The sequence below is a fragment of the Plecotus auritus genome (assembly GCF_963455305.1).
Source record: "Plecotus auritus genome assembly, chromosome: 5".
NCBI lineage: Eukaryota > Metazoa > Chordata > Mammalia > Chiroptera > Vespertilionidae > Plecotus > Plecotus auritus.
This window is the reverse complement of record NC_137776.1, coordinates 36441024-36584080: the sequence shown is the minus strand read 5'-3', so window position 1 is coordinate 36584080 and position 143057 is coordinate 36441024. Positions and strand designations below refer to the sequence as shown.

Here is a 143057-nt window from a genome sequence, read left to right as displayed (position 1 = left end):
TAGGACACTGTGCCAGAAAGTGTGTGGTGACTGCGGCTTGCTACGGAGGCTGAGGGGCCAAGGAGCTTGCCGGGGACATGTCCTCTTCCATGTAGAGACTTTACTAACATGCTCACTCCTTCAGTTGTCACTTTAGTGACTCACACTTCCCTTATTCTGATAAGGCGAGGGTGAGTCCCTAAAGTGGAGACGAGCCCACCACAAGCTCTGCATCCTTCCTGCTCTCAAAGCTAACCTCCGGATTCCTCTTGGGGTGAGGAGGCGTGATGTGCATGGGGCAGGATCTAGGGGCCTGCGTTCTCCCGACTCAGATTCCCAATTCATCCTTGTATGTCTGCCTCAGCTCACTCTTGAAAATTAAATGGAACCTCCTGTTCCTGAGTGACCTGCCTCTGCATCTTAAACGTCTAGTTTTCAAGTCCCTCAGCCAAAGGTCACAGCTCCCAGAACCCTTGAGTTCTCCCAGGTGGAAGTGAGGGCGCCCTCTCCTGGCCTCCTCCAGCATTTACTCCGTGCGTCCTCAGGCCTCTTCTTTGCCCCTAGGTCTTGGCTGCAATGGGAGGTCCCACCCTGGAGGGAGGGAAGTCTCCTGCTCTGATTCCTCTGGGCGTCACCCCCACCTCCAAGAGCAGCTTTTTCACACAATAGCCCCTCAGTACACGTTGGCTAAATAAACGAAGGAACAGAGGGTGACAGTGAAACTAAAAGGAGTAGACGTTTTGGATTTTATGCCTGAGAGAAAAATTAATCCTGAGGCTAAGATTTTTCAAGAAAGAACCAACCCACCCATCCTTTACAAATGGAATTTATGTATCAAAAAGAAAATGAGTCAAATTGGAACTTTGGTGTAGTCTGGTAATTGTAAAACCAAATATCTCCTTGCTAAAATTTTTGAATTCCAATAAACTGCAAACAGTTTCTTGGACTGTCTCACATTTGGGTTTGCCACCCTTAAAATTAATCAGCTGAGCATGCTTTATAGCTCACAAAATTCTGGGAAGTATGCTATATTTTTAACTGGGCAATTTTACACAAATTTTCCGAGAGCCAGCTCAGAGCTGGCATAATACTTCTACTGAAAGCAATCTTCTCATTTCCCCAAGCGAAGGGGCTCACGTGTTTCCCACAAGTTACTGATTCAAGGTAAATACAAAATTCCTCTTGTTTGGCATTCCTTTGAGAGAATGTATATTGTTACACGGTTGTTCCCGAAGCATCAGGGCTAAGCCCTCCCCCACACCCTGCTGGTGGATGCCTCAGCCAAGCCATTGAATGTCTCTGTTTCCATTTCAGATTGTTCACGTGCCACTCGGTGACAAGGACCTCACTTCCCGGCTGTCTGATTAGAAAAATAGTTTAAGAAAAATAAAAGAAAATCCAGATGAAGATGTTCACCACAGTGGGAATGACCATGGAGTCGCAGCAGTGATTATCGCCACAGCATGACGATCTGTTGGCCTCGAAGGTGGCCAGCTGCCCCATGAACAGCTTTTATAAAGGCACCAGGCAGGGCTGCTTTGGTCTGGGAAACTTAATTCAAATTAGTGTAAAAAAAGAACAATCGTTGGCTCACTAATCAAAGGGAGAGTTGAGATGGGCGGGTGGGAACAGACTGTGGGTGGGCTGGGTCTTAGCCGGTCTGGAAGCAGGATCTATGGTACTCGGTCACCTTCTCTCCTCTTGCTTGTCCTCACGTGGCTGCAAATATGGAAGCTCCTGGGGTCGTATCAGGGAGTCCCAACATCAGCTGGCTGTGGGCGTGAGCTGGGGACATTGGGGCAGGGGTCTGCCGGCATGTGTCCCGTGCCTACTCCGGATCCAGCAGTGGAGGTGGTGCCTGAGGCTCTGCAGGAAGCTGGCAGCTCCTTTTTGAAGCACATGATGAAGTTAGGGAAAGGGCTTTTCCCAAACCAAGGGAAGTGCAGTCTAGACAAATGCCATAACAGATGTCCCCCATGGGCACTATTTTTCCCTTCATAGCTGGCTGTGCTTTGGTGATTGGAGGGGAAATGTCATTGAGCTGCAGACTCTCAGAAAATTGCTGCAGCAGCATTATTTGAGCAGTAGAGAGCCCAGTGGAAGGAGCGCAGCAGAATGCACGGACCCCGTGTAGGCGCAGGGCAGGGCAGCGAGCTCACCACAGGCTCCCCTCCTCAGTCCTGGGGCTCGGCTGGGTGGACAGTCAGAGTGTACAGCCTGGGGCTGGAGGTCAGGCAGAGGCAAATAATACTGATACAGCCCGACCCTTGGGGGTCAGTGCTGGGCTGGTCCTGACATTGTCGTGACGGCTACCACAGGTTCTGCAGATGAGGAAACTGAGCCCAGAGAGCAGATTTGCCCAAGACCTGTGTTTCCTTAGCGGCAAGAAGGCACGAGGGCCTGGTTTCCACCTTGCCCTGTGCCACTTTAGGAGGCTGAGAACGGGCCCACGGATGGATGGAGGAGTCCCAGCTGCCCTGCAGCTGCGGGGTCAGTGGGAAGCTCGGCTCTGCCTTGGTTGTGCTCACACGCCACCTCTTGAAATAGTAGGGTTGCAGGGTTGCCTCTTTGGAGCAGGTCACTTGAAACTGACTTTGGAATCTCACAAAGCCCCTCCAGTAAGATGATGCTCCAGCCTCTCAACAAGCATGTCTATGACCATGACTGCAGACGCAGGCCCTGGCCGTGGGCTCCGGGGTGGGCTCTCCAGGCCAGCCCTCCCCGCCTCCCCAGGGGCTGCATTGGAGAGCCTGTGCTGGCGCATGTATGCAGGGCTGCAATCCAGGGGGTGGGGGTGGGGATCCAGGATAGGGGTGGTGTCCTCAGCTGGAGTGTGGAGTCTGGCTGCTGATCTTCTGTTCACAGCTTCCCTTCAGCTCCTGGGAGCCAGGGCAGGGGCTCTGAGTTCTGAGCCCAGCTGCCCCTCTCCACGCCCCTCAGCACTGGGAAAGCTGGAGCCTCCCTTAGAATTCTGCCTTCCACACTCATCCCAACATCCCCAGGAGAGGCAGCTCCCAGGGCCAATGGCAGTTCTCCCCGAAGGGTGCTGTTGTGAGCCCTTAGCTGCCGATACCCACAGTGGCTGCTGGAGTGGGTGCTCCCAGCCCAGAGGGGGTCTGGGAGGGGTTCCCATTGAGTTTGCCAGCAGCAAAAAGACCAGCCAGAGTAGCAGAATAATCGCCAGCACCTCTGTCCACCTTCCCCACGTCCCAGCAGTGTGTCTAAGGCAGCCGTGGGCAAACTACGGCCCAAGGGCCGGATCCGGCCCGTTCGGCTGTTCTATCCGGCCCGCGGAGCCAAAAGAGCGGAGGGTTCTCTTGCTCTCCCCTCCGCTCCTTTACTTTGAATTTATATTAGTTCACACAAACACTCCATCCATGCTTTTGTTCCGGCCCTCCGGTCCAGTTTAAGAACCCATTGTGGCCCTCGAGTCAAAAAGTTTGCCCACCCCTGGTAAGGGAACCCTCCCCTCCTCCCCCACTCCTCGACCCGGGCCTGCACAGGGGAGCTTGGGAGATGAGTGGAACTTGCCAACTGTGCAGAAGGAAACGAGAGGGGGCATCAGGACCTGTTCAACCCAACACCGAAGGGGAGACTGAGGGAGAGATGGGTGACAAGGCCCCTCAGATGGCCAAGCTGACATTTGAGATGGCTTCCCCTTGGACCAGATGGCAGAGAGGAAGGGACATTCCAGGGAGGACCCCAAATCTCAGTAACGAGGGAAAACCATAGCAACCAAAATGCTCTCTTCAGTGAGCACAAAGGAGGATGCTGGAGGCTTGCTATCAACTGCCACCAGCCTTCGAAGTTCCTAGCGCCAGGGGCAGTGCTGGAGAGGGCCTACATCATCAATGACTAGTTACAGTTAAATGTTAGAGAATCCGGTTTCTTTAACTCTTATTCTCCTAATACTAAGGGAGGTATATTCTCTGCTATTAAAAAATATTTTAATTGATTTTTAGAGAGAGAGAAAGGGAGAGGGAGACAGAAAGAGAAACATCCATGTGAGAGCAGAACATTGATCGGCTGCCTCCTGCATGCCCCCTACCCGGATCAAGCCTGCAACCCAGGCATGTGCCCTGATTGGGAATCCTCTTGGTGCACAGGACACAGCCAGAGCTCTCTGTTTGACTTATTTCACTCGGCATAATATCCGGCCAGGACTCTCAGTTATTTTATTTTATTTTAGTTTTTTAACCTTCACCCAGGGATATTTTTCCCATTGATTTTTAGAGAGAGTGGAAGAGAGAGGGAAAGACAGAGAGAAATATCGATGTGAGAGAAACACATCCATTGGTTGCCTCCTGCACGTGTCCTGACCAGGGTCCGGGCTGGGGAGAAGCCTGCAACCGAGGTACATGCCCTTGACCAGAACTGAACCCAGGACCCTTGGGTCTGCAGGCCAACGCTCTATCCACTGAGCTAAACTGGTTCGGGTGGGCTCTCAGTTATTTTAAATGTCGTCTTTTCTCACATCACACAGGCAATGTGGTTCCTACTCAGAGTCTCTGCTCATTTTTTTTTCATCTACAGATGATGAGCAGGTATCACCACCATCCAGGTGTCGATCCCTGTCCCTTAGCCCAACATTCTCTGAGCTCTGAGCTGAACCTTAGGGTGCCCTGGAGCTGCAGGAGGGGAGTGGGCGTGGTCTCTCTGGTACTCTCTCCCCTTGCTCCCTGGACTTGAAGGAGATAATCTGTGAAAAGAAGTTCACAATGTCCTTATTCCTCAAACTTTGCTTTGGAAGGATCTCAAAGCCAAAATATCCTTCAGGTGTCTCTTAATACTTCACATTAGCTGACTTGTCACAGGCGTCACATGACAGGAGAGCAGTGAGAAATTTTGGACTGTCTGAGGCCAGAGTTCAATTCTGAGCTCTGCTACTTAACCCAGGTTTTTCCTCATCTGTAAAATGGGACCATAATCTCACCTAGCAAAAAATGGCACATATCCGCCCATTGCAAGGGGTTTGGGGTGCTGATGTTTGAGGTAAAAGAAAGGCTGAATATCAAAGTGTTGTGAACTGTGCAAAGCCCCTTGGAAACGCGAGTTCTTTCTCAAGAACCTTCTTGAAACTCTGAGCAAGAGGACAATGGGGTCCTAACCCTCACAATCAGAATCATTATGTACTGAACTGTAAAAAAAAGATGCAGCCTCCTTTTCTTGCCTTTTCGCTGGCAAACAGAGCTCTGGTTAGCAGAAAACCGGAAAACCGGGTGATTCTCATTGCTGGTCTTAGTCTTTGAAAGGGGAGGTTATTAGGAGAAGTCTCAATTCAGAAACTTTAAGAAGAAACGGGCGGGCCTTGTGAGGGTGGAGGGGCGACTGCATTTCCTGTTTTCCTTTCCGATGGTGTTGGAAAACATTGCAGGAAAACCATGGATACCCAAGAAAAAATTCTAAAATTCATTCTTTCTGCCACTGGGGGCCGGGCCCAAAAGGTGACCAGTCGAAGTGGTGAATTTCTCTTTCAAGAGTCAGGGTTTGCAGGAGCCCAGCTGAACGCTGTAGGGTGAAGACGGTATTCAGAGGGTGACATCAGCCCGCAGTGGGCCAGGAGCAACAGAGGGAGTCTGGTTTTCATTTACAGTGTGGGGCAGGCCTGCGGTGGGGAGGGGGAGAGAGGGGTGGAGGGAGGGAGGAGGAGGGGAGGAGCTGGAGGAAGCCCTGACTGTACCCCTGGACCCCGGCCAGTTGCAGCTCGATCTTCCACCAAAGGCGCTCAGTCCTCTGTGCTCCAGCCTCCTGCAGGGACCGCGGGGAGTGCTCCTCCGGCGGAAAGGAAGGGAGCCTCCGGGAGTGGGCAGAACATGCGCCAGACCCAACAGAGCTGAGCACAGAAGCCCAGGGACATCACCTCTTCAGGTTTCTCAGGGTAAGTGCCACCTCCCCTCTGTGGCCCCGAGTCCGTGGGAAGAAGGGATCTCTTAGGAGCTGGTGACCATATCCAGATGGTCTTAGGGTCGCTCCTTAGAGTCGAGATTTCTTTATAAGTTGCAGGTTTCTGGAGGATTCAGCTGATTTTTCTTTCTCGGTTTGTGGCCACTGGCTTTCTCTAACTCACTGGAGGCGTGGGCTGCCAATGGGGGTACCTGGGCTGGGCTGTGGGGCCCTGGGGTCTCTGTCTCAGCCTGTGCCCTCCAGCAGCCGTGTGTCTGGGCTCATGAGGCATTTATTGGCTGTGATCTTCTCCTGAAACTCAGTGGGAATCTGTTTGTTAGCAGGGAGAACTCAGGAGCTACCTGTGGGGCTGCTCCTTGGGGAGGCCGCTCTGAGTCCTCCCAGGTGCCTCAGCCGGGTTTTCTGCCGGGTCCCCACAGGGCCTGGGCTGGTGGAGCACATCTGTGTCCTTTGGGGGTGCTCTGGAGACTTTGGAGTCCAGCATCAGGTCCAAGTCAAGAGTCAGTCGTTATCACCAGGGCTTCATCTTTTCAGGAGCCTCTGGTGAAGCCTTTGTCCTCTGCGGTTGCTCAAAGGAGCTGCAGGGTCAGGCGGGGAGAAGGCATTGGGTGTTTGGGCGGCATGCCCAGTGGATAAGGCAGGGCCCCCGGGGCCACGGCCTGTGCTGCTCAGATGGGGGGCGGGTGCCAAGCTGGAGGCCCAGGCCTGTTCCCTGGCCGGAGGGTGGGGCTCGGTCCTCTCACCCAGGATGGAAAGTGTTCCCTGACAGTTGCCAGCCGGCTTTGAGGACCTGTTTCAAGGGCTCACTGTTAGGAAATCAGTGTGGAGTGAGCGGGGGTGGGGCCCTGGGAAGGGCCTCATGGAGTATTGGGGAATGCAAAAAAAATCAGCACTTCCCAGCCACCCAAGGAGCAGACTTAGAGGCTGCTCTGAACCCCAAGAAGAAACTGCTCTGAGTGCAGGAGTGTTACCCCATGCCAGGCAGCGCCTCGAGAGGTGTGGGGTCTTAGGGCTGCAAGGGTGCTCAGAGCTCATGTGGATAGTTATTCTCGGCCTGAGATCCCCCAACCTCCCAAGGACCCACCTATTCTTAACACTTTGAAACCTTGAGCAGAGATGGCTTTAAAATCAGGTATTTTATGTTTCTAATCAATATTAGACTGAGAACCAGTGGCTGTCGGACATCATTAAAACCTCTGGGTTCTCTGCTGGGCCACAGATAATGGGAGAGGTTCTTGGTAGGAGCCTCTGGGGCGTGGTCCCCTGGTTTCGAAGATGAAGAGTGGGGAGCCCCGAGATGCTGAATTCCTTGCTGAGGCCACAGAGCCAGTAGGTGGCTGAGAAGGTGTAAAATCTTGACCATTTCAGAAAAGCAGATGGCCTACCATGGGGGACCCCGAGCTAATTTACGTCTACATTGGAAATGTGTTATCTGTTTCGTTCCCCCAGAAGAAAATGTCCTCCTCTCCTATTCTGCTAAAAGTAAAGGGAAAGAAGTGTAAGCTTCCCACAGCTCTTCCAATGAATGGAGAACAAAGTGCTGGGCAAGTGAGCTGGCTGTAGGGATGGACACTAGCTCTGTGATCAGACCACCTGAGTGGCTTCCCTCATTCAGGCCAGGTCTGGGGGGTGGGGGGCCCAGAAAGATGGGACCTACACTTTGCTTTGTTCTTGTGAAGGCTTGTTGCTGAGGGTGAAGGCATAGGGGTGGGGAGCTGAGGGGCTTTTGTAGGAATTCAAGATCTAAGAATGGTCACATGGTCTTGATATGCTCTTTGTTAAGAGGAGGGTTTTTCATGATGGGTTTACTTGTTTCATTGCCTGCTCAAGGCAGTGAGAAAACCATTGGGAGGACATGAGGTAGAGGGAGGACTTGGGAAAGGAGGCCATAGCAGGGTGGAGGAGTGTGGCTGTCCTGCCCCTTTCCAGTCGGGGACCTGGAGGGTGTGCCCACCCCTCCTTCTTGGAAGGTGGCTGGAGAAGCCTCTGGAATATTAGTCCTTGGCTCCGGCTCTTCTGGCACTTGGAAGGGTGTTTGCCCACCCCACCAAGCCTGCAGCTCTCAGGTGATCAGATATATGGTGAATGTTCAAACTTGGGCCTTAAGGACATTTTTGATAAAAGAAACGTATCTTTCTGGGTAGGAATTGTCTGTTTTCTGCACCTCCCTTAATTTTCAAAGTGTTCAGGATTCACTGTACCTCTTTCTCCCATCATAGGGTCATCTGTGATCTCATAGCTTAGAACCTAACCCATCACTGATGATAAAGTAGGAAGAAACCCCTCTAACCAATCCATGATCAATTTGTGGCTCATATGAGGCTCCCCTTTGACCTTAGTTTTGGGTTAGGAGGCCACAGGCGCTACCGCCTGAAGCCAGCTTTAGATCAGATCTCCTTCCCCTGTGAACGTTGGGATAGTTTTTGCCGTCAGGGCTTTATGTCTTCTTGCTCAGTGTTCAGACAATGGGATAAAGCATGGCCCTTAACAGCTGTGTGCGCCACTCCCCACTTTTATGTGAAATTCCACATTTAGGATTTAAAATTCACTGGCAAGTCACGACGTCTGTAGCATAAGACTGTCTTGTAGGCATGTTAATGACTTCAGCCAAAAGTTTTATTTGAAAACTGGTTTCTGTTACTCTTCTCTTTGGAAGAACCTGAGGATTTGTTATCTCTTGGAGGAGAGTCAGGTGTTGACTAGGATGTCCCCAGCCGTCCAAAATGGGACGTTGTGTCCCAGGCAGCTTTCCCGTTGTGACCTGTGGGAGCAGACTTCTCATGGTGTCTTCGCTGTGGAAAGTGGGCAATAAAACACACCCCTGCTGACAGAGATAGTGGGCGATTTGAGTGAGGCACGACCTGACACTTAAAACATTTTTATTAGTAGCTCTAGCTAAGCAAATGAAAACCCTAAGTGCTTCAAATTTTAAAGCAAAGAAGCTTAAAAAGTCTTGCTAATTCAGACAGCTTTGCTTGAGATGTTTCTAGATATGGTTTCTCTTTTTCCGATGTAAAAATTCCAGAGATAATCTATGCCTTCGCAGAAAAGATGCTGCTTGCCCCCTAAACACACTCAGCGAGCACACACGCCATCCTGATTTACAGAGAGGGCTTCCCCTCAGAAATTACTTACGTTAATTCTCCAAAACATGACTTTTAATACCTTCTGGTCTCACAGGTCTATTTTGGGAAAGAGATGAAATTTTGAGTTAGAACTGTTCTTGAAAGTGCAGTTTGGCTTTCTTTCCTCTAGAGGGCGGTATAACCCTCCGAGCTCCAGAAAAACCTCCCAGTGGTGCTGGAGTCCTCAGGGTGGGGTTTCTGGATCTGTAGGGAGAGTTGGTAGATATCTCAACAGGGCTGGGGGGTAACTTAAGAAACCACGGAGAGATGGTTTCAATACATAATTAAAAGATGTGACTGCAGTATCTGAAGTAGAAGTAAATTTAGATTTTCTTTTTTTCTAACTCAGGTATGAGTGTATTGAGGTGAAAGTATGCCTTGAAATGAGGTATTCTTCACTCTAAGATGATTCCATTATAAGGACATTTACCAAAGAAGAACTTTTTAAAATATATATATATATTTTATTGATTTTTTACAGAGAGGAAGGGAGAGGGATAGAAAGCTAGAAACATTGATGAGAGAGAAACATCAATCAGCCGCCTCCTGCACAGCCCCTACTGGGGATGTGCCCACAACCAAGGTACATGCCCTTGACTGGAATCGAACCTGGGACCCTTGAGTCCGCAGGCCAACGCTCTATCCACTGAGCCAAACCGGTCAGGGCAACCAAAGAAGAACTTTTAAGGAAACGTTTTCCCATACCTACTAAGAAAAGTTTTGAATTAACAGTAAGGTGTTTCAGAGCCAAAGCAAGTTTGCATATTTATGCCACACTGTATCTGGGTAGGATTTTTGAAATTTAGAACTGGATGGGATGTTAAGGTGAACTGACCCACTAACTCAAATTTCTCATTACCTGCACTTTGCTAGTCTCTCCTGATAGGCAATTTGTTTGAACATATTTTAAACAATGCACACAAACTATAATTATGAATGCCCTATTTAAAATGTTTGTTAATAAAAAATAGATTACGTACTCTCAGACTTAGGGTTGGTTGTTAGCCTGAGATATCCACTGTTCGGGTCCTGAGTTACAGAATTTGGCTCAGAGAGAAGAAATCTAACCCTCTATTTGGCTTCTGTGTGCTCATATTCATTTATTGTTTAATAAGCCCTGTTGCCCTCCATAGGGGAGCTTTGGGGTCCAGGGAGAGGACAAAAATGACTAAGACATAGGCCCTTCTCTCTGGTTGGTAAGTTTGACTTCCATTTGGTTATTTAAAACATCAGAAAGTTAGCCCCGCCCAGTGTGGCTCAGTGGGTTGAGCTTCATCCCATGCACTAAAAGGTTGCTGGTTAGATTCCCAGTCAGGGCACATGCCTGGGTTTCAGGCTCAATCCCTAGTAGGGGCGTGCAGGAGGCAGCACATCGATGTTTCTCTCTTCCATCATTGTCTCTCTTTCTTCCTCTCCCTTCCTCTCTAAAATCAATAAAACATTTAAAAAATTAGAAAATTGCTACCTTGGTCGATGCTTTCTCCACACCCTTGACACTTCAGATGAAGAAATGGTGAATTAGTGGCCTGAGGTCACAGGTCCGTTAGCAAAGCCAAGTCACCATTTCCTGGGTGCTCCCACCCGTCAGTGTGTTCCACGCACAGACAGCTGGGCCCAGGACTATTGAGGGAGCACAGTGCCCAGGGGTATCGTTTTGAGCATCCTGTGAAGAAAGGCACTTCTTTCTGTAGAGTAGCATGTTTTAAGTTTACTTAGCAAAGAGGTAATTGTTGTTAAAAAATCTGGAAAGGAAAAAGGAGAGAAGAATAATAAGACAAATACGAAAAGTTCTGCCAAACCCTCTCCCAAAGGCAAATTGTTAGTCTTTTGAAGGGGTCTGGCTGCATCTAGCATAATGCAATCCTGCTGTTCTCCCGAAAGCTAAGACTCAGGAAATGCAGAGAAACATTTTGAGTGAGGAGCGGCCAGGGAAAAGTGCAATGGGAAATGCTCTGTACGTCCCCCTCCTCGTGTGTGCTATATATCCAGTTTTCAAGGATCCAGAGCATGAAAACTGGCTACTGGAAGGAAGGACTGGTTTCATTTCAAAATTAAAAACTGCACGGCAGCTGGAGATGACTCAGGTCTCTGGGGGAGCCGTTCCAGGAAACTGGTTTGTCTCCTCTGGAATGTCCATCAGTCGATTCGGCAGCCCAGTGCCGGCACTGGGGCTGGAGCCAGCTCAGCTGAGCCCTTGATGGTCCTGAGGTGGAGAGGGGATGGTTGCTTTGTTTCTGGTGGGGGCGACAGGAAGCCCATCACTGGGCAGAGCCTAGGGGGACAGATGGAAGGACGTGAGCATCGGGCAGTTCACCTTGTTTCACACTCCACCAAAGCGAGGCTGGGAGACGGTCACTGACCTTTACTGGGAGAGACAGCAACGAAGGAGTGTTTTCCCAGCCTGTACGCTCAGTCCAGAGTTGATGATATCTTATCAGATGTTTTGACTTAATTTTTTAGAGTCTCTACTTTAAATAAGCTTCTCTTTTAGACTCGATCATGAATCAGGCCAGAAAACAAACCAAAATGTTTAATTTTCCTTAAAATATGAGAACATTTTAGCCACCTTGAATAATTCCACAACGGGACACTGTGGTTCAGAGAGGCCTGCAGACCCAAAGTCCGTGGCCAGGAAAGCAGTGAGGGGGGCATGCGCCGAGCCCTAACCTGGGGCCACCAGCGGCCTGTGTCATGGGGCTGGGATGCAATGGGTGTTTGTGCCATTTTTGCACCATTTACTAAGGCATCTTCTACCTTACCGCTAATCTGAGCCACTTTCCGCCCAATATTTGTAATTAGCAGTGTCAGCTGGGGAAGCCTTGTCTGGGGTCTTCTGTTTCAGAGGGTAAATGTTTTGACATCTGCATCAGGCATCAAGGTTTTCCAACGATAGCAGAGATGGAGCTTTCTGCTTGCTGGTCATTGCCTCAGACCCTGGGATTATGTCTTCATATAAATTTCCAACTGTGTCGGCAGTTCCCTTGGAGGTTCTCTAAGTTGCCTTTATGGGGAAGGAATCGAACCCCCGTGTGCTCAGCACCCCCTCACGTGGCCTCCTTCAGGAGGAGGCTGCTTTCGAGGTGACATCCCAACCTGCATTTCTTGTACGGCTCTCTTCTAGTACTTGAGCTGATGATCAGAACTGTTTCACTTGGTTTTACCAGGAAGAGATGGAGACTTGAGTCAGCCACTCAGTGTCTAGCGAGGACACCAGCAAGTGGCAGCGAGGCTGGGTCAACACACAGGGGATTGGAAGCCTTAAGACATTGCTGTCCCAGTAAACACAGTCAGAGCCTGGGGCAAGTAGATCCCTGTTTACAGATATTAACTTGTCACTGATGTTTCTTATCTAGTGAGTTTTCATAGGATGGAAGTGCAGGTTCTGATGTATTTCTTTGAAGGGGTTTTCTCGGGGCTGTTCCCAATCAGTTGCTTTTGAGGATCCTCCAAAGCTCTTTATAAATGACAGTAATATATCATGTCCACTCTCCTCCTAACAGATGGACCCAATAAACCCCTCTTAGCTTCCTCTCTGGGGCTAAGAATGGGCACTCCCTTTGCAGGATTCAGGCAGACAGGGAAGCAGAGTGAGCAAAAGAGAGAGAGGGAGGGGCTGCCAGCTCGGGACCCTTGGGTTTACTGAAATGCGACTGTTCATTTCGTGGCAGATGGCCCCTCTCTGGCTGTGGTCTCTGACTGTTTCTGCAGCTCCCATTTCTGTCAGGACAGCTAGGAGTTAACCGAAGTTCGAGCAGTTAATAGGAGGTCCAGCCTCGTTTCAAAGGCAGTGCTTTGGAGGAGACCGAGTAAGTGACTTCACAATGGGAGCTCTGGATGTGTTTAAGCCTTGGTTTCAAAATTGTTTCCTTGTGTGCATGTGTGTGTGTCTTTCTTAAAAAAGATTTCCAGACGTGGAAAATGGAGAAGCTTTTGAGTAAACTTCATGAAAACTAAACCCACGGAATTGCAAAATAGCCTGGGAAAGTCTCTGGACTATGACTGACCACAAAGTCAAGTCCACGGCCGTGCAAAACCACCTTTATGATATGAGGCATCTTTTCAAGTTGCGAGTGGACAGCTACTAAAAGCAAAAAAATGCTTTTTGAGAAGGAAGCAGATTAAAAAAAAAGAGGAATTACTAATGCAAACCAGAAAGAAGAAAACTGCATTGAAGTGCTATTATTAAATTTGTTGCTTTAGGACAGAGCCGAAGACACAAAGCGGCACATCGCCCCACCCAACCCAAGGGTCTCGAGCAGCCAGCTTGTTCCGTATTTGAAAGGACAGCAGTGAACAAACGGGTTCTTTTGACACAGACTCCGTGGTCTGTCACCACCAAGGAAGTCTATTTTCTCCCAAGAGACGTGGGGAGTTCCCTGGATCTGGGCCAAGTTGGGCACAGCTTCTGAGGGCTTCCTGGGTTCTCGGGGGGCTTTGGATGCACAGGCTTCTGTTCGGATTCTGGGGAGGATGCTGGTCCTGTTTGCTTTACCTGGCTGTGGGGAAGTCACTTTGTCTCACCTGGTTTTAGTTCCCCAGCTATGAAAGGGGAGAGGTGTGAGCAGCCATTGGGTTGTTGGCATGAAGTCCCACTGCGAGACCAGTAAATATTCCTGGGGCTCACTGGTCTCTATTTCCTGGTGTGGTGGGGAGGAGAAGGGTTGGAGGAGGATAACAGGGGGCGGTGACTGCCTCATTCCCCCTTATTAAAATGGAAAAGCCCAGTGATCATTTGGGGGCGACGATGTGGACATCTTTTAATCATCTAAATGAAAAAATAAATTCTCCAAGATTTGTTGCGCGGAACTTCAGTTTTAAAAAAATTGGGACTCCATGACATGGTGAAGAATAGAGTAGATTTAACTGCAAACAGAAGCATTAACAAATATTCATCATCTGGGCTAGGAAGCCTGAGCCACATGGCTGCTCCTAAGTGGGATGGCAGGAAAAGTGTGTGGCAGGAAGGCGTTTTTCCCACCTATGAATTCAGCTCCACCAAATCATGTGAGTTTATTAGTCACCAGCGGAGCCTGGATAACTCATTAGCTCACAAACCTCTCTCCTGCCCTTTATTTTCAGAGTTGGAAGAGCTTCTCCCCTCTCTCCTCTATATCCCCTCCCCTCCCCTCCTTTCTCCTCCTCTCCCTTCCCATTCTCCTCTTCCCTCCTCTCTTCTCCCCCTCCCCTCCCCTCCCCTCCCCTCTCTTCAATCGCTATATAGATTTTGGAAAAGACAGATCCTGTGCACTGTATATTTATTCCATTACTTTGTGTCCCAATAGGAAGCAATTAATTTAGGGGATTGCTGTCTTAAAGATTAACATCTCGGAAATAAAAATCTTTACATACAATTTTCAACCAATTTAAAATTCTCATTTTCCTTAGAGGATAGTTGAAATACGTAATGTCTCAGAAAGATGTTGCAGCTTTCATCCTAGGACCACTTTGATTTTACTGAGCTCTAGTGCAGACTACAGAATTATTTTGGAATCCTACTTGGAGTCCTGCATCTTGTGTCTGGATCAGATATTTAAAGCCATTGAGCTGGACCCCCTGGAAGATGTGCATGGAAACTTTCATTGGCACAGTGGTGCTTGAACTTGAGTGGGAGAGTCACATGGGAACCTAGACTCTATCCCCAGGAAACCCCCTGTCACACATACAGTTTTGCATACATTTGTGGGAAGCTATCAGATCCTTTGAAATCTGTGGGTTCCTGTTAAAATGTTGTTGACCAATTATAATATTACAGGTTGTTTTGGAAAGGACAGACTATATTTCCAAAACAATCCGGTAAAATTTAAATCACGTGGACAGACAATTTCTCCATAAAACAGGGGTGGGCAAACTTTTTGACTCGAGGGCCACAATGGGTTCTTAAACTGGACCGGAGGGCCGGAACAAAAGCATGGATGGAGTGTCTGTGTGAACTAATATAAATTCAAAGTAAACATCATTACATAAAAGGGTACGGTCTTTTTTTTTTTATTTCAATAGTTTTATTCATTTCAAACATTTTAACAAGAAGAATGTAAACACTAATTATTATAATTTGAAACTTCAAAAAATGGAGGAATCATAGCACAATAACATACCTTATATTGAAGATGGCAAAGGCAAAATAAAATTGCCTAACAAAGGAAAGTTACAAAAGCCTTTCAAATTAAACTTAAATATAATAAAATAATTTAAAACTAAAACAAATAGAAAAGAACAAAATGTATAAACAGTAAATTAAACATTTTCTTTAGTGCAACTTCCAAATTATGCCCGGGACGTAGATGTAGATGGCAATGTAGACTGGGTTGAAAGGTTTTTGGTCTTTAAAACATCCACTTCAGTGGGAACAGTGTTGTTGGTCTCCTTTTTAGCTAATGCTCTGATACTGTGCTCTCCAGGGGCGTGTCTCCCTACATCACCACGATAACGTGTCTAGCATTCCCAGGGTGATGTCGGGGGACGCGTCTGCGGGCATTACAAGAAGCCTCTGGAAGATTGAGAGGTTATTCCTTCTACTGAATGGGCGGATATAAATCCGCCCACTCAGAAGAAGGAGCTGCGGCCGTGTTTCCCGACGTTGCCATGTTAACACTGCTGCTGGTGAAGGAGCGGAGGGGAGAGCAAGAGAACCCTCCGCTCTTTCGGCTCTGCGGGCCGGATAGAACAGCCGAACGGGCCGGATCCGGCCCGCGGGCCGTAGTTTGCCCACGGCTGCCATAAAATCATTTTTCAGTAGGATGCTTATTGCGAATAAAAATCCCAATGTTTAATTTCAACACCAAGAATCAAGAAAAGCACACATACAATGTCCTTTTACCTTGGTCTGAAGTGTATGTCCTCAATTACTGGGGCACACACACAAATTGCAGATTTTGCATTTGCTTTTCTTTTTTTGACCGATTTCTAGAGAGTGAATGGTACAATGTTGGGTCACCCTCCATGGAGAGAGAGGACTAACCAGCCAGGCAGTGGGATTCCCTCTGTTGATTGTTTCTTTCTCTGCACAGAAGTTTTAAGTTTGATCGAAGTCCCATTTGTCTATTCTTGCTTTGGTTGCCTGTACCTTTGGTGTCATAGCTAAGAAATCGTTGCCAAATTTAATGTTTTGAAGATTTTCTTCTATATTTTCTTCTAGGAGTTTTATATATTCAGGTCTTGGATTTAGATTTTTGATCCATTTTGAGTTAGTTTTTGTAGATGGTGTGAGGTAAGGGTCTCACTACATTCTTTTGCAAGTGGCTATACAGTTTTCCAAGCACCGTTTCTTGAAGAGACTCTCCTCCGCCCATGTGTAGCCTTGGCACCCTTATAAACGATCATTTGACTGTATATGTGAGAATTTATTTCTGGGATCTCTATTTTATTCCATTGAGACCATTGTTTGTCTTTATTCCAGTACCATATTGTGTTGATTACTGTAGCTTTTTAATGTATTTTGAAACCAGGAAATGTGAGGCCTCCAGCTTTATTTTTCTTTTTTCAAAATTGCTATGGTTCTCTCTCTCTCTCTCTCTCTCTCTCTCTCTCTCTCTCTCTCTGAAATTGTGTATGAATTTTAGCATTTTTTTTTTATTTCTACAAAAAAATACCATTGGGATCCTGCTAGGGATTGCATTGAATCTGTATGTTGGTTTGAATAGTATGGTCACTTAACCAATATTGCCTTCCAATACATGCACACAGGATATCTTTCCACTTATTTGTGTTTTCTTTTTTTTAAAGCAATGTTTAGCAGTTTTCAGACGTTTACTCAGTGTACAAGTCTATTACCTTCTTGGTTAAGTTTATTCCCAAGTGTTTTCTTTCTTTTAGTGCTATTGCAAATGAGATTTTTCTAGCTTAATTTCCTTTTCAGATTCTTCACTGTTAGTGGATAAAAATGCAACCAATTTTTGTGTGCTGCAACTTAGCTAAATTTGTTTATTGGCTCTAATAGCTATTATTTTTTTGTGTATAATCTTTAGTTTTCTACATATGAGATCATGTCATCTTCAATGGAGACAATTCAACTTCATCCTTTCTATTCTGCATGCCATTTGTATTTCTTGCCTAATTGCTCTGGTTAGGAATTCAAATACTATGCTAATAGATGTGGTGAGAGAGGGCATACTTGCTTTATTCCTGATCTTAGAAGGAAAGCTTTCATATTTTTTCACTATTGAGTATGAAATTAGCAGTAGGCTTTTCATATAGGTCCTTTATTATGTTAAGGTAATTTCCTTCTATTCCTAGTTTAAGTGTTTTTTGTTTTTATTTTTTAAATCATGAAAGGGTGTTGAATTTATAATGTGATATTTCTGTATTTTTTTTTTGTCCTTCATTCTGTTAATGCTGTGTATTACACTGATTAATTTTCATGTATTGAACCATCTTTGCTTTCCAGGAATTCTTGGTCATGCATCACCCTATTAATGTGTTGTTGAATTCAGTTTGCTAGTGCTCTGTTGAGAACTTTTCTTTTAATTTAATATATCTTTATTGTTCAGATTATTACAATTGTTCCTCTTTTTTCCCCCCATAGCTCCCCTCCACCCGGTTCCCACCCCACCCTCTGCCCTTACCTCCCCCGCACTGTCCTCATCTATAGGTGTATGACCTTTGTCTAGTCTCTTCCTGCACCCCCCATACCCCTCTCCCCCTGAGATTGTCAGTCCACTCCCTTTCTATGCCCCTGATTCTATTATATTCACCAGTTTATTCTGTTCATCAGATTTTTTATTCACTTGATTTTTAGATTCACTTGTTGATAGACATGTATTTGTTGTTCATAATTTTTATCTTTACCTTTTTTTTGTTCTTCCTCTTCTTAAAGAGTACCTTTCAGTATTTCATATAATACTGGTTTGGTGTTGATGAACTCCTTTAGCTTTTTCTTATCTGTGAAGCTCTTTATCTGACCTCAATTCAGAATGATAGCTTTGCTGGGTAGCGTAATCTTGGTTGTAGGTTCTTGCTATTCATCACTTTGAATATTTCTTGCCACTCCCTTCTGGCCTGCATAGTTTCTGTTGAGAAATCAGCTGACAGTTGTATGGGTGCTCCCTTGTAGGTAATGAACTGTTTTTCTCTTGCTGCTTTTAATATTCTCTCTTTGTCTTTTGCTCTTGGCATTTTAATTATGATGTGTCTTGGTGTGGTCCTCTTTGGATTCCTTTTGTTTGGGGTTCTCTGTGCTTCCTGGACTTGTAAGTCTATTTTTTTCACCAGGTGGGGGAAGTTTTCGGTCATTATTTCTTCAAATAGGTTTTCAGTGTCTTGCTCTCTCTCTTCTTCTGGCACCCCCATAATTCTGATGTTGGTACACTTGAAGTTGTCCCAGAGGCTCCTTACACTATCTTCAAGTTTTGGATTCTTTTTTCTTTTCCAGTTGAGTGTATTTTGCTTCTTTGTATTTCAAATCTTTGACTTGATTCTTGTGTTCCTCTAGTCTGCTGTTAGGTCTCTGTATAATATTTTTTATTTCAGTCAATGTATGTTTAATTTCTAGTTGGTCCTTTTTCACATCCTCGAGGGTCTCGCTAAATTTATCGGCCTTTTCTAGGAAATTCTTGAAAAACCTTATAACTGTGGTTTTGAACTCTATATCCAGTCATTTGCTTTCCTCCATTTCTTTCGTTTGTGACCTGTTTCTTTGTCTTCGCATTTTCGTTGCTTCCCTGAGTTGGTAGAGTAGCTTTGTGTGGTAGGTGTCCTATATGGCCCAGTGGCTCAGCCTACCCAGTTACCTGAGGTGGACACTCTTGGTGCACCCCTTTGTGGACTGTGTGTACAGCCTTGTTGTAGTTAAGTCTTGATTGTTGTTGGTATCACTGGGAGGAATTGATCTCCAGGCCAATTGACTGTGAGGATCAGCTGTGTCTACGCCGGGAGAACTTCTGTGCTGGAGACAGCCTTATGAGACAAGACTTGCAAATTTGCAAAAGCCTCTGTGCTCAGCTTGGATGGGGCGGAGTTTCAGGGTGGAGCAGACAGCCTTGGCTTCCCGTCCGCCCTGCCCTATGAGGCCCCTGGGTCTCAGTGTCCCTTAGTAATCACTGCAAGCACCTCTGAGACAAAGCTGCCCTCGAGTTTCACCTGCTGCCAGACAGTCCAGTTTCTCCCCCAATGAATCTGGATTCCCAGATTCTCGCCCGGAACTGGAGTTCAGCATGGTTGGGAGCTTCTGTCTTCCTCCCACTAGAGAAAGCCAACAGCACACTCAGCAGTCAGTTCTCTCTGTGCGCACTCGCACGCGTGTCTCCAGACCTCTGCCTTTCACAGCTCCCCTGAGTTTCCATGCGCTCCTCTCTTTTCCTGACAATCCAGACTCCCCCCGTATGAGTCTGGGACCCCAGGGTCTCTCCCAAAACTTGGATTCACTGCAGTCGGAACTGGAGTTCAGTGCAGTCGGGATCTTCCACCTTCCTCCCGCTAGAGAAAGCCAGCGGCACACTCAGCAGTCAGTCCTCTCTGCGTGCACTCGCGCAAGCGCCTTCAGACCTCTGCCTTTCACTGCTCCCCTGAGTTTCCATGTGCTCCTCTCTTTTCCTGACAGTCCAGACTCCCCCCGTATGAGTCTGGGACCTCAGGGTCTCGCCCGGAACTGGGGTTCAGTGCAGTTGGAACTGGGGTTCAGTGCAGTCGGGAGCTTCCATCTCTCTTCCGCTAGAGAGAGCTAGCCAGGCACTCAGCCGCCCGTCCTCTCTGCGCGCATGTCTCCGTACTTCAGCCTTTTGCAGCTCCTCTGAGTCTCCGTGTGCCCCTCTCTTTCCTTCTAGTTGTAGAATGTCCACTCAGCCAGCTTTCCTGTGGTTCTGGATGATGTCCATTCTGTCTTTTAGCTGTAGTTTTGAAATTGTTGTGTGAGGCAGCAGTTTAGGTGTTCACCTATGCCGCTATCTTGGTTTTCTCCTCTGTTGAGAACTTTTGCATCTCTACTCATCAGGGATGTTGGTCTATAGCAGTGGTTCTCAACCTTTCTAATGCGACCCACAGGTTGAGAACCACTAGCAGGGTAGCCTAAGACCATCGGAAAACACAGATATTTACATTACGATTCATAACAGTAGCAAAATTACAGTTATGAAGTAGCAATGAAAATAATTTTATGGTTGGGAGTCACCACAACATGAGGAGCTGTATTAAAGGGTCACGGCATTAGAAAGGTTGAGAACCACTGGTCTATAGCTTTCTTGTCTTGTAGTATCTTTGTTTGATGTTGGTGTTGGGGTAATGTTGGCCTCAGAGGATGAGTTTGACAGTGTTTCCTGTTCTTCAATTTTTTTGGAAGTGTTTAAGAAGGATCATTATTAATTCTTCTTTAAATGTTTGGGAGATTCTCCAGTGAAGCCATTTGGTCCTGGACTTTTCTTCATTGGGAGATTTTTGATTACTAAAATAATCTCTTAGCTCATTTTAAGTCTATTCAGATTTTCTGTTTCTTTGTGATTCAGTCTTGGTGGGTTGTATGTTTCTAGACATTTACCCACTTCGTCTAGGTCATTCAATTTGTGATGTATTTCTGTCCTCCCGATGTCAACAGTGATGACATTTCAGAAGCTGTTCTACATGTCTCATTTGCTCTTGTTTCCCCTTAGCCCTCCCAGGAAGAGTCAAACCATTCCCAAGGCAGGGGGATACAAAAGTAATTTAGAAGGGTTTGGACTGTTAGGATTAGAAGATGAAAAAAGAATCACTTTTAAAAATCTGACATATACTTGAAAACTGAGAGAGATGTGTTTGGTTTTTTATTCACATTGAAGCTGAATGCCTTTTAATTCACAAGACCTTCTTTTTAATTTTCAAACCCTAACAATGAAAGATCAATTATGGTGGTAACCCAATCTCTCTAGATTAAATGTATTTAAGTTTCTTCAACCAAATGCGCTTTCCCCACCTAACTGTAGTCTACTCTATACATTTTTCCATACCCCAAAATACTTCCTAATGCTCAGAAAGAATAGCCAATGATATGATCTAGCCCCTGAAAGTTCACAGTGATGATGGAATTGGTTCTGGCCCCTCCCAGAGTCTCTTTGAAGAAATCTTGGTCATCTATACATCCCATCCTTCCACTCGGTCCCAGGGAAGTGGTGAGCTTCTCCATCAAGGGACATGGATCCCCACTTGCAGTTAGTGGACTCCAAGGGAACAGACACCCATAAACTGCTGACCTGGGTCCAGAAGAGACCTGGGCAGGGAGATATGCCTGTAGCTAGTGCTTTGGAGCAGCAAAGATTTTGTATAAATATTAATAGAGAATAAGGGGAAGACTCAAAGTGGTCCCAGCTGCTATGGTTGTGTTTGTATACGCCATGATCTGGGCGAAATCTGTTCCCTCCATTACTCCATTAACTGAAGCTCTCTCTCTCTCTCTCTCTCTCTCTCTCTCTCTCTCTCTCTCTCTCTCTGTGTGTGTGTGTGTATGTGTGTGTAGGGGGGGAAGGGGGCGGGGGTTGCTCTAAATGTGAATCACAAAGTTAAGCTGGGTGTCCCCAAACCGCCACTTCTGAGCCTGTGGGCACCTTACCCCTGACTCCCCACTCTGACATGTTGTTGCTGCCTGCCTCTGTTTGAGAGGAAAAAAGGTTTAGTAGCACAGTTTTTAGCTATGGCCAAAGTAATGCAACCACTAGATTTAAAGAGTCTCATTTACATATTCAGTCAAAACTATTTTTCTTAAGAGCGACAAGTCCTTAATTCACTGGGTAGTAATCTAAGAGTCAAACGCTGTTCATTCTCCTCCGCCCTATTTTCTCTTTCAGGTTCATACGTGGTGCTTAGACAAACTCAAAATGAGGAAACACCGACATTTGCCCTTGGTGGCCATCTTTTGCCTTTTTCTCTCAGGCTTCTCATTAACTCGTGCGCAGCAACAAGCAGGTAAGATCCAGAACTGTCTCTTAAAGCTGTTATGAAAGGAGCAGGGTTCTCTGATTTCAGCCCTTAGCCCTCAGGAGCTTGCTGTAGAGCTTAGAGATGCCTCTAGGAGCCAGCTAAGCTGATCACTGCAGAATGTTCATCTAGTTTACAGACCTTCTCAGACACTCTACCCAGTGAGAGATGGCTTGCTTTTACTAGAACTTGGGTTTGATATCTTGAAGTTGGTTCAAAAGTGGTTGGTTCTTACACAGAGCATAAGCAGAAAGTTTGTATCACAAATATTTTACCATCGGAACAGCTTTTCCACGTTTCTGGCACCTGTTGGTCTCTGAGTGCTTAAAACCAGAAGACAACCATTGAGAGTAAACATTGTTTTCCTTGGAAACAAAACACAGAGAGTAGTACCCTTTCTCTGCAGTCTGGACTCAGAAACATTTGTCATCAGCAGTCATCTAATCTTTTAAAAACCAGTTTCTCCAAACTATTTAAAAAAAAATCCATCCTAATGAACCCAATTGAGAATTTGCTTGCAGAGATTGAGAAAATGGAGAAATGCTTCATGCATTGTGAACTCAGAGGATGACTAGGTCTCCTCTCCTTTGCTGAGAGAGCCCGGCCCACTAGCGGTTAGATGGAGGGCAATGGGCGCCACCTCAGTGGAAGGGGACCATTGGTTGGGCATCAGATCAGCCTGAGGTAAGTAGAGGCCAGGAGCCAGCTGTGATCAGCCAGCCTGGCTACCGCTTGCAGAAGGCAGTCCCCACACCCTCAGCCTCCAGCTCCCACTGATGAGGGCCCACTGGATTCATCTCTGAGAGAGAGATATTATCTCCAACACCCATGAAGGCTTTTCTGGCCCTAATAAATATGTTAAGGTCCCTTTCTTTATGCTGAACCGTCTGAGAAACATAAGGCTTTGCCTTTCTCTACAGTAACACAAGTCATCTTCACTTAAGGAAGACTTATTTACTATGTGTATTTTTCTTGGAATTACCCAGAGCATTGGAGGCTAGTTACTGTAAGACAGCAGTAGTTTTCACTGTTCCTTCTCATCAGGGCTCTGCTTCAGATCCCAAAAGGGAAGACTGAATTTATAAAATGAAGGTTGCTCATTTGTGATAGGCTATCCTTCCAGTCTGGTCAAGTGAGTGTTGGGGCTCAAAGTGCCACAAAAATCATGCTTGAGATAAAATACACCTTGGGGGATTTTTTCCCCCATCCTGGACCTGCCCCAGAACAGTGTGCAATCAGTGATTGTGTAGGGAACTCAGGCTAATGACTGTGCACCGTAGCCTTTGAGTCTGAGGTCCAGGTCCCCACTCCTCAGGTAAGTCAGCCTGCCTGTCTGCATTGCCAGTGAGGTGTGGATTGTTTAGTGAGAGCATAGTGCAAACTGACTTAGTTTAGGAAGGCTTTGTGCTGATACGAAGTAACTGCTTGAACAGGAGAAAAATCTAAACCAATGTCTTTTTTTAAAGATGTCAGAAATGGTGCCGCTGCCGATATAATATTTCTAGTGGATTCCTCTTGGAGCATTGGAAAGGAACATTTCCAACTTGTTCGAGAGTTTCTATATGATGTTATAAAATCTTTAGCTGTGGGAGAAAATGATTTCCGTTTTGCTCTGGTCAAGTTCAACGGCAACCCACATACCGAGTTCCTGTTAAATACGTATCGTTCCAAACAAGAGGTCCTCTCTCATATTTCCAACCTGTCTTATATTGAGGGAAGCAATCAGACCGGAACAGGATTAGAATACGTAACACAGAACCACCTCATTGAGGCTGCTGGAAGCCGGGCCGGGGATGGAGTCCCTCAGGTTATCGTAGTGTTAACCGTTGGACACTCGGACCACCACCTTGCTCTGCCCCCAGCGGAACTTAAGTCTGCTGACGTTAACGTGTTTGCAATTGGAGTTGAGGATGCAGATGAAGGAGCCTTAAAAGAAATAGCAAGCAAACCGTTCAATATGCATGTTTTCAACCTAGAGAATTTCACCTCCCTTCATGACATAGTAGGCAACTTAGTGTCCTGTGTGCGTTCATCCGTGGCTCTAGAAAGGGCTGGAGGCACAGAGGCCCTTAAAGACATCACAGGTAATGGCAATGTCGCCACGCTGCTGCCCGCCTTGCTGTTCCTTGAGATAAGCTTGGCTCCTGCTGGCCTTAAAGCACCACTATGGCTAAACCATGGCGGGTGGATCAGGGAAAAGAGCATTTTCAGGTTTAAAAACAAAGGTTTGAATAGTCTCTGTAGTCGCCTTCTGAGACAGAGCACTCACCCACATCAAACAATTACACTTTAACTCAAAAAACCACATCCCACAAAAGAAAGCATCAGTGTGGCCACTTGTGATGGGAATAGAGGGACCATCTCCTTAAAGAATGCTCCATGTGGGAAAGAGTGAGGATGGAGAGAGAAAGGGTATCTGCTTTAGTGTCCAGTAGGATAACAAGATAACAAGAGAGCTCCTCTCTTTTGATCCATGGAATTTATTCCAGAGAATTGATGGAGTTAGAATTGTAAGAAACCTTAGAAATGATCAGTCCAAGTCTATTTGGAGGAAACTGAGTCCTAGAAGGTAAGTGACATGCAGTTAGAGAGAGTCCAGCTGGAGGCCCTTAGGCCTTGGCTCTGAGTCTGGTTTCTCACATGTCCATGCTACAACCATGGCTGTGCCCACAGAAGCTCTCCTGACTCAAAAGCCCCGTCAGTGCCACTTGCAAGTACTGATAACACTGACACGACACTGGCGGGTTATTGCACAGGGGCATGTGCAGAATGAACTGGCTGGCAAATTATTTAACCAGTCAAGCCCGTGAGCTCTTACTGCAGTGCTGAGTGTCTAAAAGACCAATAGGGAAGGAATTTGACAAGTAAAATGTCAAGTGTACTGTACATGGCAATTTTGACCAGTACCTATGGCTAGGCTTCCTCATCAGTGATAGGAAGGATGGAGGGAACTAGTCCATGAAGCCAATTGACAATGGAGAACAGAGGATTTTAGGAGCATGAACAGGAAGTTAAGGGGGAATCCAGGACCTTAGGGGAGAGACGAGTTCCAAGGGAGAGACGCATGTCCTCTGAGATGGAGGGCAGGGAGGAGAAAGGGAAGCAGGGAGACTTGGTGTCAGGAGGACAGAGCCAGCTGTCTCGGGCAGGCAGAGCTTGGTTACGAGAAGGGTTTGAGAACTGACCAACCCCAAGGTGTTTCATTAGGTTGTTCATAGAATGGTTCCCCCAATGGTTCCCCGTGATTACAAATTTGATGGCATGCGAGGGCTAATGCCCTACCAGTGGGCCTATTTCTAATAGAGAGGAATGAGTGACAGGCTGGATTATTTCTATTTAACACTAAAACACTCCCCTCCTTTGAATGACATGCTTCATTTCTGTGCTAGTGTTGATCCTGACAGATTACAGGAAAAGAGCATGAGACCCTCGGTGCACCCCAAACCAAACAGTCCAGGTTGCAAGAAAATGACCTATTCCATTCGATACACTATGCTCAGAATCAATAATTCACTGATCATTGCATTTCTGAATATAGATATAATAACTAATTTATGTCAAAAATAATAAAGAGGATCAGTAGAGAAATGGGGCATCTTTATTGATGTTTTGGCCAAATCAGGAAAAAGAGTGGATGAATTTGCCTTTATGTTCAACCATTATATAAATGAACAGATAATTAAAGTCTGAATGCTAAGTGAGCTATCAGCACAGCATGTTTCCACACTGATGATAAACCTTTGTTTTTATGCCGAGAAAGCATCTCTGTCTTCTAGTGTCCAAGCCACTAGCAGCACCAGGGTGGACTATTAATCCATGTATGTTATCTTTTCTAATTAACTTCACTTTGCAATTTCTCTAGAACCATGTCCCACTGCATGCTCCACAGTAAGATAATAATAATAATTCTTTGTTTATCGTTTGGGGAAAGGTAATCAGATAGGAAGGCATTACAGAGATGTCTAATGAGGTGGGGCAATTTCTTCCTATTACATGTCCACCAGGTAACTTTTCCCCAGAAATATGTGTGTGTGTGTGTGTGTGTGTGTGTGTGTGTCTGTAAAATGTTAATGATTGCCACTGTTCTAAATGAACTCCACTCAATCAATCTCTAAAAGTTGTGTTTTTAAGTGAATATAGGTCACAAAAGCTTTAAACTAAAGCGAAAGCTAAAGGTGATCTATATTCAGTAAGGATTCCAGCTTTCTTTTCTCTGAAAAATATAAAGATTTCAAGAACTCATGGAACCTATTAACCATTTTGCATTTGCATAGGAAATGCAAAGGTGCTTTTAAATTTACCTTTAAAAAAAAGGAAGCAACCCATGAGTAAGGAAGGCATTGTGCCCATGCTCACATGCTCAGGAAAGCAGTGTTGAAGGAGCCCTTGATTTTTCCATGGACACTGCAAAACTTTTATTAGAAAATACCATGGAGGGTGTGAGATGTGAGCCATAGAGGCAGAAAACCAGAGAGGTTCACAGTTTTACTTCTAGGTAGAGCTGATTACCCTTCGCATTTCCATGGATCACTGGTGTGCCTGCCGTACACAAGAACCTGGCTCTTGTGTCTTCCTGAGGCTTCGGCTCTCCTGGATAACACAGCATGCCCGTGTGTGTCCCCTCATGTGTGCATAAGAGGACAAGGTTGTTTTTCAGTGATGACAAATTATCCAACATTTTTCTATGACCTGCAGCTGTTCAGCCTTTGAGAAGAGAAATATCCAAGGGTTTTCCCTCAGGGTTTATTGCTCTTATCTCTACCATTGCAAATTGCAATAAAAGTAAGTAATAAATTAGTAAGAAATACGTCATCCTGTGATATTTTCTATTATTGACCCTGGGATCATCATTAATTCTTCTTTTAAATGTCTGCCTATGCTATATATGTGGCAAACCTTTCTTGGTCCCTCAGGGTTATTGGTTTAGGCCTGAGAAATGTTGAGGAATTCTGCCATGTGATTGGCAGAACCTCAAGTCATGTGATGACGTGAGACATCTCATTGGCCTGCTCCACAGTCACACTGCTGGTACCACCCTCCCACAGATTCTTAAGGAATTCCAGGTTTTGGCTAAAGAGTGCTGAATGTTTTTGCATTCTTAGCAAAGGCCTAGTCTTAATTCTTCTGTATGCAATGATGAAAAATACAAGATCTTAAGTACTCTAGTGAAAAATTATGCTCATTAGACCTTATATCCAGTTAATCTGAAAAGATCTTATAAGATATTTCCAAGTTAATATCTTTCCCTATGCCAGGAATTCATCTGCAAAGATGTTGTCAGGGATTGTGTGTATTTGAGGAAAAGGCAAGAGATACTCTGATTTGAGCAGTCACTGGCTCAGCTTATACAATGAGAGAGCTTGGGTGAGAATATAATTTCACTGTAGCAAAACTTTTCAATTTCCTGAGACAAGATTTGTATTCCACTTCTGCAGTGAAAACAAAAGCAATTTTGTTGGTACAAAAAATAGTTTTAAATATAAAATATTCACTGTCATTAAGAAGATCAGAATGAATGGTCTTATTTATAATATTATAATTATACCCAAAATATAGGTTTCTAAAATCTCGGAATGTAAATGTCATATATGTTCATATGAATCTCTTCTTATTCTGTCATGCCCTTAAGTTATCAAACAGACTCTTACCAGAATAATTTTGCTTTTCCTGTAGTTTAAATCAGTCTGATTTCAATATTCTAGCTGAGCCTTTGAAATATTCTACTCAGGTTTGTAGATTTATTGATTGCTCAGTGCTTCTACGAAATCCCAATTCTTAGTATCAGAACAGAAGTTTCTTATTGGCCATTTTATGTCCATTAATATAACCCTAGAGCTAATTCTGATTAAGGGTTTATTAGATGCACATGGTCCCACTAGGCAAGCAATTTAGGATGTCATAAAAACAAAGTTGGATAATTATGTCATGACTGGTTTCATATCACTCTGCTTAACATTGTTCTGCATTATGTGACTGAATATAGAGGCACTAGCAGAACTACATGAACACAACATCTAGCCTAATCCCAGACCTGCATTGGAGTTTCACACAACTAATCGTTTTATGAGAAAAATAAATTAAAATCAAAACTTTATCAGAGTATTTTGAAAATTAAAACTTGAAGTGCCGTTTGAAGTCGACCTTTCAAATGAACAAAGTTGCATGTATGCAGCCATCTTGGTTTTTAAAGAAAAAAAAAAAAAAAAAAAGAAGACACAACAGTTGCTCAAGAATCAAGAGTTTAACATACTGGGGTGATGAGTCACCAGCCCCTGAATCTGACATTTCATTTTGTAGCTGTGGATTTGGATAAAAAATTCTTACAATCACTTGAGGATAATAAGAGAAATGCTCCCAAATTAGAATTCAACTTTGAACCTTTGTTAATGTCCTCCTTTATTTTCTCCTGTGGGTATGGTAGTGCACAATTCCATGATACTGCATTTCCCTTCAAATTTAGTAGAAAATTTTAGAATATGCACTCATGATTTTCACCCACAGAAAAGTGAATGTGATCCCTACACAGACGGCACAAATGAAAATGTGAGATAAAGGTCCCTATTTCACATCATCACTTCCAAGAAGTTGCCTCTTATTCATTCCGAATGCAGAACGAAAAGAGAATTCCACATTCCCTAATCAACATGTGTTTTGTTTGTCCGTATTTCGTGTTTCTTATTGGTTTCCAAAGAAACATGTCAGAACACTGAACAATGCATGTGGTCACTTGTTCTAACGCTTTCACATTTTTTTGCATTTCTTTCTTTTAAAGCACAAGACTCTGCTGACATTATTTTCCTTATTGATGGATCAAACAACACCGGAAGTGTCAATTTCACAGTCATTCGCGACTTCCTTGTCAATCTCCTTGAGAGACTGTCAGTTGGAGCTCAGCAGATCCGAGTGGGGGTGGTCCAGTATAGCGATGAGCCCAGAACCATGTTCTCCTTGGACACCTACACCACCAAGGCTCAGGTTCTGGATGCGGTCAAAGCCCTTGGGTTCATTGGTGGGGAGTTGGCCAATATCGGCTTTGCCCTTGATTTCGTGGTGGAGAATCACTTCACTCGGGCAGGGGGCAGCCGTATGGACGAAGGGGTTCCCCGGGTGCTGGTGCTCATAAGTGCCGGGCCTTCTAGTGACGAGATCCACGACGGGGTGGTGGCACTGAAGCAGGCTAGTGTGTTCTCTTTTGCCCTTGGAGCCCAGGCCGCCCCCAGGGCAGAGCTTCAGTACATAGCTACCAATGACAACTTGGTGTTTACTGTCCCGGAATTCCGTAGCTTTGGGGACCTCCAGGAGCAATTACTGTCGTACATTGTTGGCGTGGCCCAAAGGCTCATTGTCTTGCAACCGCCAACCATTGTCACACAAGGTACGTATGCTCTTCTCGCCATCCGAGGGGTTGCGGGGTATTTTGTGTGTTGGTTTTTGTGGAAGGAAGGCGGGCACCTCACAGAATGAATCTCTTGAGGAGGACCTGTAAGTACCACAGCCGAGCCCTCTGGAGGTGAGCTGGCTCTTGGATCTCATGTCTGGGATGGTGGGGTCTCTAAAAAGCTGAAGATGTACGAGTGAGTGGAAAGCCCTTGTCAGACTGTGAGGCCAATTCAACAGATCTGCTCCTTTGAGACGTCAGACATCATTGTGTCATCTCCTCATAATGCAGTCATGCTAGCGGTGGACCACAAGGGCTCATCATAGTCCTGAGAAAATGACTCCAGGGAAAGGGCGTTGGCCTCTGAGAGCCAGGATGTTAGAGGTGTGCTCACAGATCCCTAGGGGCTGTCTCCCCAAAGTCCTCTGTGTGCTGAGTATTGAGAAGTGTGCTTCCGCCAGTAACGCATAACAGAGCCCTCATGTGGTGTAATATTTAGGAGAAACTTTTCCCTGCGCCTGTCAAGTTTAGAAATAGTTCTTCTGAATGGAGAGATGATGACATACACACAAATGAGGGTCTTTAGCAGAAAGCCCATTGGGAGCCATTTAAAAAATATAGAACTAACCAGGTCCCATAAATACACATGTAACAACTGTGGGAGGTGGGAAGTGGATTTCAGAATTTAAATAAGAATGCAGTGGTGCTTGGTGCAAGGCAGTTAAAGAACCAGCACACAGGTGTACCAAGTGATATGGATGCCCTCTGTCCATCAGAGATCTTGGATGCCCTCTGTCCATCAGAGATCTTGTTACAATGGCTCCAGGCATGTAGTTGGGCAGTAAATTAGAATCGATGTGACATTACATTCTGAAGATCCTCTTGATATTTCCAGACATCCCTCTGGTGGAAATACAACCCACTAAGGTTTCTCCGGGCTTGCACACTTTTGGAAACAAACACCTGATTTCCACAGGTTTTGTTAACACTGCAGGAGCGCCATGTTGAACTGGCCTCTGGGCCTGAATCCCATGCTCACCAGCTGCGTGATGCTGGGCTGGGGGCATAGGGATCACACTTGGTGAAGATATAGTTCTGTTCCAGGCAAAGTTTCAAACTTTTTTATTTTGGGCAGCACGTTGCCCTCATTTCAGTTTTCCTAAGCTAACTAGCTGATTAAGTGTTAATTCCTTGCTTACACATCATCTTTAATCTTTGTGATTAGTTTGTAAATATTCAACTAATATTCTTGGCTCTCTTGTATGAACCCAACGGTATGCCAGGCCCTGGAGTTACAGGGCTGGTGACAGAGACCAGTGTGGCTGCTGGTGCGTCAGAGTATAACGGGGAGATAGATGACAAAACTATAAACCAGTGACCACACCAAATATTCCCCAAGTGAAGAGTTAGATGAGGACACTACCAGGGAGTCAGGGTGAGCAGATTTGGGACTTCAGGTGTGGCTAGGGGGTGGAGCCTGAGGGAGCTGGAGGGATGAAGTCAGGAGGGGGGCAGTGAGTGGGAGCAATGGGGCCAAGAGCTTCAGATGGGGTGGCTGGGGAAGGCTGGCCCAAGAGGGGTATGAAGAAAGGAGGCAAGCAGGTGAGGAGCAGAGGGGAGAGAGTCCCAGGTGGCTGCCTGCAGCACACAGGAGCCTGGTGCCTCCCAGCGGGGCTGGCAATTACTTGACAAGTGGGAGAACAGCTTTCCTGTGGGCACGTGGAGGGTGAGTGAGAGGAGCATGGCGCTGAGGCTGACGTGCTCATGGGCTGAGAGGAGAGGTCTGGCAGTGTGGATGGGGAGAGACAGGCCTGGGACCAGGCTGCAGGCACTGTGCTTGTGAGGAAAGGAATGCTCTGGAAAGGAGCCTAGGGGAGCAGTCAGTGATAGAGGGAGGGTGCTGGAAGCCAGGTGAGGGCAGTGTGAATCCAGGGAGACAGAGATCACCTGGGGCCGGAACCGCCAAGAAGCTGATTAGGATGAAGACATGGAGTCATTGGTGTGGAGGAGGAAAGGAAGGCTGTGGTGGGTGCAATGGGAGCTGAGGGCCGCCCCCCAACTGAGTTTGCTGTGTGGCAGTGCTGGCGAGACAGCTTTGAGCAGAGTGCAAAGCTTGCCAGGAGTGTCTGATTGAGGGAAGGGCCAGGGAGCTGGGGCCAAGGCCCTGAAGATGGAGAGAGGGAAGTGAAGTGGGCAAGGGGCCAATTGGGAGTCAGGGTGAGCAGATTTGGGGCTTCAGGTGTGGCTGGAGGGTGGAGCCTGAGGGAGCTAGAGGGATGAGGCCAGGAGTGGGGTGGTGAGTGAGAGATTTCAGAGCCATTCCTGAAGACTTGGCCGCCTGTGGCTCTAAACACGGGCACTGGGGACAGGAGGATGTGCTGTATTAGAAGTCAGGGTCCCCGAGTCACTGAGAAGAACAGCCCAAGAGTAGCCCCAAGTCACTCTAATGTAGGGTGGAGAGGAGACAGCCCTGAGAAAGGGGGTGGGGGTCTAGACAATTGAGGAGAATTTGCTTGGAAACAGTGAGAAGACAGTCGTCTGTTCTGAGCTGTCAGGGCTGTCAAGGCTGCAGGGAAGCCACGTCTTGGGGAACATGCTGGTGTCGGTCAACAGAGAGCTGAAGCTGACAGATGAGTGGAACCTCAGGCTCACTTCCCAGCAAGGGTACGCCAAACCCAGTCCCAAGAGAACCGGGTGCAAGAGTAAAGAGGCTCTGCTTGGGTAGGCATCTCGCGAGGAAGGGGCTGCCACTCCAGCAGATGCTGGGAGTGGGCTGGGACAGGGTGGGCACTGATTGGTCTTTCTAGTCACCCATCACATGTGGTGCACACCTCGCGCTGAACATAGGAAACTGCGCACAGGGTATCAGTATCAATTCCTTCGTCTGTGGTTATAAGGGGGGCGTGTGTGAGCGCATATAGACTCAGGTGTGCTCGCTGTCCTTCTCTGTGTGTGAAAGCAGGCATATGACTGTTTGTATGGCTCATACATGTCCTCCACAGAGCAATGGAGGGGGAGAAGGAGAAGGCGGGCATGGGACATTCCTGTGTTTCAGCGGCAGGTACAGTGAGAACCCCACGCGTCTGCAGGTCTCCAGGGGAGCTGAGGACTTGAAATGTATTGTTTACACCACAACCTGGCACCAAAGCCATGGTCTCCCCGTGCCTGCCCCTAATGCTTGGTGTCTGTGTGCATTTCCGTGTTTTCTCTTAAAGAGGAGAGTGTGGGCCGATAAATGTCAGTGTAGTCACATGTCAAGTAGGTTAGAGTGCTACATATTATTGATCTGACCACTCGAGTGACAGGGGCTCCTTGTGGCCAGATAATGACTGAATAAATGGAGCCCTCTGGCCTCAGCTGTCAGCACTGGTGTTACTGTAAGTCCGGACGCCCTGCAGGTTTCTGGGTGGGGTGTGGTGGGCTGATTCAAGTCTCCGATCCCATGACTCAGGCACTGCCCATGCAGTGACACGCAGGGCACAGAGGCCTTGTCCAGGTGTCATTGCTTCGTGGTTTGTCTTTAAGTAATCACATGCTTACCACGAGACTTAGAACCTTCAAAGCACAGGGCTCCAACTAAAAATGCTCCGTGCCATTTACTGCTTTTGACACTGGTTTCCTTTTTATAAGTTTTATGATGCCAAGTAATTGGTGTGTTACTTCCCCCTCTGCCTGAAAAATCAAGGCATGGAGACTAGAACGGAAGGAATGGGTGTTTGCGCTCTCAGCATTTGCACTTGGCAGTAGGTGCTCATGAGCTCACGATCGTGCCACAGGGGCCTCTGAGCCCCACTGATTGCTTCCTCCATTACCCGAGCTATGGCCTCATTCTGGCCTCGCAAACCCAAGCCTTAGATTTATGGCAGGAAAGAGCTTCCTGACTTTTTCAGTGACAACATGCTAATCAGGTGACTACTGAAACCAAGTCTGTTTTTGGGCAATAATTTTGTACAAAAATGCCAAGTGGGTGGGGGATTTGCCATCCCATAGGGAAGGACATGGCTGTCATCCTCCTATGTGTGTAATGACAATCTCCCCTGCCTGACGTCACGTTAGCCAGAGCCAATGGGGAAGTTCTTTGAACAGAATGAACTGTGTAGAGTCATAGTTGAATGTGGTCAGTAAGACTGCTCTACTCACCTTTTCATGTTGCTACCTACAGTCATTGAAGTCAACAAGCGGGACATACTTTTCCTGGTGGATGGCTCATCAGCACTGGAACTGTCCAACTTCAATGCCATCCGTGAGTTCATTGCCAAGGTAATCCAGAGGCTGGAAATTGGACAGGATCTCATCCAGGTGGCAGTGGCTCAGTATGCAAACACTGTGAGGCCAGAGTTTTACTTCAGTAGCTACCCCAGCAAGAAGGAAGTCATTACTGCTGTGCGGAGAATGAAGCCCATGGGAGGCTCGGCCCTGAACACGGGTGCTGCTCTGGACTTTGTTCGGAACAACCTGTTCACTAGTGCGGCAGGGCACCGGGCCACCGAGGGGGTCCCCAAGCTCCTGGTGCTGATTACAGGTGGTAAGTCCCTAGACGAAGTCAGCCAGCCGGCCCAGGAGCTGAAGAGGAGCAGCATCCTGTGTTTTGCGGTTGGGAGCAAGGCTGCCGACCAGGCGGAGTTGGCGGACATGGCCTTCGATTCGTCACTGGTGTTCAACCCGGCTGAGTTCCAAACTGCCCCTTTGCAGGGCATGCTGCCCAGCTTGCTGGCCCCTCTCAGGACCCTCTCCGGAACCACGGAAGGTACGGCTGGGGTGGGAGGTGTCAGACACACCACAGGGTGGTCTGCGGGCCAAGCCTTTAAGAAACAAAAGAAAAGGAAGTTTTACTTGTGTTCAGTTAGGAGACAACTCTGAAATGGTGGAAGCAAGAGCCACACATGAGATTTATTTCAGGTTTCCGTTTACCCTGAGCAGGGAATTGTAAGACTTAGATGACCTATGATACAACTGCATGTCTTAAGATGTCACACGAGATTGTACGCCTTTAAATATCATAAGAACCATCTGACTCTAATTATAGGATCAGGGCCACCTGTCTTTGAAGCTTCTAGCTGAGGAGGTCACTTCTCAGTTCCTGTCCCTCATGAGGTCCCAGTGTTCTGTTTCTCCTGGTGACACCTGTCTGGCCTCCTTTTCCCACCACCAACATGTAGCCTGGAATCTTCCTCCCTGACCAGCGTAGAGCATTAACCCTCTCTCCTCTCTCTTTAGGGATTTCCTTCAGTGCAAAGTATAGTGAATGAATGGGTGTGAAGAGAAAATCCCAGTGGTTGTTCCAATCGCTCATTTAATATGATTGTCAGTGGGAAGTTATTTTAAAACACATTCTAGCAGTCTATGAGCTTATGAATTAAATAAGTACAATTTGCCGTCCTCAATGAAGATGAATACCATGGAAACACTTTTCCACTGGAAGAGTGTTCGGTGTACAACCCATGTTGCATGACCCATGTTGCATGTTGTATGACCCATGTTGTAGGACCCATGTTGCATGACCCATGTTGCATGAATGCATGCTTTCTCTTCATGCTCTCTGGTCTTCTAAAAGCCTCTCTCTCTGTTTCTGCCTGCCTGCCTGTCTCTCTCCCTCTCTTATTTTCTTAAAAATTCTAACCCATCCTCTCATAGCCAAAGTACAATTTGATAGAACATAGGATAAAATTAGTTGTTAGGTTTAAATTTCAGTGAGACACCAGGGAAAAGATGGGAAGTAATTTTTTCAAAGGACATGTACTAAATGTGTTGGGAAAACACTCTAATTTGAGAATTACACTTTTGATTCTTCATGTGTACAGCCTCAGCCAAGCATAGCACGTAGACTCTGTATTTTCACATGTTTCTGGGATCCTGTGATCTCACCCAGAGGGATTCCTATAGGTACCCTTTTGTATTAACATCTGGCAACCCTGTGATGCCCTTTTAGGAAAAGAGGACAGTAGGAAATGACAAATGGGTGCCCCTAGGAATCCCTCAAGATGAGAACAGACTAACAGTATTGAGTTTTTTAGTCATAAGGAACTCATGTTCTCAGGTTAACTTGGGTTAACGCTTCTAATTTATCTGTAAGGGAAATCTCTGTGAATGCATAGAGGTGAACCCCGAGGACCCAGGTGAACTTGGCTGTGAACCTGATTCAGAGACACGAGTGAGGCAGAATTTGACGGCACTCTTGCAGAATTCATTCCCGAGGAAGGATGTTCTGGTTCAAGGACTCTGATCCTTTTTGTTGGTTGAAAGCACTCTACCTTTGGCGCTGTGTCTCTCTGTGAGCCAACTTGGTCTCGTAAACTTGGCTATGGCATACCTCATAGCACCGGTCGCCACGGAGGAAAATATGCGCCCCTCTGCCATATTTTACCAGACAGATGTGCTTTGCCTCACTGATGTCTTGTGTCTTGTGTGTTGGCATGTGTGCACCAGTTGCGGGCACACATGAGTGTTTGTGTCTCACTTTCTTTTCTGTGCTTCACTGCAGTTCACGTAAACCCAAGGGATATCATCTTTCTTTTGGATGGATCACTCAACGTTGGAAAGACCAACTTCCCCTATGTGCGGGACTTTGTAATGAACGTAGTTAACAGCCTTGATGTTGGAAGCGACAGTATTCGTGTGGGTTTAGTGCAATTTAGTGACACTCCGGTCACGGAGTTCTCCCTAAACACGTACCAGACAAAGTCAGATTTGCTTGCTCACCTGAGACAGCTGCAGCTCCAGGGGGGGTCAGGCCTGAACACGGGCTCGGCCCTGCGCTATGTCCATGCCAACCACTTCATCGAAGCTGGCGGCAGCAGGATCCGTGAACACGTCCCGCAGCTCCTGCTCCTGCTTACGGCGGGGCGGTCTGAGGACTCCTATTTGCAAGCCGCCAATGCGCTAGCCCGTGAGGGCATCCTGACCTTTTGTGTGGGAGCTAATCAGGCGGATAAGGCCGAGCTTGAGCAGATTGCTTTTAACCCGAGCCTGGTGTATCTCATGGATGATTTCAGCTCCCTGCCAGCTTTGCCGCAGCAGCTGATTCAGCCCCTAACCACATATGTTAGTGGAGGTGTGGAGGAAGTGCAACTCGCCCAGCCAGGTAAAGCTCCCCCACTGCTCGGGGCTCCCTCCCCTGGCAGGCAGGTGGCCCAACCCGAACTCAAGAGCATGGTGAACCCTAGAAACTCGACTGACTCCCTTTGGTTGAAGTATTTTGATTGGGGGTCTGAGACACTGTACCAGCAAGTTTACATTCTCTATCTAAAGGGTGTTCATTGATGAAAGCAAGTCTAGGAAATTCAGCTTACATTCTTTGCATCTTATCCCACCCTTTATTCAACAGCTGCATCCCCCACCCCCAATGCCTGTGAAGATTCTGGGGTGCAATCCAGGTGGAAGTGAGAGGGTGTAGATAGATAGAGGTGGGTTTCCTGTCACACATGAGGATGCCTTGGCATCAGTTAGAAATCACAGTTCTTTTCTTTATATGGCTTTTTTTTTTGTTATGTACAAAATCTGTTATATCTAGACAATTATTTGTTGTAAACTCAACAAAAGCTGCCACTTTATATGACGGTAACATGATTTCCAAAGGAAGTCTGGATAGTTGTTCTTATTGTAAATTAATTTGGTGGTGAGATATGGAGTACTGGATCTTGCAGCTGACATCACACGGACAGGTAGCAAGACTAAGACAGCCGAAACCTAATCGAATGAATTCCCATTGTGTGAACTGAAAATCATGTTCACGTTATCCATTGTAGCCCCGTATGGGTGGTCATCCTTTTTTGTTATCTAAATACAGCAGCTTGGAAAGCAGTGACAGACAGCCTGCCTGACCACAGAACAATGACAGACACCATTTTGGGTCCTAATCCATGACCTCCAATTTAATGAAAAGATAATCCAGTTAGAGCTGATCATCGACTCTGCTGATAATGTGTCAACTCAGTTATCCTTGTGTAATTAACCCACATTGGCCTATGTCACTAGAGATAGGTCAATTTTAGGCAAAAGATCAATAGGACCACATGTTGGATAGTTTAGTTTATAGTTTGAAAACACTGTCTGTTCTCCTAGAGTGATGGCCCCCTGGTGCAAGAATAGAACCCTGTGGGCTTGTCCTTGTCTCGCTCTGTTGAGAAGCTCTCTGATTGGGTGGATCGGCTTGTTATTCTGGTCCTTTGCAAGTATGCACTACTTTGAAATGGACATTTAAAAAAATGCTTTTCATTGATTTCAGAGAGGAAGGGAGAGGGAGAGAGATAGATAGAAACATCAATGATGAGAGAATCATTGATCAGCTGCCTCCTGTATGCCCCCTACTGTAGATCGAGCCCGCAACCTGGGCATGTGCCCCAAATGGAATTGAACCATGACCTCTTAGTTCATGGGTCAATGCTGAGCCACACCAGCCAGGCTGAAACAGACATTTTACTGACAGCTGGCGAGGGTTCTGCCTCCCTTGTTGGTACAGTGATCGTCAGATGAATTGTGTGAACTCCTGTTACCAAATGCTGGTGGTGCTGGGCTGATGTCAGTTTGGTGCCTGTTATATTCTTGAACCTCATGGTGTACTAAACCTCCTTTTTCTTGTAGAGAGCAAGCGAGACATTCTATTCCTCTTTGATGGCTCAGCCAATCTTGTGGGCCAGTTCCATGTTGTCCGTGACTTTCTCTACAAGGTGATCGATGAGCTAGATGTGAAGCCGGATGGGACCCGAATTGCAGTGGCGCAGTATAGTGACAATGTCAGGGTCGAATCTCATTTTAATCAGCACCAGAATAAGCCTGAAATCCTGAATCTTGTGAAGAGAATGAAAATCAAGACTGGCAAAACCCTCAATGTGGGCTATGCCCTGGACGATGCACTCAGATCCATTTATGTGAAGTCCGCCGGGAGCCGAATGGAGGATGGGGTGCCCCAGTTCCTGGTGCTGCTGGTGGCGGGACGCTCGTTTGATAGTGTGGAAGAGCCAGCACGCCTGCTGAAGCAGAGTGGGGTGGTACCTTTTGTGTTACAGGCCAAGAATGCAGACCCTGCCCAGTTAGAGCTGGTAGTACCATCCCCTGCCTTTATCCTGGCTGCAGAGTCACTTCCCAAGATTGGAGAACTTCAACCACAGATTGTGAATCTCCTAAAAACAGTGCCTTCACCAGGTATGGCATAGGAATTCTGGTTGTGCCTGCAGCTTAGCTCTCCAGGGTGTGGGTGGATGGTGGGCTGCTGGCTCCAGGTCCTGAGATCGAAGCCATCCTTGGGTTTCCAGGGAAGGTGGAAGACTAACAGATGGTTTCTGTCAGAACAATGAAATATGACTTTTCCTTCCTCACTTGGACTTTTTAACTGTTCTTTCGGGCAAAACAGGAGAATCAGGGTGATTATTTTGAAGGACATGAGAGTATCCTATATAATAAAAGAGTAATATGCAAATTAACCATCACTCCGCTACAGCCACAAGCTATGCCCACCAGCCAATCAGGAGCGAGTATGCAAATTAACCCAACCAAGATGGCTGCAGCCACAGAATGAGCAGGAGGCTTGGGTTTCCCCGGCAATGGAGGAAGCCAAGCTTTCCACACACCCTGGTGGGCCCAGGCCTCTGCTTAAGGCTACAAAGTATCAATTATAGAAGATAAATAAATCCCAACAAAAATGGCTGCGGCCATGGAGCGAGCAGGAGGCTTGGCTCTGCTCAAGGCTACCAAGTTTCCGTTATAGAAGATAAATAAATCCCAGATACCAGGGCCTCCATTTGGGTCGCCAAGGGGCATGGCCTGCAAACCACCACAGGCCCCTTGCCCAGGCCGCCCCATGCCCCAAGGGAACCCCCACCCTGATCCAGGACACCCTTCAGGGCAAATCAGCTGGCCCCCACCCGTGCACCAGGCCTCTATCCTATCTAATAATCCTATCTAATAAAAGAGTAATATGCAAATTGACCATCACTCCAACACACAAGATGGCTGCCCCCATATGGACACAAGATGGCTGCCACAAGATGGCCAGCAGTGGGGGGAAGTTGGGGGTGACCGGGCCTGCAGGGAAGGGCAGTTGGGGGGGACCTAGGCTGCAGGGGAGAGCAGTTGGGGGGGCCCAGTCCTGCAGGGGAGGGCAGTGAGGGGTGACCAGGCCTGCAGGGGAGGGCAGTTAGGGGTGACCAGGCCTGCAGGGGAGAGCAGTTAGGGGCAAACAGGCTGGCAGGGGAGTGGTTAGGGGGTGATCAGGCTGGCAGGCAGAAGTGGTTCAGGCAATCAGGAAGGCAGGCAGGCAAGCAGTTGGGAGCCAGCAGTCCTGGATTGTGAGAAAGATGTCTAACTGCCCGTTTAGGCCCGATCCTACCGGGATCGGGCCTAAACGGGCAGTTGGACATCCCTTGAGAGGTCCCAGATTGGAGAGGGTGCAGGCTGGGCTGAGGGACAACCCCCCCACCATGCACGAATTTCATGCACCAGGCCTCTAGTCCTATACCAGTGGTCGGCAAACTCATTAGTCAACAGAGCCAAATATCAACAGTACAACAATTGAAATTTCTTTTGAGAGCCAAATATTTTAAACTTAAACATCTTCTAACGCCACTTCTTCAAAATAGACTCACCCAGGCTGTGGTATTTTGTGGAAGAGCCACACTCAAGGGGCCAAAGAGCTGCATGTGGCTCGCGAGCCGCAGTTTGCCGACCACAGTCCTATGCAATAAAAAGGTAATATGCAAATTGACCCTAACGGCAGAATGACCAGGAACAACTGGTCGCTATGATGTGCACTGACCACCCGGGGGCAGATGCTCAACGCAGGAGCTGCCCCCTGGTGGTCAGTGAACTCCCACAGAGGGAGCTCTGCTCAGCCACAAGCCGGGCTGACAGCTGTGAGCGTAGCAGTGGTGGCAGGAGCCTCTCCTGCCTCCTCGGCAGCGCTAAGGACGTCCGACACATCCCCGGAGGACTCCTGGGCTGCCAGAGGGATGTCTGACACCCCCGGGGAGCGGGCCTAAGCTGGCAGGTGAACATCCCCTGAGGGGTCCTGGACTGCGAGAGGGCACAGGCCAGGCTGAGGGACCCCCTCTCCCCCAAGTGCACAGATTTTTGGGCCTCTAGTTTCACAGTAAGATATATGATAAAAATTTAGACATATTAATGGTCAAAAATCCTTTCAAGACACACGAATTTTACTATATGCATAATAAAAGCCACATGCCTTGTTTACAATGTAGCTAAGCCAGTCTTCATCTTCATATCTTGCTCCCTCCCCCCGTCTTATTTAAGTGGGTGTCCCTGTGTTAGAATTCATTCCCTATACTAAGGACATAAGGCATGATGAGAGACATATACAGTTCCACTACACACACTGCATGAAACTGTTTCATCTACAGTACCATGCCTTTGTGTTTAACCACTTTCCATTTGCTGATACAAATGCACTGAAAAGAGTAATTAATTTCATCTACAATCCTTTTGATTAAAAGCTGAGAATCTAGAGTTTCTACATTGACTATTGGTCCCACACGTTGTTGGTTTTGGATTGTAACCTGGACATCTGGGTTACATTTTTTCCCCATTGATCCACTGTGACTTGTAGCAATTTATTTGAAACCGCCCAAGTATAAAATGTTATTGGTTATGCAGTCTCTTCCATCCAGATCTCTCTAGCCCTCAGTGTTTTTCTTGAGTACACCTTTGAAAGTTTATTGCTCAAGCCTTGAACAATTCTAAAATGAAAGGGCTATCTATATAAATTAGTGAGTTTGTTTCCTCCTGTAGCAAGTGGAGTGGCTTAAAACAAAAGGAATTAATTCTCTCACAATTTTAAAGAACATCTCTGCTGGATGTTCTCCAGCTGCCTGAAGGTGGGAACGGCCACGGCGAAGCCTGGGATGTAGGAGATGCAAAACCAGTTTCAATGGGCTAAAATCAAGGTGTCAGCAAGGGTGTGTCCCTCTTGGAGGGTCCTGGCCTTTTCCAGCTCCTAGAGTCCACCTGTATTTCTTGGTTCGCGGCTCCATCCTCCAGCTTCAAAACCAGCAGCGTAGTGTCTTCTCTCTTCTCTGGCCTCTGTTTCCATCCTCATTTCTTCTTCCTCTAAACCTGATCCTCTTGTCTCCCACCTATAAGGACATCCCCAAAGTCAAGTTCTGGGGATTCTGAATCGGACATTCTTCAGCCCACCACCTTCGGTAGGAAACTGTCCCTCTCATATCCTGTGTGAGTCATTTGGGCTGTCTTCCTTCCAGTTTCAGCTGAAAAGGATGTGGTGTTTCTGCTCGACGGCTCTGACGGTGTCAGGAGCGGCTTCTCTCTGTTGAAGGATTTTGTCCAGAGAGTGGTAGAGAGCCTGGATGTGGGCCCAGACCGAGTCCGTGTGGCCGTGGTGCAGTACAGTGACAGGACCAGGCCCGAGTTCTACCTGAATTCATACATGGATCAGCAGAGTGTGGTCAGTGCCATTCGAAGGCTGGCACTGCTTGGAGGGCCGACTCCCAACACCGGGGCCGCCCTGGACTTTGTCCTGAGGAATATCCTGATTAGCTCTGCCGGAAGCAGGATAGCAGAAGGTGTTCCCCAGCTCCTGATTGTCCTCACAGCTGACAGGTCCGGGGATGATGTGAGAGGCCCCTCGGTGGTCCTGAAGAGGGGCGGGGCTGTGCCCATTGGCATCGGCATCGGGAACGCCGACATCACGGAGATGCAGACCATCTCCTACATCCCAGGCTTCGCCGTGGCCGTTCCCACCTTCAGGCAGCTGGAGAACATCCAGCAGGACATCTCCCAGAGGGTGACCAAGTTCAGCAGAGAAGAGCTGAGCACGTTGCCGCCGGAATTGGTTCCTCCATCGAGGCCAGGTAAGGAGGGGATTCTTGGATCATCGTTCCTTGAAACATCTGGTGCTACTTGTTTGGACTATGGCCTGCACATTTTGTTTCCTCTATTTACACCTAATTTCATGAAGAATTAGGAACCTTGTTTGGTTCTCAGAAATGGCAGAGGCTTGGGGAGATGCTGAGTTTCATGTTTTGGCCAAAGTAAAGTCTAAGGAAGGGCATGTGCCTCGCTGACAGTGCAGGTGCTCTGACTTTGCATGAAGGCTTTTGTGTAGATATCCAAAGGGCGGAGTCACCTCATTGACAACAGCAGTTCAGTGTGGTTCTGAGCTGCCAGAGGGAGGTCAGCCGGCAGCCTTCCATGACCAGGGACGGGGTTAGAGCACAGGCTCTTTGTCAAGCTGGAACACAGTCACTGAAACGTTGGTGTTTCCAGAGCCAAAGTGTGAGGATTGCATTTGAATTTTCTTGGTGCTGAGAAGTGTCTTAGCTGGCAGGAAAGCCACCGGGCTGTGTGATGGCATTTATCCTATACCCTCGTTCATATCTGCTTTCCTCGGCCTGGTTACAATAAACTAGAAAATGATGGGAGCATGGCCGCTGAGAAGGAAGGGGTTTGAGATATGGCCACCCCCTCCAAAAATACCTAGCAGGGGCCTGTCACAGGTGGGGATGGTCACAGTGGTAGAGAGACAGCCGTAGCTTTTCCCTGTGGCTCACATTCTACAGGACCCCATCCATGGCCCCATGGCATGGAGCAGGGGGAAGTAAGGGAGGAGAAAAAGCCAGTGAGAAAAGTGGGATGCAGCATACATGCCTTTGGGTGGACGAGGGAGGTGAGGCTGATGGACACAGTGCGAGGGAGGGGGTGTCAGCTTCTCCTCGCTGGCGTCCAGGGCAGAGAGCAGCACGTGGATTGTTCTAAAGAGCTTGTCACCAGATGAATGTAGGCATCAGTGAGGTAAACAAAGGGAAAGAGCTTTAACCCTAATCCATGTGCGTGGTGCCTCCAGCGCAGTGGGGCCAGAGCCTTTTGCACAGCACAGCTGCAGCGCCAGTGTTCCTGAGAGCGCCCTTTGGAAATGTCGGCATCAGAACATGCGGCTCCTTTACCTGAAGCACAAGCCCATATTTCTATAACAGGATTCCTGCCCACTCACATTCCCTCTTTCAAGTGACTATATCCTTCTTCCTCCTTTCTTTCCACCTGCTTCTTCTATGCTCTTCTCCCTCAGCTTAGTCTGAGATGGTGGCTGGAATCCCATCTCACTGAGAAATGTAAGTAAATTGGAAAAGAACTTCCAGAAGCACCATGTGGTCCATCCCAGCACCAGTATCCCCATCTCAGCTTCCCTCCTGTGCCCGTGGTGACCCGCCTTTGCTCCCGGGCTCTCCTGTCATCTGCTCATCTGCTTCTTCTCGCTCCTGCGTAACCAGTTCTCCACTGAGGATGGGAAGGGTGGTTTCCTTCATGCTGCAAACCTGTCGCTTTCTCTCTGTGTCAAACACTCTCTCCTGGTGCCTTGCATCCCCTCCAGCAGCGCCTCAGTCTCCTCTTAGGTGAGTTCTTATACTCCCTACAACTTCGCTCTGAACCCACCTCTCTGCCCCTCACTCTCACCACTCCACCCAGAGTGCTCTTCTCAAGGCCCCTCCAATGCATGGGCAATTCACAAGTGACATTTTGCTGTCACCGCTGAGGTCCCCTCCTTCCCGAAATACCATCCCCACTTTGCCTACACATGTGTCTTGTATGCCTAGTCTCTGCCTCCCTCAGTTACCCTTCCTTATCCTTTGCTGGTTCCTCTTCTCCTCCCTGACTTGTCATTGCTGTGCCAGGATTCAGAATTAGGATATTTGCCCATCAGGTGGTGATTCCATGACAACCCGGGAGGTGGTTTGTTAATGCTGAGAATTAGGTGCCAATGAAGGTGAAACCCATGGTATATGGTTTGATTTGCAGATGCAGGCAGCAAGAAGGATGTGGTCTTTCTCATTGATGGGTCCCAGCGTGCTGGCCCTGAGTTTCAGTACATCCGCAACCTCATTGAGAGACTGGTGGACTCACTGGACGTGGGCTTTGACACGACCCGGGTGGCAGTCATCCAGTTCAGTGAGGGCACCGATGTGGAGTTCTTGCTCAATGAATACTCCAGCAAGGAGGAGGTGCAGAATGCGGTGAGGCGGCTGCGGCCCAAGGGCGGGCGGCAGATCAATGTTGGGAATGCCCTGGAGTTTGTGTCAAAAAATATCTTCAAGAGGCCACTGGGGAGCCGGATTGAAGAGGGCGTTCCTCAGTTCCTGGTCCTTATTTCATCTGGAAAATCTGGGGACGAGGTGGACGACGCGGCAGCAGAGCTCAAGCAGTATGGCGTGGCACCGTTTACCATCGCCAGGAATGCGGACCAGGAGGAGCTGGTTAAGATCTCCCTGAGCCCTGAGTACGTGTTCTCAGTGAGCACCTTCCGGGAGCTGCCCAGCCTGGAGCAGAGGCTGCTGACGCCCATCACGACCCTGACCTCAGAGCAGATTCAGCAGATGCTGGCCCGCGCTCCCTACCCTCCTCCTGGTGGGTTTGAGTGTATTGTTGTTGCTGCTCTTTTAGTGTTTTTGATATAAAAAAAAATAACAAGTTCAAAGATCCATTGTCCTCAGGACAAGTTAAATTAAAAAGAGGCACACCTGTGGTTGAGCCACTTGGGCCTATTGCTTGTGGCCAGGAAGAAGGAAGCACAGGACAGTGAACCACAGGATAGCTCGGTGTTAGAAAGGATTTCTGACAGGTCTCAAGTCTGGGGAAAGCTTAAGGAAGTAAAACTTAGCCAGGATCAGATGTTGTCAAGAAATGAAAGTAATTCTGTGATTGGGTGTCTTGCTAAATCTTATGGCTAAAGCTGCAATTGGTAGAGAAGCAGCGGTCATTCCTATGAGCCAGGACAGAGGGGTGTTTGGTTATTTTTGTCTTCTTTTTGTCAGTGTTCACATAGGATTCCAGCATGACTTCATTTTTGTCTTGCTCCATGGTGGCCACAGTGTGGCTTTCCCTGGTGTTGATGTTCTCTGAGGCCTGGCTGTGTGTGCCAGGAGAGATTTCCTCTTTCTCAGTATAAATGTTTCAATTCCATGACTTGCTCACCTTATGCTGTGCTGTTTCCACTATAAGTAGCCCAGTGATTTATGAAGCGAAAGACAGGTTGAATTTGTGGAGTGGAAACATGTGAGTAGTTTAATACATGGCATCCAAGAAGTACCTAGAATACCAACTAAGAGGAAAACAGGACTTTCTTATTGGTTTTACAGTTAAAAAATGGACTCATATAAAGAAATAGGAATGGTAATATTGAAAATAAAAACTTTCTATAAACCTTAGAGAAATGTGAGCAAAAAGAAATACTATGACTGTAACACCTGGGGAGCTATATTGGCCCTCTGGGGGACAGTTGGGATTACCTGGGTGGTCAGCAGCTAAGTGGTGAGCATGGACGAGGAGAAGACCTTTGACCTCAGCTGCCTCTCTCTTCTTGTACAACAAAGATGTTGGTCTGGATGACCTCAGTTCCTTATGGTGGTAATAGTTCATGACTCTGTAGATTATGGGTCCGGATTTGTTTCTAAATATCGCTTTTATTTTAGAAATGAGTTGTAACCCAGACCCCAAAGCCAAAATTGAAATTGGGTAAACTCAGAAAGTCTTGGAGACCTTAAAATATATCAAGAGGTGAAAAAGGCCCAATTTTAATGATTAATTTTAAAAAGTCCAAGAAATAAACACCAATGACTCAGATGATAGTTTTAATGTTAATATTATGGTGTGATACCATGCCAAGTCCAGAATAAAATACAAACCTCAGAAACAAAGGCAGAAATCAAGACACATGGGTGCCAGTCATGCAATGAGCTTTCCTCTTCTTTTCTCCCCAGCTGCCGAGAGTGATGCTGCCGACATTGTCTTCCTCATTGACAGCTCCGACAATGTGAGGTCTGAAGGCATTGCACACATCCGAGACTTTATCATCAGGATTGTCCGAAGGCTCAACGTTGGCCCCAATAAAGTGAGAATTGGGGTTATGCAGTTCAGCAATGATGTCTTCCCGGAATTCTACCTGAAGACCTTTAAGTCCCAGGCCACTGTGCTCGATGCCCTCCGCCGCCTGAGATTCAAAGGCGGGTCTCCACTGAACACAGGCAAAGCTCTGGAAACTGTGGCCAGAAATTTCTTTGTCAAGTCTGCTGGGAGCCGGATAGAAGATGGGGTGCCCCAACACCTGGTTCTGTTTCTGGGTGGAAAATCCCAGGATGACGTTTCCAAGTTTTCAGAGGTGATACGCAACTCAGGGATTGTGAGTTTAGGGGTCGGAGACCGAAACATCGACAGAGTGGAGATGCAGACTATCATCAACAACCCCAGATTGGTCTTCACAGTGCGAGAGTTCAGAGATCTTCCCAACGTAGAAGAGAGGATCATGAACTCATTTGGACCCTCGGGGGTCACACCTGCACCACCGGGAGTGGACACACCCTCTTTCCCTCGGACAGGTATGAACTGTGGAACTCATGACTGCAGAGTATGACATCAATTATTTTTCAATTGAGAAATGTAAATAGCATTTATATGAATAATTTTTATCTCATAGGGTTGTTGCTGCAGATAGTATTAGAAAGTAAATACTAGCATAAAAATCAGTTGAAATTGTAGAAGGAAATATCCCAGGAAGCATATGGTCACTGATTCTTCCATGAGACTTCCATGAGCTTCAGTAAGGCTAATGTAGCCCCATTGAAAGGTTCTATGAAGGTGCATTGAGGGATAACCACAGGCTCGTTGGCTCTCAGAATAGGACAACATCATTGAAGTTGGCCAATCCATGACCTTCTCTACTCTGATCTTGACCAATTGATATAATTGGGAAATTACCCCAAATGCCACTGATTTTCAGCAGAGTTCCACAAAGCTCTCAGCATACTGGCAGGCCACCCTCCAAAGGCATGGGGTCTGCTTATCATTTTCCTATTTGTATCTGAAGCCTTTCCTTGCTCTGCTGCTAGCACATGTCACCTGACTTCTGTCAGATGTCATCCTTTATTTTTGACCAGAAGAAAGTGTTCGGTGGTATTTCCTAAAACACCTGAGGCCATGGACCACTGAATCCATAGTAGAGTACCATTTGGTATGGAATAACGGGGACTCAGTTTCATGGAGTTCCCGTGTCTTTTTCTTTTTGTTTCAGTGATTTATCATTTTATCTTCTTGTCTTTAGCATAATGTGTTGAGGACTGTGAATTCAGAAGCCGTAGAGGCATGGGATTGAGCTAAGGCAGTGGTTGGCAAAGTGCGGCTCATGAGCCACATGCGGCTCTTTGGCCCCTTGAGTGTGGCTCTTCCACAAAATACCACGGCCTGGGCGAGTCTATTTTGAAGAAGTGGTGTTAGAAGAAGTTTAAGTTTAAAAAATTTGGCTCTCGAAAGAAATTTCAATCGTTGTACTATTGATAGATATTTGGTTCTGTTGACTAATGAGTTTGCTGACCACTGAGCTAAGGTATTCAATGTAATGAGTTACAGGAATGTCTTACGTCAATTATTTTAATTTATAGTTTGCTTATTAATGTGTGGCTATGGAAACCAAAGTTCTCCCCCTTTTCATTCTGGCCCCTTTTAGATAAAAAGAAAGCCGACATTGTGTTCCTGTTGGACGGCTCCATCAACTTCCAGAGGAGCAGCTTTCAGGAGGTGCTCCACTTCGTGTCTGAGATCGTGGACACTGTTTATGGACAAGGAGACTCCATTCAGGTGGGGCTGGTACAGTACAACTCCGACCCCACTGACGAGTTCTTCCTGAAGGACTTCTCCACCAAGCAGCAGATTATCGATGCCATCAACAAGGTGGTCTACAAAGGGGGGAGGCACGCGAACACCAAGGTGGGCATCGAGCACCTGCGGCTGAATCACTTCGTGCCGGACGCGGGCAGCCGCCTGGATCAGCGGGTTCCTCAGATCGCATTTGTGATCACCGGCGGGAAGTCCACGGAGGATGCTCAGGAGGCGAGCCTGGCACTCACCCAGAGAGGTGTCAAAGTGTTCGCAGTGGGCCTGGGAAACATCGACTCAGTGGAGGTTGGGAAGATTGCATCCAATAGCGCCACAGCCTTCCGTGTAGGGAACATTCAGGAGCTGTCAGAGTTGAAGGAGCAGGTGTTGGAAACTCTGGACGATGCCATGAATGAGATCTTATGTCCGGGGGTGACGGATGTTTCCAAAGGTAATCCTTTTCCTGAGCACGTTTTCCATCCTGTCTTATTGATGTGACTTAGTGACCTAGGTCCCCAGCACTAGCCTGTGGCTTCCTTAAGCATTGTTTACTTCAGGCATTTCCTCATCTCCCTGAGGTTGGGTCCTGGTGGGCACCTAGCCAGGTCTCAGATGTTCTTCAAAGAGTGGAAGCCTACTTTTCATGCCCTTATAAGATTTACCTTTTCTCCCTATTCTTTAATCCCCCAAATAATTCAGATTGTCCTTGTTTCTGTTTGTAGGCTTATTATATCAATTATGTGAAACCAGAGTATTTGAGTTCTCATGTTCAGGAACTTGGGAGGCATGTAAACAGCAACTATATGTCATGCCAAAATTGATTAATATCATGAAAAGAGCAACAGATTAAAATGGCCTACCATTCTGGTTCCTAACAGTCAGCACCAGTGTTTCCTGTGAGACAGGCTGGTCTAATTTCTTCTCAAAGCTCATCCGTAGAAGATCTAATTTTGCCCTTGAGCATGACGTCTGGCCCATGTCCTGGGGCTGTGCCTATACCTTGAACTCACCTGTGCAGTCCCTCGTAGAGCTCATTGCCTGCTTTCTCCCTTTACAGCCTGTAATCTGGATGTGATTCTGGGGTTTGATGGTTCAAGAGATCAGAATGTCTTTGTGACTCAGAAAGGCCTTGAGTCTAAGGTGGACATCATCCTGAATAGAATCAGCCAGATGCAAAGACTCAGCTGCAGCGGTGGCCAGATGCCCACCGTGCGGGTGTCTGTGGTGGCCAACACGCCATCAGGTCCTGTGGAGGCCTTCGACTTTGCCGAGTACCAGCCGGAGCTGTTTGAGAAGTTCCGGAATATGCGCAGCCAGCACCCCTATGTCCTCACTGCAAACACGCTGAAGGCCTATCAGAGCAAGTTCAGGCAGTCCTCGCCCGACAGTGTGAAGGTGAGCAGGGCCCGTGTTCAGCTTCTTGTGCCATTTTTGGACTTGCCTGGTCAGGAGTGTCCCCTAAACACTCTTCACATTTGATGGGTTGCTCGTGCCTGTATTCAACTCATGACATTCCGAAATGTAATTTCTCCCTTGTTTTTATAATTTTACTTAAGCTCTAAAAAAATCCTCGCAATCAGAAATTAAGCTTGAATAACTTCAATTTGTGATTAATTCATATTTATAGTCCTATCTATTAAATAGTTCTGTTCTCTATAAATATTTCTCTCCGTGTGTACATACATATATATTTATTATGTGCACGTATACACACACACACGATTTCCAGAAACGACATTACAATACTAAGAGAGTGAGAAAACTGTTCTTATTTTCATTGTTGCTTGTGTTTTTGAATAAATCAAGCACTGCAATCCCTTCACTTTCCACCTGACTAACTGCACAAGAGCAAAGAGCTACGAACATGGGGTAGTTGGCCCTCACAGTTTTCTCAACTGTAAGATGAGAGGTTTGAACTGGCTAAGCTCCCTTACCAGGCTCTGTGATGCTTCTTTTTATTTTATTTTTTTAAAAATATATTTTATTGATTTTTTACAGAGAGGAAGGGAGAGGGATAGAGAGTCAGAAACACTGATGAGAGAGAAACATCAATCAGCTGCCTCCTGCACACCTGCCACTGGGGATGTGCCCGCAACCAAGGCACATGCCCCTGACTGGAATCGAACCTGGGACCCTTCAGTCTGCAGGCCGATGCTCCATCCACTGAGCCAAACCAGTCAGGGCTGTGATGCTTCTTTTTAATTTCAGGTGGTCATTCATTTTACTGATGGGGTGGACGGAGATATGGCTGATTTACAAAAGGCGTCGGAGGAACTTCGACAAGAAGGTAGATTCCGGGGCTTTCTAAACGGGAAGTGGAGACATGGAGGAGGCAGACACACTGCTCTGCTGGGGAGACAGGAATTGCTTACAGAGTCCTTGGGTCGAGTTCCTCCTAGGCATCTTGGCTTTCAGTTGCCTGTCTGGGGCTATGGGAAGGGGCTACCAAGGATGCCATACGTACCACAGACTAAGTCCTGGCATGGGCCCCGCAGGTTCTCAGACTCATTCAAGTGGTGCAACATCTAGAAAGCATGGTGCTATTGCAAAAGAACATGAAGATTTGCTTCATTTAGCCACATCCTATAAACTAGGGATTAATTTTGTAGCAGTTTGCAGTTATCACAGTTCAACAAGACTACAGCATGAAGTAAACACATGCTTTAATATAAAGTAAATAACAGCATACTTTCCAAATTAAGGTGACTGGATAAGCTGCGGTGCCTATTACCAGATGTAATATTTGTCTGTCCATGGCTTTGGAATTTGGTAGCTCTGACTACCAAAAAGTGGATGTCCACACCACAGGGTTAAGAAGGACTTACAAAGCATACATTATCATAAGAACATTCTGTGTATTGCTTTTTTCCCCCCGAGCCATGGTGATAAGATTGCTCCTACCTGATTTTGGGGATGTGGTACTTTAATTTTTTCCACAGTATACCTGTGTGAGGTAGGACCAGAGTTTGAGAATTTATGCATACACTTCATGGTGTCGCTTCTTGTATTTATATTAACCAGTTGACTTACTGACACGTCTGAGACCATTGCTCTGAGGAGTTCCAAGCACTTCAGAGTGGTTGACTAGCTTGATTAAACATGTTTTGTTACAGGCCAAATTATATGCTGAAGTTTTCTTAAAAAAAAAAAAAAACAACACAAAAAAAACCCAAAAGACATTGTGGCTCTCAGGGCCTCAGCGAGCCCTTGGAAATGCCTCTGTCCTCGCAGGTGTCCGAGCCCTGATCTTGGTGGGCCTGGAGCGCGTGGCCAACCTGGAGCAGCTGATGCAACTGGAGTTTGGGCGAGGGTTCATGTACAACAGGCCCCTGAGGCTCAACTTGCTGGACCTGGACTACGAGCTTGCGGAGCAGCTGGTGAGGTTTATGTCTCCACACACAGATCAGTGCAGATGCCACAGCGTTTGGCTTCTCAAGACAATGAAGTCAGGGAGATGGGCCTCTGGGTGGGTGATTTAACCCATTAAATATGCTTGGGACTTGCCTTGTTGCTATAACACGTATGAGTCCTGGAATTGGAGATACTTGGGAGCTGGAGAGGCAGTGAGCTGGGCCACAGGTCCCCAGGTGTGTGATGTTGCCGCCTTGGCATTTTCTCAGCTCCCTTTCCTGAATGTTTTCATGCCTAATTGTTGAGAAGGCAAAGGGTTGAGATTGCCCGTTCCCAAACAGAAAGTGTCCTCAGAAAGCCTGCATGATGAAACAAGAATGTGTAGGAAAGGAGGATCACTTTTGGGCAGAGAAGTGCTTTGATTGCCGTCCCTCCCAATTTCCTGTGGAGCAAATAAAGGCGCCATTGGGACTCTCTCACCCTCAGGAGCTCAGCCTCTCTCAGCTGGAGATTTGGGAGTGCGGGTGGGGACCCTGGGAGATGTGGGCTGGGTGGTTGACCCTGAGGTCCTTTGGTGGTGGCAGCAGTGGGGCGTGGGATGCATGGACTCTACCCTCTCTCTCTCTGTCTTCTTCCCAGCACAGGAATTAGGATTTTTGAAAACTGGTGGGAGGATGTTGAGTTAGGGGATGAGTCTGGGATGTGGGAGACAGTGAAAACTAGGAAGCTCATTGTCAGAAGCACATTTGACCACCATGGGTTTAGCAGATGGATATGTATTTTGGGTCTGCACTTCACCATGTGAAGTCCAGGCCTGGGGTGGGAAGGGGCATCCACAGTGTGTGATGGGCCACAGAGACACTGGTGACCTAGACTCATGTGCTTGTGGCTAGAGGCAGGACTGCCTGTGTCTGCCCACACCAGGCTGCCCCCAGGCCTCCTCCAGGCTGGCGCCATAGTCCATAGCCCTGACCATGGTTCTGAGGAAGAGCATATGGATCTTTATTTTGGAGCCACTTTCTGATCTGACCATCTGCAATTCGTTTGTTTTGTTCCTTGGAGCTTAAAAATACTAAGTTATGCTTGCTTGCCATTTGAAACTTGAATATGTATGTTGGAAATAAGGCCCAGCCTGAGGTGACATTGTGAATAAGGTCTATTCTACTTTGGTTGCTCTTTGGTCTCCTACTGGTGACGTCCCTCCCCCATCGTGATGGTTAAGCCACTAAGCTGGTCTGTGAGTGAGCATTGTGTGGGGTGCCTTCATCTCACCGTGGAGTCCACATTAGATCTTGACCTTCAGGGCACATCTATGTTTTTTTTGGAGGCTTATTGAGACTTGAACTTTTTCATTACTTTTTGGCAGGACAACATCGCTGAGAAAGCTTGCTGTGGGGTGCCCTGCAAATGCTCTGGACAAAGAGGAGACCGAGGACCCATCGGCAGCATCGGGCCAAAGGTATGGCAGCTTTGTCCTTTTCTTACACCTGAGGCTGGAATTCAGAAGTCCGTCCTCACCTTGGCTAGAGATGGGGAAGGGAAGGGGCGTGGGCCCCAGGTTATAAGACAGAAGATCCGACGAGCAGACTCACTGTGGATGGTCAGCTGGGATGTTCAGCATCTGCCTCAATTACAGGGAATGGACAGGATTTCTGGGTAGATCAGGAGCCTTAAAGATCCTGCTAGAAAGAATAATTTCACTGAAATAATGTGTAGAAAACTGTGACGTTCGGGGAGCACCTAAAGCCATGCTGAATTTTAGCACTACTCTACTGCGTGGAGGGAGGAGGATCAGGGAGATGCTTACATACAGAACAGACCCCTTCAAAACCCATGGATTTAACCCAGGAACCGATTTACTTTGTTTTAGGGTATTTCTGGAGAAGATGGCTACCGAGGTTATCCTGGTGATGAGGGTGGACCCGTAAGTGAAATTGTTTTATTCCTAAAATTGTTATTCCCTCCTTGTCCCTTGTTGGGGTTGGATTTCAGAGTTCACAATCTGTTTGGTTATCCCACTGAGAAGACATTAATTTCTAACATCCTCAGCATCTTTACTCAGATTTCTACATGATGGAAATAGCGTGATGCCCCAAGCGTGACAGGAGTGGCTACGGAGCGTGGGCTTCCATTCCTTCCATTCCTCAGGGAGGGGTTAGTGCCTCTGAGGCAGAGAGCCACCAGGTCTGGCATATTCAGTGTCTGCTAAGCTCCGATACTCAAGCAGAGATGGGAGTGAGTGGGAGGGGGGGCAGGGGGGCCCTAATCAGGCTGTAATCAGGGTGATGCCCTTTAGGGGAAGTCTCCCAGAGAAGGTTTGGGTGGTCCATAGTCTCAGGGTCCAGTTGAGGGTGTTGCCTTTGGAAAATGGTACCAGGGACAGACATGGTCCAAGAGGCTTTGAGACTCTGGAAGAAGGCCCAGCCCTGGAATTAAAGGACCCCACAGGGAGCAGGTGGGGTCACGGGGTCCCAGCTCCCAGTGCCAGCGTCAGGGCTGGGAACAGCCTCATTGAAGAGCCAGGAGCCAGGGCCACACAGAGGGGCGGTCGGGCCAAGCATTCTCTAGGGAGGCCCAGGTCCCACCCAGAAATGGTGCCCGGAGGCCCTCTTCCTCCAGGGAGGCTGTGCACCGGGTCTGGGGGTCAGGGATGCTGGGGTCCCTCGGCTCAAGCAGCATTCTTGGCAGCAAATCTGCTTCGAAGGCAGGGCTTTCACGGAGCTGTGGACCCAGTGGAGACGTGATGACCAGAAACCTTTGTCTCCCCTCACAGGGTGAACGTGGTCCTCCTGGTGTGAACGGCACTCAAGGTTTCCAGGGCTGCCCCGGCCAGAGAGGAATAAAGGTATAGTGTGGGGGGCCCCGCGTGTGGGGGGACCACATCATCAGCCCATCTGGGGAGGGGAGGGTTAGCAGCACGTGCAGAAGTGGACAGTTTCTCCAAGTGCCAGGGGGAGGATGGTGCTTGGGTCTCTCTGCTCTCAGCATCCAGCCGCTGGGGCCTCTCCTGGGAAGGCAGCCCGCAGTCTGGTGGGTTCGGAGCACAGGCTGCACTGGGAAGGGAGCCTCGGAATGCAGAAATAGTTTCCTATGGAAACAGGCAGCCGCCAGGAAACCATCACGAGGACAGACAGGATGTGGTCCAGGATGGGGAGAAGGCTAGTGCCTGTGGCTTCAGCCCGGGACCCCGGGAGGAGCCAGGGAGATGGGGCAGCAAAAGAAAGGGAGAGACCACTGCACTCGCTGGTCCTTTGCATGAAATACTTGGATTCAAGGGCTGATGAACTTTCTCCTCCATTTGCTGAAGTTTGAGAGCAGGTGCTGAAGGGAAGGTCACCAGACTGCAAAGTCACAGAGGGGCCTCCCAGTTCCTGGCTCTCAGGGACCACTCCCCTGGCCAGGGAGCCAAACCATGCAGTGCCCAGGTCTAGGGAAATTAGCTTTATGACCTCTGTGTGATGGTGAGAGGACAACCCAAACAAATAAATCTCCAATATTGAATTTTCAGCCAAGATGGCCTTCATTGGGGTTGGGGCAGCCCTATCTTGTGGCTCAGGGACCAGCCTCCAAAAGGAGCTAATGTGTCCTCTTTCCCTTACTTTCCAGGGCTCTCGAGGATTCCCAGGAGAGAAGGTACTCAGCTTGTTTTCCTTTTTCTATTGATAACATTCCCAGAATTTCTCATTTTTTCTTTGTCTGAAGGCCATCTACACTCACCTGTGTGTCTTATCCCCTCGCAGGGTGAATTGGGGGAAATTGGACTGGATGGTCTCGATGGGGAAGATGTAAGTGACTTTGTGCTCTAAGTCCTAGCAGCTTTGGTCCTGAAGATTCCAGGGACTGTACTCAGCCTCTGGGAGCCGCTGTGCCAGGAATGACGTGTTGTTATTGTCTTTGGCAGGGAGACAAAGGCGTGCCTGGTTCTTCTGGAGAGAAAGGGAATCCCGGGAGAAGGGTAGGTGCATTTCCACTGCTGCTGGGATAGAGGAACTATAAACATGTCACCGAGGGACTATGTCTCTCACTGATGTATGTGAAGACCACTTCTTCCGAGACCTCCCCTGACCTCCTCTGGGGCTGCATCCTTGGCATCCCTATGTCCCTGGCAACTGTGACAGATTACATTATATTGTCTTGTTTGGAGACTGTGTCTCACAGGGCAGGGACTGAGTTTATTTTGTTGCAAATAAATCCCAGTGTCTGGAATTAAAGGACCCCACTATATAATAAATATTTGTGGATTACCTGAACAAATCGTAAATATTTGGAAGTAATTTTACTTTCATGGCCAAATGAGTAAATGCTTGATATTGGTCCATTTAAGACTTGTGAGTTGAAGAATGGGATTTTAAGGATGAGACAAAAATGTGTAATTCTATTTAATGGTTAGGCTCCACATGTGTTTTTTGTTAGGGTGACAAAGGACCTAAAGGGGACAGAGGAGAACGAGGAGACGCTGGAATTCGAGGGGACCCGGTAAGAATTCCTCATGGACAATTTGAGACCTGAGTCTGGGGAAGAGGGCTGTGGGAACAGAGGGCTGAAAGGGGGAATTTTACTTATGATGCTGCTTTAAAACTTGTTGATATAAGATGTGGTTTGTCCTTTTCCCTCACTTTTGGGGTTGCTGGGAACATGTTTGCTGTCTGGCTGTGGAGATAAGTGTTTGCAAGGCCTGTCCTGGGAAGACATGAGGATTTCCCTAAAATGTGGTCTCAGAACTCTTTAATCCAGCTGGACTGGGTGGTCAGGAAAAATATGAGTGAGGACATGAATGAAATGCTCTGCACCAGCCCCACTAGACACATCCCATTCAGACAACATCCACCCCACCCTCCCTGGCCCTGACTGTGGGTCGGCCAATCATTCTTAGCCCCAGGGAAGATAGTGCCTCGGGCCCTCTTGCCTAGACCTGTCTGGGAGGACAGAAGCCTGGCCCAGGGATGGTCATTTGCTTGCACTTACAGAATCAAAGACGAGAAAAGCTACAAATACCTTTCTTTTCCTAAAGCAAACTTAGGGTGTCTTTTCCTGCCCACGAGGCTCATTCCCCCGACCTGTGTTGTTTTCAGGGTGACTCAGGACGGGACAGCCAGCAGAGAGGACCCAAAGGAGAAACCGGAGACATTGGGCCCATGGTACGATGCTCCATGTTCCTCGACTCCCTGTGCTGAGGCCCAAGACACAAAACCCACAGTGGGCCGTCCCTAGCCTGGAGGTCATGGAAGTGGCCTTTCAGGCTGTAGACCGAAGAGGTCGGGAGCAGAGGGTCCCCGAAGCCCATGTGTGTCCCCGTGAAGGAAGCCTCCGCCGGGAAACGGAGCAACTTTTCCAAGAGGCCCTCCAATCCCCTGATGTTCACAAAAAGTGCTTGTCAAGCCAGAGGCTTGTGCTGTGGGAATGCGCCTGAGCATGATGCACCCACAAAGTTACTTGGGTGACCCCCTCTGTGTATCAATACCGTTTCCCGTGGTGTCTTGGGCAATATTGCCGCATTAGATGCTCTTCTCTGCAGAGGAGAATCTCATGCCATTTTCTCTCCCACACCAGGGCCTCCCTGGGAGAGACGGCGTGGCTGGAAGGCCTGGAGATCCTGGCAAGGATGTGAGTGTCTCTGAGGGCTATGGGCTCCCTTGATATTAGAGTGCCACCTAGATCCTAAATCCCCAAACCCCGCCTGGGGCAGAGCTACTCGGCTACTTCTTACTAAGAAATTTCTGAAACTATTGTCACCCAAATCGTGTTGCTTAGAGAAATCTCTCATTCTTATCTTTTGTTCTATACTCCATCTCTTCTCCCTCCCCCACACCTGCTTCCTTCCCATCCCAGAAAACACACTGAACAGACGCTTTAAAAATATTATCTTTACTGCTTTAGGAAATTTGGCAAGGTTTTATGCCACTAAATATTTAAAAGATCCAAATGAAGCATGAATCGGGAGGAGTGAGGGAATGAGGTCAGGAAGGCTGACGGGGTCATATGCTCGTTGGTTTTATAACTGTTTGTGTGTGATGGTGTGTATGATGGTGCGTGTGACGGTGTGTGTGTGTGTGTTTGTGTGTGTGTTCTGCTGGAACCCAAGCAATGAAACTAGACTCTGTTTTCCAGAGAACTGCATCTTACAGTGGCTTTTAAATGTACATATACTTTATTGATTTCAGAGAGGAAGGGAGAGGGAAGGATAGAAACATCAATAATGAGAGAGAATCATTGATTAGCTGCCTCCTGCATGCACCACATTGGGGAGGGAGCCTGAAACCTGGGCATGTGTCTGATTGGGAATCGAACTGTGTGACCTCCTGGTTCGTAGGTCGATGCTCAACCACTGAACCACCCTGGCCAGGCTTGCAGTGGCTTCTTAAGACACATCAGAAATGTGAGCTTCAGTAGCTCACTGCATGCCTAATCTTTGTGTCTTTTTGATGAGTTCATTCCTAAAGCCAAAGGGACACAAAGTAGTTTGGAAACTTCTAGGGCCCAAGGGTACTCAGAGCTTGAGGTGGGAGAAGATGGTTCCTATATGCGGAGGAGTGTTTGGAATTTGTAATCCTCAGGGGCCAGTTCGGGATGCTGGTGGGTGCCCAGCCATGTCTCTGCTCAGAGACTGGCTGGGGCTGTGCAGCCGGTTCCTGGTGGCAGCGATGTTTTAAGGGCTGAGCCGTTGGACGGTTGGAGAGAGCATGTGACATGAGGGCTTTCAGAAGAAATTACTCTCATCCATAGTCAGATGATATGCTGTGGGCATAATTTCACTTTTAAAATTCAGAAGACTTAATATTTGAAAATGCTCTCTTAATAATTCTGAGTAATATTTTTGAATAATGCTGCTGAGCTATATAATGAAAAAGCAACGAGGAGCTAACCAATTGTTATAATGTGCCATGCAGCTGTTGGTGAGCAGGGCCAAAACTGGTTTTCATGACAGACAGTCATGCATACAATTCGTTTTCATTCTGTGCACAGGTGGACACTTGGGTTTGAATTCGATACAGTCAAGGGCTCTTGTGGACTCAGTTGCTTCCTTTGCAGCAGGGTGAGGCCTGGCAGTGTGGCCTCCTCCTTCCCTGGAACCTCACTGTGTCAGGCCCAGGTCCAGACAAAGCACATCCTTCTGTGGGGCCACCTTGCTCCTCACATCACCCCCCAGGGCTTCCACAGGCTGCCTCTGGCCTGAGCAATGAGTCATTGAGCACTGGTGGCCTCTGGACATACTCTAGGCTGTCCCCTTTGGGAGGGGCCAGCCAGATTGCTACTCTGGAGGATTGACCTGGCCCCATCCCTCCCCGACTTGTTCATAAGTTGTCCATGGAAGGAGGCCCAAGTCTTCCATTAAAGAAGCTGCCACAACAGTGAATAATAGCAAAAATGGTTGTCCCAGAAGATCCCTGGGCTGGTCTGTTGGGAGTGGAGACTGTGGTCTCTGGGTGATGCAGCCATCGGTCAAGTCCAGTAACCGCTGGTTCTTACCATCTCCAGAACACAACTCCTCACCTTGTAAAGATTTATCCAGGATGTTCCCATGTTCCCATCCCAAACCTTCCCACCACAGAGGAAGCAATCACAACGGGGGAATTAGCAGATTACTTACGCAGCGAGCCCACATTTATTTGGACTGAGGGTTACCCCTGGAACATAGACACAGATGTTCCCAAGACATGAGCCCAAGCTAAGCACCCCTGGGCTCGCAGGTTCATGCATGTGCCCTTGGCTGCTCACCTACCAGAGGATCTGTTATACTTGGCCAGCAGGACCTGGAGAGTCTGGACTCCCTTCCATGATAATTAACATATTATGATGACTTCTCCCGACAGTTGGAAAAATGGTAGAAAAATAGACAGCTTGACATTCCCCTTCCACATTCCTTATTTGAAATTGGCTGGGACTATGCAGCCAGGAGTCATTATTTTGCTTGGCAGGTCTGAAGTAATTCTCAAAACTTTCACTTGGGTGACTAACAGGGCAGCGTAGAGACAAAGCTTGACTGAGATGAGGCAGGAAGGAGTTTCCTTGGGGCTGACAGGGCCAGGCACAAAGTGCGTGGCAGATGTACGTGTGGGTTAAGTTGGGCAAAGTCTGGGCTCAGTCCTGTCTCCCCTAACGGTGTGTGTGACTTCTCCTGCAGGGCGGCTATGGCCGAAGGGGACCAGCAGGAGCTAAGGTAAGCTGGCCCCTCTTCTCCGTCAGCACAATGTAACTCACCATGTGCTCTAATGGACTGTCCTCCTGTTCACCTCCCACCCACGAGCTAACTCCTTTGCTATCAAGGCTTGTAGCTCAATCAGCAGCCACCACCTTTTCCTAGCTCCTTAAATTTGGCCTCTTCTAATGAACTTGTGACAATGATTGACAGTGGGGGCAGAGTTGTGTGTGTGTGTGCGGGGGGAGATGAAGGGAAAAAGACAGATGGAGGAGGCAGTTCCTAGGCATCTCATTCACAACATGCCCACTTATCCAGTCATTAGCAAGTCACAACGTCTCTGTGTCTTAGTCTTCTCACCTGTGCTATACAGGTTTGGGTCACAAAGCATCCTTATTTCCCAAAGCCATCCTTCAGAGAAGGTGAGGCAAGAGTGGGAATAGTGGTGACAGTGCAGAGGGACAGCTGGCTCAACATGTTGACTGTTTCAAGCTAGAGTGATGGGGTCAGTGGCTTCAAAGCCACTTGTAGAGTTGGGATCATGGCTCTGTCCCCTCACCCAGATGGGACTTCGGAACAACTGACATTGGTATAATCTATCCTGACCCTACCCTGCATCTTCTCTTTCTTCTTTTAAGGGCAACAGGGGTGGTCCAGGCCAGCCAGGCTCTGCAGGAGAGCAGGGGACCAGAGGTGCACAGGTTGGTACCCAGGGAGATTGCATGCCCTTTGCTATTTCCCCAGATGCTCTTGTATTTTTTTTAAATCAAGGTGACAATTTTGCAAAATTGAACACAAAATTCATCGTTTACAGTAAACAATTCAGGGGGGTTTAGTACATTCACAATGTTGTACAAGCATCACCTCCATCTAGTTTCAAAGCATTTTCATCACCCCCAAAGGGGACTCTCATAGTACCCGTTATATAGTCACCTCTCCTCTCCCCTCACCTCCCCATCCCCAGCTCCTTGTGGCACTCGTTTCTTTTCTGTCTCTATGGATTCGCCTATTCTTGACATCTCATATATGTGGAATCAGTTTATAGGTGGCCTTTTGTGTCCAGCTTTAATGTTTTTTAGGTTCTCCATGTTAAAGAATGTGACAGGGCTTCACTCCTTTTCATGCCTGAATAATATTCCATTACATGGATAGACCAAAGCTTACTTCTCTGTTCATTGGTTGATGGACATGGGTAGTTTCCACCTTTTGGAGACTGTGAATATTGCTGCCGTGAACATCATGTACACATTTGTGTTTTTAAAAACTAGCTTCCCCATTTATGTTCTGGGCTGGTGCTGCTGTTCCTATAGTGGAGATAAAATGTGATTTCTGGGGGCCTCGTTGGCAGTGGGAGTGAGGCTCTGGGCTCTGGGCTCCGTAGAAAGTGCAGAGGTCATCTGAGCTTCCTCCTGGAGTGTCTCCTCAACACAGCACTGACCTTGGCCTTTTCCTCTTTCAGGGTCCAGCTGGTCCCACCGGCCCTCCAGGCCTGATGGGAGAACAAGGCATTCCTGGCCCTCGGGTAAGTGCATCTCAGCCCAGCCCTCTGTGAGGCTAAGCAGACCATACAGGGCCTGAGCAGGCTGAGATTGCGTGGGGGGTGTTGCTGAGGACAGACCTTCCTTTTTGCCTGACTCTTTGGCGACACTGACCCTGGGTTGAGCTCAGTCCTCACAGCCAGTGTATGTGAGGAAGTAAGAACCCTGTTTTCTTGGTGCCCCAGGGGCATCTAGGCCCCAATGCCGCTCCTTCCCAACACAGGCCAGCTGGGGTCAGCAAGGCAGGATGTGCCTGTCCCCAAGATCTCAGTGTGAAACTGCATAAATGTAACCTAATCCACTGAAATGCTCAGGTTATGACAAATGGTTTCATAATCGCCCCTGGAGATTGGCTCTGAGGTTTGCTATTTTGTGGCTGGAGTTCCCCATCCTCCAGTTCGGCACAGAAGATGTTCCTTAAACCTGCTGTGACTGCAAAATTCAATATCTCAGCTGTTAGTGACGATGCGTGGACATGTAACTACAGCCGAGCTGGGACCAGGTGTCCTACACACCTGCTGTCTCTGGTGTGCGATAGGATACTGTGGGAGCCACCCTACCATTTGTTACAGAAAAGAGCAGTGACTGAAACCTAGCAATGAACCGGCCTGTTGCTCCCTCAGGGCACAGATGTGCTTTGCCGTGGAAGCGGGAACTCGGAGAGAGCTGTTGTGTACTTAGAAAGTCCTCTCCACTTCGAAACCTGACACTTACCTATTTTTAAAGCTTTTAGTTTTTTTTTCCCAATATTTATTTTAGCTCTTATTAATCAAGAATCTAAGACAGAATACGGATGAGGCAGAGCTCGTGCAATAATTACTGATAACCGAGAGCTGGTTTCTGCCATATTTGTGGGGGTCATTCCTGTGCTCACTGGGCTGTGCCACATGCAGCAACACTGATTCCTTCCTTCACTCAATGGATAAGTGTGCACAGGTCTCCACACCTGTATAACCAGGTGTCCCTGTGGAGGTGTGGACAGGCAGAAGGATAAAAGCCACATAAAATCTGGGTGCTTGTCCTCCAGTCAGGGACTCAGGATATGAATGTACGTGAAAACCTGCACCGTGCGGGTGTTTGTGCAAACTGGCCTGAGGCTCACACTAATACTGTGGGTTGCACGAGCCATGTGTGTTTGCAGTTGTGTCTCCAGTATCGTGGGTGGCACTAAGTACTGGGGCTCTGACCCCCGGGGCCTGGGGGAGAGGTGGGATTCAGACTCTTAGGCTTGGAAGGTGAATATTTCACTGACACTCCTCTTTTCCCACTGCAGGGGAGCGGAGGGACCGCAGGTGCTCCTGGAGAACGTGGAAGAACCGGTCCCCTGGGAAGAAAGGTTTGTCTGGACAAAGGTGGAGCTGGTTTCCGGAGGTCAGGCCCGGCCAGCCCCCCAGGAAGCCTCTCCCTTATTTGCCAGCCTATCTACCTGCTTCATTTACACATCCCTTCGCCTCTCCTCTGGTCTTTCCCACCCAGCCTCCCTGTTGAGAGCCACTTGGCCAGTGGGACCCCTGTCCCACCACGAGGGAACACGTGGCTCATGCTCAGTGGGCTGACTTCCTAGGAGCCGGGACTTGCCAACAGCTGTGGATGTCTGATCTGCTCCTGCCGTGAACCGTGACCACAGTTTAGCATCTCGGGCAATCAAAATGGGGCGAGAAGGGGCGGGGGACATAGCACAGCACCAGACTTGCTGAACACACTTTGCTTGAATATTAGTGGTCCACATGGCTGCTTTGCTGGCCATGTTGAGCTAATCTAAGAGTCCTGACTATCTGAGAACCTGCTTTCTACAAATCTTGAGAAAAACCACAATTTAACATAACCATTTTGAAAGGGCAGCATTTTCTCAGCAAAAGAAATGTGTTCCTGTGACTCCAGAATTTTCATCAACCTCTTACTGGTGTTGTTTCCCTGCGTCTTCTTCTCTCTCTCTCTCTCTCTCTCTCTCTCTCTCTCTCTCTCTCTCTCTCTCTCTCTCTCTCTCTCTCCCTGTCAGCATGTCCCCATGCCATAATCATGAAAAGACCACACACCTGCCTCCCCGATTCTTCTCCAGGAGTCCACACATGAACGTTGCCACTGAAGACATCATTTTTATCAAAATCCAAAAGTTGGAGTTGGCAGTGGCGTCACCTGGAACGCTGGGGCTTGGACTCTCATTTCAAATGGGCCTGGGCCCTCAGGTGTCTCAGCGTTCTCTCTTGTGTGCAGGGCGAGCCAGGAGATCCAGGACCAAAGGGAGGAATCGGGAACCGGGGTCCCCGAGGGGAGACGGTAAGATCAACACACGCTGTGCTGTTGTCGCTCCTTGCTGAAACGCCCAGGAAGCGGGAGGTGGGGCTTGTGCTGGGCTAGCCTTTGCCAGTGCAGATCAGTTTCATTCCAAACAGAGGTAACTCGGTAGTTGCTTCTCCAGTCATTGGGGATGTGATTGAAAATAGCGAAACCTGCTTATAACCAGCAAATAAATGTCAAATAAGGTTTGTTTCATTGGAGGGAGGGGTGGTAAAGACGTTTCTTCTGTAATTTTGGGGTAAACGTGCTGCTCACTAAAGCTTGAACCGCCTTCATCTTCGGGCTTATGAACGCTTTGTGAGCACTTCCACGTGGAGCTTTTCTGAAAAGAAATACATGTCCTTGGGTTCAAATGGAATTGGGTTTGGTAAGCTCTTAAGCCAGCTTGAAGCAGTTCCCTTTGAATGAGACATCCCAGGAATAGAAATCACTACCTTGATAACTCACTTAAAAATTGTTATTTAAAATGATCTTGTAGGATATATTTCTATGCAAGGAAAAGAAATCTGCAGGATGTTGGTAATTTTTCTAAAATAAGCCAGTATACATAAAAACTAGAAGAACTGACCAGGTTGATCTGTCTTATGATCCTAAAGCTTTAAAATATTTTCCTCGTGAATGTAACTTCTCTACAGTGAACTGAAGTTAAAAAAAATCTATTCCGTTACTCTTAGTTTCAGAAGCAGAGGGAAAAAAGTCAAACTTAAAATCCATTCGAACTATCAAAGAAAATATCTTTCTGATTCTGTTTCTATAAATTTGAGGGCAATGGCTCTTTCACTGTTGATGTCCATTTGAAACTGTAAATTAACTAAGTAGCATGTTCCATGCATGTTTTAGAGATAGTGATGCATGTTTCACATAACTTCTTCTGAGTAAAGTAATTGTGTGCAGTTCCAAAAGCCCCTATGAGAAGGTGACAGGGACAGATGTGAGAGTCCGGGGAGGAGGTGTTCGGAAAGAAGATAGTCTAGTGGGATGATCTATGCAGGGGAAGGATACAGGGCTGGCGGGGGGCAGGGGGGAAAGGCCTGAGCACAGACCACTCAGGAGGGTATGGGAGAGTGAGTCCCGTGTTTTTGCTTTGAAGTTGAATCTAAGACTCATAGATGCACAGAGTCAAGGTGACCTTCAAGAGTCCTTTTAACTCTAAGATTCCCAGGTTCAATGAGTCTTTGATTCCACCTGCAAGCAGTATCTTTACCAACAGCCATAGTGGATCTTTAGATAGGTGGGCCCACCAGTACCATTTGCCACAGGAGTGCTTTAAGCCCATCCTTTTACAGACATGGTCTTGTTCTCACCACTGGAAGATAATGTAGGAATAGGAACACTGTCTTAAGCTATACCTCGATCTGGGAACATTTCAGGGACTCAAGGACCCTGCTCAGGGCTTTAGACAGAGGTGGGTGTGGCATACCCAATGTGGTGACCTGCAGTAATGCTGTCTTTCCACAATTAGGGAGATGATGGTCGAGATGGGATTGGCAGTGAAGGGCGCAAAGGCAAAAAGGTATGTACATCTGACATATTCTATTTGTACAGAACCCTTTCTCAAAATTTTATTGTGATATAGTGAATTTTTTCTCTTGATGACTCTATGGATATATGTATTTTTTTTCTGCTCAAGAATAATTTATTTTAGATGAATTTAAATTGAGACCAAATATTGAGTCATTTATTTATCTTTTATAGGGAGAAAGAGGATTTCCTGGATACCCAGGTCCAAAGGTAAATATTCCCCTGGTGGTAACATGTTGCCATTGCTTTAGGATGAGTCTAGTGTGTCCATGGGCTGCAAATCAGAATATCTTGGTTCTAGTCGTGGGTCAGCCACTTATGGACTGAGTGACCTTGGGAAGGCCCCACTCTCTCTAAGTCCCTCATCTGTCCAATGGAGATTACAGTATATACTTGTCATGGTGCTTCTGAGGGGTAAATGAAAATAAAATACTTTGTAGACCTTAAAGTGATGTATCTTCATGTTATTATTACTGTTCAGCAAGCTAAGGCTAAATCTGCAAGACACACATGCACTAGTAACCCAGTGGGAAAGTAACCAAAGTCAGCCCTTTGGCTGCTCCGGGGAGTGTGGTCCAGATGCCCCAGGAACCCTCGGCTACACCTTCCATTCTAGAGCTAATGTACTGCTTCCTGGCTTTCTTCTCAGGGTACCCCCGGCGACCCAGGAACAGGGGGAGCACCAGGACCCAAAGGCATCAGAGGTCGAAGGGTAAGTTTGCCTGGACCATAGCTGCCACAGGAATGAGAACATGTGGGAGGGTGGCCCAACCCTGATGCCTCCACCACTTCTGTGAACATTCTCCTTTGTCACCTGCAACCTGGCCAGTGATAGCATGGGGTGGGAGCAAAGGAATCCTAAGCTGAAGGCCCATGTTTTCAGGACCACCTGTGGCTATGGCTGTGTTTTCCCCCTTAAGGGGAGGCTCCGAGAGCTCCTTCCTCTAACACATCTCAAGGGTCACAAGTCCATGGTCCTCTCCCTGCATGGCATCAGGGGGACTCAGGTTTCAGAACGAGTAATGTCAGAGTCTGTGTGCCCATTTGGTCTTGCCCACCAGATGATGAAGTAACAGGGTGTCATGGGGTGCGTGCTGTGCTTATGAGGGTCCCGGGCACAGAGGCAAGCCAGGCTAGCACCCTGTGCTCCTGCCTCCCACCATGATAGGAGTCTTCTTCCTTAAGTTGTGTTTGGTTCTGCATTCCTCTCTTCAGGGGACATTTACTCACCCCCTTAAAATTGCACTGAGTCTTGAATGAACCAATTGTGGTCTAGATCCAGGTAAAAGTTTCTAACAGTTATTTTTAGCCTAAAATATAGTTAAACTCACCGTAATTGTCCTATTCATTTGCTCAGTGAAGACAGTCAAATTAGATCAGTTACTGCTTAAATGAAGGTGGGGTTTATAAACATTAAATTGGTTGTCTACACCAACAGTGATCTAATTAATTATCAGTTACTGATTTCTTGTGCATTCCTGGACAGTCTCATTCATGGTTCTTAGGTAAGCATCTGCCTTCCCTAACCTCCCAGAGAGCACAATTGTGGGAGATGTACATCAGTTTTGTGTGAGCCTCTTGTCCTTATATTTGAATCTTGGAGACATGGGAATCCTGAAAATGAGAGCTTCCTGTGGTGATGGGGGCATCGGGTTAGATCACTTTCACCCCCCTTTCCAACGGTGGGAGCTGCGAATATTCCTTCCTTTGCCACAACTGAATGGTGCTTTTTCTACTCCTTGCAGGGAAATTCAGGACCTCCAGGGACAGTGGGACAGAAGGGAGACCCTGGCTACCCGGGACCATCTGTAAGTACCTGCTGGTTCCCATCAAGTTGCCTGTGGGGTGGATGCCTTGTGTGTGGTTCCTGAAAACTTTCTACTATCTCCTTCTCACAAAGACGATGTTGTTATTGTTGTTTCTTTTCAACCACTTCACTTCTGATACCACAATGAAGAAAAGAGCTCTTGAGCACGTGGCACTCTGCAGTCCAGGGCATACTGCAGTTTGCCTCTATGATTCCCTGGTGTAGTTTCCTTGTCTGAGGCTTGTGTAGGGAACAAAAGAAAGAGAACACACTGTATTATCTCTTGATTGCACCTTGTTGGAGGACTATAATTATGTCAGACCTTGGTTTAGGGAATACTTCCTTTGTAAAACCCCCAAGCGAGCTGATTCATGGTTAGAACCCATTCGTCACCTGGCCACCTGGAGCCAGAAGGTGTCCCTCTGTGGCCCCTCCATAAAATCTCTTCATTACCAATCTCCTTGTTTCCTTACTTGAATTCCCCCTCTCCTGTCTCCCTACATTGACATTGACATTGATGAAGTTCAAAGAAGAATGAACCAGTAACTCAGGAATGGAAAGTCACTCCTAAAGAAAGGTTGGATTACCCTGGGTGAACTGGGGAGAAGAAGGTTGAGTTGGGTGTTCAGTGAGTAAAGCATTAAATGGGAGATCAATATGCCAGTTACTGTGGGAACGAGCCAGTAGGAACAGCCTCATGGAGAGACGCCCAAGTGGCCCATGAGGCGACTGCTTGACCATCAGGGGAACACATGCTGGGATGTGATGACGAGGGCAGCAGAGAGTCCCTTCCTGAGTGAAATCAGCAGGTGCTTTAGACCTGGAGTGATGGGCAGGTATGAGACTCCCTGTTGTCCTCCCATGGACAGGGTGGACTGGCCTAGCAGGTGGAAGGAAGCCCTTCTCTCAGAGAGATGGTGTTGGACTCAAGCTCAAATGTGTTGTTTATGTGAATTTGTGGAGCTACTCCCTTCACTGGGGGAACACTCTTTGTCCTCCTACTCTTCTCCCCTTTGCCCTTTGAGCCGTCAAGTCTAGTGTACAGGGGAGTCTGAGAATGAGCCAGACTAGCTCAGGTCCCATCTCTGTTTTCTCTGTCATGTTTTTGTGAACCGAAGATTATTCCCTGTGTCCTACATCCCCCGTGTCAGCCTGTCCTTCCTTGTTTTTCAGGGTCACAAAGGCAACAGAGGTGACTCAGTCGATGTAAGTTGAATGCATGCAGCACAAGTCATTGTTTGTGAATCTTTTGTCTGCTGTCCTTACACCTTCTTTTCTCCATTTTAAAGCAATGTGCCCTTGTCCAGAGCATCAAAGATAAATGTCGTAAGTACATGGCTTCCTGCTGTCAGGGGCACACTTTTATTTTGACATTTGAAGTTCTCACATGGAGGAGTGACTTTCCCTCTCTCTGTTTCCTTTGTAGCTTGCTGCTATGGTAAGTTCATTTGGGTGGTGTGACTTCCTTCAAGGAAAGAAGACCCCTCTTCCAGTAAGTAAAGTTTGCCTTTGAAACCCTCCCCCTTCCCAGGGCCCTTGGAGTGCCCCGTGTTCCCCACGGAACTGGCCTTTGCTTTGGACACCTCTGAGGGGGTCACCCAAGATGCCTTTAGCCGAATGAGGGATGTGCTCTTGAAAATCGTGGGTGACTTGACCATTGCCGAGAGCAACTGCCCGAGGGGGGCCCGTGTGGCGGTAGTCACCTATAACAACGAGGTGACCACGGAGATCCGGTTTGCCGACTCCAAGAAGAAGTCCGTCCTCCTGGACAGGATCAAAAACCTTCAGGTGGCTCTGACGTCCAAGCAGCAGAGCCTGGAGACTGCCATGTCCTTTGTGGCCAGAAACACGTTCAAGCGAGTGAGGAATGGATTTCTGATGAGGAAAGTGGCCATTTTCTTCAGCAATAAGCCCACGAGGGCATCCCCACAGCTCAGGGAGGCTGTGCTAAAGCTGTCGGATGCCGGGATCACACCCTTGTTCCTCACCAGCCAGGAGGACCGACAGCTGGTCAATGCCCTGCAGGTCTGTGCCCGCTGCTCTGTGACACCTCCTGCTGTCCTTCTTGGGTTCTGGGAAGGTTCTCAGGCATGCCCCTGCCCCCCATGGTATATCCATGACCCACAGTTTCTAGAAGGTCCTGGAGGATGCTGGTGTGCTGAGAACTTCTCTAGTGGGGTTTCCAGGTCAGCCTCTGGCTCCGGCACCAGGTCCTAGGCTCCCGCCTCATGTGTTGGAGGGGAATCTCCCAGGGTGACCCTAGAGATCTTCCATCTCCTAGTGAGGTCCCCAGACACTTGTGAGTCCCGCTCCCCAGGGTGTACCACTGTTCAAACCTTTCTTTACCCAACGGTCAGCTGTGACGCAGAAAAGGGCACCCTTGTCATTTACTTGAATAACTTGTTTGTTACACTTAATCAATGATTATTTTCTCATTGTAAATTCCAGGCTTCCTGTTCAAGGGGGTGGATGGTGGGCTTGAAGGGAGAGCTGGACCAGGGGTGAGGAGGCCCTGGCTCTGTTATCAGTATACCCAGCATCTGGCTTTAGGTCTCTTATAGTAATGTGGTCACATCATTTCACCTCTCCGTGGCTTAGATTTCTTACCTGTAGAAGATGAGGCAGGGTTGAGATGGGCTCCAACATTTATCCTTCCAAGCTGGACATTCTATGGTTTTCCCATTGCCTGTGTCAGCTAGGGGCAACTGGGTCATTGCCACCATTTATCAGGGTTTATTCTCCAAACCACAGGCCATTTGGGGCACAGAGTACCAGGCATGGGATTCTGCATGGGCCACCAGCTGTGCGCTCTTGTACGGGGTGTGCTGTGTGGGCCGAGGGACCCAGAACCACACGTGTGTCTAACAACATAGTTCAACAAGTTTGAAAAATGAATTATTCATTAATTGAACTTAATTATTCACTAAATAAACAGTTAGTGACGGTGTGCTGTGGTGGGCGGGAATTGTGAATCTTCTGGAAATTATTTAATTACTGCTTTGTCATTAAATCCCTTTTGAGACCTGGGAGAGAGAGATGAAGGAATGGAGCTAGTGTTTCCCAGTTGTTATTATTATTGCAGAAAATGATGATATTATTTAAGCCCCCACTATTTGATAAAGGCTAGACCAAGTGTTTTACATACATTACCAAACTTAATCCCTCAAATAATTCTGTTGAGAATTTACTGTCATCCCATTTTACAGCCAAAGAAACTGAACCCTAGAGAGCTTAAATAATCTTGCTTCAGGTCTGGCAGAAAGTGCAGGAGTGGGATTCAAACTCCAGCTCATTTCAGCAGAAGAAAACCTGTGTTTTTCTATTAAACTCAGTGCCTCTTCTAATCTCCCCTCTAAAACAGTGAGAAGATACTGATCCTCTGGGAAGTTTGTTTTATGGATGTGACTCTAATTTATTGTTTAGCTACATTTTGTAGGTAGTTACTGATTTTGAATATTCCTACTGAGTGTTTCCTTTTATTTTGACCAGATCAATAACACAGCTGTGGGGCACGCACTTGTCCTGCCCGCCAGGAGGGACCTCACGGACTTCCTGAAGAATGTCTTGACTTGTCACGTTTGCTTGGGTAAGGTGCTTCTCCAACGGGCACATCTGTCCAGTTGCAACTGCAGAACATACAGTCCATGGAGGGACATTTGAGCAAATACCTGTCATTTGGGTAAAGGGCTTGAGTTAAGTGAAGATTCATGGAGCCTGCTATTTACCGTGTAGACACTACATGGTAGTTTACATGTTTAAAGTAGAACCTCAAAACAAAGTTTCTCGTAGATGGAAAATGATTCATTTTATAGTTAATGAAGGAGAACCTGGGTTCTACTTCAATTTTGACCTTGGAGCCTAGATTTTAATTATCTGGCTTTGGGACTTTCTAGAGTACATTTCTTCAAACAGTGGCAAAAAAGTAAGGTTCCTTTCCTTCCCTCCCCTCCCTTTCCTTTCCCTCCTCTTCCCTCCCTTCTCTTTCCTTTCCCTCCTCTTCCCTCCCCTCTCCTAACCTCCCCTTCTCTTCCCTCCCTTATCCTCTCCTTTCCCTATCTTTTCCCCCCTTTCTTCCTTCCTTCCTTCCTTTCTTCCTTCCTTCCTTCCTCCCTCCCTCCCTCCCTCCCTCCCTCCCTCCCTCCCTCCCTCCCTTCCTTCCTTCCTTCCTTCCTTCCTTCCTTCCTTCTTTTAATGCCAATGCCACAGTATACCAACAGAATTTAACTTGTTTTATTTAGTAAGTATTCTATGATGAAAATGGGAATCTGGCCACAACAATATTGACAAGATATAAATAGGTTTCTACGTTCTGTGATAGTTTCAGCTGTCTGGGATCCCAGCAGATTGATTGGTATATCTCGCTATGGAGTCCCACTATAAATGGCTATCATGCTTCTTTCTAGACATCTGCAACATCGACCCATCCTGTGGATTCGGCAGCTGGAGACCTTCCTTCAGGGACCGGCGAGCAGCGGGCAGCGATGTGGACATCGACATGGCTTTCATCTTAGACAGCTCAGAGTCCACCACCCTGTTCCAATTCAATGAGATGAAGAAGTACATAGGGTACTTGGTCAGACAGCTGGACCTGAGCCCCGACCCCAAGGCTTCCCAGCACTTTGCCCGAGTGGCCGTGGTGCAGCATGCACCCTATGAGTCCATGGGCAATGCTAGTGTGCCACCTGTAAAGGTGGAATTCTCCCTGACTGACTATGGCTCCAAGGAGAAGCTAATGGATGCTCTGGGCAACAGGATGGTACAGCTGCAGGGGTCCAGGTCCTTGGGCCAGGCCATTGACTACACCATAGATCATGTCTTTGAAAATGCGCCCAACCCACGGGACCTGAAAATCGTGGTTCTGATGCTGACGGGGGAGGTACAGAAGCAGCAGCTGGAGGAAGCCCAGAGAGCCATCCTGCAGGCCAAGTGCAAGGGCTACTTCTTTGTGATTCTGGGCATTGGCAGGAAGGTCAACGTCAAGGAGGTATACAGCTTCGCCAGTGAGCCAAGTGATGTCTTCTTCAAGCTCGTGGATAAGTCCACTGAGCTCAACGAGGAGCCTCTCATGCGCTTTGGGAGGCTGTTGCCATCTTTTGTCAGCAGTAAGTCCTGAGTCAGCATCATGGGCCAGGCTTTCTGCCAGCCCATGCCCTCGGGCAATGGGGGGAGGGAGGGGCACAGGCATGGGAAAGACAACTAGTGTAATGATGTTTACTTTTTCATTCATTCCATAGGTAGATATCAACACCCACAAGTCCCAGGCACACCTTAAGTTGCCAGGGTTGGCAGTGAGCACACAGACAGAGACCTTGTCCTTGTTCACTTGTTTATTCAACCAAGTTCCATTGGGCACCTCCCAGTCATAGACAGTGTCCCTGAGAGTTTACAGTCTAGATGGCAGATGGGTCAAGTGCACATTTATTATGTATGATGTAATATCCTGGCATGTCACAGAGAAGTATATCCTGATGGGGCTCATGGAAGCTTCTAGAAGAAGTTGCCACCAATACCACCCTTGGAAACTTCTGGGTCTTTGCTGATGTGGCTCTCCCAGAGTGCCCTCCACCTCTGCTTCAACAAAAAATCCACATTCATCTTCAAAACTCACCTCCAATTGCCCCTGCTCACCATGGATGCTCCCCACTCCCAAGGCTTACTTGTCGTTAATCTGGCTGCCACACTTACCGCATTTATCGCATGGCCCATTGGTCATCCATTGATGGGATCTATGATCACAGAGGACTGCATGGTCCTGGAGAAAGTGTTTCTTGTTTTTTTTTTTTTAATATATTTTTATTGATTTCAGAGAGGAAGGGAGAGGGAGAGAGAAATAGAAACATCAATGATGAGAAAGAATCATTGATCAGCTGCCTCCTGCATGCCCCCCACTGGGGATTGAGCCTGCAACCTGGGCATATGCCCTTGACCAGAATCGAACCTGGGACCCTTCAGTCAGCAGGCCGATGTTCTATCCACTGAGCCAAACCGGGTAGGGCGAGAAAGTGTTAAATTCACTGTGTTCCCTTGAGCCTGGCACAGTGCTGGGCTCAGAGTTGTCACAGGAAGGTACACTGTATTTAACATATGAGAGAGATGTATAAAGTAAGAATAAACATGCATATATGGAGAGTTTATTATTGAAGGTAAGGTCTAGTCCCTGAAAACAGCAGTCACTTTTGTGAAGCCTGTGCCCCAAAAGTTTTAGGGGAGAACATATGAAACAAAGGTAAGGCAGCAAGTTCACCCAGGCCATCATCACTAACTGCAGAAGATGGAAAAAAAACACTTGTTAAACACAGCATTGAGAAAATATTAAATGTAACTTGGTTATAGTTTGATGTTTGAGGATTTGGAACTGTTAAGTTCTGCACTTGAGTTTTCTCTTATTCCTATCTTCCTGATGACATTGAGTAAATATTATCTTTAACCAAATCACCCAAATATTGTCAAATACAACATATTGGCTTAATATGTTTTATGGATCGAGTACCATTATATTTGATGTTTAAAACTCACTGGTCTTGACTGGAAGAATTAATTAAGTCAACAAATATTTATGGACTAAACACTATGTCATTCATTGAACTCATTAGCATATTAATTTTAATTTGCAAGGGATTTGCATACACTTAAAATATTTTTTTTCTATTTCTCTCTAGGTGAAAATGCTTTTTATTTGTCCCCTGATATCAGGAAACAGTGCAGTTGGTTCCAAGGGGACCAACCGGCAAAGACTCTTGTGAAATTTGGTCACAAACAAGTGTAAGTGATTAAAATAATTGTCCCACAAATTACAGTGCTAGGGGGAATACTGAGGTCCTCCAACACCTAACATTATGGGGTGAGGACATAAAAATTCAGAAAATGTGACTTCCCTAAGGTCAGGTAAGACATTCTTTTAGAACAGGGTTGGGGAATGTCCGGCCCACAGGCCATATCCTTTGGTCTGGCCCTTCCAAGGAAATTGCAGGTGGGACTTGAAATTCAACAAATCTTGGAGCTTTTTTCATAAAGGCATAATTTTTAAGTTGATAATTTTGTTTGGCTCAAGAATGATGCTATAAATCAGGGGTCCTCAAACTACGGCCCGCGGGCCACATGTGGCCCACTGAGGACATTTATCTGGCCCGCCGGGTGCTGCTGCCTGTCCTGCTTAGCAGCCGACTCATCCCGGGTCCGCAGTGCACATAGGAATTTGTTCATAGTTTTTTTTTTAAACTATAGTCCGGCCCTCCAACGGTCTGAGGGACAGTGAACTGGCCCCCTGTTTAAAAAGTTTGAGGACCCCTGCATAAATATCCAAATGACCCTTGGCAGCAAAAAGGTTTTCCACCACTGTTTTAGAAGAATCTGTTGTATCTTTCAGCTTTTGCTGCATAACAAATGACCCCAAACTTAGTGGCTTAAAACAATAATATTTTCTAATTTGAAATTCTGTGGGTTAGCAATTTTTGCCTGGAATCAGCTGGGCAGTTCTTCTGGCATCTACTGGGATCACTTATATGCTTGTGGTCAGCTACTCATCAGCTGTGGGCTGGTTGTCTAGGGTGGTCTCAGCAGGATGGCTTCTCTCTGCTCCATAAGGTCTCTCATTCTCCAGTGGGGAAGACTGGCTTTGTCCACAGGTGACAGGGCAGGGTCATGAGAGTAGGTGGAAGTGTGCAAGACCTCTTGGGGCCTGGGCTAAGATTGGCTCACTGTTACCTCTGCCACATTCTTTTGGTCAAAGCATGTCCAGTGGCCAGCCTTGTTATATTCGAGGGTGGGAGCTAGACTTGGTGGGAGGACCAGCCACATCACATTGCAGGGCATGGGTACAGAGAAGGTGGGCAGTTGAGGCCCTGTGTCCAAGCAATCAACCATCTTGGGTATGAAATGATTTCCTGTAGAAGGATTGGATGCATTCAGGAAAGAATGGACTCCAGATCTTCTTAAAATGATTAATGCTGTAATCACACAGGTGGTAGCAAGTGGAGGCAACATGCATGCTCCACCACGAAGGCTAATGAGATGGTTGGGAGATGGGAGGGACTATGGTACCCACAGTGATTCTGGCCACCTGGCACATGCTCAGTGACCTTATGCTCAGCTCCATCTGTGGTGCCAACTCCAGGAGCAGACGGGTGAGCAGTTGGCTGTGTGACTGAGAGCCTGGTGAGGGGAATGTGGTGGTAGGACCGAGCACAGGCAAAGTGCCATCAATTGGTACCCTTCAAGAGAATGCGACAGTGTGCCATGCTCTGGGGGAGGTGGGGGTTCTGACTGTGGCACCCAGATGATCTGTGGATTCGAATTATCCTCGAAATAGGAATGTCTGTCTTACTCCTGCTGACCTCCAGGGTGGGGAGAGAGAGCCCACCTCTTCCTCCTACATATCCTTCTTTCCATCATCCCTTACATCCCTCAGCTCTCGCTTTTATTCCCAGAGGGGATGCTTCAGAGCTCAGCCTCATTAGTTGAGAATCATTACTAAGGCAGCCATGGCCCTTTTCCAGCACTATGGTGCTACCCTGTTGATCTTGGTTCATAGATTCTCTTTTTCTAGCCTTAATTATCTTTATAATTCCTCTAGAACATTCCCAAAAGTTGGCTCAACCTTATCCAGGAAAACAGAATAAATAAATCCAATATTTGAATTTGTATGATAACAATTTGAAAATATACTGCATATCACATGTAGTGTGATATATCTATAAAATAACAAATGTTCATGTCAGGGCAAGAAATGAACAAGGGGTGGCCCTGTGCCATTGTGTTTAATTATGTTCCTGTTTTCTTTGGAGACTTGAATAGAACAAGAAATTATAAAAAAATAATCAAAACAAAACCACACATACAAAACTTAATACAAACTAAAATGCACAATGAGCCTGGGAGTGAAAGCATACACTGACTTTATAATTTTCCAGCTCAACACAGCATTTTGCTGAGTGGACACTTTTTATAATGAGAGCAGCTATTAACTGATTATTATTGTTAACAATAAGAATAATTATCATTTCAATATTTATTGTCTCTTTACTCTCTCCCTGCTTTTATTTGATAAATTGAAGATGAGATGTCAGATGTATTTGTAGTGCAATAGATGCTTCAGTTTTAGTGATTATTATTTTCCATGCTGTTCAGTATGTTCTCTGTGGCACAGATCCTATAAAGGAGGAATTTGATATGCACAGGCCTATATGTAATACATAAAACTACTGCATGCATTTAATAGGACAGCATGCTTTGCATAGCTCACTAGGTTATGTCTCTGTCCATTTTAGGTAGCAGGCAAAACTATAGATGGGTTGAAGCAAAATTTAATTTGTTTTAACAGAAACACACCGAATAATGTTACTTCAAGTCCTACATCCAAACCAGTGGCCGTGGTCAACCTGCCAGCCTCAAAGCCGGCTGCCTCGAGACCTGCAGCTGCAAGACCTGTGCCTGCCAAGCCTGAGGCCTCAAAGATGGCCACAGTCAGGCCTGCAGTGGCCGCGAAGCCGGTGGCAGCAGCAAAGCCGGTGGCAGCAGCAGCAAAGCCGGTGGCAGAAGCAAAGCCGGCGGCAGCAGCAGCAAAGCCGGTGGCAGAAGCAAAGCCGGCGGCAGCAGCAGCAAAGCCGGTGGCAGAAGCAAAGCCGGCGGCAGCAGCAGCAAAGCCGGTGGCAGAAGCAAAGCCGGTGGCAACAGTAAAGCCGGTGGCAGCAACAGCAAAGCCGGTGGCAGCAGCAGCAAAGCCAGCAGCAGCAGCAAAGCCAGCAGCAGCAGCAAAGCCAGCAGCTGCAAGACCCCCTGCCGTTACCAAACCAGTGGCAGCAAAGCCTGAGGCCCCCAAGCCCCAGGCAGCCAGGCTGGCCACCACCAAGTCAGCCACTGCTAAGCCCGTGGGTAAGCAAGCTGCTGGGAGGGCTGCCCCCTGACACCCTCGTATACTGTGTCCAGGGCATGTCCCTCAAAGCCTGTTTACAAAGCCATTGAAATACCGTCACTGATCAGGGTTTTATACATCTGGGTGATTTGTATATCTAAAAGGTGCTGGTCAGAGTAGGGAATTGTCAAAACATGGCCTGTTTTCTATATTAGAAAGAGATCTCTCACCGCATCTGAGGCTGGTGAGTTCCATGCAGAATAGGCAAAAGAGCTCTCCCGCTTCCCCCACTCCCACCCGAGCCCACACCTGTTCATTCTCTCTGCAAAGTTCACAGGCGGGCATGACCCCTCTCTCCTGGAAACCCAGGTCTTAAGCAAAAGGGATGAGTTCTAAGCAGAAGCATAGTTTTGGGGACCCATTTAGGGAGTGAGAGCGAAAGAAAAAGCCTGTTGTCGGCTCTTGAGCCATGGGCTGTGCTTGGATTCTGGAGCCAGACCTGCCTCCCATAAGATATGACTCCAGAAGATCTGCAAGGAGTTTTGTGATTGCGGTCTTTGTCCTGCTACAAAGAGGCCCCTCGCTGCCCGGCGGTTAGCTTAGCAACCTGGACAGTCAGCCACCCCATAGGCTGAACCTTGTGCCAGGCCTGTCCATGGGAAAAGCAGGCTACAGCCTGAAGGAGAAATCAGCGGGAGGGGAGCTATGAGGCCCAGAGGGTGTTATTTTATTTTTTCTCAAAGAAAATGTTAGGAGATACTATAGAGTATCACAAGCTGTACAGAAAGGTGAAGGCAGAATGCATGTGCTCCTAAAAAGGTCATGGAAGCAGTCTTCATGTTATGAACAGAGAGCAGAGATTCCTTTAGAAGAATTTCATGTCATGCCCTAAGGTTTAATGATTCAATATATTTAAAATCCTGGGGTTCACACCATAGTGAACACATTTCAGGTAGTACATGGGACCATGAATTTTCATAGTATCCCCTTAATAAGAGAGATTGTCAGAAGGAAAAAGGGGGAGTTATGTACCTTGCTGATGAATAATGCAAGTTTTAATTACTATGAATCATTTCACATCTCATCTACATTGGTAGAAGACCAATATTTCCCGGGAACATGAATGAGAAATTGGTTCCCTGCCTCACCTCACTTTCTGGTCAACTGTCTACTGATACGCATCTCTCAGCTTTCGTCTCTTGCCTGCCTGTTTTCGTCGTATGGGGTTTTATTTATCTGTCTCCACACTGTGCTTTGGTCTTTTCTAGTCAAGGCTGCCCGAGAGGTCCAGGTGCTGGAGATCACCGAGAACAGTGCCAAACTCCACTGGGAGAGGCCGGAGCCCCCCAGTCCTTACTTTTACGACCTCACCGTTACCTCGGCCCATGACCAGTCCCTAGTTCTGAAGCAGAACCTCACGGTCACGGACCGCGCCATCGGGGGCCTGCGCTCTGGGCACACATACCACGTGGTGGTGGTCTGCTACCTGAGGTCTCAGGTTAAGGCCATCTACCATGGAAGTTTCAGTACAAGTGAGTACGGGGTCCATTTTAGAAAAGTTTGTACCTGACTTGTACATGAATGGAGACAGGACATAGAGGGAACACTTCGTATTCATTGACTCTGTTCTGAAATAACAAGGTTAAAACAAAATCCTTTATACACAAATGAATGGAAGATGGGGTTCCTTGTGACCTCTTGCCCTGCCTTTGGGGTCCTGGAGGAAACCAGATCCATTTGGCCCTGGGAGAAAGAAATATCCCCGTGTAATCTGGCTGGGCTCGATGCCCACCACATCCATGTTTCAGAAGCACATTTCCATGTTCAGTGAACAGAAAACACCACCCAGGGTCCCCAGCTCCTTAGGGAGTAACCAGCTGGGGGGCTACAGGCATCCATGGCCACCACAGAAAAGACCTCAGAGTTTCCCTCCCCTACCCCCGCCCCCCTCCACGCTCGGGCTCTGCCCTCTGTTGTTCCCTGGCTCTTCCACAGCCCCAAGGCCTGGCCCTGCAGCTTCTCCAGCTTCTAAATTACTCATGCCCCACCGCCTCTCTAAGTTCTTCTTATCCCCCACATTTTTCCTGACCCTGGCTTCTCTGGGGTGCGGAGGGGGAAGGCTCACATTCTTCCTCTTCAGGCCAGTGCTATTCAGATCAAAGAATTGTGCTCGAGAGAAGGAGATTCCCACCAGCCATCGTATAATCCATGAAGATAAAGAGTCCAAAGACCCTTCCACCCAGGGATCTGTTTTCTTGGCTAGAAACAGAAGAGTTTACAAGGGAAAATGAGAAGATTTGTTCAAAGCGCAGAGACTTGCTCTGTTTGCTTATTGAGATGAATTGAACTAGCAGACAACAGACATCAGGAGTTTGTGTATGGATTTCTTGGGTCCCTGTGTTTCAGTGGCCCGCCCTTATCTTAATCCGGGAGGCAAGCTTGCCTCATCCCTAAGGATTCCCTGGCCCTTCAGTGTCTGAGTTACCTACTAGTTGCAATCATTTTTCTTTTATAGGGAAAACTCAGCCTCCACCTCCACAACCGGCAAGGTCGGCCTCTAGTGCAACCATCAATCTCATGGTGAGCACAGAACCACTGGCTGAGAATGAAATAGGTGAGTTATGAGAACATTTGGTCCATTAGCAGCACCAGTACAGCCTTCTCCCAAACAGTTACAGCCCTTGCATTTTGGTTACTCTGTCACCTGCTGAGGTTCTAACTCTCAGAGCAGGATGACTTCTATAGGGAAAGTTCCATATCCACTTAGTGTGGCCCAGCCTGGGCTCATTCTGCATATTCCAAGCTATCCCTGGAAACTTACCTTGCTGATCCCCAGGCTCTTGGAGAAAATTGGATGGGAGTTGCTTTGTGTGCTGCAGCCAGGAATCCACGTATTGTTAATCACTTTTCTCATATTGGGACTAGTGTGTATTTGTGTGGTCTGTGATGCTACAAGGAGTGGGGTGTCACCCATTCAGTGATCCAATCTAATAAAAAGTGCTCAGGCCTGCCCTAACCGGTTTGGCTCAGTGGATAGAGCGTCGGCCTGGGGACTCAAGGGTCCCAGGTTCGATTCCGGCCAAGGGCATGTACCTTGGTTGCGGGCACATCCCCAGTAGGAGGTGTGCAGGAGGCAGCTGATCGATGTTTCTCTCTCATCGATGTTTCTAACTCTCGTTCCCTCTCCCTTCCTCTCTGTAAAAAGTCAATAAAATATATTTAAAAAAAAAAAAAAGTGCTCAGGCCCTAGCCAATTTGGCTCAGTGGATAGAGCATCAGCCTGCAGACCATGCAGGTTTGATTCTGGTCAAGGGCACGCACCTTGGTTGCAGACTCCTCCCCAGCCTGGGCCCTGGTCGGGGCTCATGCAGGAGGCAACCAATCAATGTGTTTCCCTCACATCGATGTTTCTCTCTATCTTTCCCTCTCTCTTGTGAAAATCAACTCTTCCTAAAAATCAATGGAAAAATATCCTTTGGTGAGGATTAACAACAACAACATCAACAAAAAAAAAACTGCTCAGAAGGACTCAAGACATGCAGATGAGGACCCATGGCAGATGGGTTTGGAAATGTCCCATGGGATTTGTGTTCTGGTCCCAATTTCCTAAGCACATACCTGGCTCAGTCTATCATACCAATCTGTGTGCCCGAGCCAAGTGAGGGCACGTTTGACATTTAATCAGGGACTGGCTGGGCATGTTTCGGGATTGGCCACCGTTCCTTCTTTTCCTGGCCAGTGGGACTCTCTCAGACCTGTAACTCCTCGCTGAGCAGAACACGAGCTCCAGTCATTCACCCTCGAGGAACTGATGACTGACATAGTCGACATGCTTTGCTTTCGAGTGTTCTCCCAAAAGATATTGCTACTAATATCCATAGTCCAAATTCCATGTTTTATAGGCCCCAGAGCACAAGGTTTTCCTAGGAGTGGGGGCAGGTCATTATTTTTCAGTGTGTTGGCCACAGTCAGGAGGAGGAAGGCATAGCTCTTGCTGGGGTTTATTTCTGTACCCGACTATGATGAAAGGCATTCGCTGGGGCCCAGCTGCTTCTGTGCTGTGCTGGATTTCAAAGCAGCTGTGCTTTCTCCATATGTATTGCATCGTCAGCAGCAACAGCACATTATTTTTTTAGTTATCTACCAGGATTCCTCATTTTACTCTTTCCACTGTAAGTTTTTAAGGTGTTATTTGTTTCTCCATTTTACCATTTCTGTAGGGTCTGTACCTGTCTCGTCTGTGTTTAAATAAAATTGGGTGGTTTCTGATTCCATACTTGGGAGTAGAGGCTTCTTGATTCTTTAATTGTTTCTAGTGAGAACCTTCTCTGTCACTAGAATAAATTATTCCATCAATGGACTTTCCCTATGTCCGTGGATATGTGTCTATGTCTATAATTATAATCTATGTCTACATTTACATGTATACATCTATACATGTTTATCTCTCTCTCTCTCTCTCTCTCGCTCGCTCTCTCTCTCTCTCTCTCTCTCTCTCTCTCTCCATCATCTATCTATCATCGATTAATATAGCCACAATCCATACTGACATGTGGCCTCAGTCATTATAAGAAAGAAGGTAATTGAGTCAGTACAGGAATTGTGAAACTGTTTTGCACATATACTGGTATATATAATAAGGGAAATAAATGAACTACTTAGAGAACTGAAAAAATGTTTAGAATAGTTTGCCTCTGGAAACAAGTTTAGAAATTGGTCTGTGTTAGGGACAGCCACATTTTTCAAGCTCCTCAAAACTTTCTAATGGAAAAATTGATTGAAAAACAAGAAATTGTCTCCTCTGGATGTAAATGTATAGGAATGATTCAGGAGTTCATGGCAGATTTTATAAAAACTTTTAATGTTATGGTTTTCAACTCAAATGGAAAATAGTGGAAGTAGGAATGTGGAGTTGAGGGTGGGTTGGAGAAGAAAACTTAAGTTTCAACCCTTTGATTTCTGCTCATAAGCAGTTTTCTGAGTCCTGCATCAAGGGACCTGGGGAAGCCTTTGTCCCCTGCACTGGGCACCTGAGCTCCTAGCCCACTCCAGCTCCACTCCCGAGTGACCTCCATGAGGCTTCCCCACAAGGTGCTTGAGCTGAGAGAAGCCACAAAGAGCTTATAGAAATCCCCCAAAGAGACGGGTCAGGACAGATGGGATGATAACTTCAGAGTCACTGACATCTGTGTATATTGTTTCTCAGCCATGGGTAAGTTTTCTCCTTAAAGAGTATGTGAAATGTAAAATTTCTAGCAAATTCTGTGCTTCAGTGAGAGAAAATGACTGGGTGTGAACTACGCAGCAATTTTGGGGATGTTTTTGGCTCTCGTATGTGTGGTCCAGAAGGGACGAGAATATATAAACAGTGTTTAGTTAATATAAACAACACAATCTTTAAACATGAATCTGGCTGGGCTGGCCATTTTCATTTTTTTTTTTTTAAGACCGAGACACGGATTCAGAAGTAAGAGGGTGTTTTCAATCCAGACATTTGTCCCTTAGGTCTCCTCTTTCCCTGTGATAGAGAGAAAAGAGTTTTTGAAATTGGGGCTTGTGTGTCTCTCAAGGCTCCCAGTAGTCTATTTGGATGAATCTAAACCTCTGTCCTGCATTCTGATGAGCCATAATCGTCAAACCCAGGACCTGAATATGCCCTCACCATTTCATGTGGTGGGCTTCCCACCAAGCGATTCACACCAGCGTACAGACACGAGTTCCCGGGTTTGCTTCAGATCGGGGCCCTGTGGGACTGATCCTCACGGGATTCTGAGCCTCAGTCTTGTGTACCTCGGAGTCTGGTCCATTATGTAGTAGACCCAGCTTTGGTTCTCTCCCTAGGACTCCATTTTTCTTTCTTGATATCTGTTAGAACTGTGCTGACCACCTCTGCTGGGGGCAGCTCACGCAGCTGTGGGTAAAGGCCCTGCGTGGGGAGGGCTGGTGAGTCAGGCACGTTAGCCACTCATGGAAACACGTGGCACTGTCCACGCCAGGGATCTTTGTGGAAAGGTTTACGTTTTCCAGACTCTCAGATAACAGTTGACATTAGTGCCTCTCTTTCCCAGCAGGACCTGCAGTTTGCCAGGAAGTCTGTAAACACACATTTCCCTGAGTGTGAGCAGGCGCCTCCCCCCAGGCTCTGCGGAGCGCGGCTTCGGCGGGCAGCTGGGCCACATCAGGCGTGTGCATTCAAATATCAACTTCCTTAACTGGACAAAGAATGCCTCCTGCCTTCAGAGCAGCTCCTCTCTGCGGCATTTTTGCTGTTGTGAATTTTACATCTGTGTCAACATGTCTTTTTCCTTATTTAATTTGGCCGGTCACAAAGGCACTGGGCTACAGGCACAGACACACATACACACATGCACACACACATACATACACACACACGGGGACACACGCAGACACATACATACACACACAGAGATACTCACGTATGTATATACACACACTCATAAAGATTTTTTTCCACTCTAACTTTTTTTTTCAATCTAGTTGGCTTGTAGTGAAATGGACAGCCTTATTTTTGAACTATATTCTGGCAGTATTAGTTGTTATTTTGCCAGGGAGCAGAACACTCAAGGTTGGAAAACTCAGTTTCTTCTTGAAGGGTTCAGCGGTGAGGGAATTGGAGAGTGGCTGGCCCAGGGCTGGAAAGGGAAACACAGCTCATTTTACCTTAAATTATCCAGTAACGAAGGAGAGCTGACACTGGGATTCCAAGCGCAGTTCATCGAGTCCTTTCGCCGGTATGATTCTATTTGTTGCTTACGAAGCTCTGAGTGGTTACAAAGTCCATTTGACAGAAAGGAAACTGAGGCTTGGGGAGCTTTCCGGAGTTCCCCCCTCACTCTTCTCTTTCTCCCTCCAACAGCCTTGTAATGAGACCTTCAGCCCGTGGCACTGGGGTAGTCACCTGCGGGCTCTAATGATGTCTTTTCTCCTCTCGTTGTTCAAGATATATGTAAGCTGCCCAAAGAAGAAGGAACGTGCAGAAATTTTGTGTTGAAATGGTACCACAACGCACAGACTAAGAGCTGCGGGAGGTTCTGGTATAGAGGGTGCGGCGGAAATGAAAACAGATTTGATTCACAGGAAGAATGCGAGAAGGTTTGCTCTCCTGGTAAGTGACTGCCTCCTGTGTTTGTGGTGTTCTAAATAAGATAAAAGAGACCCAGGGCAGTATTTCACCTTTTTAAGATATTTGAATTGCAATAATTATGGTAGATATGAAGCAAAAAATAGATTGTATCTTCAGATAAGGGAGATATTCAAATAAAGCACATGAAAGGAACTTTCTGAATGATTAATATTTCTTAAATACTTCCTCATATCCTCATATTTTTGCCAATGAAGAAACACATGGCCAATTACTCCGCACTACTGGAAATGTTATAAAGTCCCTGTTGTTCATAAAATATTGTAATACACATGATTATTAGGGAAATAGTATAATGAACAACTGTAGATAACACCAAAGATAACTAATCCCATCTATTCATCTTTAAATAATTTTGCTTCCTCTAAGCAATATTGATCTTGGGGCCACCCAAAATCTCCATTACGTTGGGCAATTCGATTGGTAATAAAACAGGCCATCTTCACCGAGAGCCTGGGCCCTGTCAGGACGGTGGCAGGGGTGAGTGTTCAGTTTGCATGAAGACTTGGCCAGGGGTGCAGGTGAGAGAAGGCTCAGCTTGAAGGAGAGCCCCTATCCCCAGGCCTAGAAGCTCTGGGGAGCCAGTGAAGGCTTTGAGCAGGACAGTGAGAGATGGGTGATGAAAACCAGAGGCTGTGGGATCATTTCATGTCAGTAATATGGCTTTTCCTCCTCTCCCTGCCTGTCCGCCCCATCTGTCGATGCTCAGGGCTTGTCAACCCCAAAGTCATGGCTGTGATCGGGACCTAAGCATGGCTGACCAGGGACACATATCTTTTGAAGAAGAAGGAGTCAGCCATGTCCAAGCCATCTTCACAGAAGCTCTGGGTATAGATTCCCTGGCACCGTACCATTTCATGCTTTGATTTACACTCGAACTTGGGGAGCCGTATGCCGCACGACCTATCAACATGGTGCTAGTGTGCCTGTGGACCCACGCTCTGGTCCCCAGGCAGTGACCACGTATACTTTCAACTTGTGTAATAGTTAGCCACTGCTGGTGTCTATGTGAACATGTCTATACATTCAAATTCCCTCTGCAGTTTCACGTTCTGCCTGTTCCAGGCAAACGTAAGGTCTAGAAAATAGTCCCCAACTTCACAGCTACTCTCTATCCTTCCGCTTGGTTCGTCTCTTTCTTCTCAGTTAAGCATGACTTTAGATGGATAGCCTGTTCTGGCGAATAAACAACTACCCAACGTTTCCATTTTTCTCCCCAAATCCTGGATTAGAGTCCAAGAGAATTTTCTTTTTCTAAAGCTTCTAACAAACCATCTGGTTGGAAGGAAGCAGAATCTCTTAATCTCTGTGCACTGCTACGGGACCAATGCCTTCATTAAAGAATGAAAAGAAAGTCATAATAGAGAATATTTTTGGCATTCCTCCAATGTTGTGTTTTTTGTTTATTTTTTTTTGGTGCGGGGGTGGGTGGGGTCTAATTTTAATTTTAAAGTTTTTAGGAAATTTATACAAAGAAACTTTTTAATAAAGTATATGGAAAGTGTCTAGGGTTTGGTGTTATTCGCTGTCTTATTTCTAGAATCACCCCCAGGCCAGACTGGTGGTCCTGAGTACCACCCTTTTGTTTCCAGTGGAGGGACATAGAGAGCTCTCTCAGTGTGTGAGACCAGCTGGTGGTCCAGCCCTGGGCTCCAGCATACCACGACCACCTGGACCACATTCCTGGCTTAGGACTCCTGGAGTCTCTCTGGTCTTAAGAACCAGGCTGGCTTTTACCCTCTCCTCTGACTCCTGGTGGGGCCCCAGAGTCTTGGCCTCATTGGCCTCTTTAAAAGAATTGTTTGATTTGCTTCCCTATTTAGCCCCCGACCAGTAGCTGAGAAATGATGTGCAGGTGGTCCAGGGCACCCCATCCCTTTTCTGGAGTCTCAAAGAGAAAGCAGAATTCTGGAGTCTCAAAGAGAAAGCAGAATGTCTTTCAATTTCTTCCTTAAAGACATTTGTCTCCTCTTATCTTCAGACATAACACAAGAAACAAACAAATGCATCTTTAGGTGGTCCCTGCATTCCAGGGAGAAAGGAGATGGGATTTGTTTGAGAACATGTCTTCCCTGATAAACAGAGCTCCTGAGACCTGGGTTTGGGCAGATCTGCTGTATGTGAGATCCGGCGTGAATCTGTAAGTTATTCTATTGAGAAGAGAGCTGGGAGGAGAGAGTGTGTCGAGCTGGGGACAGGAGAGAAGATGGGGGACCACAGACACCACTCCCTGCAATCATCACCCAGGTTTCTAAGTTCTTACAGTGCCCTCAAGGTGAGCACACCTGCACAGGACTGATGGAAAAGTGGAGCTCTCTGCCCCAGTCCATGTGGGAGAGAGTCAAAGCACATTGACCAATAGAAGGAGGACACCTCTGCTGGGAATTGCAGGAACCTGGAGGAGCACTCAGGATTCCACAGTCCATGACATCAGGGATTTGATTTTACTGGCATCCCATGGTGACTGAGAGGACCTGGTTGGACATCAGGGCAGCTTCAGGGGACATGCAAAGCTCTGGGGATTCCTTAGAAGCTCCCACAGTCAGGAGGGTCTGGACCACCTCTGTCCTCTAGATAACGCCAACCCTCTTAACCTTCGAAGAACCTCCTTTATAGCATGAGACCAACCCGGTGGATCGACAAAGAGCCCAGTGGGGTCATGAATTCCCTTCAAATGGGTACTGACTGTGGGTGGGAAACATGCGTTCTGGGACCTTCTCAGCGACAGCCACCCAAATTCTCCAGCCCCACGGAAACAACCCCTTCCACATGAATGTGTGTGTGCACCTCCCCTCGAACTCATCCAAGTCCATCCCATTGGAGCAAGGACATGCTTGTAGAGGGGCTAGGGAAAGGAGTATTCCTGGTGCACTGGGGTGAAGGGGGGGGGGCATAGCAGGAAACAGTCTATCTGTTTGCTCGGGCTCCACAACCAAGTACTACAAACTGGGTAGCTTCAAACAACAGACATTTCCTCTCTCACAGTTCTGGAGGCTGGAAGTCCAAACTCAAGGTGTTGGCAGGGCTGAGCTACCCTAAAATCTGCAGGAGAATTTCTCCTTGCCTCTTCCTACCTTTTGGTAATTTCTTGGGTTGCCGCCACAAGCCTCCCATCTCTGCCTGTGTCTTCACATGGCTTCTTCCTGTGTCTTTGCCTTTACAAGGCCGTCTTCTTACATTGGATGAGGGACCCACCCTGTTCCAGTGTGACCTCACCTTAACTAATTATATCTGTCATGTATTTCCAAATAAGGTCGCATCTTGAGGTTCTAGGGGCTAGAACTTCAGCACATGTTTTTATTGGGGGACATGATTCAACCCCTAGCAGAGTCTCTGCATTTCCAGTACCTGCTCCCAACTCTGTTATGTGGGTGCACTGCTGACAGCTCAACAGCAGCTCCAATGAAGACCCTTTAGCCAAATTCTGTCACTTCTAGTCACTTTGTTATTAAAAGCATCCCTACTAGACCTTGAGGGGTCCTGTTCATTTTAAAACTCCAATCCTAAATACTCTACAAAGCCTTTTCCCTGCCCTCAGCGCAGGCTGGACTCATGGCCATGGAGGGGGATTGGGTGGAGAAAGCCAGGGCTGACTCTCCTGCATGCCTCTGTATCCTCCAGGCTGGTAGAGTTCTGCACAGAAGCTCCTAACTGGACTCCTGGGGCAAAGTTGGGGTTGATCTTGTATTGGCAGGTGCTGCTCTCTCACCCTGCCTGCCCTTGTCTCCCTTCTGCAGCAGGGCCCCATGCTGCCTCTCTTGGGCATATATTGATTCCCTGGCAGAATCTGTGGAGATTCGCTTGGGCAATCTGGCTTCTGTGAACCTCCTCCTTCCCTCTTTGGAGCTCCCTGTTGGGAGAATCCCTCCTCACAGGCTCTTGGTGCTGGGCGTCTTTATCCAGTAGATCACCCTCTTGGGGGACAATGTAATCAAGTCAGCTCAAGTCCAGCCACTCTCTTGGGTCACTTAATCCACAGGAAACTCATGACCTTGCCACATCCACTGGTCTCCCCATTCAACCACTGAGCTCCTCCCACAGGTCCAGTGGTCAGGAACATGCTCAGCTGGTCTCAGCCCCTGCCTTGGTGGTGGTGGTGACCACTCCCCCAACTTGGAGTGTTTCTCTGAGGGTTTTGTCTTCAAGGAAGGGCCAGTTGAATGCCCTTTGCTGCTGCCACTGGCAGTGAGTTCCCTGACTTCCCCACAGGAGGGGAGAAGGTGCTGCATGGCCCTCAGAAGGTTGCCGTGACCTTGTCCTGATTCTCTTCTACTGCAGTGGTGACTGTGTGTGCTCAGCGCAGTGTGCTCAGAGTAGGGCCCTCAGTGATCACCTCTGGGCAGACAGGACCCATCAGGCACCTAACACCAGTCTTGTGCAGGAACTTAATGATCAGAGAGCTCCGGGCCCCAGTCCCCTAATGATGGGCTCAACACTGCACTTCCCCTCCATGCCTCTAACTCTCCCAGAAGGAAAACTGCATCCCCAAGGCACCTCGATAGTGCGTGTGAATCTGCCTTCACCATACATTAGTGAGAAGTGGGTGTCTTATTGAAGAGTCCTGGAGGGGACTGACTTCATACGAATGCCCTTTAACAAGCTGTCTCAGCCCCACAGCTGCTCACATCTCCTCCTCCTCCTCTTCCCCCCAGCAGCTGCCTAAAATCCCCTCCACAGCTGCCCAGGCCATTCCCGGGTGTGGGCGCTTCAACCAGGAAAACAAAAGCCCAGGAGATGGCGGCACGGTGGGCGTCTTGCTTCCTGCCCAGTTCACATGAGATCTACTCACCCCACCCCCCATTAAAATAATTAGCTTTATGTACAATAAAGTGCATCTGCTGATATGTACTGTTTGATGAATTTTAACAAATGAATGCCTTGTAACCCTCACCACTCATGATGTGAAACATCTCTGACAACCCATCTGGCAATGTGTGTAAAGAGCATTTAATGTTTTTCATAGCTTTTCTCCCCAGTACATTACATGTAGAAATTTATCTCAAAGAAATAACTGGAGATGTATGAAGATTTATGTTCAAGGATATTCAATCTGTCATTATTTGCAATGACGAAGAGAATTAGAGATCATCAAAATGGCCAACAAGAGGAGGATATTTAAATACATCATGCTTCACCAACAAAAGAAAAAGATGGGTAGCCATTGTTTACCCCATAAGTTGGTAAATGGTTCATGTAATTATTATGGTCCCCTACCCATGGAGACACACTCCAAGACCCCCAGTAGATGCCTGAAACCATGGAGAATACCAAATACTATATATACTAAGTTTTTTCCTTTACTGCATACCTATGATAAAATTTAATTTGTAAATTGGGCACAGTAAGAGATTTACAACAATGACTATAATAAGATAGAACTGTAAAAATGTTATGTAAATGTGGTCTTTCTTTTTGAAAAATCTTATTGTGCTGAAAGCATTCTTCTTGTGAAGATGTGAGATGATACAGTGCCTACAGGATGATGAGATGAAGTGAGGTACTCAGAACCGTGTGCAACTTCAAATTTCATGAATTGTTTATTTCTGGAATTTTCCATTTCATGTTTTTGGACCACAGCTGACCATAGATAACTGAAACTGTGGAAAGGGAAACCCTGGATAATAAGAGACTACTGTAGCCAGTCAATGTTTATGATAGAATGTTAAAAAATACAAATCTGTATATTTAATATGATAATTTCATTCATATGTATTGACATGCACACAAATAATACATTTTTCTTTTGCAAAGACAAATACTGAAAGAAAATAAAACAAAATTCAAGCTGTGACTATTTCTGGTGAGGTGATTTAAATGTTCTTTAAATGTTCCCACACTTAATTTTTTTCAAAAATAAACATGTTACCTTTATCAGTTATTTTAAACTTGACAATATTTTCATACATGAATTGCAGTACTTGTAAACTGAAATTGTGTTTTAATCTGTGTTGTATAGATGTACTTAACCATTAATTCATTCATTCACTCATTCACTCACTCATACATTCATTCATTCACTCATTCCTTTGTCTGCATGTTTGTTGACTATGTATCATGTGTTAGACACAGGTCTGGGCACTGGAAATGCAGTCCTCCTGGAACTGATGTGGGTGGGGGAACGGGACAACACCAATACATCCGTGAATGTTAGGAGGGTAGAGCTGAGGAGAAAGGTAGCATGTCTGCCTTTCCCATTTCCTTACACAGTGAGCAGGTGAAGGTTTCAAGCAAGAGGAAGCCTGGACTTCAGGAGAGCTCTGGGGCACACGTGCCACATGTGGCCACACCTCATACCCTCGTCCAGGATGTGCAGGGCAGGGGACTCCTGGAGGGAAGGTGGCTGTTGTCAGAACCCCACTCAGCCACAAGGACATGCTCACTGCTGCTTCCCCGGCAGTGACAGGGCTTTCACTCCCCATTTCTAGACCTTTACAAAGCTGCTTTCACCCCAGTGTTGGTTACACAATGGACTGGAGGAGTGATGAATGGGTTCAGCCACCCCAGATTTCCAATTTTACATGAAGGTCCTATTTCCACATGGGTCTGTTTGTTCAATAGACACAGTTGGTGATATTCATTCACTTGACAGATACGGAGCACATGGTATGCGTGACTCGGCTTTTGGGGTAAATTAGCAAGTAAACCAGAGGGTCTTACATTCTCATGGTGGGAGGCAGCCAAAGTGTAAGGAATGTGATGAAGAAGCAAATAACGTGTTGCTCTGGGTGATGACAATGGCTGTGGGACAAGAAAGGTGAGGCTGACAGTGCTGTGGTCAGCAGCCATCAAATTTTGATAGTGTGACCATCCTTCTTGTTGAGAAGGCGACTTTGGAGAAACACATGAAGACAATGAGGGAGGAAGCCACCCGGAGAGCTGAGGAGAGAGTTGTGGTCAGACAGGACCCCAAGAGCAGGGAGCAGGAGTTTGCCCCCAATGGAGGAGGAGCTCTAAAGATGGAGGGCAGGGCCGGAGGGGTCGTTGGTGGCTGGGTAGGCAAGCCATCCTTCAGCGGCTTGCTCCAGATGACTGACGTGATCTTCTGTGAGTGTGGAAGGATCCCTGGCTGCCGTGCGTGCACCAGATGCCAGAGCAGCAAGGCGATGACACTGCGATGAGGCGGTGGCAGAAATTTAGGTGAGAGATGGCAGCGGCCAAGACCAGAGCAATAGCAGAGGAATGAAGTGTGTGCTCCGGGTATGTTTTGATCCAAAATATGCAAGAACTGATATCATTTTTGTATCCTGTTCAGCTTTCCACATTTACTCCCACAAAGAAACTAAAAGCAAACCCCGAGTCAGCTGTCCTGACTCTGTGCTCACTGAAACGTGGACTTCTGCCCTGAAAACTCTCCGACCGCCTTTGCCAGACCACACCAGGGACTCCGAATCCTTCCTCGAACACCCCTAGCCCCAGTGTCCACCCAGGTCTTTCTGGGGAAGACTCAGAGAACTCCCAACCTGGCTGGTGTGGAGGGTGGCTTGCCAGTAAAGAACACCCGTTTTGGGTTTTGTGAGCAAGTATTCAAATTCTCCTGGGGTAAGATCCTGAGGTTTTGGGTTGTTGTAGCAGTGGGTGTGATCTCAGTTAACACACTTCACCTTTGTCCAATAGTGGTTGTGTGTCAGGAGCTGCATTAGGTGACTCACACGCTCCATGTCAGGCAGTGCTGTCTGGTAATGCTCATGATTTTAGCTTTCAGATGATGAAATAGAGGATCAGAGTGTCCAGTTCATCCAGCTATGACCTACTGGAGGCTGTTTCTGGGCAAATCACCATGACCCAGACGCTCTCCTAGAGCTCGCAAGCATGGGTTGGTTCCTGCGGGACCCTCACTGACATTTCCCAGGGCCCTCGGACTGTTTCCCTGAAAGTCAGATGTGAGTTATGGCTCTGTCTCCTCCCAGCACAAAGGGTGCCCTGCCCAGCATGCACCCAACTCCTTCTGTTCTTCTTAGGGGACAGAGAGTCCCTCTGCCCTGCCCCTTTAGTTTTCCCCCTTGCCTTTATCTGAAGGAGAAGCCGATGTCCTGGCTCATGTTTAGGGATTGCAGAGGGCGGCCTGCTTGGGCCGAGTCATAGGGACATCTGTTAGGACTCAACAATTAGCACATTTCAGTCCTATCATTGTCATCTTTGCTGGATTAGTGAACATAGTGCCTTCTACTCCCTTACCCTCCCCACCACCCTTTACAACTTTCTACATAAAAAGTCAGAGTGAACGTGGATGGAAGCCAATATCCTGAACCCTCAAGGTCAGTTTTAAACTTCCTCCCCCACAGTGACTCATTTTTAGGGATTAGTTCAGAGTTCCCTGCTGTCGGTTTTCCAGCTGAGCCTGGCTGCTCCTCAGGAGCCAGGTTCTCTGGTTCACTCATCTGGGCGCAACTTCTGGAGAGGCTGACGCTGCTGGTGGTGCCAAGCTGCTGGGCCACGTCCAGAGGCTGCCCCAGGGTCTGCTCCTTCTCCGACTTTAGTCCCCTGGTCTGAGCTTGCCTCTGCCTGTGCCTCCCGCCTTCCCTTGGAGCCAGAGTGCTGGTGATGAGCTGCTCTGAGCCCTATCCGGGACCCAGGGGGTCTTCCTGTTTGTTGGAAACCAGGACTCCAGAGCTGGGCGCTGCTTCAGAGGTCCTGAGGCTCAGTGTGGAGCCAGTTCAAGGACCCCTTTCCACATCATTCCTGATTCTGTGACCCACACACTAGGCATAAAATTGCCAAAAAGTAAAACTCCAAAGAAGGAGTATTTTAAAATCCAGTCCATAGAGCTCAAGGACATTTGGCTGTGGCTGATGGGAGACATCCGAGAAAGAAAAGGCTCCTGTGCATAGTGGGAACACCTGCCAAGTGACACTCAGCCTGGACTAGAGGTACAGTTTTCCTGCCTTACATTGGAGATGTCTGTGAAGACCTTCAAGCCGCTGTTGCAAAAGCCCTCCAGTGGAAGGGACGTGGGTTTTGGCACAGGACAGCAGCCATGCGTGTCTGCATTCCAGAGGAATGCTAAATGCAGTGTTCACACGTTTTCCAGGAGATGTTAGAAACAGAAATAACATCACACGCGCGCGCGCGCACACACACACACACACACACACACAACTGGTGGAACCTATATCCCTGAGAAATAATATCTCTGTTTTTAAAGCCTCAAATGAGACCAGTGTGTCTGATAGGGTTCTGGTGACAGGAATTCCCGGTCATTTGTGACACAGCCTTCACGTGGGTTCCCTAAAACCAGGTGCTGACTGCGTTTTGGTTGCAGATAGTTTGTTTAGGAAGAAATGTGGGAAGCACAAAAGAGGGAATTGAGAAGCAAGACAGAGAGAAGCTAACAGAAGATCATTAATGTTGAGCAGCAGTGGTGGCGGCCAACTCATCCTGCTGGGGACCAGTGGAATGGGAGGTAGTGTGACGAGGAGAGGGACCCTGGGTGCTTACCTCTTGACTCATATTCTGGCTGGGGTTCCCAGGGGGTGTTAAGTCCCCGCACTTTTGGACTCTCTCCCCAGGCTGTTGCTAGAGAAGGTCCTTAGGCCAAGAAGCAGGGAGACATGGGCCCTTGAGGTAGAGAGCTGTTGCACACCTGGAACTTCTGCTGTGGCCACAGGTGAACTCTGAGGTGGGTTGAGGAGCACGGCACAGACAGCACTGCCTTCCAGCCTTTGGACATGAACCCACAGAACTGAAGCAGAGACATAAGATTGAGATCCCAATAGAGGGGAGTCTATAATAGACACTATACTCCTCGTTACTCTGGTGGGGAGAAATGGAGATTCACGGACTGAGCAGATATTCAAGCTCTGCCATGGCCTGCTGCAGGCCTACCGCTCCATCAGCTGGGGGGTCAGCAAACTTTGTAAAGGATGTCCAGCAGTCCAGGGATGCAGAGAGAGCCATAGTGTCTGTGGTGTGAATTTTGGCTGTGGCTCTGGCTGCTCAGCTCCCTGGTTCCTGTCCATTTTTGGAACTGAATCTGGTTTTCTAGTTTTCTCATTGTTGCTCTAAGATACTAAATATCCTTCCAATAAAATAATATTCTGTCCTTGTTAACCAGAGTCATTTTGATCACTTTCAACCTAGGACCTTGACTGGTACACATTAAGTTTTTCAGTCACTCACCCAACAAATATCTGTTGAGCATCTCACCTGTTCCCGGTGTGGTATGAGGCGCTGGTCTGCAGGGTGAACAGGGCACACTCCCTGCCTTCATGGACCTCAGTGGCAAGGGAGATGGGTGTCAAACACACAATGACCAAGGATGCTTCAGGGGCAGAGAGGATCTTATGAGCTCCTGGGTGGTTAATAAGCTCAGCAGATCCTCAAACCCAAAAGGCAAGGAAAACCAGCCATGGGATGACATGAAGGGAGGGGACTCCAGCCTGAGAGAAGCATTGGATCCAAGGCTTTTCTGAGCCTGCTGTGTGGTGTCTGGGACAATGGAGAAAGGGCAGGATGATGGATGTGGCCAGGCAAACAGGGCGGGGGTTAGGAACTGCAACACTGATTAGAGAAGATGCAGATTAGACCAGGTGCTGGCCATGCGGTGGGAGAAAAGAGGATGACTTTAAACTTACTTTGGAGGTAGAGACAATAGGACTTGCTTCTGAATTAGACAGGGGGGTAAGGAATATAGTTAAATGGTTGATGTTGCCTTCTAGTGTAACGAGGAAAAATGGGGAAGGAATGGCATTTTGGCGTGCCAATTGCTTCTTTTTAGAGGTGGGTGGGGTCATCAAGAATCTCTCCTGTGCTTTTTGATTTGGGAGGCCTGTGAACTTTCACGTGGTGAGATGGGAAGGCAGTGGAAGGTCAGGGGAGGGGTTGGGGATGGGGATAGGAATTTGGCAGTTTGGCAATATATCCAATTTTAAGCTGTGAGAGCAGATGGAAGGCCTTGTCTTTGAGTGTGGATGAAGAAGAAAAAGGGAGTCAGGAGAGGGCTCTGGTCTCAGTGACAGCAGGAGGGGCTGAGACGGAGCAGCTGCAGCAATAGGGACAACCAGGAGAGAAGGTGTCACCGAGAGCAGGAAAAGAAACTGCTTCAAGAAAACAGTGCTCCGCTGTGTTGAAAGCTGCTGAGACCAGGGCAGGGGAGTCTAGAGAGAATTCGTGTGGGGTCAGTGAGGGATTAGAATTCAGGAGTGGGCAAACTTTTTGACTCGAGGGCCACAATGGGTTCTTAAACTGGACCGGAGGGCCGGAACATAAGCATGGATGGAGTGTTTGTGTGAACTAATATAAATTCAAAGTAAAGGAGCGGAGGGGAGAGCAAGAGAACCCTCCGCTCTTTCGGCTCCGCGGGCCAGATAGAACAGCCAAACGGGCCGGATCCGGCCCGCGGGCCGTAGTTTGCCCATGGCTGGATTAGATGCTCTCAGCGGCCAGGAACTAAACCCCTCTCTGGAGTCTGGAATTGGCCTGCCTGTAGGAACATTTTTTTAAAAAAATATATATTTTATTGATTTTTTACAGAGAGGAAGGCAGAGGGATAGAGAGTTAGAAACATCGATGAGAGAGAAACATTGATCAGCTGCCTCCTGCACACCTCCCACTGGGGATGTGCCTGCAACCAAGGTACATGCCCTCGACCGGAATCGAACCTGGGACCCTTGAGTCCGCAGGCCGACGCTCTATCCACTGAGCCAAACCGGTTTTGGCTGTAGGAACATTTTTTATCCCCAGCTCTCAGGACGTCCAGAGTGTGGGCAGTGGGATTGATCGGTTAGATCAGCGGTCGCCAACCTTTAGGACCTCAGGGACCACCAGTGGTCCTCGGACCACAGGTTGGTGACTGCTGAGTTAGATGGTGGAATGATGTTGTCAAGGACCCAGGTTCCTTCCAACTCTCTTTGCTATTTTCAGGGTGGGCTCCATCCTCTGATGGTAACAAGATGGTCTCATGCGGACACGGCAATATTTAAGGGAGAAGGAAGACCACTGTCTGTGGCTGCCTCAGGACTGAAAAAGCATCTCCTAATGGCTCCAGCATGGCCCCCAGCACTCTGTGGGCCAGATTCAGCTCCCAGGCCTCCCTATGCCAACCACTGGCAAGAGGACTGACAAACAAGCCCATTTTCCCTTCCAAGGATCAGTGGGCTCATCCCTGGAGGATGTGGGCTGACCATGTCCATGGCTGCGGGTGTTGGTTTGCATGTGGGTGACATTTAACAAGCTGTGTGTAGCTCACCTGATGGTGTAAGCTTTTTTTCGTACCAATGAACCCTCATGATATTTTCCAAAGAATAAAACCAGAACAACAGGAGAAAACTCTATAGCTTCTGTGAAAGGGGAGCCCTTGAAATAATGGGACTTACTCACATTTCCAGCCTAGTGTGGTCTGTGGGCCAAGAATATAGCCATGACATGACCATCAACTCAACTATTTCCGTGAGGCACCGCTTTCTGCTTCTCTTGATTTGCACATCAGTGGTCCATGCCCAACACTCCAGCCCACACCGCATTCCCCACCCTCTTGACTTTCTGATGGACATCCCTAATCCCAGGGCCAGAGCTAATGCTGTGACCTATGACAACGTCTTGGAAAACAGTGTAATTATTGAGTTTGTGTTTAGGGCTGTGTGGGAAGACTTAAAAAATGTCTTCATATTGCTGCTCTGTATTTCAGTGGGCAAAAGAGGGAACTGGCAATGGGGTGCATGGCCCTTAGTTACTCACGATAAGAGTTTGTTGGACTTTCCAACTCATCAAGGGGCTTGAGGCTACTCAGGATAAGACACAGCTTCAATAGAACAAAAAGTAAATATTAACATTTCTATACATAAAAACTTTTGCACATTTTATACTATTTAGACTAAAGCTCCCAAATTAGACTATATACTAACTAGAGGCCTTGTGCACAAAAATTCGTGCACTGGGACGTGTCCCTCAGCCCTGCCTGCCCACTCTCACAGTCCAGGAGCCCTCAAGGGATGTCCTACTGACGGCCCAGGGAGCGGGCCTAAGCCGCAGTCTGGCCTCCCTCTGCGGGAGGCAACTGGGCCAATCAGGGGAAGGCACTGCCCCCATCACCCCACCGCTGCTGTCTGCCGTGGCTGCCTGCCTTTGGCCCTCGCAGCTGCCGCAGCTTTGTCTGGAAGGACATCCAGTCTAATTAGCATATTATGCTCTTATTATTATAGATTCTGTTCTATTGTATTCTGTCCTTTCTATTGTATTATATCCATCTTGGACTACATTCAGAAACTGTCTCCTTCTGTGAGATTGCCCTGGGAAAGTCTCGAGCCGAGGACTGGGTCTGTTTAGCCTCACACTCTAACCCAGTGGCCCAGCAGCTTTGATTTGTAACGTAAATGTCTGAAGGGAATTTAGACAGTGTTCTATGACTCACGCAGGCATCATCTTTCCTCAGGGGACCAGGCTGCAACATATCTGTCAGCTCAGATCCCTGTCCTTATTTGAGTTTCAAAATAAAGATGCATTTGCACTTGAAGATGCTCACACGCAGGGAGTTCAGTGTGGAGTGAGGGCTCTGGAGGATGGAAGTGCCTCCTCTTCCCGGGCCACGCACTGGTTGGTCTCTGTAGCCTCCCACTGGACTTTCTCCTGCCTTTTAAGGAAGCAGCTGGGCGGTGGGGCACAGCAGCCCCATTCCAGCTCGCACACATGGAACCCATCGCCTGCCATTGAGTGAACAGGCAGCCTCTGCCAGCGTGGCAGGGAGAAGGGCTAAAAATAGTGGGCAGAGTTCTCCAGGCTCTGCCGTGGCCGCTGGTCTCCATCAGCTGAGAAAATATAGGAGCTGTCGGCCGGGTCTCACTGGGATGCTGTCCTTCCTTGTTGGGCAGAAGTTCTTATTCAAACCCCACCCCAAATTAATTTTTGGTTTTCAGAGAGGTGCTCCATTAGCTGGGTGCCCCCAGACCACTCCCCATTGTTATGGCCCCAAAAGCAAAGCTCACGCTTCCTTAGGCTCTCGGGCCCCGGATCCCCACCTGCCTCACTACAGCTTCCGAAGAGGGCAGGATGGGACAGTGCCGAGGACATGGGATCCGCAGCCAGATCATTCACTGTGGCCACACCTCAGAGGCCACCGTGGGCTCAGTCCCTTGTGTGTGGAGCTTAGTGAGGAGGTTTGGCTTAGGAGGGGGACACAGACACAATGCCATCAAGGGCACACAGATTCACAGATGAGTAAGGCCAGAGGGGGTACTGCTGGGACTTGAGGCTTACAGGGGAAATGTCCATCTTACAGGCATTCAGGTTTGAAGATTTTAACATAACACACTGATGCAAATATGAGTCCTCTAGGCCCATCTGGCCTTTGGGCACCAGTCTGCCACCTCTGATTTAGAGGCACGGGGTTAAAATCCATGGTTGCCGTGTCTGGTCAGCTGTGTACAACTGTGCAAAACCTTGAAGCTTTAGCTTGAAAGTAGATTCTCCCCGCCCCCCCACACCCCACCCCTGACAGCAGGAGGAGCAGATCTAAGTCTAGAGGTCTCACTGTGAACACGGGCCTGACTGTGAGAGTTGCCGGTGCTGTCGGGAGAGTCATTGTGCTCGCAGCACTGTTTTCATAAAGAACAAGCAGCACCTGGTGCAATGCAGCGAGTGTCCCGGGCATGCTGGGCAGTCGGAGCCACAAGGGAAGAGGAAGCCGACCTAAAACGTGGGCCCAATGCCCACAACGTTGTCATCAATGCAGCCCCTGGAGGAAGATGCTTCTGGGGGTGACGTCCAGACCAGGTCCTCCTTCTCAAACTGACCTTCAGCACATCTGTTCATTCCATAATAAGCCAAGCAGATTGCAGAACGGCCATGTTAGAAGGCAAGGACATACGTGAGTTTTAACGTCTAAGACCAGCTGGTGTGTGTGAGTGCTTACACCAGGGCGCCGCTCTGCCGGACTCTGTGTGGACAACGACGGGATGATAATCTTTGTCCAGCCTCGTACACAGGCATTGCTGTGCAACAGGCTGAACTCTGATAAAGGCACACGCACCCCCGGGAGGCCGTCTACAACCAGGCCCTGGGAAAGCCAGTAGGGATGACTACATGGAACATCTTAGCCCTTGCTCTTAACCAGCATTTAGAGGCAGATAAACAGGCAAGTAAACACGAGGTAACATTTGTTCCTACGGAGGTGATACTAAGAAGAGTGGGAGTTGAGGAGAGTATATTTGAATCACCCCGGGGCTCAGGGGAGACAGATGGGATCTTGAAAGAAGGGGTGTCCCTGCTCAGTGTGTACTGAGCATGGCAACTGCTTGAGTCTTTGGTGGAGGAAGTATTCAGGGAATGTGAACTTTGTCACTGTGGGTCCTTCCTGAGATGACAGAGACAAGGTTGATCTTGAAGGGCCCCGCTCATCACGCAAAAGCGTTCATGTTTAAGACAACGAAGTCAGAAGGATATTGAGTAAACATTCCATTTCGGTAAAGCAGAACAATCTACTCCACATTGACTATTGTCATGAACCGTTAGGCTTATGTAGATGGGAGCAGGGAGGCAGAGAGGAGGTTATCAACAGTCTAGCAGGCGTAGGGAAAGGCCCTGATCTGGGCTGGGCCACTGCAGCGGGAGGAGTGAGGGCTGGGAGCCATGAGGGACAGAGTGAGGGACTGGGGACTGGCCTGCTGTGGCTGGCGAGTAGACCTACTCTGTTTCCACTTTTCCACTATTGGAAAGAACACAGTGACAAGCAACCTCTTGTGCGGATGTTAACACAGTTAACTGTTACCTTAGCACAAATGAGAAGAATAGGATGTACAGCTTCTGCTCTGCTGATCTGCGTCAGCAAATTGCCTACCAGAAAAGTCACATCAATTTACATTCCTACTAATGTTCTTTAAAATGTCTCCTCTTTGAAATGTCTGCTAGGGGTGTGCTCATTTTATTACATTTTTGCTGCATACATGAATTACATATATGAGACTTTATATCGCATTATTTTCAATTACTGAAATTGCCAGTGAATTCAAAATTTGAAGCAAACTGAATGTGTCCCAAACAGCTGTAAAAGTCTAATAGGAACACACGCGCTGGTTTTTCCAGGCCAGAGGTTGCTCTCCAGGCCTGGCCCACAGTGCGCTCCCCACTCCCCGCACGCTGACTCCAGCTCGCATTGCAGGAAGGCCAGCAGGGGCTCAGAGCAGTTTGTCACAGTTGCTAAATGGACAAACTCAACAGTCTGAGCGTCTGTCTTGCCAGTGTGCTAATTTTCTTTTGGACATACTTATTTTTCTATTTTAAAGATTTCTGCACTTATTGAATGACTTTCATAGAAACATTTTTAAAATACTTAACACTTTCTTTCTTTTTAAAAATCCTCCCTGATCACATGTTTCTATTTATTTTTAGAGAGAGAGGAAGGGAGAGAGAGAAACATCGATGTGAGAGAGAAACATCATTGATTGGTTGCCTCCCAAATGTGCCCTGACTAGGAATCGAACTTGCAACCCTTTGGTGCACGGGACAATACTCCAACCAACCGAACCACCCAGCCAGGGCAGCATTTTTTCTTTTATTTATGTGGCTTTACATTGTGATGAACTCATATCTATTGTTGCTCTTCCCCTTACACATTTCCTCTCTGCTGCCACGCTCACAAATGCCCTCTTTCTCGCTCCTGTTAAAAAACAGTGCAGTAGTTGCTGTTGGAACATCTACTCCTGTCCAGGGCCTTTCTCTGACACCTACCTGAGGTCCCACCCCCCGGTGTCAGAGGGCCTGTCTTACTCAAGAAACCACAGCAGGGACAAAAGAGCAACAAAGGGCAAAAGGGTCAGCTAACCACCTGAAGCAAAGTGAATTTTGATTGTCACATTAGACGGTTGGGGCGTATGTAGTGTGGCTGGCTCAGCGGTCTCAGGTCTGGGCTCAGACACCATGGGTACCACAGCTGAAGCTGCGAGGCAGCTCCCCAAGGTCCTGTCGCAGGGAAACCCCGGGTGCTATGAACTGAGGCTCAGGTGTCTCAGCATCTCAGGTCATCCAGGGCACCAAAGTCTCTGGGCTGACCTCAGCTCTCAATGGCCTGCTAGGGCCGAAAAACAGGGTCGGAAACAGACACAGCACAGCAGAGCATCCGTCCCAGCCTCGGCCCTGCTGGCAGGACGCCCAGACCGAGAGCACGTCCTTGGTGGGGACATGGAAAGGTGCCATTGGTGCCACTTGTATCTTTTGTTTCTTGATCCCCACACCGCAGAGCTTAGGTTTCTTTCCCTTTTATTAGGGGCCAGGAGTATCAACCATCACTGCCGGAGTCTCCTAATTAGCCTCTGCGCCCACTTCCTCCCTCCTCTCCACTGTGCCTTCCGAGTACCTCTTTTAGCAGCAGAATCTCAGCTACGCCGCCCAGAGGAGGGGCTTGCCACCTTCTCCCCATCACCACCTCCCAGAGCCACCGCCCCTCCCCCAACCTCATGGAAACCACTCTCTTCCACTTGATGGCTGTCACCTGTCCACCTCTTTGCCACTTCCCTCGCCGCAGTCTCCTCCACCCCAATACCTGTGACCATCCTTGAAGATGGCAGCACTGCTCCCCCCAGCACATCCTAGTGCCTTTTGATGCAGATACCATCTCAGATAGCGGGCCTGTACGCCTGACCTGTGGTGTAAGGACACACCCACTGTCCGGGAGCTCTGGTGCAAAGGTGTCAGGAGGGGACTGCTCCAGTGACATGCTCCAAATGAGTGGATCGCCCCCTATCAGCCCATGGATTTTGAGTAAAACTAAGTAACTCGATAACATTGATTAGTTTAAAGTTGGTGCGGAACCAAAGCAAAGTAACATGCTGCTGATGGGAGCAGATCCAGGCTGAAGGCCAGTGGGTAAAAACACTTGGGTTTCAGTAGTTTTCATATATGAGGTTTTTCTTGTTATTCCTGGTTCTCTGGGAGCCAGGGCATGGATTAGTCCCTGTGCATGTCCCTCACAGACCCACAGAGCCTCATGCTCAGTGCACAGGCACAGAACGGTGAGTGAATGAGCGCACGCAGGCTTCTAGGTGCTGAAGGCCATAGGGACCTCTCTGGGGACACTTGGGCTGTGAGGCAAAGTGCTTCTGAGGCATACTTGCCTCAACTACAAAGGCTGTCGGCTTCCAAATCCTTCCTTGGTGAGTCAGGAAGCCAAGTATCTGATTTGACCCAAACTTGAGGGTCGTTCCTGGGCCCCTCACTAAGCCAGAGGTCAGAGGGGTCATGTGGACCATTACTTTATCAAGTAAAGTGTTGGTGTTAGACCTGCCATTGTATTGAACTACCATCTCTTTGTTCTTTCAAGTAGTGTTCCATAACCCCTAGTCTTCACATCACTTTTATTTTATCCCCTGAATCATTTCAAAGCATTACCTGGGCAGCCTCTTCACCCTTTCCAATGGTGTCTTGGTGGTTCATAACCTCAGTTTATGCTACTTCATGTTGCCTTTCTAAGTTGAAACACTTTTTAGGTTGTTTACTTCTTTTTATTTCTTTGAAAATTAACTTTGTGAACTTCAGGGCTTGTATCTTTAAATTTATATGTACAGCTATTAGCTTATTTTCTTTAAAAACTTTTTGGTTGATCATAAGGCAGACACGTGGAGGGGGCAGATGGGGACCAGCTGGGAGGCCGTGCTGCGTCTCTTTGATCCAGCACAGCGTCCTGCCGAAACTATGGGTGTGAGCGAGCCTCGAGGAGCCGTGACAAGCCTGGACCGGTGAGTCACAGCAGTGTTCCTGTGATTTGGGAGCCCATCTGCACCCCCTTGAGCACGTAAGGACTTTCCTTTGGAAACAGCTGCTGTCATACTAGTGGGTGACAAGTAGCCATGTCAGTTAGGGTGCCAGTCTCGAACCAGATGTTCTCCAACCTGGGTGGAGAGGAGTGCGGATGCAGCCCTCAGGATTCCCCATGGTGCCTCCTGGATCACCAGAAGCAGGGATTGAGCACAGTTACATGGAGGCAGGACCACCAAGGGCTCATACTCCTCACTCATGGAGGAAAAGGCTCCTCCTTTGCTAGGAACCTCAACCAACCGAGTTCATCAATTATAACAAACGTATCACACTGATGCAAGATGTTAACATAAGGGAATCTGAGTAAGGGAGACACATAGGAACTGTATTTTCTGGTCAGTTTTCTCATAAAACTAAAGCTGCTCTAAAATATAATGTTAGCCCTTGCCAGTTTGGCTCAGTGGATAGAGCATCGGCTAGCAGACTGAAGGGTCCCAGGTTCGATTCCGGTCAAGGGCACATGCCTGGGTTGCGGGTTCGATCCCCAGTAGGAGGCGTGCAGGAGGCAGTCGATCAATGATACTCTCTCATCATTGAAGTTTCTCTCTCTCTCCCTCTTCCTTCCTCTCTGAAATCAATAAAAAATATATTTAAAAAAATAAAGTCTATTAATTAGAAAACCAAAAACCACATGACCATGTCTGCTTCAGCTACATTGTATAATCCCACCTGGCCTATTGTAGGAACTCAATGGCTCTTGGTTGATAAACGAACATATAATTCAATATAATAATAATAATACACAGTGTTCACTGGGCAGAGGTGAAGAGGGTCACAGGGGCAGGATGAGTACTGAGCCCCTCCTTTCTCAACCTGTCCTAGCTGTACTCACCTTGACTCCTTCCTTGGGTGGACCAGTTTTCACTCTTCCTGTGCCAGATTTGACCAGGGCAGGTGACATGTCAGCATCCTTGGTTGATCACCACAGGTTCCTGAATTATTCTTCTGACTGATATCCAATTCCTGCTTCTCCAGCCTCTAGTGAGACCTATGGGTGTGACAGCACCTTCTTATTTTCCTGTCTGGTGCTGCCATTCACCTGATTCCAGAGCTTAGCCCCAACCACCGTCTCCTGGTCCAGGTCCCAATTCCTGCCTGACTCCTGCTCTCTCCAGGACAATGAGGGCCTTGGTTCCTCTGCTCCAGTCTCTGTCTGCAGATTACCTGAACCAGGTGGGTGAGGAGCACCAACTCCACTTGTTCAGGAAGGAAGCTGATCCACTTCTGGACCAACCTGACAGCTCATCCTTGGGTGGTATCATCTGCTTGGACACGTCTGAATACACTTCTCCCATTTGGACATTGGGCATGGTCTTCTTGGCTGCCTCCAGCCATGTCTCAGTGTGGCTAATATCCTAACCTCCAGCTGGCCTGGTGCCCGAGTCCTCTTGATAAAAACCAGAAAGCAAGACAACAATGGTGTGGGTTCAGGTAGGCATTTTAAGGAACAGAGAAGAGGTGAGTTAGAGGTTGAAGGCAGCTGTTGTACTGGGAGGAGTGCAAGCTCAGAGCAGAAAGGCCAGGGCTTCAGAGCAGGACAGATTGGGTTTGAATCCCAAGGTTGGCTCTGAAGTTCTCTGTGGCCCTGAGGAAGCTTCCTAACCTCTCTAAGCTTCAGTCTTCCCAGCTGCAAAAGCTGTTCATTGAGCTAATATCTGTGGAATGTTCTTTGTATTGCACAGTTCAGTATAATTTTTACTTTAAATATTTTACTATTATAGAATACTATTTTTCCTCATTATCAATAACTAAGGTATTTTAAATTCATACCTTAATTAATAGTGAATGATCTCACTGCACTCGACTTTTTTAAAAAAATTATTTTTTATTTTTCAATTACAGTTGACAGTCAATATTGTATTAGTTTCAGGTGGACAACATAGTGATTAGACATTTATGAAGTGATTCCCTGATAAGTTTAGTACCCCTGACACTATACATAGTTATTGAAATGCTATTGACTATATTCCCTGTACTGTAGTTTATATCCCTATGACTGATTTTATAACTGGAAATCTGTATTTCTTAATCCCTTCCCCTTTTTCACCCATCCTGCCAACCACCCTTCCATCTGGCGATCATCAATTTGTTCCTGTATCTATGAGTTTATTTTTGTCTTGTTTGTTTATTTTGTTTTATAGTTTCTACATATAAGTGAAATCATATGGTATTTGTCTGTCTCTGTCTGATTTATTTCATTTAGCATAATACCCTTCAGATCTACCCATGTTGTTGCAAATTACTTAAGTTTGGAATTTTTTTATTGCAAATACAGACATGCTCAGTTTATTCTGCAATGCTTATACATCATATAAGGTTCTATTTTAACTAAAAGTCAATGTGCTTGGGATTATGATATAATGACTGAAAGCTCTGACAGCATGACAAATGGTGATCTTGGGATCAAAGGCAATACTCACTCATCCGCAGAAGCTGGTCTTGTATGAATTATCTATGATTCATCTTAAGGAAAACATTTGTTGCTGTGTTAGTCATGGACAGTCCTGTGGTCTAGCCTGGCTTTAGAGTTGGCAATTTTATATACATTATTTCACTTACCCCTCACAACAGTTCCATAAAGAAGTGCAGTGGTGAAAAATATACAATGGTGGACAAGGTACAATAGTGGACAAGGTACAACGATGGAGAAGGTAGAATGGTTTTGAGAAGGTACAGTAGTGTTGAGAAGATAGAATGATGAAGAATGTAGAATGGTAGAGAAGGTACAATAGTGGACAAAGTACAATGGGGGAGAAGACAGAATGGTGGAGAAGGTACAATAGTGGACAAAGTACAATGAGGGAGAAGATAGGATGGTGGAGAAGGTACAGTAGTGTGGAGAAGGTACGATGGTGGAGAATGTAGAATGGTGGAGAAGTACAGTAGTGTTGAGAAGGTACGATGGTGGAGAATGTAGAATGGTGGAGAAGTACAGTAGTGTTGAGAAGTATGATGGTGGAGAAGGTATAATTTGGAGAAGGTACAGTAGTGTTGTGAAGGATAAGGTAAATAAAGCCAGGCTAGACCACAGGACTTTCCATGACTAACACAGCAACAAATGTTTTCCTTAAGATGTTAGAGAAGGTAGATGGTGGAGAAGTACAATGGTAAAGAATGTGGAATGATGAAGAAGGTACTATGAAGAAGAAGCTGGCATGGTAAAGAAGGTACAAAGAACCCATTTTACAGATGAGGAAATTAAGTTTTGAGACTTGGAGTGGCCAGGTCAAGGTCACACACTTGATGAGTGAAGAATGCTGGTCTTTTGCCTATGATCTTTGCTTCACCACATTTCACACACCTCCAGTTAACTGCTCTGTGTGTTCAAATGAAAAGGGAGAAAACACATTCTCATCCTCTGTGTTTATCATCTCTTTGGCACTAACTACCAGGTGTGACAGAACATACCTGAGAAGTGTCCTTTCAATGTGACTGGCTAATACCTTTCTTTGGGTGAGCCATTCCAAAGATGCCAGAGCTATGTCATAAATACAAATTGGGTTGTGAAGTGTGAAAGTTGTTCTATTAAAATAAAGTGACATTAACTTTCTCTTGGGAATAGTGCTATTCTATTTGTTTTCAGCTATATGAATTGTTCTTTCAGCTATATGAATTGTTCTTCACCTCCAAACTGTCCCTAAGTAGTAAGTGCATTTTGAAGAAAGTTATTGCATCTAGAACTTCCTTGAGGTTTGCAGCCAGATGTATGGCATTTCTGAGCTGGTTGATGATATGAAAGGTGTGCTTGAATGATGTCAAGATTGCTTCAAATACACAGAGCTGGAGGGCATGTCTGTGGTTTTTATAGCAAATGTTCATTATCTCAGCTAAAGTGATGCCACAACCCAGAGAGACAGGAAGAGCTGACTGTGTTTATTTCATTGATAGGACTCCGAAGATATTCTGGGACATGTCCACAGGCATAGGAAGCAGAGCTGGTTATATGACTATGCTCATTGATTCTATATGTTTCCATAATATTAAAGGTTATTATTGTCATTTTGTGTAAGGTTGGCAATCATTCCTATCAGTGCATTTCACTTTGTGGAAGATTTGGGGGAAATAACTCCTCTAATTCCAGCTGCCACTACCCACAGATCTCATTTCCTTCTTTCACAGAAGTTTAGCTGGGAATGGGGTTGACACAGGGCACCATCTGTTCTTCATCAAGGCATTTGACAAGCTTCTCATGATCTACTTGTGGACACGCTGGAGAAATATGAGGTGGAGGCTGGTAGAATGAAGTGAATTACTAACTGGCTGATGGTCCAGTGGAATTGTTGACTCAGTAACCCAAAGGTTTTTTATCTTTCCGTTATAGAGCTCTGGCCCAATTCCAAACTGTTCATGGACAGAAACACATAAGTCATGATTTTCATATTTATAAATGGCGTGAAACTGGGAGGGAGAGTGATCAGGTGTTGGTGGAAGGGGGCTGACTCTGTAAAAATACATTTTACTGGGCATAAATGTAAGGTCTTTTATTTAGGTCTGCTCATCCAAATCCCACAAAAAAACTACCTCCCAGTATAAGATAAAAAATAGTATTGTAGTGGTAGCATGTTGCAAATATCTTAATGCTTCTAATTCATGTTAGTATCAGTTAAATTTGAGTAAACACCATGATAGACCCATTGAACAGCTAGTTTGCCCTCACATGGCTTATAGAAATGTGGTATCTAAGTGGAGGTCTGATTATACTGACCTAAGGAATTGTTACTCTGTAAGGAGCCACTGGTAAACTGTAGTGTGTGCAGGGGAATGTGTCCTGGCCTTGTGGGTGTCTGAAAGAACCAGAGCTCTTCCACGTAGCAATGAGAAGATGCGGGGTGAGGTCATTGGTCATTTCCTTCATAGATGCGAAAAGCTTTCCTGCAGAAGAAAGATTACTTGTGTTCTCTTTATCTCTAAAACGTAAAGCCAGATGACTAGATGGCAGAAGATGAGGTGTGTAGCACAGAGACCAACCAGTCCTTTATTCCAGACTCTACAAACACTTGGAAGACTGCAGACGGGGGTTTGACTGCATGACTCGGACGTTCTGTGGGAGAGTTTACTCAGGAAAGTCTCCACAGCAGAGATGAGAGTCACCTGGGACTTTAAGGAATGAGGAGGCTTTGGATGCAGGGATGCTCCAGTGTCTCAGGAAGTCACTCAAGGGGCAGAAGGAGCAGTGTGGAAACCAGATGAGAGGCTGGAGAATGGGAAGGTTTTGAATATGAGTTTTGTAGTCAGACTCATGTTTGAATTTGATTTCTTCCAGGTGCTAGCTATGCAACCTTGATGTTGTAGATAGAATGAGGGCCTCCCAAAGAGGTCCATGTCCTAATCCCTAGAACCCATGAATATGTTACATTACATAGCAAAGGGAAGTTAAGTTCGCTAGATGGCACATAGGGAGATTATCTTGGATTATCTGGTTGGACACAATGCAATCACAAGGGTCCTTTAAAGAGGCAGAAGGAGACAAAAGATTGAGTCAGTCAGTGAGGTATCATAATGGAAGCAAGGCCAGAGAGTGCTATGATGCTGGCTTTGACGGTGGAGGAGGTGGCCATGAGCCCAGGAATGCTGGCAGACTCTAGAGAAGAAAAGGGCAAGAGAACAGAATCTCTCCTGGGGCCCTCGGGAAGGGACTCAACTCCTCCCACACCTTAATCTTCACCATGAGACCAGTTTGAACTTCTGACCTCCTGAGCTATGAAATAATACATTTGTGCTGCTTGAAGCCACTACCTCTGTGGTACTTGTTACAGGATCAATTTATATTAATCCACTTGGGTTAGTGTGGCCTCTCTGAGTCAGTTTTTTCATGTATAAAGTGGAGATAGCAATAATATCTATTTCTAGAATTCTTGTAAGTGAAGTATCTAGTACCCCTCTTGACACATTGTGTGTGTTCAGTAAAAAGACAGTCACCATCCATCATTATTATGAAAAACAGGTTCTATGTGTGAGTTTGCCTCAATCATCACAAAATCCCATAATAGTCATCAGTGTCCTCCTCCTCCATCTTGTGGAACCTCTTAACACATGGCTTGTTTTACCTGCATCTGAAAAGTTCACCACTGGGATACAGATCCATGGCTACGTGACTCCCTCGCGCCAGTTTCTGGGGAATGATGAGGTGGTCCAGCTGCCCGGTTTGGGTCAAGTACTTACTTACCCACTCCTAATATGACCAAGTGCATGGATAGCAAGGAAGCACGATTTGCTATCATGTATTATGAAGTCCCAGGCTCAGGAGGCATGCCACCCGAGCCCCAGAGGATCACAGCAGCTGCCAGCTCTCTTTCCCAGATGGAGAGACCTGGAGGACTATTACCCCACCTCTCTTGAGCCAGTTCCCCATGTTAGAATCAATTACTGATAACTAATTGCTGATTTTTCTTAGTTATAAATATTTTGCTTATGAATAACAGAAATCACTAAGCAATAGAGGAATTTGTGATGATTTTTGAGTTGGCTTATGAAACTAGAGACTAGAGAGACTAAATATAAATACCATCTGAATACTGTCTGTATAAATAAATAGAAGCTAATTTTCTGCTTTTATTCTACGTGTCCATCCTTCACCATGATTTATGCACCCCACTTAACACAGTAAAAGTGGCACAAATTATATTAAAGAAACCAAACCAATGAAAAAGATATTTGCAGAGCAAGAGAGAGACTGAAGAAATAAAGATCAGGCAGCCGTGGGCAAACTACGGCCCGCGGGCCGGATCCGGCCCGTTCGGCTATTCTATCCGGCCCGCGGAGCAGAAAGAGCGGAGGGTTCTCTTGCTCTCCCCTCTGCTCCTTTACTTTGAATTTATATTAGTTCACACAAACACTCCATCCATGCTTTTGTTTCGGCTCTCCGGTCCAGTTTAAGAACCCATTGTGTCCCTCAAGTCAAAAAGTTTGCCCACCCCTGGGATAGAGACAACACCAAATTTTGAGCCATACAGTTGAAGAAACCACATCAGGCACTTGGGATCATGGGCTCTGGTGCCAGGTTGTCTGGGACCTGCCACAGGACTGCCACGTACCAGCGGCACGGGCAAGCTACTTATCGTTTCTGTGCCTCCGTTTCCTCATCCGTAAAGTAAGGCCAATCGTGCCTATTGGGTAGGGTTCTTGAGAAAATTCAACGAGTTCAAGCATGACCTGGCACAAAGCTATGATTGTGTTAACGACCTCCACTTCCGAAAAGTTTATTTAAAATATCAAATATCACATCTCCTCAGTACAGTATCTGTACTTCCAGTTTTCTTCTTTTACCACTTTTAGTATTATAAACTCCTATGTTTTACCCAACTCTAATTTTTATGCAATTTGTTCTAACGCCTTATCCAAGTGAATTCCCCTTTTGTTCACTTTTCAAAACTAAAAATTGAGAAAATTATCAACGGAGAAGATGGCAGCCAACTTGAAATGCTGGGGAAGGGAAACTTCTTCTAAAAAAGGAGCTGTGCTGAGTAAACAGCCCCCGAAGTGGTCCCGAGTGTGTTCCAGATGAGTAATGATTTATGAACAGGAAACCTGGGTCGACCGGGCTTCAGTGAAACAGCGCGGTGGATGGAAACCAGATGTGGGCCCTTCAGCTCCGAGGCCGCAGAGTGAGCAGCACAAAGAGGCGGTGAGACGAGGGAAGGAATGGAGGGGGGAGACGGGAGGAGCACATGTGACCGAGGGGACACACAGAGAGAGGACGGGGTGGGAGGGAGAGCCAGCCAGGCAGGCACTAATGGAAATGAAACACCCTCCAGGGTCCACTCGTAAAACGTTGCATCAGCCAGAAGCCTGGAGCTTGTTGAGAATATACATTGTGTTTTAACATTTGTTCCCAGGGAAACGAGCTGGAAAAGGTCAGATGTTTCTACTCACGTGGAAGACGGAGACCATATGTGTGCGAGCGTGTGTGAAGATACACCGTGTGCTTCAGAATGCACTGCAACGAAATACCTCTTCCCTTCCAATAAAATCTCTGAAGGGCCCCATTTCCTGCCGCTGTAAGGAGACTGCCTTTCAGTGTGATCTAGCAAAGAGAAGAACTTCAGTGCGTCTTCTCCTCCAGGGCCAAGCTCTCTGATACAAAGGAAACCGGGATCTGGAACAAGGGTCGTGGCTGTTGCCTGTGAGCCAGTTTTGGCCCAGAGACCATTTACATGCAGTCCACCGGTTTTATATCTTTAAAGGGCTGTGGGGAAAAAGAAACGAAGATGATGAAACAGGATCGTGTGTAGCTTGCAAAGCCCCAAATAGTTACTATCTCATCCTCTGTAGGAAAGTTGACTAACCCTGGGTCTGGGTCTGGAATGTACGCCATGGTAAGGAAAGCTAGCATCGTGTCGTCGGCCAGCGTGATAATGACGGCTACAAACAAAATGGTTCTTAGAAATCCTTTCACAGACTCAAAGAGTGTGGTGGTGAAAGTTCATTTGCTCACCTCATGCTAAGGCACTGTGCTTTGTCCTCAAAACCGGGCATGGCTAACAGGCAGCGCAGGCTCCTGGAGAGGCAGAATGGAGAAGTCCTCTCTGGGGTCGCAGGGGAAGCACACTCTGTTCGGGTCTGTGCAGAGCTGTGCCGGCTCCAAGTGCAGAACTGGCTCTCACCTCTCAAACCTCATAAACGGGAATGAAGAACGGGGCCTGAACGTCTCCAGGGAATGTGCCTTGGGCTTTGGACAGACCTGAAGAGTAAGGCACACAAAGACAGGCAGTAACCTGATTATATGCTTGCTTAGACGCAAGTGATTCTGATCCAATAACGATGAGAATAATAGTGTAATAAACAAAAACAGTATTTATCTAATGGCAACTAAAATTGGTGGGTGTTTATCGTGTTAGACATTGAGCTAAGCACTTCTCCTGAATTATCACATTTAATTCTCACAATGACCTTGTGAAGCTGAGGGAACAGACTCAGAGGCAAAGTAGCATTTCCAAAGTCATCTAGCCATTCAGAGGCAGAGCCGTGGTCTCAGAGCAGATTCTTGCCCACCTTCTTTATTGCTTCTTAACGTAGAAAGGCTCAGTGTGAAGTGTTGGGACATAAATGTGCAGGGTGCAAAGGAACTGAAAATAAATCTTTATGATCCATATATTATCTCCCTTTTCCTTTAAAAAGCCACAATAATAAAACCCTAAGCATTGAGGTGTCTCATAATTTTATTCTAGACATAGCTGAAACTGCGTGCACGGTCACAAGTTAGTATGTTATGACCCGTGTAGACATAGCTGAAACTGCCAATCTAGTGAGCTTTCTGGCATTTAAATGGTGGTTGGATGTCTAGATCCTATAATCCAGTGCCCTGTGTGTGGGCTTCTTTGCCTGTAAGATGAGACATGAGTGATTTCCAAATTGAGGTCAAGGAACTTGGACATGTATTTCCTGGGCTCACCTCCAAGCCCGCCTGTCTTTGAGAAACCCTACCCTGCAGCAGTGGCCGAACTTCTGACTGAGCTGTGGTCATGGGGGCTCCTCGGGGAAGGTGCCAAGGACCCAGCCACAGTCTTACCATATGTCTTTGCTTACACTCTTGGTGCCTGAGACCATTATGAAAGCAAAATGACTTACATTTTACATTGAACCATTATTAGTAAACCGACATTTAAGTGACCCTGACACTAAGACAGGACCCTTTCTCGTGTACACTTAGGGTAAGGTTTTTGTTGCCTGGTTCCATTGTTTCAAAGTTAGGGTAATTTCATTCTGATGCTGACTGTATGATATTAGAAGATGCAGACAATTTTCTTCAGGCCTCTAGAATTTCCTCTAGGATGGCTTTCCTGGGGACTATTTCTGTATGGACTTTTCTCGTCTTCATCATTAACCTGGCCCATTGTGGATGTCCAACTTTTCATGCCCACATTTCCACTCGGACCCTGACTCCTGCCCCAGGCCCAGGAGAGTCTCTGGGTTTTGCTGCCATAATGCCAGATATTAGGATTCGTTGCTTTAAATGGTCTTAATTCACTTTACCCTTTGATTTATGTGGACAGGGTAATCAATGGTCATTCTCTAAATATTCTGATTTTCCATTTGAAAAGTATTAATTCCTGAAGATGGTAAGAACTTAAATTATTTCAACCTATTAGAATATCGACATTACTAATTATTCTCTATTTTAGAAGCAAAAAAATAAAAATAAAAACAAGATTAACATCAGGAGCGGCTTCATGTAACAGATATTTATTGTGTGGCTACTGAAGGGAAGTTGCGTTGCACTAAGGGTCCTGTCTCCATGGCGCTCATCTCCATGACGCCAACATCCTTCTAGCTCACCTCCAACCTTCACGCCTGGCCCTGTGTCTCCTGTCCCTCTACTCAGTGAGAGCTGCCCCAAGATCGTGTCACCAATAATTGAAAGTGCACAAACATTATAGACTAGAGGCCCAGTGCACGAAATTCGTGCACGGGGGGTGTGTGTCCCTCAGCCCAGCCTGCACCCTCTCCAATCTGGGACCCCTCGAGGGATGTCTGACTCACAATCCAGGACTGCTGGCTCCCAACTGCTTGCCTGCCTGCCTTCCTGATTGCCCCTAACTGCTTCTGCCTGCCAGCCTGATCACCCCCTAACCACTCCCTTGCCAGCCTGATTGATGCCTAACTGCTCCCCTGCCAGCCTGTTTGCCCCTAACTACCCTCCCCTTCAGGCCTGATTCCCCCCCAACTGCTCTCCCCTGTAGGCCTGGGTCCCCCCCAACTGCCCTTCCCTACAGGCCCAGTCACCCCCAACTTCCCTCCTCTGCCGGCCTGGTCACCCCTAACTGCACTCCCCTGCTGGCTTGATCGCCCACAACTGCCCTCCCTTGCAGACCTGATTTCTCCCAACTGCCCTCCCCTGCTGGCCATCTTGTGGTGGCCATCTTGTGTCCACACGGGGGCAGCCATCTTGTGTGTTGGAGTGATGATCAATTTGCATATTATTCTTTTATTAGATAGGATAGAGGGCTGGTGCATGGGTGGGGGCCGGCTGGTTTTCCCTGAAGGGTGTCCCGGATCAGGGTGGGGGTTCCCTTGGGGTGTGGGGCAGCCTGGGCGAGGGGCCTGTGGTAGTTTGCAGTCTGGCCATGCCCCCTGGCAACCCAAATGGAGGCCTTGGTATCTAGGATTTATTTATCTTCTATAATTGAAACTTTGTAGCCTTCAGCAGAGCCAAGGCTCCTGCTCGCTCCATGGCTGCAGCCATTTTTGTTGGGATTTATTTATCTTCTATAATTGAAACTTTGTAGCCTTCAGCAGAGCCAAGGCTCCTGCTCGCTCCATGGCTGCAGCCATTTTTGTTGGGATTTATTTATCTTCTATAATTGAAACTTTGTAGCCTTAAGCGGAGGCCTGGGCCCACCAGGGTGTGTGGAAAGCTTGGCTTCCTCCATTGCCCGGGGAAATCCTAGCCTCCTTCTCTCTTCGTGGCTGCAGCCATCTTGGTTGGGTTAATTTGCATACTCGCTCCTGATTGGCTGGTGGGCGTGGCTTGTGGGTGTAGCAGAAGTATGGTCAATTTGCATATTACTCTTTTATTAGATAGGATATATATTTTTTAATTTAATAAATCTTTATTGTTCAGATTATTACAATTGTTCCTCTTTTTTCCCCCCATAGCTCCCCACCACCCGGTTCCCACCCCACCCTCTGCCCTTACCTCCCCCACACTGTCCTCATCTATAGGTGTACGTTTTTTGTCCAGTCTCTTCCCGCACCTCCCACATCCCTTTCCCCCTGAGAATTGTCAGTCCACTCCCTTTCTATGCCCCTGATTCTATTATATTCACCAGTTTATTCTGTTCATCAGATTTTTTTATTCACTTGATTTTTAGATTCACTTGTTGATAGACATGTATTTGTTGTTCATAATTTTTATCTTTACCTTTTTCTTCTTCTTCCTCTTCTTAAAGAATACCTTTCAGCATTTCATATAATCCTGGTTTGGTGTTGATGAACTCCTTTAACTTTTTCTTATCTCTGAAGCTCTTTATCTGACCTTCAATTCAGAATGATAGCTTTGCTGGGTAGAGTAATCTTGGTTGTAGGTTCTTGCTATTCATCACTTTGAATATTTCTTGCCACTCCCATCGGTCCTGCATAGTTTCTGTTGAGAAATCAGCTGACAATTGTATGGGTGCTCCCTTTGTAGGTAATGAACTGTTTTTGTCTTGCTGCTTTTAATATTCTCTCTTTGTCTTTTGCTCTTGGCATTTTAATTATGATGTGTCTTGGTGTGGTCCTCTTTGGATTCCTTTTGTTTGGGGTTCTCTGCACTTCCTGGACTTGTAAGTCTATTTCTTTCACCAGGTGGGGGAAGTTTTCTGTCATTATTTCTTCAAATAGGTTTTCAGTATGTTGCTCTCTCTCTTCTTCTGGCACCCCCATAATTCTGATGTTGGTATGTTTGAAGTTGTCCCAGAGGCTCCTTACACTATCTTCATATTTTTGGATTCTTTTTTCTTTTTTCTTTTCCGGTTGAGTGTTTTTTGCTTTTTTGTATTTCAACTCTTTGACTTGATTCTTGTGGTCCTCTAGTCTGCTGTTAGGTCTCTGTATAATATTTTTTATTTCAGTCAGTGTATGTTTAATTTCTAGTTGGTCCTTTTTCATATCCTCAAGGGTCTCACTAAATTTATCAGCCTTTTCTAGGAAATTCTTGAAAAACCTTATAACCGTGGTTTTGAACTCTTTATCCAGTCGTTTATTTTCCTCCATTTTTCATTTGTGATCTGTTTCTTTGTCTCCGCATTTTTGCTGCTTCCCTGAGTTGGTAGAGTAGCTTTGTGTGGTAGGTGTCCTCTAGGGCACAGTGGCTCAGCCTCCCCAGTTACCTGAGGTGGACACTCTTGGTACACCCCTTTGTGGACTGTGTGCTCAGACTTGTTGTAGTTAAGTCTTGATTGTTGTTGGTATCACTGGGAGGAATTGACCTCCAGGCCAATTGGCTGTGAGGATCAGCTGTGTCTACACTGGGAGAACTTCTGTGCTGGAGACACTCTTATGAGACAAGACTTGCAAAATTGCAAAAGCCTCTGTGCTCAGCTTGGATGGGGCGGAGTTTCAGAGTGGAGCAGACAGCCTTGGTTTCCCATCCACCCTGCCCTATGAGGCCCCTGGGTCTCAGTGTCCCTCGGTAATTGCTGCAAGCACCTCTGAGAGAAAGCTGCCCTCGAGTTTTGCCTGCTATCAGACAGTCCAGTTTCTCCCTGAATGAGTCGGGGTTCCCAGAAACTTGCCCAGAACTGGAGTTCAGTTCTGTCAGGAGCTTTTGTCTCCCTCCTGCTTTAGAAAGCCAGCCACGCACTCAGCCTCCCGTGCATTCAGCAGTCAGTCCACTCTGCACACGCACCTCTGAACCTCTGCCTTCTGCAGCTCCCGAGTCTCAGTGTGTCTTCTCTTTTCCTGACAGTCCAGATTCCCCCGAATGAGTCTGGTTTCCTGGCGTCTCGCCCAGGACTGGAGTTCAGTGCAGTTGGGAGCTTCCTTCTCCCTCCCGCTTTAGAAAGCCAGCCATGCCCTCAGCGGCCCATGCACACAGCCGCCCGTCCTCTCCGCATGCGAGTCTCCGTACCTCAGCCTTTTGCAGCTCCTCTGAGTCTCAATGTGCTTTCCTCTTTTCTTCTAGTTGTAGAATTTCCACTCAGCCAGCTTTCCTGTGGTTCTGGATGGTGTCCGTTTTGTCTTTTAGTTGTAGTTTTGATATTGTTGTGCGAGGCAGCAGTTTAGGTGTTTATCTATGCTGCCATATTGGTTTCTCCCCTAGATAGGATATTTTTAAGCATAGGTTGAAACAAACAAATTATTTGAATAACCCCCCAGTTAAATGAACCAGAAACCCAGTCGCAATGAATGAATGCTAGTTAATGGAGGCATGACACAGGTCATCACAAAGGGCTAAATACACCTACTGGAGGACTTCCATGTTTGCTAAGCCTCTTGGTAGTAATTTCCCTCATGCCTCCTGGTCACCTGATCAGGCCAGTATTACAGGAATTATTGGTCTTATTATATGGTGGGGTAGACACAGAGCTTTGAGTAGTCCTGTGTGGAGACCCTGTTCTATGTGCTATGGGGGCTTAAAAATGAAATTGAGATGAAAAATTGTTGAAAGAATGACCTAGATTACATTGCCGAAAGAAGAAAGTCTTGGTCATTCGAGTGCACAGGATGTAGCTGGTCTAGAGGGAGTTCCTCCTGGCTCGGGCCTGAGGGAGGGACCTCACCCAGAGGCCGCGGGTCAGCTGGCTCATTAGGACCAATTTTTAATCTCAGCCCTTGGTGTGGGTGACCACAGGGTCTCCTGCGGGACACAGCTGGGGGTCAATTCTCATGGTTTGTATTGGGTGCTGCTGAAGATGTTTCCCTCTGTGGTTCATCGGTGGTTCATCGGGCACTTTAATTGGACACGGGGAAGGAGGAGGGTGTACTGGGTCTTCCCAACTAGATCAGCCCCCACATGCCCAGTGTCCTCTGATGGCAAACATGTACAGAAACCTATGTCAGTTTTTAACTCAAGGGCACTAGTCTGTGAGCTCACTTTTCTCATCTCCTACTCTAGTGGTCGGCAAACTCATTAGTCAACAGAGCCAAATATCAACAGTACAATGATTGAAATTTCTTTTGAGAGCCAAGTTTTTAAACTTAAACTTCTTCTAACGCCACTTCTTCAAAATAGACTCGCCCAGGCCGTGGTATTTTGTGGAAGAGCCACACTCAAGGGGCCAAAGAACCACATGTGGCTCACGAGCCGCAGTTTGCCGACCACTGTCCAACTCCATACAGTGAGTGGACTGGAGTGGCGTCCAGAACCTGCATGGATCTAACTCTCTTCAGTGCTGGGCTGCTGGTCCTGCCACATGCCCAGCTTCGATGTGAGAGGCCAGGAGAAATGCGGACAGGACCCTCTAGAGCAGGGGTGGGCAAACTTTTTGACTCGAGGGCCACAATGGGTTCTTAAACTGGACCGGAGGGCCGGAACAAAAGCATGGATGGAGTGTTTGTGTGAACTAATATAAATTCAAAGTAAAGGAGCGGAGGGGAGAGCAAGAGAACCCTCCGCTCTTTCGGCTCCGCGGGCTGGATAGAACACCCATACAGGCCGGATCTGGCCTGCGGGCCGTAGTTTGCCCACGGCTGCTCTAGAGCCACCAGTGAGCAAGGACAACATCTCAGGGCCAAAAGCACTTCCTGTTATCACTTCATGTAAGGTCAAGTTCCTGGTTCAGATCACATGAATGAGTCTACAGCCATCTTTGACAAAAGCCAGCACCTGAAGTGAGAGGCCCTTCTTATGGTGCCGCCTCAGGACTCACTGCCCTCATGGTCCCCCTACCCACACCCCTGGCAGACCTGTGCCCGCCTTCACCTGGCAGTGGCATCTGCTCCCATCAGAGTTCTGAGTCCTTTCCTCTCTTCATTCTGTGAACCTGGATCCTACAGTTTCTCTCTCCTACACTATCAGCCTGTTCTTCCCATCATTCCATCTGCAACATGAGCTCTAGTGTCTCCTGTCATAAATTAACAAACAAAAACAAGACAACGTGCGGCCAATTTCTTTAATTCCACAAACTTTTCCAGCTACCTGTGGCCTCTAGGCTCTGCTATAAATAGCTGCAAGAATCAGGTGTCTGTGCCCACTGAAGTGGCTCTTTCCCAGATCACCTGTGCCCTCCATGTCGCCAAACTCCATGGATATGACTCTGCTGTCATTTTACCTAAACTGCATGGCTTTTAGTGCCCTTGACCACCTGAAGACCTCCTCCCTCAGCGGCCATGACTGCTGTCTCCTGCTCTTTCTCCCATTCACTGCACAGCCCTGCCCCATCGGGCGTGTATGTGGGTCTCTGGTCTCCTCTCACTCTCTGTGCCGGAGGGATGGAGGACATGTGCCATTACTGGGGTTCTGGGGTAGCTGGAGGCAGTAAGAGATAAAATGAGAGGTCTCCCCTCCAATCTGAAGTCACAAGTGCTCCGGTGGAGGAAGCAGCACTCAGTACACACCTGAGGATTGCGAATGTGATGTGTGACATGAAGCAACGGCCCACTCGGTATTTAAATACACTGCAAAGCAACTCTAAGGCAGCTTTGCGGGGTCACATACAAAGCGACGTGTAGTAGGCACACCTCTTTCTATAAAATTGTTCTCCCGAAGGTGGGTCACAAATGGACACAGGTCAGCATTTCGGTAATCACCGGGTGTGGCACCGCTGGCAGACACAGGCACCAGCCCCCTTTCGTGAACAAGGGAAGAGGAAGCCTCTTTCTGAGTCTGTGGCTTCCTTGGAGTCTGTCAGGTCCTCTCCCATCTGCGGGACTCCCGCTCCTCCCTGGACCAGCACACACAGGAAGAGGGGCTCGCAAGCCTGGGTAGCCTGACCTCTGGGTGAGGGCTGAGCACGCTCTCCTCTCCCAGACTGGACACCGTGGCCTCCCGGGATCCGGCCAGCTGGCACCAGGGGGCTAATTCCTTCCTCACTTGGCAGCAAAGTGCCCAGTATGGGAAAGAAACCAAACTCCCATTTACAGCTTTGCAGCCAGCCTTTCACAGATGCAAAGGCCAGGGGCAGGCCACCGGAGCTCAGCAGCCCCTGAGTCTGTGTTCATGGGGAGGAACCCCATTCTCCACAGCGGATGTGTCCTGTGACCCCCAATGGACACCCAAAACCGCAGATGGCACTGAACCCTGTAGGTACTATGCTTTTCCTTTCCATACATGCCTATGGTAATGTCTAATTTATAAATTAGGCACAGGAAGAGATTAACAATAACTAATAATAAAATAGAACAATTATAACAACGCACTGTCATAAAAGTTATCTAAATGTGGCCTTTCACATTCTTTTCCTGGCAACTGGTCTGATAGCTGAGACGATTACTAAGTGACTCACGGCCGGGAGCATCCAGTGTGGAGACACTGGATGAAGGGCTGACTCACGACCCTGAAGGGATGGCGTGGGACAGGGCAAGATTTCATCATGCTACTCAGAAAAGTGAGAAGTTTAAAACATAAGCACTGATTATTTCTGAAATTTTCTATTTAATACTTTGGGACCGTGGAGCTGAAACCTCGGGAGGTGAAACTGTGAATAGAGGAGGCCACTGCACTTCACCTTGTCAACTATCATCCCAGGCGGTGCTTCCTCGTGGCTGCATTTACATATTCATTAACTGGGATTTTTTTTACATAGCTGTGATTATTTATTAGCCAAGTGGATAAATAGTAATTGCACCCAATGAATTGATGGTTATTGTGCCTAATTATATCCAGCAGAGCGCTTGGGGGACACGGTGTTTGGAAGTCATCCTCTGATTGAATGGAAGGGCACAGAGAAGCAGAGAGGAGCACAGTCTGGGACAAGGTGTATCTGCAACCCCATTTGCTCTTGTCACTGGGAGTGGAGACTTGCAGAACCTTGCTGAGCCTCATCTTATGTTTAACATGTCGATAACACACATTTCAGAGGAGGCTTATAGGAATGAACTAGATCTACATGAAACGTAACTAGATGCTCAGTAAACGCTGGCTGCTTCGTTCTTTCCAGCTGGCGCAGTTTGGGCGCTCTCAGACCCCGGGTCCAGCGCTCCGAGCTTCCTCACCTTTGTTCCCACAGCGATTCTGTGGGGCGGGGCCCATCACTATCCCCTTTCCCAGAGATGCTGAGGGACTTCCCCAAGACCCCACGGCCACTGAGGGTCTGAGCCAGGATCCAAACCCAGAGCCCCAGCTCTTTGCCTTCTCAGGAGCTCATGCAAACAAGCAGTCTGCTGGGTGAGGGACCCCACAACCAGCCGGAAAGACCCAATACGAGGGACACAGCAGTCAAGTGCAAAAGAGACAGGAATGGAGACTGTGCCTGCAGAGGAAGGCAGACCTGGCCTCTGGGCGCTGGGGAGGATTAGCCCCAGAGGGGCGGAGGGGAGTGGGGACAGGGGCTGGGGAGGCACTAAAGAGGAGAGCCGGGTCTTCACAGAGTTCTGGGACCTGACTAAAGGAGGAGCTTCGGGGTGACTGCTCAGTGAAGAGGTCCCCACGTTCCTGTTCACAGGGCAGCTGGCTGCACCGAAGCTGGATCAGGGTGTCAAGGGTTGTCTCTGGTAAGTAAGAGAGGAGGTCTGGAAACTTCCAGAAGAGGCAAATGCCTTGCCTGACATGACAGCGTCTGAGTTATTTTCTTTGGCAGATGATACTTTGAAGTTGGTCCAAACGCACCATCATCCATTCCTAACCTTTCCAAAAAGGGCACCACGTTTGAGTTGGGCAGCCCCAGTGTTCCCTTCAAACCTTTTCCATAGAAACAGACTCTTTACCAGAGAAACTGCCTGAGGTCACTTGGGACAGAAATAGAACCGTTTCACCTTTTTTTTGTTTGTTCCTGAATAAAGCAACTGGCAGGCATTTCTGTCCATTGGTAGAAGAATAAGAGACTCTGCCCTGTGCATGAGGATCAAGTATATAAATTCTCATCACACTTGTGGATCTGAAGGACCTTCCAAAAGAAAGTGATTGATCATTTTATTGCAGATGAAGCGTAAGGACTGAATATCAAAGAAAAGTGAGATTCTTGAGTTAGAGGCTGAACAACCACCTATTACTTGTTGGATGAAAAGAAAACCTGTAAACGTATGAACAGTAGAATTTGTTTCCCGTGACTATGCACATGCTTCCTGTGTCCTTTCCCAGGCCATTTCATTCCTTTTATAAAGAAGTGGAGGTAAAAAGGATTTTTAACAATATTTTTATTAGTAATAAATATTCATTGAGGAACACTGGAAGAATAAAGAACATAAAAGAGAAAATAAAAAGCAGCCTAAATTCTACAACCTAGCTTTGACTCTAGGTGTCATTTTGATGTCACTCCTTTTATGTTTCATTTTGTGTTTTTTAAAAATGGTTTCTCAAAAAAGGAGAATGAGAAGATATTTCATATATTCTCTTGAGCCCCATTAAAAATGCAAAAATAAAAGAACAAGAAGAATATAAGTTCCAAGAAGAAAAATTAGAGCAAGCCAAATGGTGTGCAAAAATAAAAAAAAATTCTATGTTCCCTTTGCAAAGTGAATTTGTGCAAAATAAATTCAAATTAAGATAGCAGGAAACAAATCATAAGGATAAGACCTATGATCAATATAAGGAAGAGATGTATCATGGAAAATTTAATAAATAATAAAGAAGGAAAATTTTAAGAGGCACTTTAAATTTAATTTTTAATTTAAAAAATTTATCTTTATTGTTGAAAGTATTACAGATGTCCCTCTCCCCTCCCCCCCTCCCACTGACCCCTTCAACCCCGCACCTCACTCCCAGGCCTACTGCTCTATCATCTGTGTCCATGGGTTATGCATATATATATATAAGTTCTTTGGTTAATCTCTTCCTTACCCCTTATTCCTTCCCTCTGAGATTACTCAGTCTGTTCCATGCTTTCATGTCTCTGGATCTATTTTGTTCATCAGTTTATTTTGTTCATTAGATTCCACATATAAGTGAGATCATGTGATACTTGTCTTTCTCTGACTTGCCCTTTTAATTTTAATTGAATAACTGATGTGGCTGGGAAATGTGCATATGAATTAAGTAAAAAAAATCACCCAGACATGATGGCAAGTTCATTAAAGAGTGTTGCTTGAGCACAGCAGAAATGATATGTTCTGCACAGAAAAAAATATTTAGAAATGTAAATATAACTGAAAAACTGCTGTCAGTGTGATAGAATCCTGGTAAGAACTTACAGTCCAAGTTATAAGAAAAAGGAAGAAGAAGTTATAATAGTTTGCAGCATTTTGTAATAACTGGAGAGGGTCCAGATATAAATAATGCTCCCAGGAAGCCATATTTATTCCCGGTGTCAGGGAGAATCTTTGTGAGTACAGAATGTTTGGAGCTGCGTGCAAAAAGGCCCAGCTGTCTGAGAAGTGGCTTGGTCTGAAATATTGAGAATAATCTTAAAGTTTAACATAAGCTGGTCAAACTTAATGTATGTGATCACAGGCTGGGGTCCCTCAATAGTTCTTCCAAATGCTGGACTTGTTCTCCAATTCAAGATGTGCAAGCGTAACCTCTAAAGTGAGCTGCTCTGTCACCTCTGCTGGAGAAACAGGTGTATTGCATCTTGTTGGCCATGGAAGGGCCTCTGGGCTCTTCCTGCCCAACCAGCCCCAATCATGACTGCTCATCCCAGAAGGGAGAGGCTACAGACAGGCTGTTGACCCTGCTCTGGTCTGTGGCATCCCCTTGACACCCAGCTATCATCCATCGTTCTCTCCTAAACACGGTAAATACTCATATCCACCAACAGGGAGCAAGTAAACCGTTACTTATCCCTGAGGACTCTGGGTAGCCCAGCTTCAGAAGGTCCTTGCTCAGAGTAGAGGTCCAGTTTTGTTATTTTGTAAAACATAAGGGTTCAGTTTATCGTTGAAGGCCAGACTGAGGGTGGGTGTCAGAAACTAGCTCTTCATCAGTGAGTGAGGGCCAGCTCATGCGTGAGGCTGCCATCGCCCACCACGTTCATTCTGTCCTGCAGCCCCACTGCCGTTGGGTCTCTCCACGTGTGTTTTGGAATAAGCTGGTGTTTTCTTCCTCCTTTTTGTGTGTGAGGGAGGACTGAAAACGTCCTCGTCGGGAACTCCTTTGATGCATGGGGATGACATTTATTGATGAGAAATGGGTTTGGGGACTGACGATGCAGTCAGTGTCCTGCAGGCTAGCAGAGTATTTGTTTGAATTGAAATCAGAGGTGAGATATGATTTGGGGAGTTACAGTACAGATAGTTACTAAATCTGTGAGTGTGGTTGAGGTCACTCTGGAGGGAAAACTTGGGAAATAGTAATGTTTACGGAGTAGGTGGAAGATAGTGAATTTAGAAGGATTTGTCAGAGAAGGCAGAAAACCACAAGATTGGTGTTCAGAAACCAAGGTCCTAGGGTTCGAAAGAGGAGGGATCCCATCAATAACGCCAAATACAACAGAGAAGTCTAACAAGATGCGGGTTGAGTAGTGTCATCTGGACTGAGAAGTATGGACACATGTCCTCTAGCAGAACAGCCCCTGTGGGCGGTTTGGCTGGAAGCCAAGGTGCAGGGAGACATGGAAACGACCCATAGATGATTGGACACAGAAGATGTGGCGCATACACACAAGGGAACACTACTCAGCCACAGAAAAGATGAAATATGCCATTTGTGACAACATGGATGGACCCTGAGGACAGCATGCCAAGCAAAATAAGTTAGAAAAAGTCAAGAGCCGCACGATTTCACCCATGTTGTTTTCCTCCTCTTTTTGCTTTGCCGTCACACCCCACGGGGTACAAAACCATAAATGCCTTAGTGAGCTAGCCTGGAAGCCACTTGTCCCTTTGCCTTCTCATTTCACCTTCTGTTCACTTTTAATCGTTTTATGGAAAGTGGTCCTGAAAGAGCTGACCGTGCAGAGCCCTGGATAGTCCCCTGTAAAGTGCGGCACTGACAGCAGGGTGGAGGGGAAACCAACTCGCCAACCCACCGAGCAAGCCAAGGGCAGATGAAGACGGGTTTTGGCCTCTGACGGGCTTGAGGTTATAACTTATGGCTCCACCACTCCTAGGAAGTGATCCAATCTCTCGGAGACGGGAATTCTTAGCAGCGCGTCTGAAAATATCTCACATGCAGCAAACCCGCTTCTTTTGCCTGCCTTCTTTCTCTCCCCCTCCTCCCTCTTTCCTGACTTTCTCCTCCTTTACCTCTTGAAGGAAATAGAATGAGAAACACTTTTTCCTGGGAATCCTCAGGCTTTGGAGACTTATCTTATCAGTAAATGGCATCCCCATGCATCAAAGGAGTTCCCCCAGCGAGGTCATTTTACATCCCCCCTTTCCTCAAGGGTCCATGTGGCTGTGGAAGCCCGGCCCACATCCTTTTACCCATATCCTTGCTGATAGAACCACTCCCACCGAAGGCAACTCAGAGCCACGGTTGTCAGGATCACTGGCCAGAATCATAAAAATGTTCCCAGAAGTCTGCAGTTATTAAACCATTTTTTAAAAATTTGACCTTACTTTGCCTTTACTTGTGTTATTTTTTCCAAGTTGTGACATAAATTATGATTACAGAAATAATAAGTTAATCTGAGAGCCTTTTGGTTTTCTGCAAAACTTGAAGTCTGGTGTTTGTTCGTGAGGTGGGATTATGATGATAAAATAAGATGGCAAATGTGGTACCAAAGCACAGAGCCCGGGACGGAGGCTGTCTCAGCGTTTCCTTTTACAGGCAATGGTGATGTGAGGGGGAAAAACACAAGTTTGAAATTTTAAAAAATCAGCACCAGTGAACAACATTCAAATCTGAAGTGTTCTTGAGTGATTTTCATATTCACTTCCTGTTCTGCTTGCATCCGTGAAAGAGCGTCATCAGTATTATGCAAAGGCAGGGCTCTGTCTTAGGGGAGTCCCTATGTGCTTAGAATCAGAGACCACGGTAGCCATTCTGGGTCCGAGAAGAAAGCTGACATTCTGGCACTCAGAGTCCTGATGGCGTGGAGGTCTCAGCCTCCCAGGTGAGAGAGCTTCCATCAGGGACATGACAACGACTCCACTCAACTGGAAGAAGAGACTTGCATGTGGGCATTGTAAGGTCCTGATGCCACTGGACCACAGCCAAAAAGAGTGAGTCTCCTGGCCAGAGCTCTTGATTCTGATGGTCACTGGTAGATGGGGTTGCTGAGACCCCAGTGGGGCTCCAAGGAATGAGTCTGGAACCAAGGATCTTCTGAGTGCCTCTTAGTTCTTCCATGTAAGAACTAACATTAAAGTTTAATGGAAAACTAGAGAAACCAAAGGAAAGGGAGGATGACCGAGGACTCATACCCTATGGAGTGAAGACACAGAGAGAGCCCAGAGCAGCAGCTCCAGAGCTAGTGGGAGGAAGAAGCTGTGGACATTGATAGACTTCATGACCAATGACAGAAACAGGACTGAGGCATTTTGTATGTTTTCTATTTGCTCTTTATGTAAGTACTAGAGGCCTGGTGCACGAAATTCGTGCATGGGTGGCAGGGGGGGAATCCCTCAGCCCAGCCTGCACCCTCTTGCAATCCAGGACCCCTCAGGGGATGTCCAACTGCTGGTTAGGCCCTATCCTGCAGGGGGATCTAGCAATCCGGGACTGCTGGCTCCTAACTGCTGGCCTGCCTGCTTGATCGCCCCTAACCACTCTGCCTGCCTGACTGATCGCTCCTGACTGCTTGCCTGCCTGCCTGATTGCCCTTAACCCCTCTGCCTGCCTGCCTGATCACCCCTAGCCACTTGCCTGCCTTCCTGATCACCCCTAACCACTCACCTGCCTGCCTGATCGCCCTTAACCACTCACCTGCCTGCCTGATTGCCCCTAACTGCTCGCCTGCTTACCTGATCACCCTAACCACTCTGCCTGCCTGATCGCCCCTAACTGCTGGCCTGCCTGCCTGATTGCCCCTAACCACCTCTGCCTCAGCCTCTGCCATGGCACCTTCATCCAGAAGGATGTCCTGAGTGATGTCTGGAAGGTCATTTGGGTGTCTGGTCTAATTAGCATATTACTCTTTTATTATTACAGATTCTTTCTATGTTATTTGTGTCTGTGTGTGAATCCTCACCTGAAGAAATTTTTTTTCATTGCTTTTTCAGAGAGAGTGGAAAGGAGGGAGTGGGGAGAAAGAGAGAGAGAAACATTGAGGTGAGAGAGACACATTGATTAGTTGCCTTCCACATGCACCCCAACCAGGCTGGGGATGGAACTTGCAACCTAGGTACTTGCCCCTGACCAAGAATTGAACCTGAGACTCTTCGGTGTGTGGGCTAACACTCTAACCACTGAGCACACTGGCCAAGCCTATGTTAATAATTTTTAACACCCTTCCCCATTTTTATTTCATGTACAAGTTGTTGTACATTAATTTGATAATTTATGCAAAAAAAAACTCAGGCTGTGACTGAATTTGAGTAATGGTTAAAATAGCCAACAATCAACGCAAGCATTGGGATGACATGTCTCCACATTTTGGGGAATGAGACACATAGCTGCATTTAGTAGGAAGAAATACAGACTTGCTTTGTGGTTACACAGTAGTTACAGTTGTGCAGAAGGTGCCCATGAAAGCTGAGAAGCCAAGGGGTGGACTCTGTCAGCTATCAGTTTGTTGCCTCTCAGCTCCAAATCTACCCTTTCTGGACCCTTTAAATACTTTCCCTTGCTCTTATTTATCACAATATTTGTGAGTAGAACCCCTGGGGAGACATTGCCAGAGGAAGGGACTTTCCTTGGTGGGTCTACGTGTCCTCTTGGCAGGCTCCCTTGCTGTGTGTGGCTTCCCAGAATCCCAGCTCCTGCAACACATGGGGTTGTCCTGCATCTTTTGCAGCTGGGACAGCTTCCTGGCCCCTGCTCACGCACTGCGGTGGCCACCACGCCCCCTCTGCACCTCCCTCCCGGTGTTTGTGGTTTGACAGCAGTACCTCTATCAGCACACGGTCTCATAACACCTTTCCAGCCAGTCCTAGAGGCTGGTTTCCAGCAAGTTCTACTGGTTCACAGCACAGCAACCACTCTGTTATCCAGTGAGACAGGACTGTGCCCTTTCCAACAGACCTGGGCCTCCTCATCCCTGGTGGGCCAGGACTTCCCTGAGTGCTGGACCTCAGCCCCAGGGACAGAGTGGCCTCTCTGCCTGCCGATCTCATGTTCCTCAGGGTTTTTTGCTTTTTGGTTTTTTTACTCTTTAATAGCCAATCCCTTGTTACCCCAACCCCCCATTTTATTTAATTCTTTAAACTCGACTTTCCCTGTTTAAATTGCTATGTGGTTTCTGTCTCCTGCTTGAGCTATAATTGAAACAAGACTATAATCTTTTGAAGAGAAAAAAATGAAAGTTTGAAAAATTTAAAAATCAGTTCTGCTTGAACAGGCAACATGGTTGGTGCTCACAGGGCAGCCAGGGGAAACATTCTTCATGGGCTCTACTTGTGATTTGCTCTGCTCTGATCTCTAGACCACCTTCACAAAATACAATTGAAGGGCTGTCCGAGGCTTTATTTTCCTCAGCATCCGTCAGTGGGATGCATAAGATCCCTTCATTTCAGGAACACGCGGTGCGCCCATCCCCCAGAGCGTGCAGGTCTGAGCGTGGTGAGCGGTCAGCCATCTGGGCCGTCACCATTGACAATGGGGTGTGGAGGATGCGTGCGTGTTTGTGAAATCCTCGTGTCTCCTTTTCTGACCTCCAGCTGTAGTCTTAAATGAAGAAAAAAGCCCAAGACTTCAAAGGAAAATTGCCTTTTAATTTCTTGGTGGATGGCAGTTGAGAGCAAAGCCCGCACAGCTGTACCGGATATGAATCTGGGAAGTCCATGCACTCGTGATATCAGGCCTCTGAGGCCGCCGTCGGGACTGCCAGGATGGGAGCTCCCCTCATGTGCAGCCAGGCCGGCAAAGACCTCTGATTTGGATTTCTGGGAGTTTTCTCCCAGGGAGGCTGGCGTTACTTTCTCCCACCTGCTAAATAAAATACTATCTGTCACTGTTGTTTTTTTTTTAAGGGAGCTGTGTTGCTTGTTGAATTCATGGGCCTGAACTGCCCCAGGTCCTGTCTGCACCCTCTGATCAGCTCACAGCCCCTTTCTCATCTGCTTTACAAATCAGAAGCAGAAAACATGGATGTGTGTGCTGTGTCTATTCCTGAGCTAGGGACCGACTGCGCGTGCCAGGCGAGCGAACTGAAATGAGAGGGAGAGCACCTCCCTGGTGATGGCCAGAAAGCTCACATCCACGTGCCTTCTGCAGCCTTGTCATTCTTCCCAGTGCGTCTGGGGTTTTTCTGGGAAGACGAGGGTGTGGTGTGTCAGGAGGAAAATATGAATTCCCCCCTCCCTGCCCCCCCCCCCCCCCCCCCCCGCCGGTGAACTCACCGTGCGAGCTTGGGGAGCTGCCTGCCTGCTCTGCGCTCTGTCCACACTGGCAATGAGAAGGGCTAGGATTCCTTTGAGCTCAGGAATGGTATTACCTGATGTTTGCTCCCAAATTCCTTGTCAAGAACTCCACCCTGGAAAGACCGTGGCAGCAACAAGCCACGGACTCATCTTGCCAGCGGTATGCGCAGCTTGTGAGATGTGCGCAACACCACGTTCCCCTACTCCAACCCGCAGGACAAAGATGACCACGTTTTTAAAGGACATTATTCCCCGAGGTGATCTGTGAAAAGCGGAAAGGTGAAGTGTGTGGTCAAGGCTTTGGAAGTCCACTGGCAGAAGGCTCCGAGTGGGTCGGGATTGGGGATGGAGGGCAGCTGGCACTCAGGTGTGGGTCCACTGTGGGCTGTGAGGGGGAAGGGGCAGGTGAGAGCTTTGCCATTCCCACGGGGGCAAGCACAGTTCCCGTGGGATTTGGAGAATTTGCTGGGAGACCCTGCTGTGCCTCATTCATCAGCCCCTCAGAGTGCATTGTGGGAGTGTGCCAATCCTCTTAGGAGATGGTGAGACCCCAGCCCTGGGAACCCCTCACAATCTAGCCAGATCCTGCCATTTTCCAAAAAAGAAACATGTTATGAAACAAGGTCGTTGGGGAGATGTGTCTCCCGATTCCCAGTCATGTGGGGAGAGGCTGCCCTTCCACCAGCCTCCTCACTGTATTCCTACCCCTTTTACTCTGCCTCCGGCTATGGCTCTCCACAAGCTCTGGACCCTAACTCATGGGAAACAGCCGTGGAACCAGGAGATGTGTGGTCCTGCAGGGATGGTTCTGTTCATGTCCACAGAGCTTTCTCAAGCTTCAAGCATGTGGCAGGCTCCGGGCCTATGCTTGGTGCTTGCTGGCTGGGTGATCTAGGGTGGTCGCACTGCCTTCTTGAATCTTAGCTTTATCATTTGCAAAATGGAGATGATGTTAACTTCCTTTAGAGTGTTGTGAATGTTAAATGAAGCGATGCATTCAGGCCTGAATGGATGACCTTGGAACCTGCTTTCCAACACTATTGACCTCACCACTGTTTATGGAGCATTCACTACAGGCCTGATGCTACTCACACATTGGACCCCCAGCAGTAAGAAAGGAGGGTGCAGCACCCACCCTCAACATCCTTACATTCTGATGACACAAGTCATAAAGCAAAGGTACACCAGTTCCCTGCATGACTGCATAACTTCCAGTGGTTTTTTCAGAGGCAATGATTTCAGAACTGGTTCTAGCACTGAAATCTCAGATAACAGGGTGCTCCAACCCTTAGTATACACTTGTGGCTGTATGGGCTCGTCTCCTGATCAAGACATGTCTGGTCTTACCTGATGATTAATAATATAGAACCAACAGGCTGGAGTAGAGGTTTTCAGATCTCTGAGGTGTGCATGCTCCTCACACTTACAGTTTATCATGTAAGAATCTGCTGATTGGAATGTTTGAGTGTTTACAAACACAAACTAACCATTTAAGGTCAATTTAAATTCAAACTGAATCTAGGATTGTTGTTTTTTAATTAAAAATATATTTTTATTGATTTCAGAAATGAAGGGAGAGGGAGGAGAGATAGAAACATCAATGATGAGAGAGAATCATTGATCGGCTGCCTCCCACGTGCCCCGCAACTCGGGCATGTGCCCTCAGCCAGAATCGAACCCGGGACTCTTTGGTCCGCAGGCTGACACTCTATCCACTGAGCCAAACTGGCCATGGCTGAATCTAAGGTTTTTATCTTCCATGTCTGGCACTCCTGGTGCAAGGAGTTGCTGGCCTGTGAAAAGAAAGGGTCTCTGCACAGTTAACAAAGAGACGCAGCCGCCAGAACACCAAGGCAGCACAGCCTGCAGGGAAAGTGAGAGGCCGGCTCCGCCCACTCCTGCCTTTGCTCCTCAGGGCCCCGGACCAGAGTCAGGACTCCAAGATAGCTGAATGGGCTTAGTCTTTCCATTTTAAAAGAAAGACTGAACAATGCACTTGCTTTGACATTTTTGGCAAGAAAAAAGCCAGCACGTCTTGTTTGGTGCTTGTGCCTTTGAACCAAGAGCTAATTTCTGGCTGTAGTGATTCTTGAGCATCTTTTTGTAAAAAGGACACGGCAACGCCCACCTAAGCCCACACCGTTTATATATTATTAATCACTGACCAAGTCGCGGCATTCGGTTTAAAAACAGCAGTGAACGTAATGCTGGATACCTTGGAAACAAACAAACAAGACATCCTTTTTTTTTTTTTTTTTTTTAAAAAAAGGCAATGGAATAAACAGTTTTTAGGACATTTAGTGTTTTAGAAGCAGACCGCTTGACATTTGGGTTAATAACAATCAGCGAGTTATTCAGATTACTCTTTGGAATGGTCTGTGTCCAGAGAGTTTCTCTCACTGGACTGAGGCTATTTCTGGTGTGCATTCCCAGTGCAGCGGGCTCACGGTGACTGACTCTCCTCTGTGGTCTGTGCCCCGGGAAGTCTGGGTAGTGCTGTGGGTTTTATTTCCTAGAAGAAACGCCCTGAGGAGTTCTTCTGCCTGCCCATTCCCACGTAGATATTTTTTCTTAAATTGTTTTGTCATCCCAATTTGTAATTGGGGAAAATAAGGACATTTGAATTATCTTACCTAATTAAAGAGAAACATGCAAATTAACCATCACTCCGCTACACCCACAGCCAATCAGAGTGAGTATGCAAATTAACCCAACAAAGATGGAGGTTAATTTGCATATGCAGGCGTGGAGCAGGGCGGAGTGAAGCCTGCTATGAGGAGAAAGGGGGCAGCGGAGGGAGCTTTTGTAGTGGTACTTCAGACAGAAGCGAGGACTTGCGGCTCCAGGCGGCCAGGGAGCAAGGAGGTGCCGGCTCCCGGGCGGCCACAGAGCGGGGACTTGCTGGCTCCCGGGTGGCCTGGGACCAGGGACTTGCCGGCTCCGGACAGCCAGGGAGCAGGGACTTGCCGGCTCTTGGGCGGCTGGGAGTGAAGCCAGGGGAAGGAAGGCCTTTTCTTGCACGAATATCGTGCAACGGGCCTCTAGTTATTTATAATTTTGTTGCTTAAATTTTAGTTTGATCATCATTTAAATGATGACTTACATGATGAAGTAGAATCCCATGATGAAATTTGTCCAGAGAATGGGGGTGATTAAGGATTATAACTAACGTTGTGGGTCACCAAACAAGTAGCAAATGTGTTCTGTAGTTTGTCATTAAATTCTCACAGTAACCCTGAGATCCCACAGTAACCATGGATCCCCAACCTTTCTCAGAAGTTGTCCCAGGGCCCCTAGAACAAGAGAAATACCAAACCATTACCTGTTGTTGGGTCTACGCCACTCAGGAGTTGCAGTTCCTTGACAGAGACCTGGGAGGACCGTCCATCGAGTGTTCATCGAGAGTCCTTGTGTATCTGACAGACATCTCCATGATTCCTTGAGAATGTGAAGTGTCCCTTGGTGCCTTTGTGAGTTTGCAGTGACATCCTTGGCACATAATTTGGGTACCATGGCCTCATGAGGTTAGTCCTCTTCTTATGTCAGATTTACAGATGGGAAAACTGAGTTTGAGCCGAGATTACAGCAGTTAAAAAGTGTTGGAAAAGGAGTGCAGCTGGGGTGGCTGATTCCAGAATGATGCTTTTAGGTTCTGCTTCTCACTGTGGGGACAGTGTCAGGATTCCAAAGTCTGAATGGCATCAGGAGAAAGGAGAATTTGGGCTGGACATCCAGGTCATCTGAGGCAAAAGGGTGATCTAGAACTAACTCATTTATCTTTTATCTTTCATTCATTTATTCATTCATTCATTTATTTCATTCACTCAAAAATCACATGTTGCTGGTCGATGGGCTGTGTCCCACGAGGCTCACTATCCACTGGGAAGAGGAGAGATCTGAGAAGTGACAAGAGCTATCCTGTGGGTTCTCTAGCTATGGGGCACAGGGTGGGGGGTCTGTGCCAGGGTGGTGGAGGCAGAGGCACAGGTAGGGTTACAAGCAGCAAGGACAGAACTAGTTAGTGAGAGCAAAGCCAGGAAAGAATAGACCAGCTTCTGGAAATGGTCACAGCCCTGCCAAGACTCTGCTTGTGCCCATCTGACCCACTTCCATTGTCCGACCTCCTGCAGGCTGTTACGCTTACAGGTTTATTAACTGCAAACTTGCATGATACGCCGTCTCTCAGATATATAAGCTTCCTTTTGTTTCATGGCAGTGATACTCACACTTGGCTCAACATGAAATTTTAAAATAGAAATTCGTGCCTTAGCAACATTGACTGATGTTGGCGTGTGTGTGTTTTTCCTCTCGAAAACCAGTAAGTCATGTTCAACTCCACCCTTTGATCAAACACTGCGTGACTTCTCCGTAGGGCCAGCTTGCTTTTCCCTGGGAGCTGTACTTTGCAGATGCCGCCGTTCAGCAAGCATTTCCGCCCACCTGTGTGTTTGGGGACTCAGAGCGTCACTTCTCCAGCCAGGCTCAGTCCGGTGGGGAAGCCGTGGACCTGCAGCTTAGGGTCCGTGACAATGTTTTGAGTCTCGTTTCTTTCACTTAACATAATGTATTTGAGATCCATCCACGTTGTTTTGTGTAACAACAACTCATTTTTAAATAATGGACTTTACTCATCAGAACAGCTTCATATTTATAAAAAATTGCACATAAAGTTTCCATACCCTCATCACCTAGTTAGTTTCTTGTACTATTATCATCTTACAGTACTATGGTGGATTTTTATAATTAATAAACCGATATTGTACATTATAAAGTCTATACCTTTTTTCAGATTTCCTCAGTTTTTCTTTTTTTTTTTCCTAATATCCTTTTCCTGTTCTATGAGTCCACCCAAGTGCCATTACATTTAATTATCACACCTCTTGGCAGCAACAGTGTCTTAGATGTTCCTGGTTTTTGATGACCTTGACAGTTTTGAGGAGTCCTGGGTAGGTGTCCTGAAAGATGTTGCACTATTGGAATTCGTCTGATGTTTTCTTATGATAAGACTGGGATTTGGGGGTTAAGAGGAAGACCACAGAAGGAGAGGGGCCATGCTCATCACTTCGTATCAAGAGTTTATTCTATCAGTGTGACTTAAGACTGCTGAGGATCTTGATCACTGGGCTGAAGAATATCCACGGTAGAGTTACTCTTTGTCCCTGCACATTCCTTCTTGTGGAAGAAGTCACGATGTGCAGCCCAGACTTAAGGAGTGAGGAGTCACGTCCACCTCCCAGAGGGCAGGATATCTTTGTAAATTATTTGAAGTTATTCTACAGGGGAAATTTGTCTCATTTCTAACCCATGTATTAATTTTCCAGTTTATATCATTGTGAATCATAGGTATGTATTTTATACTTTGGGCCATAACACAGTACCACCTGACTTTTTGCTCTTATTGTTCCAGTCCTTTCGCTTGGCTCCTGAGCCCCTTCAATACACGCCCGTCGGTGTGGTTTCCCTCCATGTCTGATCACTTCCTTATTTCTGGCAAAGTAAGACACTCAGGCTTATCTTGTTCATTTCCTGCCCACCCGAGAGCCAGCCATTTCTCCAAGGAGTACTGGTTCTTTTTATTGGAAAATGGTCTCATAAACTAAGACCTGAGAACTAGCTGTGCTCATTGCTCCCGGCTGTCATGTCTTTTAGGCCCCCTCAGTCAACAGAGCAAAAAAGTACACATGTGTATGGTAACCCGTGTATACATACATACCAGTAAATAATTCTGTATGTAAGCATTTGTATCTATATTAAACTAAACCTGAGTGTCCATACTGATGTTTCCAACTCAAATCTATTCCCACATGAATCATTGCCACCTCCATTCCCTGTTTATCTGTGAATTCCTTCTCCAACATGAGAACCCTGGTTCCCCCCATTTGCCATCTGTCCAGTTCATTGTTGTTGTGAAGCTGTATCCTTGGGAAGCAGCTTTATCTAGTAGAGCACAGTACTTAAATGCAGATTCCTTTGCCCTCAGTGTCATTCGGGGGTAAGGCTGGAGGCCTTTCATGGGCCCAGTACTGTGAGTTCACTCTCACCAGGCTTATCTATGCTGCTGCCAGAAATGACTGTTTGGACTGTCAGCAGCAGGAGTCGATGCTGAGCCCTCCATCTGGTACTATGCCCACAGGACAAGAGCCGGGCACCTGTAGGTCTTGACTGCATCATATCCCTGCACCTGGAAGGGCAGTGATTCATCTTTGCTGTGATGAACACCTGGTCTGGATATAGTTTTCCTCCACTACATAGGATTCCTTTGACAACTGCATACAATTTCTTTGACACACAATGTCACAAAACATTGCTTCAGACCAAAAGACCTTACCATATAGCACAACACCATGTCACATCTTTATCTGACTCAACAGATGAAAGGCACAGGTCTTCTGTTTTGTGGGAGGTGTCGCACCCAGGTTGTAAAATGTGGACTAAGTTCACAGCTGGTGCATGGTCCCTGTCAGCTAGAAAATACAGGTCTGGTCAATAAGGAGTAGAAGTGGGGTGGCCTCTCACACTGTCACCTCCAGTTACCCACTGTGGGATTTGCCCTTCCCACCCCAAGTCTATGCTGGAAAATAGGCCATAATTTGCAGGCCAGGAACTTACTTCCCCTAGGGACACAGAGTTCACCGGCTCAGAAGCTGTGAGTACAGAGTGTTCATTTTGGACCAGTCATGCCAGTTGGTCAGCAAGCAAGTAAGGAGGGGTCACTGACTCTTGTCAACAGGAGCCAGGGTGGCTCCTGGAAGAGAAGGGCCTCTGGAGCTCACAGGACTCACTGGAACCTTTCCTGGTGCTGTTAAGCCAGTGATGTCAGTAACGGGCAATTGCAGCCACCATGGTCTGCCAGAGGCAAGGGAGCCAAGTGCTCACACCCTTCAGAGGTGAAGGTCTAGGCTGTCTGACCAGGCAACCAACCTAGACCAGCTGAAGTGTTAGCTAAAGGAGAGGGGGATCTGGGAAGGATGGTGAAGGAGGGAGGTGATGAAGGTCTCTGGGTCAACTGCAACAGTGGGACAGTACCTGGCTCCACGAATGTGTCTGTTGAGTCTTAAGGACTTGATCTTAGTTGGGTTGGATGTGATGTAGGGCAGGAGTGGATCTGAGGAATAAAAGGGGTTCGTGTCTCAGATGCCTCCAGGCCTCTCCTACACAGATTCCAGCTGTGACTGTGGTGGGCAGCTCTGTGGGGCTTCTACTCACATTTTGCAGACATTTTTGGCTTCCAGCATGAGCCCACGTCCTTTACTTTCTTTTTTAAATTTTTTTATTAATTTCTTTATTGATTAAGGTATCACATATTTGTCCTCATCCCCCCCATTCTAATCTCAAACCCCTCCCCACGCATGCCCCCACCCCCCTGTTGTCCATGACCACTGGTTAGGCTTATATGCATGCATACAGGTCCTTTGGTTGATCTCTCCCCTTTGCCCCCACCCTCCCCTACCTTCCCTCTGAGGTTTGACAGTCTGATCGATGCTTCCCTGTCTCCGGGTCTGTTTTTGTTCATCAGTTTATGTTGTTCATTATTTCCCCTAGATGAGTGAGATCATGTGATACTAGAAATACACTTATAAGAACCGAAAATGGGACAAGCAATAATGGTTATGCTGAGAGGCAAATGAATCAGTCTGTAGTGAGTTTCTTCCTGGGCCAACAGTTCTTTTGAGTCCCAATTTCAATGTCAAACAGTTCCTTATGTGTACATGTCAGCAATGATATTTCAGTTCTGGATGGTGGACAAATGGTGGTAATGCAGGTCCGACCCTCTCTGGTTTGGTCCTGGGCAACCTGCTGACGCACAGCTGCTGACTGCTAGTATGGCAAGGCGTTGTCAGCGTCTTCCATCTCTGGCACGTCCTTCACTTTCTGCCTTGGAGTTTCTCCAGCGCTACAGATGTGGCTCGTTCCCATGTGGCACACATACAAAGGCAGCCTAGAAGCGTAGGAGTGGTAATATACACCTTTGGGGATGCCCACTGTGGCATGGGGGCTGATAAACAAATGATTTATTTTTTCACCCTTGAGGGTTCAATTCTAAGGGGCATTCTGCAAGCTAAGGTCCAGGATGGGTTGAGCACCAGTTGCCCACAGCAGTGACCTCTAAAATGAGCTTCTCATCGATTTGACTTATCCTCCTTCCTTTGCTTTTCCTGGTCCTTCACTCTATTCTCTGAGATCTCATCTCACATAAATTTTTTGCACAGAAGTTCCAAGTCAAACTCTGCTTCAGGGGAAGGTGTTGGGAGGAAGCTGGGCTCAGCACTCTTTCTTGGGGTGGGCTCACAGCTCAGGTCAGCCAACCGCACAATGGGACAGATAGGACAGAGGCAGTGGGGCAGCCGAGGTCAGGATGTGGTGGACTCACGGGACAGGCACGGTGAAAGCTCTGCAACTCCTGCTCCCTTTCCTCCCATGTGCCCTTCTGACACAGGCTCTCTCTCTCCTGAGCTCTTGGTGTGCCCTGATACATCCATATGGCACATTCATGACCGAACTAAATGTATTATCTTCCAAATCCATCTCTCTCCTCAAGTCTCCCTGGCTGTTGAAACTGTCACACTCTGTTAGCCTAATGATGTTGGAGGTCTCCTTGATTGCTCCTCTCACTTCCCCACAGTCAATTTTCAACTCCACTTAAAGGTCTGTCCACTTTACCCCTCCCTTCAGCTCCATTTGCACTTGCCCTAGTCCAGGCCTTCCTCCCATTTCCAGGTGTTAACAATTGTTTCAGAATCAGAGTGCTCATGTATGGTATCCACCAAGTCATTCTTGTCAAGGCTATTACCTACATTTTGGTTCTGATATATCTCATTTATCCATTCAACAAATACTTACTGATTTCTCATTTTTCAGCAGCAGTGAAAAGAGACAAACTCCTTGGCTTCATTTTCCAGAATGTTCACAAGCTGACCCATATTTTTTCTTTGGCATCATTTCCAACCTTTGCATCATGTATCACAGCTCCTCTGGTGACAGCCGTGCCTTCTCAGCTATGTTGTCTTAAATAAGGACCTTTGACCCAAAGTGAGAAAAAAGGAAGATGTTTCTGAACCACTGTTATTCCTTAGGCATCAAATAAAAGGTGTCCATGACAACCTAACTGTCTGGCCATGAAGAAAAGTGACTTTGGCTAAGATGGAGAGTGGCAACCTAAACAAGAGGGTCCCCAGAGGAACGGCTGAGTTTTCCAGACAGTGAGTGACACTGGCGCTGAGGCAGGCAGGAAGCTCCCTCACAGTGAGGCTCTGCCTGTCCAAGCCCCAGGCAAGGCGTCAGCCTGGACTTACACCTTGATGCTCACTCAGTATGTCTACCTCTGTGGGATGTGGACGCTGGTCCCGCTGCAGTCTGACCCACCATCTTGCTCCTACACCGTGCTTGCTCTCCCAGTGACCAGACTCGGGTCACCACATCCTGGTTATACACATCACTTGGATGGGACTTTGGTCCTTGGCTCATGCTGCCTAGTGCCTGGCCGCACAACCTACTCACTCTTTTTTGCTCTTGATTTTCTCAATGTATGGGATAGTAGCCAGGTGAGCCCACCCAAAATGGAGCCTGAAATGACAGCCTTGGGGTTCAACAGGAAATGAGTGGAGCCCTAGTGGGAGGAGAAGTGTTTCCTTGCCGAGACAGTGGGTGCAGAGTAAGTGCTGTGGGGGGTTGGAGCTGGTGGGACAGGAACAGCTGGGAGAGAAAGCAACATGGCATGAGTGAAGAGTTGAGGAGTGTCCAGGTTGCAGGAGACTCCAGAGCAGGTCACATGGCCAAGATCAGAGCTGGAAGCTATGTGGATCTCGGCCAGGATAGTTTACCATACCTGACTGCCAAATGATCTAGGTGCTACCTATGAGTCTGAGGCATTGTGGGGACAAACAGAGCAACAGGTGGGAGACTAGAAGCTTGAGCTTTCTAGTGACCTTGTTAGCAATAAGTCCAGTCACCTGTGGGTCCTGTAGTTGGCAGTCGACTGGCTATCCAAGAATCTTCGGGGTTTCTCTGGAGGCAGCACTTCTTCCACATGGGACCTGTTCACCCATGTGCACACCAGACCTCACTGTCCATTATGTCAGTGTTTAGAATTTCTCCGGCTCCCCTTCTGAGCCTGATGCTTTAGCTATTTTCCAATTTTTGTGAGCCACCCTGTATCTGTCTGATAAATTTCTTTTTGGATTGAGCTAGTCAGTCCATTTCTGTTGCTTGTAACCAAAGAATCCAAAATAATGCAGTCCCTTTCTGCCTCCAATCTCTGTGACTTCAGGCATTCAGAGGTCATGCATCTGGAGGGAGGCTGTGCCACAGATAGGGTCTCCCCCAAGGAGAGGCCTGCCTGGGAGACACTCTGACTCCCTGTGTCCCATCCTAAATTGCACCCAGGGGCCAGCTGCTCCGGTGACACTCCTGCTCCAGTGGCCTTTATGGAGAAGACCATGGTCATCAGAGGGGTGGGTCAGGTGCTTTAAACTCAATGTTGGTACCTTGGGGAGGGGGGGATCTGGGGAGAGGGGCTGGGGGATGCCTCTCTGCTGCTTAATCAGAATTACTCCTCCTGGAACTGTTTTATACATATATTTTCTTTATAAAATTTTATTTCAAAAATTGCATTTCCTTATAAAAAACAGAGTTTGAAAGTCAGAGCTCTGAGAGTTTTCCCAGATGGAAACTCCCTGGACATCTGGTTCTACTTTGTCACGATCAATGGCTGTCCCAGCCGATGACTCCCCACGGGCAAAATGTGTGTAGGCATGGAAGCTGTTTCCTGGAGAATCTGAGACAAAAACCGCTATACCGACTCTCTACCACGGCGTGTTTAAGTGTGACTCAACTAACGGATGAAGTTAATGGAGTTAAAATGTGTGCAAGGCTATTGCCAAGGGAGCCCATGAAAAGAAGTCACTTCTGGGAGGACACTCAGAGCCAGCTCGGGGAAGCCCCACACCCCCAGGACTCTGGGTGACGTGTGTGACCCGGGACAAGGCATATACATTCGAATGCCCCACCTCCCACCAGCGGCAGCAGCACAGTGGGCTGCCTCCATCACAGCAGCTGCAGTGTTGGCTTGAGCTCCTCAGGGAGAGGAGACCCAGACAAACTCTATGTATTAGCACTGCCACTGGGAAGTGCTGCCAAGCACTAGGGGATGGGGAAAGTGTTTCAGTAGAGGAGAGGCAGGCAGTGTTAGATGTGTGGTTAAGCTCGTGTGCTATAGGAGACCAGGCGCTCCACACCATGAAACCTTCCAAGAGGCCACATGAAATATGAGCGGGAGTCAATGCCAGGTTGTGGGCAGGATGGAACATCTATGTACCGGATCCCGCCTCTCACTGTCCAGATGGGGCAGTTAACTAGTGATACTACTGATACAGGCTGAAAGTTTGTGTCCCTCCCAAATTCCTATGTTGAATCCTAATCCCCAAAGTGGTAGTATTTGGAGGTGGGGTCTTTGCAGGGTGACCAGGTCATGTGGGCAGAACCCTCATGAATAAGTCACTGTCCTTATAAACGAGTCCCCAGCCCTAGCTTGTTTGGCTCAGTGGATAGAGCTTTGGCCTGCAGATTGAAGGGTCCCTGGTTCGATTCGGTCTGAGATGTGTGCTCGGTTGCAGGCTCAATTCCCAGCCCTGGTCAGGGCGCATGTGGGAATTAACCAATTGATGTGTCTATTTCACATCGTTGTTTCTCTGTCTCTCCCTCTCCCTTCCTCTCTCTTTAAAAATCAATTAAAACACACACACACACACACACACACACACACACACACACACACACACACAAGGAAAGTCTGAGAAACTGACACAGCCAAGCATAAGACATGGCGACTGAATGCAATGTGGTGTCTTGGGTGGGCTCCTGGAACAGAAAAAGACATCAGGTGACACCTAAGGACATCTGTATACTATGTGGACTTTGTTTAATAATCACGTTTCAGTGTTGGTTCCTTAGTTGTCACAAATGTACCACATGCAAGATGTTAATAATGAAGGAAAATGGGTATGGAGCACATGAGAACTCTCTATACTAATAATGTTTCTATAAACCTGAAAGCATTCTGCAATAAAAAAAAGCTTATTTAAAAAGACTCTCCAAAATACTTTTTGCCTTTCCCACTGTGTTGACATTTTCTCTGATGTGTAAAAACAGCCTGCCAACACCTCCGCAGGAATCCGGGCTGTGACGTCAAACTCTACCAGGGACCTTTTTCTGCCATCTTTGCCGCCGTGCAGATGATCACTTTTACTCAGTCTTGATCCTTGAGGGCTGTCCTTTGAATATTCCGAGTGGCAAAGTTAGCATACCGAAATATAAAGGCAGGGTACTTCGAAGAACACTTGTGTAGGAGTTTGAGTTATGAGCTGAACTAATCTCTTTTTTCCCCTCATGGAACATCATATTTACTTGAAAGAAAAACTGACAAACTATGGCTATTTGGACATAGCTATTTCACAGAGTATTACTGACAATGAAGTGAGCCTGTCACTTTGAGGAAAACATTTATAGCATTTGTGGCTAGTGATAAAATTCAAACTTTCACACATTAGAATTTTACACAATGGTCATGAACTCAAGTGGTACCTTAGAGCCCAGGATCTCTGTCGATTGGCACATTTTCTCGTAGAACGTATTTTCAGCTTCCTCACATTCTATGCTTTCGAATAAATAAATGTTATTGCATTATTAATATCGGAATGCATTTTTAAAGCTACCATTTACATATGAAGTGTTTCTTTTCCTGCTATACGAGTATGAGTAGTCTATTTCTGGGTTTGGTGAATGTTGATGATAATTCCACTGCAGGGCAGAGGGTGAAGAGATGGTGGCTGTTTCAGTCATCTTGAAGGTCTGAATATTGTCAATGTCCCTGCCAATCTGGGGGGAATTTGACTGTCTATATGGGAGATGCTATATGGGCACAGTGATCCGTGGAAAGATGACGGTTTTCTCAAGCAGAGCCTGAGTGGGAACGCGTGTGAAAGGGGTTTATCGAAGGAGCACTGTCAGCAGAGAGGCAGTGAGGGCAGCAACAAAAGGCAGGGGGAAGGGCCAAGTAAGGATGTGGTCTTGGCTGGAGCCTGGCTTCTGCTACTCCTGCGGGGAGCGCTGGAATGTGAATCGGAACCACACCAGAGTTGGTCCCACTGTGGGCAAGGGGTTTGGCCTTTTGTCATACTCAGGGATGGGCCTCTGCCTGTCTTGTGTATGGGTGTGACCTTCTGGGCCAGGAAGCTGTCATTGTCTCAAGGACACTTCTCTGGAAAAGGGCAGCAGTGAGTCCTTAGCAGCCAACATCACAGCAGCTGGAGGCTGGTGCCCAGACATCTGGCCAGGGCACAGGGAGTGTCACCACAAGGTTTCAGTAGATTCCTATTTGCTCTGAATCAAGGCCCATCTCAAATGCCAGGATGACTGGGGTCGCCCACTTATGGCATGCTAGACCAGTCGCACCTTCTTCCTGGGTACTTCCAGACTCGATGAGGGCCTGGCAGCAATTCAAGAATGAGCCGGGTCTTGGAGCTTTGTCATGAGACCAGACTTGGGGTCCTGAGTTCTTTTTGACCCTTGCACTTTAATCGTCTTGGAAAAGTTGGTTTGCAAAGTGTGCCTATGTGCATGGTGTACAGATGGACATGTGAGCAAGGCATAGGACATACAAATAGATAGCTTTTAGTCAATTCCAAAAGTTCGCACAACTCTATAGAGCTCTTGCATCCTGTTTTGGCTGGCAACATGTGGCCACGCATTTTTCTGTAGAATGCAATTATTGGTTTTTACATTGTTGCCTATATATTTCATATTTGGACCTACAAGAAGACTATGAAGGCTAACAACAGAACCAGAGGATAAAAGGGACGGATGTGGAACAAATCTCCTAACAGAATTCTCTAGAAGTAAGGTGATCTTAAAGGAGGGAAGTTTTAGGTGGAGGCTATGAGAAAGGCTCTTTGAATATTCTGAGGCAGTGAGGGCAGCAACACAAAGCAGGGGGAAGGGCTTTTTTGCTTGCCTATCTGTGCACAGGAAAGCATTTCATGGGAGTGTGCTGGTGATATCAGCCCGTGTTCAAACACAGAGATCCACCCCGTTGTTGCTTCACTTTCTAATAGATAAGTTGGGAACAGACTCCACTCACACATCTGGGCACATCTGGACCGTACACAACTGGGCAGAGATGTGTACAATTAAATGTGCCCCAACTTCACCCTGTTTCTCAGGTTGTTGAGTTTTAGGGAAACTGAGGAAGCAGTAGGAAATGGTAGCTGCGAGAGCAATTTGTGCTCTAATCAGAACCAAGTCCCCGAGGAGACTGCAGGCACTTGGTGTTGAGAATCGTAACACTGGGATTTATTGTTTTGGTGAAACTGCCCTGACCATGAATGAACTTTGCCTGTGAGGTTACTTTATAACAGGATTTTTATTGTCTAGAGAATAACTGCACATAGATGCTTAATCAATAGGTAGTGAAGCCAATCAGTTTTTCATGAGACAAAAATGTTATAATAGTAACCTTCTGTCTCTGTAGTCTGTTATTTTTCTTTACTCAATGAGATACAAAAAATATTTTCTCCATGAGCAAAACGCTCATTTCCCAAGTGCATTTTCAACAAGAAGTGTGTCATCGAGGTTCCTTCCCCAATTCAGTCAGCGAACCACCTGCATCCATAAATCATTGGCCACACGAGCGGAGAGACAGTGTGACTTTCAGTAGGGTGTTTTGTTAAGAGATGATGACAAGCATCCAAGATGCCAATTTCAGTACTAAACAGAAAAAGATGTGTCTTCTAAAATAAACACTATAAATTCGACTAGATACCAACCTTCAACTGTATAAAATTAGAAAAATTAACCTTTACATCTAACATTTATTTAGC

At 47.2% G+C, this 143057-nt stretch overlaps 1 protein-coding gene across 1 annotated transcript; it reads left to right on the top strand.

Moving 5' to 3' along the window:
- Positions 1–21781: 21781 nt before the first annotated feature.
- COL6A3 (collagen type VI alpha 3 chain) lies at positions 21782–85030 on the top strand (the record flags this gene model as incomplete). The annotated part of the gene is made up of 43 exons (XM_080669456.1): positions 21782–21869; positions 23348–23965; positions 28654–29256; positions 33422–34006; positions 35741–36340; positions 37840–38400; positions 41469–42077; positions 44020–44625; positions 45978–46592; positions 47717–48316; positions 48923–49260; positions 50074–50152; positions 51097–51242; positions 52583–52675; positions 53087–53140; positions 53990–54061; positions 54823–54849; positions 54957–55001; positions 55118–55171; positions 55630–55692; positions 56289–56354; positions 56767–56820; positions 59339–59374; positions 59992–60054; positions 60813–60875; positions 62165–62227; positions 63106–63168; positions 64652–64702; positions 64885–64920; positions 65360–65422; positions 66456–66518; positions 67691–67723; positions 67807–67843; positions 67944–67955; positions 68049–68542; positions 70007–70103; positions 70921–71619; positions 73177–73279; positions 75837–76387; positions 77636–77899; positions 78883–78981; positions 83329–83493; positions 84239–85030. 43 exons carry the CDS (start codon positions 21782–21784, stop codon positions 84277–84279), a joined length of 9672 nt encoding a protein of 3223 aa, XP_080525582.1. The 3' UTR covers positions 84280–85030.
- Between the last annotated feature and the right edge of the window lie 58027 nt (positions 85031–143057).